Source organism: Pleurodeles waltl, chromosome 9, assembly GCF_031143425.1.
Source record: "Pleurodeles waltl isolate 20211129_DDA chromosome 9, aPleWal1.hap1.20221129, whole genome shotgun sequence".
Classification (NCBI taxonomy): Eukaryota; Metazoa; Chordata; class Amphibia; order Caudata; family Salamandridae; genus Pleurodeles; species Pleurodeles waltl.
The window spans coordinates 1,188,231,356-1,188,375,534 of record NC_090448.1 but is presented as its reverse complement, the minus strand read 5'-3'; the positions used below and the strand labels follow the sequence as shown (position 1 = coordinate 1,188,375,534).

Sequence of the window (144,179 nt, the reverse complement as noted above, 5' to 3'; positions counted from 1 at the left end):
GTCTTGGAGCCTGTGGCTCCAAGAGCACTCCAAGATAAATGGAGTGGACCCCACACAATTGTTGAAAAGAAGGGTGAAGTCACCTACTTGGTTGACTTAGGCACTGCCAGGAGTCCCCTTAGGGTGCTCCATGTCAACCGCCTGAAACCCTACTATGACAGGGCTGATCTCACCCTGCTCATGGCAACTGATGAGGGACAGGAAGAAGACAGTGATCCTCTACCTGATCTCTTCTCTTCCACAGAACAAGATGCTCTTGTGGAAGGTGTAGTTTTGGCTGATTGTCTTACTGCTGAGCAGAAAGATAATTGCATAAATCTCCTAGGACAATTTTCAGAAATCTTCTCTACTGTGCCAGGCACCACTTCTTGGTGTGAGCACACTATAGATACTGGAGACAGTTTACCTGTCAAAAGTAAGATCTATAGGCAGCCTGACCATGTCAGGGACTGCATAAAGCAAGAAGTTCAGAAAATGTTGGAACTAGGAGTGGTTGAGCACTCTGACAGTCCATGGGCTTCTCCTGTGGTACTGGTACCAAAAACCCAATTCTAAAGATGGAAAGAAGGAAATGCGGTTTTGTGTAGACTATAGAGGTCTCAACTTGGTAACCAAACCTGATGCTCACCCTATACCCAGGGCAGATGAGCTCATAGATACACTGGCATCTGCCAAGTATCTAAGCACTTTGATTTGACTGCAGGGTATTGGCAGATCAAATTGTCAGAAGATGCTAAACCTAAGACTGCATTTTCTACCATTGGAGGACATTACCAGTTTACTGTAATGCCTTTTGGTTTGAAAAATGCACCTGCCACTTTTCAGAGGTTGGTGAACACAGTCCTGCAAGGGCTGGAAGCTTTCAGTGCAGCATATTTGGACGATATAGCTGTCTTTAGCTCCAGCTGGGATGATCACCTGGTCCACCTATGGAAAGTTTTGGAGGCCCTGCAAAAGGCAGGCCTCACTATCGAGGCTTCAAAGTGCCAGATAGGGCAGGGTAAGGTGGTTTATCTGGGACACCTTGTTGGTGGGGAACAGATTGCACCACTTCAGGGGAAAATCCAAACAATTATTGATTGGGTTCCCCCTACCACTCAGACTCAGGTGAGAGCCTTCCTAGGCCTCACTGGGTATTACAGGAGGTTCATTAAGAACTATGGCTCCATTGCAGCCCCTCTTAATGACCTCACATCCAAGAAAATGCCTAAAAAGGTATTATGGACAGCAAACTGTCAGAAAGCTTTTGAGGAGCTGAAGCAGGCCATGTGCTCTGCACCTGTCCTGAAAAGCCCCTGTTACTCCAAAAAATTCATTGTCCAGACTGATGCATCTGAATTAGGAGTAGGGGCAGTCCTATCACAACTTAATTCTGAGGGCCAGGATCAACCTGTTGCTTTTTTTAGTAGGAGGTTGACCCCTAGAGAAAAGCGTTGGTCTGCCATTGAGAGGGAGGCCTTTGCTGTCGTCTGGGCTCTGAAGAAGTTGAGGCCATACCTGTTTGGCACTCACTTCATTGTTCAGACAGACCACAAACCTCTACTTTGGCTAAAACAAATGAAAGGTGAAAATCCTAAATTGTTGAGGTGGTCCATATCCCTACAGGGAATGGACTATACAGTGGAACATAGACCTGGGAGTAGCCACTCCAATGCAGATGGACTCTCCAGATATTTCCACTTAGACAATGAAGACTCATCAGGTCATGGCTAGTCTTATTGTCCTTCGTTTGGGGGGGGTTGTGTAGGAAAGTATATATATATGTTGTTTTAGTTGTATGTGTCACTGGGACCCTGGTAACCCAGGGCCCCAGTGCTCATAAGTGTGCCTGAATGTGTTACCTGTGTAGTGACTAACTGTCTCACTGAGGCTCTGCTAATCAGAACCTCAGTGGTTATGCTCTCTCATTTCTTTCCAAATTGTCACTGACAGGCTAGTGACCATTTTTACCAATTTACATTGGCTTACTGGAACACCCTTATAATTCCCTAGTATATGGTACTGAGGTACCCAGGGTATTGGGGTTCCAGGAGATCCCTATGGGCTGCAGCATTTCTTTTGCCACCCATAGGGAGCTCTGACAATTCTTACACAGGCCTGCCACTGCAGCCTGAGTGAAATAACGTCCACGTTATTTCACAGCCATTTTACACTGCACTTAAGTAACTTATAAGTCACCTATATGTCTAACCTTTACCTGGTAAAGGTTAGGTGCAAAGTTACTTAGTGTGAGGGCACCCTGGCACTAGCCAAGGTGCCCCCACATTGTTCAGAGCCAATTCCCTGAACTTTGTGAGTGCGGGGACACCATTACACGCGTGCACTACATATAGGTCACTACCTATATGTAGCTTCACCATGGTAACTCCGAATATGGCCATGTAACATGTCTATGATCATGGAATTGCCCCCTCTATACCATCCTGGCATAGTTGGCACAATCCCATAATCCCAGTGGTCTGTAGCACAGACCCTGGTACTGCCAAACTGCCCTTCCTGGGGTTTCACTGCAGCTGCTGCTGCTGCCAACCCCTCAGACAGGCAGCTGCCCTCCTGGGGTCCAGCCAGGCCTGGCCCAGGATGGCAGAACAAAGAACTTCCTCTGAGAGAGGGTGTGACACCCTCTCCCTTTGGAAAATGGTGTGAAGGCAGGGGAGGAGTAGCCTCCCCCAGCCTCTGGAAATGCTTTGTTGGGCACAGAGGTGCCCAATTCTGCATAAGCCAGTCTACACAGGTTCAGGGACCCCTTAGCCCCTGCTCTGGCGCGAAACTGGACAAAGGAAAGGGGAGTGACCACTCCCCTGACCTGCACCTCCCCTGGGAGGTGTCCAGAGCTCCTCCAGTGTGCTCCAGACCTCTGCCATCTTGGAAACAGAGGTGCTGCTGGCACACTGGACTGCTCTGAGTGGCCAGTGCCACCAGGTGACGTCAGAGACTCCTGCTGATAGGCTCCTTCAGGTGTTAGTAGCCTATCCTCTCTCCTAGGTAGCCAAACCCTCTTTTCTGGCTATTTAGGGTCTCTGTCTCTGGGGAAACTTTAGATAACGAATGCAAGAGCTCATCCGAGTTCCTCTGCATCTCTCTCTTCACCTTCTGATAAGGAATTGACTGCTGACCGCGCTGGAAGCCTGCAAACCTGCAACATAGTAGCAAAGACGACTACTGCAACTCTGTAACGCTGATCCTGCCGCCTTCTCTACTGTTTTCCTGCTTGTGCATGCTGTGGGGGTAGCCTGCCTCCTCTCTGCACCAGAAGCTCCAAAGAAATCTCCCGTGGGTCGACGGAATCTTCCCCCTGCAACCGCAGGCACCAAAAAGCTGCATTACCGGTCCCTTGGGTCTCCTCTCAGCACGACGAGCGAGGTCCCTCGAATCCAGCAACTCTGTCCAAGTGACCCCCACAGTCCAGTGACTCTTCAGCCCAAGTTTGGTGGAGGTAAGTCCTTGCCTCACCTCGCTGGGCTGCATTGCTGGGAATCGCGACTTTGCAGCTACTCCGGCCCCTGTGCACTTCCGGCGGAAATCCTTTGTGCACAGGCAAGCCTGGGTCCACGGCACTCTAACCTGCATTGCACGACTTTCTAAGTTGGTCTCCGGCGACGTGGGACTCCTTTGTGCAACTTCGGCGAGCACTGTTTCACGCATCCTCGTAGTGCCTGTTTCTGGCACTTCTCCAGGTGCTACCTGCTTCAGTGAGGGCTCTTTGTCTTGCTCGACGTCCCCTCTCTCTTCAGGTCCAATTTGCGACCTCCTGGTCCCTCCTGGGCCCCAGCAGCGTCCAAAAACGCCAAACACACGATTTGCGCCTAGCAAGGCTTGTTGGCATCCTTCCGGCGGGAAAACACTTCTGCACGGCTCTCCAAGGCGTGGGGGATCCGTCCACCAAAGGGGAAGTCTCTAACCCTTTTCGTTCTTGCAGAAACCTCAGCTTCTTCTGTCTAGTCGAAGCTTCTTTGCACCCGCAGCTGGCATTTCCTGGGCATCTGCCCATCTCCGACTTGCTTGTGACTTTTGGACTTGGTCCCCTTGTTCCACAGGTACCCTAGATTGGAAATCCACAGTTGTTGCATTGCTGGTTTGTGTCTTTCCTGCATTATTCCTCTAACACGACTATTTTGTCCTTAGGGGAACTTTAGTGCACTTTGCACTCACTTTTCAGGGTCTTGGGGAGGGTTATTTTTCTAACTCTCACTATTTTCTAATAGTCCCAGCGACCCTCTACAAGGTCACATAGGTTTGGGGTCCATTCGTGGTTCGCATTCCACTTTTGGAGTATATGGTTTGTGTTGCCCCTATCCCTATGTTTCCCCATTGCATCCTATTGTAACTATACATTGTTTGCACTGTTTTCTAAGACTATACTGCATATTTTTGCTATTGTGTATATATATCTTGTGTATATTTCCTATCCTCTCACTGAGGGTACACTCTAAGATACTTTGGCATATTGTCATAAAAATAAAGTACCTTTATTTTTAGTATAACTGTGTATTGTGTTTTCTTATGATATTGTGCATATGACACTAAGTGGTACTGTAGTAGCTTCACACGTCTCCTAGTTCAGCCTAAGCTGCTCTGCTAAGCTACCATTATCTATCAGCCTAAGCTGCTAGACACCCTATACACTAATAAGGGATAACTGGGCCTGGTGCAAGGTGCAAGTACCCCTTGGTACTCACTACAAGCCAGTCCAGCCTCCTACACTGACATACATGTGAAAAATGGGGGTAACATGCCAAGGAAGATGGTACTTTCCTACACATACGCGTAGCATGTAGCATAGAAAAGGCGCACTTTGCTGGGCTCTTGGTCCGGGACCTACGAATGCCCCCGGATCTCCTTTTCTGCCTCCTCCCCTCCTAAAGATACTCCTCCTTGGCTACTGTAGATGTATGCAGTATATGACCGACATGTGTCCGGGTATGGCTGCAAGTGACACGACATGTGAGTGACCATACGTGGATCCGCAATTGGAAATTCCTGTGTATGTAAAGTACTGATAATACGCTGCCAGGAAGAAATTTCTAACTGTTGTGTTGGGTATTGTCCTTCTTTGTTCCTATGTTAAAACTAATAAACAAATTAAAAAAACAGTCAGATACATTCTGTAGCTCCTAACATGTCAAGGAATGCTGGGGAAATGTTTCTTAAGGATAACTGAGCACCCAAGGGAGCAGTGGGTGTGACTGGTCATTCTGATGCCACTGAGCCCACTGCCCAAGGTATCTCCTTCCCTGTGCAAGGGGTCCTGAAGGCCGCGCTCCATGGTGATGGCGTCCAGTCTCAGAGGGACGTGGTCACATTACTCAGGCTCATGGCACGAACTTGAGATACTTTGGCCTTGGATACTGTGGCAGATGGCCCAGTGGTACCTGGGGATGCAAAAGAGGGCGGAGACACGGGTTAACACAGATAAGCACTTCGGGACAAAAAAAGTCAGAACATTCCTTAGTCCTTTGCTCCAGAGAGTCTCAGGTCTGCTTGCTACCATTCTGTAATTCCTGCTCCAACTTCAAACTCTCCAAGTGGTCCTGGCTTCTATCATCTCTACTATTGGAGATGGACCTTAGTGTTTGGTTCCTAGAATGTATCCTGGTCATCTGCGGGCTACTTATGGTCTCTCTACCTCTATGTCCTTCTAAACCATTCTACTGTTACTCACAAGAAATTGTCTCCTCTGGCACATCAGTATATTCAGATCAATGGTACCTTGTCTCGTAGGATGACAGGGGCCGCCAGTCAGTCCAGTGCTGACGGAGGGTCCTTGCCACACACTTTCCACCATCCTTGCTTCCAAGGTCAGCAGGATAAAACCTTAGGAAACGTTCCTTTTCTCCCACCCCCCTCACCCTTCTTCCCCTGTGTAGTAACTTCTGGTTCTGAAGTTCATTACGGATCTTATTTGACCTCACCTGCTCCAGACGGACCAATCCAAGTTTCCCTTGATCCAGTCACTTATGGCCAAGGATGCCTTGACATGGACAATCCCGTCAATTAATAATAAAAGTCCCTGATTGCCTAGTTATTCCCTTTTCCTGGAACAGTTCAAGAAAATCTTTGGTAAATGCTGAGTCCAGGGCTCCTTACTCTTAGCCAAGAGTCAAAAGATATGATTATCTAATCTCTGTAGGATAGTTGCGTTTTCTGTGTGGTAACCCTTTATTTTTGCCTTTTGCTGGATTGTGTATTTTTTCCGATTTTAGACCTCTGTGCACTTTGCCCCTGAAAGCCAGCAGTACGGTGCCTGTACTTTCCCTTTTTTTAAATGGCTAAATTGGCATACTTCTAATTTAACGTACCCATAACTCCCTGGTACATGTTGCAAGCTGTACCCAGGGCATGGAAGTTAAACGTCACCGCCTATTGTGCCATCCACAACCATGCCAGTGCAAACATGACTTCAGGTCTACTCTTTGTATCCTGACTCTAGCAGTGTAAAAACTGCAATTAGACTTTGAAAATAAACCCTTTTAACAGGACAAAACCTCCCTTTTAAATTTTAATAAGTCGCTACTCTGTAGGGCTTGCCACCCACAGAGCAGGGTGCCTGGTATTTAAAAGAAGGACATGTAGAAATGTAATGTTAACGTGTTTTACAGTAATTAGCACCCAAAAGCTATTTTTCACTGCGGCAGGCCTAGCTGTCCTGTGTAGAAAACCCCAGTGCAGATGAAAAATTCTAATACTGATTTCAGGCATGGGATAAGCTTGAAACATAATTAGGCTTCTATTTTTAATAGTTATTAAAATCCGATTCAATTATTAAGTTGAGTTATTAATAAACATTAAAAAAGTAACTTTTAGAAAGTTACCTTTTCCCTGCCTGAAGTTTCTGGAGGCTAAACTTTGATTTGCTCTCCCAGTCTGCCAGTCAGCAATTCACCTTTGAATATCTGTGAAAAAGGTGTGAAATGCCTGCCAGGAGCAAACACTAGGCTGAGCTGAAAGGGCGAGATGACTCATCTGAACCTGGCAGAATGTGTAGGCTGCTGCTGTGAGCTTCCTTTTTGACATTGCACTGTCAGATCCTGCTTGACAGAGCTGCTGGGTTTTCACATATAACACCTGGGGCGCACTTAAAGGAAGGGAAACCGGATGCCGGAGCAGTTCTTGTGTATCCACTGTCTCGTCGCTGAGGGACCTGCTTTGTCTCACCAAACGTCTGTCTCTAGGACCTCACATATAACACTGGGGGTCCACTCGGAAGGAAAGGAAACAGGATGCCAAAGCAATTCTCGTGTGTCCACTGTCTGGTTGGGAAGGCAAGAGTCCCAAACTGGAGTTTAGTGCTGGGTGTGGGAGGATACTAGGATGACCAAAGTTTACCATAGCACACTCCGCACATGCCCCAGCCCTCAGAGCCCAAGTTTAGTGTGGACGAAGACTTCTGCCATCATGCCCAAATCGGGTAGGGTTACCTTCAGGAACTTTCACCCCGTTGGTTACAGCGTCCCCAGGAGTCATTCCCAGCCACGAGCTGGTGAGAGGCATAACTGTGGCATCTCCAGGCACCCACTTCAAAACTCTCCTGGACTTGAGGAAGAACAGAAGAGGACAGGACCTGCTGTCTGCGATCCTGAGAAGAGCCCTAAAGGACCCGGCCTGCTCCCTCTTGTACCTAGGACGGGAAGAAGACTCCAAACATCATCTATACAAGCTACAGGGATACAACAAGCTACAAGAGGCCTTTCCTGCAACTGACCAGCTGACCTGGGCTGCAGCCTGTGAGTCTCTAAGTACCTCCCCTGAGGTCCTGGGGGCTTTAGACGTGCGCTCCTGTGGTGGATTGTGACTTAAGGGACTAAAGTCAGAAGGCAAAATCTCTGGCCAGGACAAACCTGGTTGGCGTATGCGACTTGCACTCCACTGGCGGTTAGCATCAAGTTCCACCTCGGTCCCGGTCTACCACGACTATTGACTATCATTGGCACTTTATGCTTCTGGCACTATTACTACTTAAAAGTTTAACAAATCATGGGCCATATGTACTAAAGCATTTTCCCATAGACACAGAATGGGTAAAATCCTTTGGTACATCTGGCCCCATGTCTCTGTCTCCCGTTATTGCATTTTTCACATTTTGGTGTCATTTTTTACTCTAGCTTTCTAATTTGGTTTGCAGGGGTGGCAGGTGACTCTTGAAAGTGGTGGGGCATAATACATGCCAAGGGTTCACCTGATTGTCTCAAAATGTGCCTTGAGTTCCTCACACACAAATGCACTCACATTCACTGCTCTCACCCACAAACATGCTTATGTACACTCACACTTTATATCCAATTGTATTTCTTTTTAAAGAACAGTAAATAATGACCTCACAGTGCACCAGGATACAGCAATGATTTTTAACAGACAATAACAACATTAGTAAACTACAACAACAATAGTAACAAAATAAAAAAATAAACTTCACAAATTATTTACATTTATCTTCCCTCTCATTACAAGGCAGTAACACCTCCGCCCCTTTTGCTTTCTGGATTTTGATGTACACAGATCTCCTTTCCCTTTCAGCCACCTCATGTAGGAGGCCGGACCTCTATGTAGTGTGCAATCTAGGCACACTGCAGGGGGTTTCGGCAACCACACGTTGATTCACAGAGGCAAAAACTAGGATCACCTAATACTCTAATTTTTGAGGTAGCTTCGTCGAGCAGTGAGGCCAATCTTGGAGAAGTGCAAGGAATTTGTTGTACTCACATTATCAATCCTACGACTCACAAACTCAAAGGACTAACTTAAGACCAATTTACAAAAATACTTCAGATTTTTATATAATTTTTAAGACCACAATCATTAAGATTGGCTAAATTCTTTTGAAGTTATTAATTTTTGACATTTTATTAAATGCAGCATTTCTTTGCATAATTACGCACCATAGGAATCAATGGGCAGTCACTTTTAAAAATGCATATAAAATCGCACAGTTATGTAATCAGGTTCTGCTTTCGAGGTTGATCGAGGCCATCGGTGTGCACACTGTGCCAGCTGGAGAGGCTCGGGCAGCTCCCGGTTCTGACGGGAGTAGCATTGGAAAGTCTATTGGAGCGACTACAGGGCCACTCAGGGGGACCACTTGGAAAAAGGTGGTTCTTGCTGATTAAAAGGTGGTGCCTTGGGGTCCCATTGGGGTATTGAGGTCGCAAGGAGTGTCGGGCCCTGCAGGCATTGCTGGTTCTTCATTGCAGGGCGCTGGGCAGCCAGGTGCAGGCCGAGTTGTTGACCCAGGAGCTGTGCGCAATGAAGCCCTTTGGAGCTGGAGGTGACTCTCTTGGAAGGCAACTTACAGGACAACGGGGGCACTCTGATGAGCGATCCAGGGTGTTTCTGATGTTCTTGACTGGGGCTTCCTCCTGGTCCTTTTTCAGCTCTAAGGGAGCTGGTTTTCTTGGTGTCCGACATGCACTGTCCAGTGCCTCGGATATTGGCACGACTGAGCCACTGGAGGGCGCAGTGCCACCAAACTTTGCACACTTGCGGGGTTTGTCCTGGTGGTTGTCGGTGTGTTACTGGATCCAGCTGCAACTCCCAGTTTGGGAGATATTGGTTGGTCAGTGAAGTGACTCTCACTGGCTTGTTGGTCTTTGTTGGTTTGCAGAGTAGTAATCACTCAGAATGGAGATCTTGGGTGACTGGTGAAGTCTGGAGGTCCCCTGGGTTTCTTGGGGTTGGTCCAGTGTCCAGCTCCTCCTCAGTGGTGATTGTCAGGTCCTGGGTGCAGCAGGCTGGGTTTGGCTCCTTTTCTTGTCCAGCAGCTCCTCAGTGGTGATTGTCGGGTCCTGGGTGCAGCAGGCAGGGTTTGGCGCCTTTTCTTGTGCAGCAGGTCCTCAGTTCTCTTGGTTTGGATCTTCTTTGTCATTTCAGATCTAAAAAGTTGATCTTGGGGTCCCCTCTAAATATTGAATTTAGTGGGCGTTTTAGGGGGAACCTGGTAGTGTCCAATGGGACACTTACCCTTGGGGGGCTACACCCACTACAGTGACCACTTCCTGTGGTAAGGGTCACTTCCCTAAACCCCATTAGCTATTTTCTCTCCATGCAAGATGGAGGAAAATGAAAAAGAGGGTCCACCTCGCAGGCAACACCTTAGGGGTGGTGCATGCCAGGTGAGGCCACTCCCCCCACCCTTTGTTAGGTTTCCCACCTTTGCTCCCATCAAAAGTGGGGGTTTCCAAACAGGTATGCCAGCTGCTGCTAGCAGCAGGTTTGGGGGTCGAGTTTCCAGGGTGGTAAGCCCTTTGACACTCACCGCCAGGACAGTGCATTCCTGAGGGAGGGGGTGTTAGCTCCTCTATCCAGGAAGAGCTTTGTCTTATAAACCGGAGAGGCATGGCTCTCCTCCAAGGTTTGTATATTGGCTGTCTGGAGGTGGCAGGCTGGCTGGGACCCCTAAGCAACCAGGATACATAGCTTTTGCAGGGGGCACCTCTAAGGCGGTGTCCAGCACTTGTATTAAAATGGCTGCTCTGTTCACTCACTATGTCCCAGATTTGGCAAGGACACAGTGGGGACATATTGCTCATGCAGCTATGCCCTCACATACAATATGGAGCACCCTGCCTTAAGGCTGTAAGGCCTGCCAGAGGGGTGTCTTACCCATAGTAAATACAGTGTAAGATGGACAGGCACACAGGCAGTGTGCCATGTCAAATTTGTAATTTAGGGTTGCCCTAGAACACTCAGCTAGCAATACCACTGCTGGGTGCTTCTGGATGCATGGCCCGAGAGGGTGGCACAATCAGTGCTGCTGCCCTCAGGGTCCTACTCATAGCACCCCATGCCCTGGGTACATAGGTACCCACTTACTAGGGACCTATAGTGGTAGCAAAGGGTATATCCAATTGTGCCAAGCATCACAACGAATTCAGGGAAAGAGCTCTGGCCCTGGAAACCTGGGCAGCAGGGGTCGTGGGCACTACAATTTCTAGGACACATCAATACCAGGCAAAAAGTTGGGGGATAACCATGTCAAAAAGCGGCCTCCTCTCACACCTCAGCCTGCCAAACAATATCTCCTCTAATAGTCTTTTTCTGCAGGCTAAGTGGCAAAGCAGTCTGTTAAAAAAATATGCAAAAACTAGCTCAGTCAGGAAACTAGAAACAAGCAGTGTGTTACATCCTTTACGGGAATGTAGAACTATTGTAGATGCAGCCATTCTGAAAGGATAGCTGAGGCAGGCTTAGCTTGTGTAGCCAAACTACACAGTACGTCAGCAGTAGATACAACCTCCCTCCAGGTACTGACTGCTCAGGCAGATAACAATCCTCTATGTACAAATTAAGCACTTTTTTGCTGCTTAAGTAGGTGGATCATTTTGTTATCAAAAACAAGTAGAGCTACACAGAACAAGCTTCTCCAATGGTATGAATGTTGCTCACGGCGTAAGACAACATAATTTGTGCAATTTTTCTTTCCTGACTTTCCACACAGTTACTGTTCCATCTTTCTTCCAAAGTAAACAGTTTTTGTTTTACTTCTCCATATATTGAGTGACATGGTATTTCTATTTTTTTTACACCTTCTGTTTTCCATTTTCTCCCTGAAAAAGATGAAATTATCAAAAAATATAAAGTTACATATTGATCAGTAATTGCTAACAATGATACATCACTTCATTCTCTGAATTTCACCCACAATCACATATTTACTTGTACTGCACCACTAACTTCGTGTTCCTTTCTGTAAAAGGTTCCACATCCTCAAACACTGCATTTTATCCACAGTTATGTTATATAATGCCTTCAAACGTGGCGCAGTAGCAATTTGTAAAGTAAAATGTTCCTCTTTACACGCCTTTCTGTACGGTGAGCACAATGTTTTACTCTAGAAAAGGCGATGTCTCCACTCAAACATTTCACGAGGGTACAATGTGTGCACAGCAAGGTTCCTAAAACCCTAGGCCTTGTATTAACAGATTGCAAATGCTTTGTTTTATAATTTCAGAAACACTGCCTCGTTTACTTACAACTACACACAGATTGGACATTCATGTTCAACACAACATCCAAAACTTGGCATTATCTCTCCACAATCTAAAGTCTACCTCCCAAAACCTGTATTAATAAACATGCACCTCTAGAAACAGCTTTTCACTCACTGATCCTGCTAAGAATAAACTTACCAATAGTAGTGCACTCACCAAAACCTCTCAACAAACTTAAAAAGGTATATTCCTAATTACCTGAACTTGGCAGTTTCTAATGTACATTTAAAGACACTAGTCTGTCTCAGTTCCAAATTCATTCACTTCTGCTGAGCACAACTCCAACAGGCTTCCTTCTCCTCCAAATCACCAATAACAATCTGAGCTATCTCCGGTTCTGCAACCAATCACATCGCAGCATTTCTTTAACCATGCAATAAGAATGGTAACTATTGGCTGAGCCTTTGCCCATTTTTTACTGTCACCCATACAGTCTCGCAAGAGTCTTGCAGGATCGTGAAACACCTCTTGACAGGCCCAGTAATTTTCCATGTGTGTCTCACGAGAGGCTTGTGAGAGCGTGGCAGGCTCAATAATTTCCCCTTCGGCCTCATGAGCCGCTCAGGAGATTGCATGCATCCATGCAGCAAGCTTCACTCCTTTGAAGCTTGTGAACCACTCTCACAAGTCTTGCAGAATTGCAACAAAATTGTAGGGAAATAGTAGTATATAGGATGGAATATCCTCTCCACTGAGACCTATCTCTTACATGACAGATGTGTGTCATATGGGCCCATATTTATACTTTTTGACGCTAAACTGCGCTAACGCAGTTTAGCGTCAAAAAGTTTTGCGCCGGCTAACGCCATTCTGAAGCGCCATGCGGGCGCCGTATTTATTGAATGGCGTTAGCCGGCGCAAGCAGACCGGCGCTGCCTGGTGTGCGCGAGAAAAACCACGTACACCAGGCAGCGCCGGCGTAGGGGGAAAATGGCGCATGGGCGTCTTAAAATGGGGCAAGTCAGGTTACGTCGAAAAAATCGTCGTAACCCGACTTGCGCCATTTATTTTCGACGCCCATCCCCCATCAACATGACTCCTATCATTGTAAAGATAGGAGTCATGCCCCCTTGCCCAATGGCCATGCCCAGGGGACTTCTGTCCCCTGGGCATGGTCATTGGGCATAGTGGCATGTAGGGGGGCACAAATCAGGCCCCCCTATGCCAAAAAAAATTATTAAAAAAAAATAAAAAAATACTTACCTGAATGTCCCTGGGGTGGGTCCCTCCATCCTTGGGTGTCCTCCTGGGGTGGGCAAGGGTGGCAGGGGGGGTCCCTGGGGGTAGGGGAGGGCACTCTGGGCTCATTTTGAGCCCACTTGTCCCTTAACGCCATGCCTGACCCAGGCGTTAAAAAGCGGCGCAAATGCGCCGTTTTTAGCCACGCCCACTCCCGGGCGTCTCTTTTGCCCGGGAGTATAAATACCACGTAAAGGCCTGGGAGTCATTTTTTAGACGGGAACGCCTCCCTTGCATATCATTAATGCAAGGAAGGGGTTCACGCTAAAAAATGACGCACATTCCGGGAACTTTGGCGCTATTCGCCTCTAACGCCATAGTATAAATATGGCGTTAGTTGGCGTTAGTTTAGCGTCGAATTTGCGTCGAAAAAAACGACGCAAATTCGGCGCAAACGGAGTATAAATACGGCCCATAGTGTCTCAGGCGACAAATGTACGTAGTACAGTATATGGATTGGCTGGCCTCTCCAATGAGATCCCTCTCTTGGATGACGGGGGTCAATAGATAGCTAGCTAGATAGATAGATAGATAGATAGATAGATAGATAGATAGATAGATAGATAGATAGATAGATAGATAGATAGATAGATAGATAGATAGATAGATAAGGATGAGGACACCCTGACAAACCCCTCCAGGCCCATGTAGGGGGTCCAGAGGGACTCTCCGTAAGGTGAAGATAAAAAAAATGTTGGGGTACTGCAGGATCCAGTAAGAGTCTTCTACAGTTCCATGGCCCAATCAATCAATCAGTATTTATAGAGCACAGCTACTGACCCTGAGGGTCTCAAGGCGCTGGGGGAAGTGGGGGGAGGGGCCTCATCCGAAGAGCCAGGTCTTGAGGTTCTTCTTGAAGATGGTGAGCGACTGACTTTGTCTGAGGTGCAGGGGGAGGTTGTTCCAGCTCTTCGCTGCAGTGAAGGTAAAAGATCGTCCTCTGGCGGTGGTTTTGGGGATGCGAGGGACGATGACCAGGGCTATCTGGGCAGAGCAGAGGGATCTGGTGGGGTGGCCCAGTTCTGTGCAGTGGTTCAAAAAATAAATGTAAATAGTTAGAAGGATGTGACATAGACCATATCCTGTGCCAACTGCCTGTGCACACGGCTAAAGGTGCCACCCAGGGAAGAGAAGGTGGGTTGGGCACAAGGCCATCCCCTCACTGCACATATCTGAAGACCCTGCCCAGAGGGAGGTTGGCCATGTATGATGAGAAGGCACAATGACATATTTCACCCACCTGAGATCCTAGCTAATAGACTGCACGTAACACCTGCAGGTGCCAGTTATGTGCCAGCAGCATCAGGACCAAGGGGTCATCCACCTCCCCTCCCCGCGAGTGATCTGGTACTGAATGCAGTCCCACGTCAATCCTGGATAAGTCCTGCACAGCCAAGGATGCGGGTGGATCTTCTGAAGACTAAACACCCCCCACAGACACATGTGTACCTTTCCCTTCCCCAGCATTACCAGACATGCTCCTCCCAGCACAGCCATGTGCAGCATTAAAGAGCTGTTGCTGTCCCTCTGGTCACTGCCTGCCCCTCCCTATCTGTGATACACAGTCCTGATACTACAGACTGTATAGACTGATGTGGTGTGTCTTGATGTGAGCTGAGAGCAGGCGGGCTGTGTGATGTGTGTGCTTGGATGCATGTACAAGGGAGACATGAGTCATGATACCCATGTCACAACATATAAAAGCCACCCAACCACAGACATTCCCACACACTAACACATGGATAACACAGATCATATGATGAGCAGCACATAGATGTATTTATTCAAACATACTAAGATGGCTCTGGGGAAAATAAATACATGGGAATAGGGGGTATCGGGCCATGAAAGGCAGAGGACCCCTCCAAAACCGAGGAACTGAACTACCAAAATAGAATACTGACAAAGAAGTCCAAGGCAACAAAGTTCAACAAGGTAAGAGTACAAAACCCACAGAAAGTAAGGAAACGAGACAAAAACGAGACACAAATGCAACACAAGTATAAACTTGAAATAAGAAAGGGAAAAAGGAAATCCAAGTGCAAATAAAAGCCCCTCCCCTGAGAACTGGTGGCTCCTGGATGGGGAAGGAGTCCTTGTCCATCCTTGCGTCACTGTGAAAGAAACCAGATATGTGGGTGCATCTGGGAGTCAGGGGTACAAGGGGTGGGACTCAGGGGACAGAGGTGGGTAGAAGCTGAGCTGGGCTGACGCACAGGGTTTGGGTGAGGGCAAGGGGGCAGCTCTGGAGGACAGCAAGCAAGGAAGGTCCCACTGGTGGGCGGCCTGAGCCCCCTGGGGGCAGCAAACACCACCCACCGCCTGCTTGGGTGCAGGCCTCTGGGGACTCCTGGCAGGGCGGGGCGGTGCCCTGGGATGGTGTGAGACCTGTCTGGGAGTGCCAGGCCAATCAGGGATCAATGGCTCCAATTGTGGCAAGTGGACCTCCTTACAGCTGGGCCATAAGTGAGCACCGCGTGTAAACGGTTAGTACCTGACCCTCAGGATAGCGAGGCAGAGTGGTGAAGAGCGGGAGGCAATCAGGGCTCCCTAAAGTGCTACAACACCCCTTATTAAATCAATGACTAGTGGTGTTTAACATTTATAAAAAGGAACTCACTTTAACGCTCAAAGAACTAAACACTACATATGAAAGTAGAAGCAATGAACTCAGCCCTCACAAGCCCCTTGGGGAGTTGAGGTCAGATTTCTCCATAGCGCTTTGATGCCAAACACTGTGGCCCTGTTTACAAAGGTAAATGTGTAGATTTACTCATGTGTAAGCTTACTCTTTCACCCGGGTGTAAATTTACACTTTTTTGCTGTTCACCCTTTCCGAGTGTAGATTGACGCCCCGGTGTAGACTTGCGTGTGTTCACCCCACGAAAACAAGGGGGTCATATAACACGAAATTTACAAGTGTAAAGTTACTGCTAGTAACAGTATAGCATAAGGAAAAAAAATAAATGCTAATAATTAATATTAAAAAATATTGAAAATAGTTTAATTCAAAGAAAAATACATTTAATTTAAAGAACTATTATTATCTGAGTACTAGTAAAATTGAATGGTACAGCACATTTTCTCATCAAAATATACATTCAATATAAATGTAATAACTCAAGTATATTATTTTAATTTATGAATATCTTTTTTTTAAAGTTTTTTAAATTTCACCACCCATTGCATTTCAACATCTAATTAATATTTAGTAATGTAAATAGAGGTTATGTTTTTAATTCATTTAAAATAACTTTACACTTTTATTAAACTTTGTATTATTATTAAATAAGTTATTTATTAAAATTTGAAAAATTAAATCTAAATATAATTTACGTTTAACTTTTTAACACTAAAAACAGCTATATATGTATACATTTAAATTAAAGATCAAAATATAGTTATTTAACATTATTTTTATGTGGTATCCGAGCCCCCATTATTTTCGATATGAGTGTGTTGCGGTACCTGTGAGTGACCACAGTGTGGTGCTGGTCTTACATTAAGGCTGGGCTGCATCACATTTATGGCTATTTGCAGCCTTTTGGGCTGTAGTAACTTTAGAAGAGTAGGTTGTGAACAGCAATAGGCTTCCTGTTTTGTGTGTTTGTACGATAATGATGCTCTCTAGACCCCTCCTTCCCCCCCCCTTTGGTAGTAAGTATTCCACGTGTTCCTGACACTTCCCCAGACCCCTCCCACGTTTACTGCTAAGATTTACACATAGGTGTGGAGATCCCCTACAAAAGATGGCAGAGGTTTGCACCAGTAGGTAGTAGTGAGTAGGTAGTACTAGTGAGTAGGTAGTAGTAGTGAGTAGGTAGTACTAGTGAGCAGGTAGTAGTAGTGAGTAGTACTACTGCAGGATTACTTTACGTACTACAAAATGCAGTTTGTGAATCAGGCCCTTTCCTCTTGCCATGGTACTTACTCATGAATACTGAATCCACAAATCCGGATCCTGAAACCCAAATGCACGAGGCCTGCAGTCAGATTTGCAGGTGCGAACAGAGCTCTGGTGAGCTGCACCCCGGTGGGTCTCTCCGTGCCTGGAGCTCAGAGGGGTGCACCCTCACCACCTCACTGCCCCGGTGGTCTTACCAGCCAGCAGCTGTCTCTCAGACCCAAACAAGAGTGCCACCCAATAATGTCCAGGGGAGCACAGCCGACTTGTGGATCCGACCAAGGGGCAGAGAGATGTGGGGTCCCAGTCTCAGGGATGGTCCATATGTGGTCCCAGGGCCCGTTCACCTGGCTCCTCAGCTTCAGCAGCACAACTCAGCATGTGCTGCTCAGGTACTAGCCTGATGGCACTTCAAAGGCACTAACTATCAGTGCCAGTGGGAACCTCCCATGCTGATGGTGGTCCGCAGCTCCGGCCCACACCTCCCAAACCCTCCATGGGCTAAGACACAGTTTGAGGTGCTGAGCTCAAGGCTCCCCTAGGAACCTCTCTGACAATCCCGAGGTGGGACCAAGGTGTCCTGAAAGTTGTTATGATGTGTGAACTTTTAGAATGTGAGCGGAGGCCGGATTCGGGAGAAGACGGTTAACGCGTGGGAGACAGATGGCTGAACGCCAGGTTGTGTCGTAGTGCAAATAAACTTACGAACGAACAAACAACGCATTTATGAACTAAATTACGACATTTTTGGCGACAAAGGTTTATGGCACAACCTGGGTTGGCCGGATACTTATCTGATTTCATCCGCTTACAGAGTTGAAGTGCGCAGCTCGAACGTGCCATCAGCAAAGACCCAGGCGAGGCCCAGACAAGCAGCGAGGAGTGTGACACTTCCTCGCTGAAGGTAATCGCTAATCTCCATTTTTCCCACGACGTCTCTCTCTTTTTACGGAAGTGCGGAGGTGCGGCCGTCATATCAGAGGTGCTTTGCGAGGCCTGGATGGTACACTGCTGCTTTGGTGGTGCGGGGGCAGAGTCTTCTTCACATGAACAGGAGCACTGGCATGCTGCCTGAAAGTGCTCTGTGTGGGCTTTAACAGCGATATAAACATTTTAAAAAAGACTGCTGCCCTACACAGAGCTGTGTACCATATTCTGACCTTTGTTTCAATGCTGCCTGAAAGTGTTCTGCGTGAACTTTGAAGCACTTTAGACAAAGTTAAAAGACTTTTATCCTGGACAGTGCTGTGTACCGTGTGTTTACATTTATTCCATCGGGAACAGTTTAAACAATTTTAAGCTGCCCACCCAGTCGGTTGGACATTAGTTACTGTAATATTCACCAGGTATGGCTTCTGTAGGGAATATTATTACACCACCATTTTTCCTTCAACATGCGGGTCAACCCGATATTTGTTGGGAGGATTGGATTGAAATTCTAGAGAATTACATTATAGCACTCGATGGTCAGAATTTTTTGTCGCCCAGGAAAAAAGCGATTTTATTAAGCGCTCTAGGTAATGAGGGGCAGCGAATTTTCAAGTACTTACTGTTGGCAATGGGCCCTAATGGTCAGCCTATGGATGATGTTTATCAAGAGGCTGTGAAAAGACTGGAGAATCGTTTTGCAAAAGAAGTTAACCTAGTAATGGCTAGATATAAGTTTTACACACAGCATCAAGGGGAGCATGAGTCCATTGATGAATCTGTGGCCAGATTGAGAGTTAATTGTACAGTGCAAAGAAAAGAAAATTCAAGAGAGACTTTGGGCGGCGAAAGATCCTTCGCTTTCGGAGGCCATCGGGATGGCTAAGATAATTGAGGAATCACAGCGATGCATGAAAGAACTTAGCAAGAAGGACAAAGCTCCAGATATAACTGTTGTTGCTCAGGACCAACAGGACTGCGACGACGATGAAGTATGTGTAATCAAAAGGAAAGAAAGGAGAGACTATGCTCTAAGCAAGAACAAAGGGGAACAGAGTACTTCTGGTGTCAGAAGTAAAGGGGACTGTACCCCGTGTGGTAGCAGCCTTCATGACTCTCAATCAAAGAAATGTTTCGCCATTAACAAACTTTGCAGAAAATGTGGGAGGAGAGGCCACTATGCCAGGGTGTGTAAAAATAATAGGAGTGTGAGTTCTACTGTAGGTGTGGTTGAGCATGCAATGGGAAAGGTGGATGTTGACAGGATCCTTGTAGTAAGAGAAAATTCCAAGATGAGAAATTGAACTGTTTCCGAAATGAAAGAGAGGATGGCTAGGCCAAAAGCAATTTTCAATGTGTGTGGGAAATATATTGAACTAATGGTGGATTCTGGGTCCATGTACACAATCATACCCCAACGTATCTTCAGAATGTTGTGGCAGAATGTTAAACTTTTGCCAAAGGATATAAACCCGGGTGGTTATCAAGGTGAAGCCATTGACATTCTGGGGTACATGGAAGGTAATATACAGTATGGTTCAAGGAGTACAAGGGGTAAAGAGTATATATCACTTGAGGGACCTGCAATCCTAGGGTGGATGCATCAATTTGATTTGAACATTATATTAAATCCCAGAGCTCCCAATCAGGTACTAATTGTGGATAAACCTACGCTAACGAAGGTGTTGACTGAGGCGAAAAATGTATTTAACAAAAAGTTAGGATGTCTGAACGGGTATGTTCATAAAGTTAAAATAAAAAGTGATGCAGCCCCAACACAGCATAAATTAAGGAGAGTCCTACTGTCAGTTCGTGAGGGATTGAGAAGACTTTTGACAGAGATGTTGGAAGATGGGGTCATCGAGCCTGTTGAGGCGTCGGAGTGGGTATCGCCAGTAGTTATCACCAAAAAGGCTGATGGTCGTCTTAGGTTCTGTGTCAACTTGCGCTCTGTCAACCAGAGTATTGTAGTGGATGTGTTTCAGCTCCCCAATATAAGTGAACTACTTACTTTGGTGAAAGACAAAAGATATTTCTCAAAGCTAGATTTAAGGAGTGCGTACCACCAGATAAGATTACATGAAAGCTCCAAATCAATTATCACATTCATCCCTCCAGAGGGAACATTTCAGTTCACAAGCTTGTCGTTTGGGTTGGCATCCGCAGCCAGTGCTTTTCAACGAGTCATGACGAAAGTCTTAGAAGGAGTGAAAGATGTAATTTACTTTCAAGATGACATTTTGGTGATGGGAAAGTCGGAGGGAGAGCATAATGTTACCTTACACCTAGTGTTGAGAAAGTTGGAGGAATTTGGCCTCACGCTTAATCAAGAAAGGTGCACCTTTTTAGCTGAAGAAGTGGAGTATTTAGGTTACAGTGTGGCTATGGGTTCAATCAAGCCAAAACGTTCCTTATTGAGTGCTATACGTGGAGCATCTGTTCCAAAGGATAGAGACCAATTAAGATAATTCCTAGGGTTGGTGGAATACTACGCTAAATTGGTTGAGAAGTTTGCAGAAAAAAACAGAGAGTCTGAAGAAATTGTTGCAAAAGGGAAATAAGTTTGAGTGGCTGGAACAACAATTGTGTTTTGACAAAATTAAGAATGAGATATTTGAGGCGGGTATATTGTCAGTGTTTGATGGGGGTCTTAAGACCATTCTCACTGTTGACGCCAGTGCTTCTGGTTTGGGAGTGGTCCTCTCTCAACTTCACAGTGGTGTAGAAAAAAATGTAGCATTTGCCTCTCGCACTCTGACGATGGCTGAGACAAACTATTCAGTCATAGAACGGGAAGCATTGGCTGCAGCCTGGGTTGCTGAGTACTTCCGAGTGGGGGCTTGCCATTTGTTTTGCAGACGGATCATAAACCACTAGTTAGAATCTTGGCTCCAGGTGGTGCATGGAAGGGTTCAGCCAGATTGGCTAGGCTTGCGGACAGGCTTCAGGAATACACATACTCTGCTGAGTTCTTGCAAGGATGGAGAAACGTTCAGGCAGATTCCTTATCCAGACTATCTTTGAACTGGGAGGAAGTGGATGGTGTGGGTGTGAAGGACGCAAATGAGGAAGGTGCTGTTGCTACCATGCATGACGCAGTAGATTGTGGAATGGGCTCGTTTTTGGAAAAGCAGTGGTAGGAAAAGATGAAGGAAGATCCTGTGATGAAAGGCGTAGTCAAAATGATCAGGTGCGGAGGGGTGAGAGAGAGTGTTTTAGCCCCGGCAGTGAGGCCCTATTTGAAGGTGATGGATAATCTTTCAGTGCGCGGTGATGATGTGATCATGAAAGGGGATCATTTTGTACCCGCTGTCGGGTTACGTTTTTGTATTTTTCAGCTAGCGCATGAGGGTCATCTTGGTCAGAGTCTCACTACCAGGAGAGTGAGAAAAGATTTTTGGTGGCCTGGTATGGACAATCAGATCAAAGAGTGGGTGCAAAATTGTGGCTTGTGCAAAGTGAGTGAGAAGAGGTCGGTCCTTGAAAAATGTAATGATGCACATTTGGTGGATCCTGGCAAATCTTGGCATACTGTCTGTTTGAATTTCATTGGACCGCTGAGAGAGTTGCTTCCTGGTATGAAGTTTGCAATGGTGGTGGTTGACATTCACTCGAGATGGTTGGTGGTAGAATTCTTGAGGGATGTTACTACGAAAACCACCATCAGTGTCCTAAAAAAGATCTTTAATGAAGAAGGGGCTCCAGCAGTTCTTATTACGGATAACGGCACAGAACGTACTTCACTAGATGTGGTGGAGGTTTTGAGAACTTGGGGAGTCAGACGTTCTTGCACATCCTTGTACAATCCTAGGGGCAATGGTGCAGCTGAAAGAGCTGTCAGGTTGCTTAAAGGGACACTGCAATTAGCCTTGACGAATCGGTGTGATGTCAAGGACACCAGTTTCGATATGGTGTGGGCTTTCCGTACCACACCACACAGTGTTACCCAGAGGGTTCCATTTGTGGAAATGAGGGGGCGTTTACCCGGCACTAAACTGGTGCCGGGGTGGTTAAGAAATGTTTTTGGTGGGGGGACTACTTCTAAGGATTCAATCATGTCTCCCAAAAGATCACGTGTGGAAGTAGGAGATTGGGTAAAAGGGAAATCTGGTAGAATACAAGGAGGGCTATCAAAGTTCAAGGGCCCACATCGATCTAAACAAGTTGGTACACATTTTGTCATTTTAGAGAGTGGTGAGAGGTGGAATTTCAGAAATGGAGCCCTAGATCAGCAAGGGGGAGTAATTGATAGGGAGAATGATGAAGGTTGCTCTGGAGCAATGTTTATGAATGATGGTGAGGTGGTTAGCAGCAGGGGACGGAAGTTTGGTGGCGATTGCGTTGATGAGCTTCAGGATGTGTTCAGAGGAGAAGAGCTTTCTAATCAGTTTAGAGGCGAGTCTATTGGGAGTGAGGAAGTTCCCGTCCTTCAGAAGAGAGTTAGAAAGTCACCGCCTTACCTGAAAGATTTTGTTAGATGAACACTGTTGCCTGCAGCCTTATGAGTAGACAACTAGAACTGGTAAACATATCTATTGATAAAGACCTTGCTCATTTTTAGGTTTCATGTGATTCTTTGTTATTTCTTTTACTTCAAATGTTAAAATTTGTATTTTATATTTTTTTGTAAATAGTATTTATTAGATTTGGATTTGGATTTAACTGTGAAATAGCTTTCTTATTTAATGTTTGTTAATGAACAGGAGAGGATGTGTTATGATGTGTGAACTTTTACAATGTGAGCGGAGGCCGGATTCGGGAGAAGACGGTTAACGCGAGGGAGACAGATTGTGTTGTAGTGGAAATAAACTTACGAACGAACAAACAACGCGTTTATGAACTAAATTACTACAAACGTCTTGTGAGATAATCTAGCAGACAACCAGGGGGCCTGAGCCCAAGGGGCTGTGGGAGCTGCCCTGGACCTGAAGCAGTGTAGATGGCACTTACCAAGGTGCAGTCACTGAGACCTCGTGCTCTGGACCAGGGCAGACATCATTAACGGGCCTTCCCTGTGCACAGCTGCTGACAACTCATGCTCTGGAGCAGGGCAGACATCATTAACGGGCCTTCCCTGTGCACAGCTGCTGAGACCTCATGCTCTGGAGCAGGGCAGCCATCATTAGACGGTACTTCCCTGTGCACAGCTGCTGAGACCTGGTGCTCTGGAGCAGGGCAGACATCATTAGACGGGCCTTCCCTGTGCACAGCCGCTGACACCTCTTGCTCTGGACCAGGGCAGACATCATTAAATAGGGCCTTCCCTGTGCACAGCTGCTGAGACCTCATGCTCTGGAGCAGGGCAGACATCATGATATGCCTCTCTCCTGTGCACAGCTGCTGAGACCTGGTGCTCTGGACCAGGGCAGACATCGTTAACGGGCCTTCCCTGTGCACAGCTGCTGACAACTCATGCTCTGGAGCAGGGCAGACATCATTAACGGGCCTTCCCTGTGCACAGCTGCTGAGACCTCATGCTCTGGAGCAGGGCAGACATCGTTAACGGGCCTTCCCTGTGCACAGCTGCTGACAACTCATGCTCTGGAGCAGGGCAGACAACATTAACGGGCCTTCCCTGTGCACAGCTGCTGAGACCTGGTGCTCTGGACCAGGGCAGACATCGTTAACGGGCCTTCCCTGTGCACAGCTGCTGACAACTCATGCTCTGGAGCAGGGCAGCCATCATTAGACGGTACTTCCCTGTGCACAGCTGCTGAGACCTGGTGCTCTGGAGCAGGGCAGACATCATTAGACGGGCCTTCCCTGTGCACAGCCGCTGACACCTCGTGCTCTGGACCAGGGCAGACATCATTAAATAGGGCCTTCCCTGTGCACAGCTGCTGAGATCTCATGCTCTGGAGCAGGGCAGACATCATTAAACAGGGCCTTCCCTGTGCACAGCTGCTGAGATCTCATGCTCTGGAGCAGGGCAGACATCGTTAACGGGCCTTCCCTGTGCACAGCTGCTGACAACTCATGCTCTGGAGCAGGGCAGACAACATTAACGGGCCTTCCCTGTGCACAGCTGCTGAGACCTGGTGCTCTGGACCAGGGCAGACATCGTTAACGGGCCTTCCCTGTGCACAGCTGCTGACAACTCATGCTCTGGAGCAGGGCAGCCATCATTAGACGGTACTTGCCTGTGCACAGCTGCTGAGACCTGGTGCTCTGGAGCAGGGCAGACATCATTAGACGGGCCTTCCCTGTGCACAGCCGCTGACACCTCGTGCTCTGGACCAGGGCAGACATCATTAAATAGGGTCTTCCCTGTGCACAGCTGCTGAGACCTCATGCTCTGGAGCAGGGCAGACATCATTAGACGGGCCTTCCCTGTGCACAGCTGCTGAGATCTCATGCTCTGGAGCAGGGCAGACAACATTAACGGGCCTTCCCTGTGCACAGCTGCTGAGACCTGGTGCTCTGGACCAGGGCAGACATCGTTAACGGGCCTTCCCTGTGCACAGCTGCTGACAACTCATGCTCTGGAGCAGGGCAGACAACATTAACGGGCCTTCCCTGTGCACAGCTGCTGAGACCTGGTGCTCTGGACCAGGGCAGACATCGTTAACGGGCCTTCCCTGTGCACAGCTGCTGACAACTCATGCTCTGGAGCAGGGCAGCCATCATTAGACGGTACTTCCCTGTGCACAGCTGCTGAGACCTGGTGCTCTGGAGCAGGGCAGACATCATTAGACGGGCCTTCCCTGTGCACAGCCGCTGACACCTCTTGCTCTGGACCAGGGCAGACATCATTAAATAGGGCCTTCCCTGTGCACAGCTGCTGAGACCTCATGCTCTGGAGCAGGGCAGACATCGTTAACGGGCCTTCCCTGTGCACAGCTGCTGACAACTCATGCTCTGGAGCAGGGCAGACAACATTAACGGGCCTTCCCTGTGCACAGCTGCTGAGACCTGGTGCTCTGGACCAGGGCAGACATCGTTAACGGGCCTTCCCTGTGCACAGCTGCTGAGACCTCATGCTCTGGAGCAGGGCAGCCATCATTAGACGGTACTTCCCTGTGCACAGCTGCTGAGACCTGGTGCTCTGGAGCAGGGCAGACATCATTAGACGGGCCTTCCCTGTGCACAGCCGCTGACACCTCGTGCTCTGGACCAGGGCAGACATCATTAAATAGGGCCTTCCCTGTGCACAGCTGCTGAGATCTCATGCTCTGGAGCAGGGCAGACATCATTAAACAGGGCCTTCCCTGTGCACAGCTGCTGAGACCTCATGCTCTGGAGCAGGGCAGCCATCATTAGACGGTACTTCCCTGTGCACAGCTGCTGAGACCTGGTGCTCTGGAGCAGGGCAGACATCATTAGACGGGCCTTCCCTGTGCACAGCCGCTGACACCTCTTGCTCTGGACCAGGGCAGACATCATTAAATAGGGCCTTCCCTGTGCACAGCTGCTGAGACCTCATGCTCTGGAGCAGGGCAGACATCATGATATGCCTCTCTCCTGTGCACAGCTGCTGAGACCTGGTGCTCTGGACCAGGGCAGACATCGTTAACGGGCCTTCCCTGTGCACAGCTGCTGACAACTCATGCTCTGGAGCAGGGCAGACATCATTAACGGGCCTTCCCTGTGCACAGCTGCTGAGACCTCATGCTCTGGAGCAGGGCAGACATCGTTAACGGGCCTTCCCTGTGCACAGCTGCTGACAACTCATGCTCTGGAGCAGGGCAGACAACATTAACGGGCCTTCCCTGTGCACAGCTGCTGAGACCTGGTGCTCTGGACCAGGGCAAACATCGTTAACGGGCCTTCCCTGTGCACAGCTGCTGACAACTCATGCTCTGGAGCAGGGCAGCCATCATTAGACGGTACTTCCCTGTGCACAGCTGCTGAGACCTGGTGCTCTGGAGCAGGGCAGACATCATTAGACGGGCCTTCCCTGTGCACAGCCGCTGACACCTCGTGCTCTGGACCAGGGCAGACATCATTAAATAGGGCCTTCCCTGTGCACAGCTGCTGAGATCTCATGCTCTGGAGCAGGGCAGACATCATTAAACAGGGCCTTCCCTGTGCACAGCTGCTGAGATCTCATGCTCTGGAGCAGGGCAGACATCGTTAACGGGCCTTCCCTGTGCACAGCTGCTGACAACTCATGCTCTGGAGCAGGGCAGACAACATTAACGGGCCTTCCCTGTGCACAGCTGCTGAGACCTGGTGCTCTGGACCAGGGCAGACATCGTTAACGGGCCTTCCCTGTGCACAGCTGCTGACAACTCATGCTCTGGAGCAGGGCAGCCATCATTAGACGGTACTTGCCTGTGCACAGCTGCTGAGACCTGGTGCTCTGGAGCAGGGCAGACATCATTAGACGGGCCTTCCCTGTGCACAGCCGCTGACACCTCGTGCTCTGGACCAGGGCAGACATCATTAAATAGGGTCTTCCCTGTGCACAGCTGCTGAGACCTCATGCTCTGGAGCAGGGCAGACATCATTAGACGGGCCTTCCCTGTGCACAGCTGCTGAGATCTCATGCTCTGGAGCAGGGCAGACAACATTAACGGGCCTTCCCTGTGCACAGCTGCTGAGACCTGGTGCTCTGGACCAGGGCAGACATCGTTAACGGGCCTTCCCTGTGCACAGCTGCTGACAACTCATGCTCTGGAGCAGGGCAGACAACATTAACGGGCCTTCCCTGTGCACAGCTGCTGAGACCTGGTGCTCTGGACCAGGGCAGACATCGTTAACGGGCCTTCCCTGTGCACAGCTGCTGACAACTCATGCTCTGGAGCAGGGCAGCCATCATTAGACGGTACTTCCCTGTGCACAGCTGCTGAGACCTGGTGCTCTGGAGCAGGGCAGACATCATTAGACGGGCCTTCCCTGTGCACAGCCGCTGACACCTCTTGCTCTGGACCAGGGCAGACATCATTAAATAGGGCCTTCCCTGTGCACAGCTGCTGAGACCTCATGCTCTGGAGCAGGGCAGACATCGTTAACGGGCCTTCCCTGTGCACAGCTGCTGACAACTCATGCTCTGGAGCAGGGCAGACAACATTAACGGGCCTTCCCTGTGCACAGCTGCTGAGACCTGGTGCTCTGGACCAGGGCAGACATCGTTAACGGGCCTTCCCTGTGCACAGCTGCTGAGACCTCATGCTCTGGAGCAGGGCAGCCATCATTAGACGGTACTTCCCTGTGCACAGCTGCTGAGACCTGGTGCTCTGGAGCAGGGCAGACATCATTAAACGGGCCTTCCCTGTGCACAGCCGCTGACACCTCGTGCTCTGGACCAGGGCAGACATCATTAAATAGGGCCTTCCCTGTGCACAGCTGCTGAGATCTCATGCTCTGGAGCAGGGCAGACATCATTAAACAGGGCCTTCCCTGTGCACAGCTGCTGAGATCTCGTGCTCTGGAGCAGGGCAGACATCGTTAACGGGCCTTCCCTGTGCACAGCTGCTGACAACTCATGCTCTGGAGCAGGGCAGCCATCATTAGACGGTACTTCCCTGTGCACAGCTGCTGAGACCTGGTGCTCTGGACCAGGGCAGACAACATTAACGGGCCTTCCCTGTGCACAGCTGCTGACAACTCATGCTCTGGAGCAGGGCAGCCATCATTAGACGGGTCTTCCCTGCGCACAGCTGCTGAGACCTGGTGCTCTGGAGCAGGGCAGACAACATTAGACGGTACTTCCCTGTGCACAGCTGCTGAGACCTGGTGCTCTGGAATAGGGCAGACATCATTAGACGGGCCTTCCCTGTGCACAGCCGCTGACACCTCTTGCTCTGGACCAGGGCAGACATCATTAAATAGGGCCTTCCCTGTGCACAGCTGCTGAGACCTCATGCTCTGGAGCAGGGCAGACATCGTTTACGGGCCTTCCCTGTGCACAGCTGCTGACAACTCATGCTCTGGAGCAGGGCAGACAACATTAACGGGCCTTCCCTGTGCACAGCTGCTGAGACCTGGTGCTCTGGACCAGGGCAGACATCGTTAACGGGCCTTCCCTGTGCACAGCTGCTGACAACTCATGCTCTGGAGCAGGGCAGACAACATTAACGGGCCTTCCCTGTGCACAGCTGCTGAGACCTGGTGCTCTGGACCAGGGCAGACATCGTTAACGGGCCTTCCCTGTGCACAGCTGCTGACAACTCATGCTCTGGAGCAGGGCAGCCATCATTAGACGGTACTTCCCTGTGCACAGCTGCTGAGACCTGGTGCTCTGGAGCAGGGCAGACATCATTAGACGGGCCTTCCCTGTGCACAGCCGCTGACACCTCTTGCTCTGGACCAGGGCAGACATCATTAAATAGGGCCTTCCCTGTGCACAGCTGCTGACAACTCATGCTCTGGAGCAGGGCAGACAACATTAACGGGCCTTCCCTGTGCACAGCTGCTGAGACCTGGTGCTCTGGAGCAGGGCAGACATCATTAGACGGGCCTTCCCTGTGCACAGCCGCTGACACCTCGTGCTCTGGACCAGGGCAGACATCATTAAATAGGGCCTTCCCTGTGCACAGCTGCTGAGATCTCATGCTCTGGAGCAGGGCAGACATCATTAAACAGGGCCTTCCCTGTGCACAGCTGCTGAGATCTCATGCTCTGGAGCAGGGCAGACATCATTAGACGGGCCTTCCCTGTGCACAGCTGCTGAGACCTCATGCTCTGGTGGAGGGCAGACATCATTAGAAGCGCCTCTAACCTATACAGCTGCTGAGACCTCATGCTCTGGAGCAGGGCAGACATCATTAAACAGGGCCTTCCCTGTGCACAGCTGCTGAGATCTCATGCTCTGGAGCAGGGCAGACATCATTAAACAGGGCCTTCCCTATGCACAGCTGCTGAGATCTCATGCTCTGGAGCAGGGCAGACATCATTAGACGGGCCTTCCCTGTGCACAGCTGCTGAGACCTCATGCTCTGGTGGAGGGCAGACATCATTAGAAGCGCCTCTAACCTATACAGCTGCTGAGACCTCATGCTCTGGAGCAGGGCAGACATCATTAAACAGGGCCTTCCCTGTGCACAGCTGCTGAGATGTCGTGCTCTGGAGCAGGGCAGCCATCATTAGACGGTACTTCCCTGTGCACAGCTGCTGAGACCTGGTGCTCTGGAGCAGGGCAGACATCATTAGACGGGTCTTCCCTGCGCACAGCTGCTGAGACCTGGTGCTCTGGAGCAGGGCAGACATCATTAGACGGGCCTTCCCTGCACACAGCTGCTGAGACCTGGTGCTCTGGAGCAGGGCAGACATCATTAGACGGGCCTTCCCTGTGCACAGCCGCTGACACCTCTTGCTCTGTACCAGGGCAGACATCATTAAATAGGGCCTTCCCTGTGCACAGCTGCTGAGACCTCATGCTCTGGAGCAGGGCAGACATCATTAGAAGGGCCTTTCCTGCACACAGCTGCTGACACCTCGTGCTCTGGAGCAGGGCAGACATCATTAGACGGGCCTTCACTGCGCCCAGCTGCTGACACCTCGTGCTCTGGACCAGGGCAGACATCATTAAATAGGGCCTTCCCTGTGCACAGCTGCTGAGACCTCGTGCTCTGGAGCAGGGCAGGCATCATTAGACGGCCCTTCCCTGTGCACAGCTGCTGGGACCTGGTGCTCTGGAGCAGGGCAGACATCATTATATGCCTCTTCCCTGTGCATAGCTGCTGAGACCTCGTGCTCTGGAGCAGGGCAGACATCATTAGTGGGCCTTCTCTGTGCACAGCTGCTGAGACCTGGTGCTCTGGAGGAGGACAGACATCATTATATGCCTCTTCCCCACGCACAGCTTCTGAGACCTCATGCTCTGGAGCAGGGCAGACATCTCAGTGCTCCACAGATCCCTGGAAGCAGTTGCTCGCTTCTGGACAAGGTCTCCTCTGCAAGCTGACTCCAGACCCCCTCTCCAGAGCAGGGCAGGCTTTCCATCCCTCAAGGCAGCCCAGCAGCCCACACAGCAGGGACTGTAAGTGAGGCTCAGTGCCAGCTTAGTATCAAGGCAGCCACCAGGCAGATCTGTGTCCTGGAGATCAGTTTCTTCTAATACACACTGATGTGCAGCTCATCATTGGACCCTAAGGTATCCACAGAAGCAAGTGGGAGCCACAAGGCTAGCCAATCAGGACCTGTGCACAGTTTGACTGCTGAGTTCCTCATCCAATCAGATCTTCTATGCTGGGGTGACCAGACGTCACCGATAGGCCCGCACAGCCCCGTTTCTCTAGGACTGTCCTGACACCCCAACACCTTTTGCTCAGACAAAGACATGTCCTGGTTTTTCAGAGAGGGTCGTGGGGCGCGTACAGTGATCAGTGTGGTGCAGGCTGACGGGTCCTCAGTCCCTCCTAACACCAGCTCAGCAGTGCAAGGAACTCTCCCTCCGCACCACCAAGCTAGTTTTTTGTAAAGAGTAGTAATAAAGGCCACACACATAGCTGATGTCGATCAATCACACAAAGTTTATTGGTAAGAAATGAACGCGAACCTCCTCCCAAGCCAGCCAACATCAACTGACTTGTTGGGAACCCACCACCCCAACAATCTGGTTCTCTCACAGAAGCTAAAAGAACACAGAGAATATTACATATCCTCCTCCTTTCCAGTTTTCCCAAACAAAAAGAACTACCACACACATAGAACACAAAAGGAAAAAAAAACACAATTATAACTTAAAATCTACTAGCACAGGATAAAATAAAGTTGTGCTGGAATTGAAAAATAAAACAGAGTTCCCAGACACAATTTAAAAAAATTGTACATAGTCCTGTAAATAACATGGTGGTCTGAGAACCCTCTGGATGCGACCATCATCTGTAGTGCCATCATAAGAGGCAGACTCTGCATTCACATGCTCATGTTCCGAGCATCTATCTCCCGAAACAGGCATCCGATGCTCTACTCTCTCCTTTTCATCTGACTTAGTAACTAAATCTTCATCACTCTTCAACGTAAAACTGTTGTATCCCTTCGGATTAGAGTCCACCCGGACTCTCGCCCTTTTTCCTTCCTTTGGTAAACTGCCACTTTCCTTTTATTCCATGTATCACCATTCTCCAACTCCACATGACTTTCACCTACCTTCTTAACTCTGAAAGGACCCCAGAACTTAGCAAGACCACCAACAACTCTACCGTGTCTGTTCTTAACCCAAACACACTCCATTAGATCCTTTTCCCTTACGAGTTTGTTCTCACCATTAGAATCACGCACACAACCACTAGACAACCATGCTACCAAGAGTTTAGAACCTGGCTTCCTGCCCCTCATCCTTTCAAATGGAGATGCTCCCGTAGCTCTATTCACCGTAGTACGTTGAGCCCAAACCATCTCTTCCACCAGTCCTTTCACATCTTTCCCACACTGACTACCCATTAATATGGTCCTCTTCACTAATCGGTTCACTCTCTCAACCATTCCATTGGCTTGTGGATTGTAAAGAGCTGTACGCCTGTCAATAATCCCACAGTTTTCCAAGAATTTCCTCATCTCATGAGAGGTAAGTTGGGTGCCATTATCAGTAATTAAAACTCTAGGAAAATCTTCCTCCATGAATACTTCCTTCAATACTTCAATGGTACTCTTAGTACTAATCTCCTGCACAAACTTTACAACTACCCATCTTGAGTGCACATCCACCATGACCGCAGCATTTCTGTACAAGTTCCCCTCACCTTGCATAGGACCAATAAAATCCAAACATACAGTACTCCAGGGCAAACCAGGATCCTCAATATGCCCCTGAACTCCTTGTGCATCAACTTTCAATCTTTTTTCACTCTCTTTACACGTCGTGCAATCTACAACCCACTTAGAAATCATGTCATCCATACCTGGCCACCAGAAATATTCCCTGACTCCCTTCTTGGTCATAGTTTGACCAAGATGGCCCTCATGTGCCAATACTATTTTTTTTTTCCTTAGACCCTCTGGCGGAATGAATTTATCGTTCCTCATCACTAAGTTCAGGTCTAAAACAGACAACTCATCCATCAGTTTTAAATAAGGTCTCAAAGATGGAACAACAGTACTGTCCCTCCTTTTACCATCCACAATCATTCACACGACACCCTTGAGAACTAAATCTTTCTCCATGGAAGTTCTCCATTCCTCCACCGAAAATGTACCTTCACCCCAGTACTTGATATCACTCAACCAAGCTATGGCACCTTCCATTTCTTTGAGTAAATCTTCTGCCTTGTCCACACACACCGAGTCTAAAGGTAGCCTAGACAGAGAATCTGCTCGAGCATTCTCCCAAACCGGAATGTAACTCATAGTAAACCGATACTCTTCAAGCCTGGCAGCTAACCTCGCTAGTCTAGCAGAACCTTTACCTGCTCCCCCAGGACTCAAAACTTTAAGTAACGGTTTGTGATCAGAACGCAAAGTAAAATCAATACCCCAAAGGAAAGTCCTGAAGTGCTCCACAGACCACATAGCAGCCAAAGCCTCATCTTCTATCACTGAATAATTTTGTTTGCAAGCCGCCAAAGAGCGTGAGTTAAACGCTACAGTTATCTCTTTTCCTTTACATACTTGGGCGAGCACCGCAGTCAGAACTGTCTTAAGACGAGTGTCAAATGGAGATAAAATACAGGCCTCACAAATGTCTCTCTTGCCTGCATCAAATGCGAATTGTTGTTCTCTCCCACACATGAAATTGGACCCCTTCCTCAGCAATATTCTTAAACTTTCAGTTTTCTGGGCAAAATTTTCAACAAACTTGTTATAATACTCTAAGAACCCCATAAATGAATGCAATTGGTCTTTGTTACATGGAATGGGTGTAGAGCGAATAGCATTTAGCAAATCTTCTTTGGGTCTGAATCCTTCTCCCGAAACATTATGACCTAGGTAGTCAATTTCCTCCAACAAAAATGTGCACTTGTCTTTCCTCAAAGTCAAACCAGCCTTGCACAGTTTGTTCAAAACTGATTTAAGAACAGTATTGTGTTCGCTTACTGTCTGACCAAAAATCAATATGTCATCTTGAAAATAAGTCACATTCTGCATTCCAGAAAACAAGTTTGACATAATTCTCTGAAAATCACTCGCTGCAGAAGACAACCCAAAAGGCATTCTAGTGAACTGAAATGTGCCCTCCATAGTTATAAAGGCAGTTAGCGCTCAAGAATCGTCATGTAATTTGATTTGATGATATGCACTCCTCATATTCAACTTCGAAAAATACTTCCCCCCTTTGAGCAGAGACAACAGTTCATTTATGTTTGGAAGAGGAAAAGAGTCTGTGACTACAAATTGATTTAAACTGCATAAATCCACACAAAAACGAAGTTCACCATCACTTTTTTTTGTAATAACAACTGGTGAAACCCATGGAGAGGCCTCAACAGGTTCAATTATACCTTGGTCCATCATGTCTTGTAACCTTTTGTTTACTTCATCCCTAACTACAAGCGGCACTCTCCTCACTTTGTGTTTCATAGGGACTGCATCTTTTTTTAGTATGATTTTATGGACATAGTTTTTCAGTTCCCCCAACTTTTCATCAAAAACGCCTTTAGCATCTTCAAGAATTTTATCCAAACATTCATCCTCTATCATTAAAATCTTGCTAGCTGAATGAGGATCAATGATAATGTGCAAGTCGAATTGATGCTCCCACCCTAAAATTGGTGGTCCAGACTCAGCCACGTACATTTTCCCTTCAACGCATCAATGACCAAACTCTATGCAAGAAACAAAATAACCTAAAACATCAATCTCTACCCCTTGATATCCTCTGGGGTTTATGTCTTTAGGTAACAAAGAAACATCATGCCATAACTCGATCCACAGTGATTTTGGAATTATAGTATACAGTGACCCAGAATCCACCATTAATTCCACTTCCTTGTCAGCGATGGTAAATACTCCTTTGGGCCTAGTCTCTCTTCCTCTCCCTGATACTGAAGACTGGACAACTAAGATGCGATCACTAACACCACCTTCTTCTGCCAAATCCGCTACCGCAACCCTTGAGTTGAAGCCATCCTTGCCCATCCGAGCAAAGTGTCCCTTACGACCAAATTACCTGCATTCTTATTCACAGCGAAGCACCATTTAGCATCACTGGTATGAGCTGAGCTCCCACACCTTGCGCTGAATTTAGATTTAGACGAGATTAGACCTTTGATCCCTTGTTTACTATATGTAGCACCACTGTGCTTACAAGAATTAAATTTCTTTGATACTACTGCAACTTCTTCTTCACTTTTAACACTGCCACTTCCTTTCTTGTTAATCTCTCGCATGCATATTTCTGATTCCTCTACTATTTTTGCAATAGTAATAGCATCCTTTAGAGAAAGATTCTTTGCCGCCCACAAGCGTTCCTGTTTTTTTTTTTACTCCTGCACTGTACAATAAATTGGTCACAAATTAACTCATCGGTCACAGGTCCAAATTTGCACTTCACAGATAGTTCACATAAGCTAGAAATAAAGTCTTCTAATGACTCTCCATCTTTTTGTGGTCTAGTGTAGAATTTATAACGTGACATTACTATATTTTCTTCTTTAGCGAAAATGAAGAAGCAAATCGTAGCTTTGCTTCTTCATAGACATCAACCAACGGTTGACCATCATCTGCAGATTTCTGATAAATACTTGAATATATGGTGGGCTTCTTTGCCAACTGTGCCTAACAATGACGCTTTCTTCCTATGCGCAGAGACGTTTTGACCACCTAATGCTACCACTTAGTTCTCAAAAAGATCTATCCATTCCTCCCATTGGACAGATGATTGAGATTTATGGTCCAAAAACGGGGTTGGAATGTTAATGGCAGAAGTCATCTCAAATCACTGATAACCTATCTTCAGGATGAATACAGAATTTTACTGTATTATCTTTTATTAATGCTGTCTCCTCCACTAATGGTTGCCAAGGACTTTTCCTCTATTTCAGCAAACGAGGAATGAACGCAAATACCCGGCAGCGGGTGACAGTGTAACACACCCGAAGCACAGACATAAACCTGCAAATACCCGGCAGCGGGTGACAGTGTAACACACCCGATGCACAGACATAAAACTGCCCTATGCCTGGCAGAGGGTGACAGTGTAACACACCCGAAGCACAGACATAAAACTGCAAAGTACCTGGCAGCGGGTGACAGTGTAACACACCCGATGCACAGACATAAACCTGCAAATACCCGGCAGCGGGTGACAGTGTAACACACCCGAAGCACAGACATAAACCTGCAAATACCCGGCAGCGGGTGACAGTCTAACACACCCGAAGCACAGACATAAAACTGCAAATACCCGGCAGCGGGTGACAGTGTAACACACCCATGGCACAGACATAAAACTACTCAATACCCGGCAGCGGGTGATAGTGTAACACACCCGAAGCACAGACATAAAACTGCAAAGTACCTGGCAGCAGGTGACAGTCTAACACACTCGATGCACAGACATAAAACTGCAAATACCCGGCAGCGGGTGACAGTGTAACACACCCGATGCACAGACATAAACCTGCAAATACCCGGCAGCGGGTGACAGTGTAACACACCCGATGCACAGACATAAACCTGCAAATACCCGGCAGCGGGTGACAGTGTAACACACCCGAAGCACAGACATAAACCTGCAAATACCCGGCAGCGGGTGACAGTGTAACACACCCGATGCACAGACATAAAACTGCCCTATGCCTGGCAGAGGGTGACAGTGTAACACACCCGAAGCACAGACATAAAACTACTCAATACCCGGCAGCGGGTGATAGTGTAACACACCCGAAGCACAGACATAAAACTGCAAAGTACCTGGCAGCAGGTGACAGTCTAACACACTCGATGCACAGACATAAAACTGCAAATACCCGGCAGCGGGTGACAGTGTAACACACCCGATGCACAGACATAAACCTGCAAATACCCGGCAGCGGGTGACAGTGTAACACACCCGATGCACAGACATAAACCTGCAAATACCCGGCAGCGGGTGACAGTGTAACACACCCGAAGCACAGACATAAACCTGCAAATACCCGGCAGCGGGTGACAGTCTAACACACCCGAAGCACAGACATAAAACTGCAAATACCCGGCAGCGGGTGACAGTGTAACACACCCATGGCACAGACATAAAACTACTCAATACCCGGCAGCGGGTGATAGTGTAACACACCCGAAGCACAGACATAAAACTGCAAAGTACCTGGCAGCAGGTGACAGTCTAACACACTCGATGCACAGACATAAAACTGCAAATACCCGGCAGCGGGTGACAGTGTAACACACCCGAAGCACAGACATAAAACTGCACAATGTTGGCGCGGGTATAACATACACACTTGAAGCACAGACGCACAACTGCTCCATAGCGGGCCTCGTGTGACAGGATTGAACACGTCTGTGTTGCGCTGTTGTTGTGCACAACCGCGTGGTTTGTGTCCCTCTGGGGCGGTGCCAGGCCACGCAGCTGTGACCAGAAGTGTGGCCTGTGGTACAGGGCTGTGGTATTGTTGTGTTGTTGTGCTGTGTTCTCTCGTGTCTTGTGGCCTCGAACGTGTAACAGTTAATGGGGAGGGGGGAGCTCCCAGAACCGAGGCAGAGTCGGGGAGGAGCGGGGAGGGACTTTCGGAGGCAGATGGAGAGAGGGAAGGGGGGGTGAGGGGAGCGAAAGAAGTGAGGGGAGGAGAAGTGGAGGGAAGTGGAGGAGAGGGGAGGAAAGGGGAGGGAAGGAGTCCGGGGCGGAGAGAGGGATAGGTGGGCAGAAGGAGGGGCAGGAAAGTGAAAGTCTGTGGGGAGGGAGGGAAGGACTGAGAGGGAGGAGGAGGAACCACACATCAGCCTTCAGCCTCCACCTCAGTGCGCACCTCTCCCTCCTCAGGTGCAGAGAGCGCTGAGCGCTGGGAGGAGAGGGAGGCGCTGTGCTTGCTGCTGAGGGAGCTCTAGCGCTGTCTGTACTGAGGGCACTTGGTAGGCGCTGTCTGTAGTGAGGGCACCTGGTAGGCGCTGTCTGTAGTGAGGGCACCAGGGAGGCGCTGTGCCTGCTGCTGAGGGAGCTCTAGCGCTGTCTGTACTGAGGGCACTTGGTAGGCGCTGTCTGTAGTGAGGGCACCAGGGAGGCGCTGTGCCTGCTGCTGAGGGAGCTCTAGCGCTGTCTGTAGTGAGGGCACCTGGTAGGCGCTGTCTGCAGGGAGGGCACCTGGTGGGCGCTGTATGCACTGGGGGACTTGATAGGCGCTATCCGCACTGAGTGCACCTTGTAGGCGCTATCTGCAGTGAGGGCACCTGGTGGGCGCTGTCTGCACTAGGGCACATGGTAGGAGCTACCTGGACTGAGTTCATCTGGTAGGCGCTGTTTCCACTGAGGGCACCAGCGCAAAACACCTGTTTGAGGGGCTCCCTGCAGTTTCGGACTGTCTTTGGGGGGGCTCTGCGAGCGTGTCCTCCCCAGGCTGAATGTCTGCCGCTGGCCCCCCTCTGCCAGGATGTTAGGGGCGGTGAAGATGGAAGGACATGAGACCCCCGACTGGAGCAACTACTACCCGGACCCGCATGAGGTGAGTGACTGAGGGTCCCGGGGGGGGCGGGGGGGGGTGAAATTCACGTGAAGCTGCTGCCCCCAGCTAATGCTCATGGGGTGGGTGGGGGCTCTGTGGGTTGAAAGACACTGAAGGTGCCCCCGTCTGCTCCTTCCGCTTCGGGGGTCCCTGCAGGCCTCTGGGGGTGCCCCTCAGCTCCCACCTGCTGTTGGGGGGTTCCTGTGTATGCTGCGGCTCCTTGCGTCATACTTTGCGGGTTCCTGTGTGTGCTGTGGGTCTGTGCACCTGCTTTGGGGGTTCATGTAGGTGAGGCGGGTGTGTACCCCCCGATCCGAGAGATTCCAGCAGGTGCAGCGGGTCTGGGACAGCTGCCGTGGGGGTTCCCGCAGGTGTCTGGCCGGGCTCTGGGGGCCCCTCTAGTTCCCTCTCGCTGACACTGACCCCGGCTCCCCACATGTTCCTGTGCCCGCTCCTGCCACTGCTCACTGAAGCCTCCGGGCGGCGCTGTTGAGCCATCTCCCAGCACTGCACAGTCACCGGCCGCAGCCCCAGGGGATCCGGGTACAGGGGAAGGTGCCGGGGGGGGGGGGGGCGGGGGGGGAGGGAGAGGCAGGATCCAGACAGCACTGGGGGGGGGAGGGGGGTGCAGAGGCAGGAACCAGGCAGCACTGGGGGGGGGGCAGAGGCAGGAACCAGGCAGCACTGGGGGGGGGGGGGCAGCGGCAGGAACCAGGCAGCACTGGGGGGGGGGCAGAGGCATGAACCAGACAGCACTGGGGGGGGGGGCAGAGGCAGGAACCAGGCAGCACTGGGGGGGGGGGGCAGCGGCAGGAACCAGACAGCACTGGGGGGGGGGGGCAGCGGCAGGAACCAGGCAGCACTGGGGGGGGGGGAGGGCAGAGGCAGGAACCAGGCAGCACTGGGGGGGGGGGGCAGCGGCAGGAACCAGGCAGCACTGGGGGGGGGGGGGCAGCGGCAGGAACCAGGCAGCACTGGGGGGGGGGGCAGAGGCAGGATCCAGACAGCACTGGGGGGGGAGGGGGGGTGCAGAGGCATGAACCAGACAGCACTGGGGGGGGGGGCAGAGGCAGGAACCAGGCAGCACTGGGGAGGGGGACAGGGGCAGGAACCAGGGAGGGCAGAGGCAGGAACTGCAGGAGGGAGGGAGCCCCAGTGAGCTGGGGCTGTCTGTGCACAGAGTGCTGACACTGTGGTGGGGGTCCAAGGGCTGGAGGTCCCCGCACCCCCGGGGTGCCACCGGAAAGGGAGGGGGTTCTGGACACTGATAGCCACCCCTCCCTGACTGAAGTCTCAGGTATCTCTGAGTCTAGGAATCTTTCCAAACTTCCTTAAACTCCTGTGTGACTCACAGAGAGCCAGTGCCCCGCTTTAGAAGGGAAGGGGGGTACATGGCGCAGGTGGGGTGGGGGGGCTAAGGGAGACCGGCATGGGGGACACCCGGCTGTGGCTTCTGTCCTGTTAGATTTAAAGGAAGGGGTCCCACTGCTGGCCTGTCTATAGCCCCCCAACCCCCACCTTCACTCACCAGGTCTCTGCACGGGGTGGGGGGGGCAGGGGCATTAGGGTAATCCTGCCCCCCCCCCCCACCCCATGAATCTGGAATAAAATGCAGAGCCCTGAGCACAGAGAAGCAGAGGGGGGAGGGTCGGTCTGCACCCCTGCCGTTGTCTTTGAGGGGTGAGATTGGTGGCGGGGGGGGGGGGGGGGGGATTCCCTTGTGGTGACGTCACGGTGCGGCCACCAGCCTCGCAGCCCCACCCCTGAACTAGTGACCTGCACGTGGGGTCCTGTCTGCTGCAGGGGCACCCCTCACCCAACAGTATCCGAACCCCCAGTCTGTGAACCCCCCAACCTGACTCCCCAGTCTGTGTACCCTTCATTTTCGGAGAGTGAGAAATGACGCGCATTCAAAAATAGGGGTTCAAAGCCGCGCCCCTCCCAGCGACCCTGTGTGCGAAGCAACGACTTGTAAGGAGTTCTGGGGGGCTTGAAAGTCTTAGGGGGCGGGGTGACCCCAAACGAGACCCGGGAGTTCGGGCGAACTCGGGGCAGTTTGGGGGAGCTCGGGGTATTTAAAGCACGTTTGGTTACGAACGGGGGGTGCGGATCGGAAACTCTGGGGGTCCGGGGGTTCGGAGACTGTGGGAGGTATAGTTTGGGGGCGTCGGAAGAGTTGTTGGCGGGTGATGAGTACCTGAGGATGGGGAGGCTTGAGAAGGGGGTGCGGGGATCGGACTGTGAGGTGCTCCTGGTTGTGTCCCCCGCGGTCTTGAATAAAACACATAAACTATATATAGGGGGGGGGTGGATTATGGGGTTCGGCGTCCGCAGCTTTTTTTCGTGCAATTATGGGCCCGCTGCATTCGCCACATAATTCACCACCTGCCTCATAATCTGTAGATTTTCTATCTCAAAGGGTTCAGAGGTTACTGAGAAGGGGCGACGGACGTTTCGCGGATGTTTTCTCTGTTTTTGTTGGTAAAAATGCTGCTAAAAGGCGCGGTCTTTGCCGAGCCCGCGCCACCACCTTTAAAAGGGGAACTAAGCGCCTAGAAAGTGCGCATTATTTCTCAGGATTTGCCTTTCCTTGCCACATAATTTAGTGCTCATCTTGGCTTCCGCATAATTTCCGCGACCCTGTGTATAGCGCTTAATGTCACGCTTCTGCCGCTTCTAAGCGCTGTTCAATTCCCGCGTTAGTGTGGCCGGATGAGCGGGGGGCGGCGGGTAGAAGTGTTTCCCCATCACTGCAGGTGTCTTGTAAAAAAAACAATTGAACATCTAACTCCGAGGGGGGTCTTTAAATTGTATTATCTGCACATTAATTATCTGAACCTCTCTGCGCTTTGTGGCGGGGGCAGCGCTGCATAACGAACTGGTATCAAAGGGGGTGACCGCGCCCCAGCTGTGTGTTCACTAACGGGGGTGATAGATTATTATTTGTAATAATTGTAGCAGAGTCGTCGGTGTTGTTGCACTCGGAGTAGTTAGTGTAGTTGTATTTCTCTGCTTCCGCTGCTGCTCGGAAGGTACACTGACATCAGTCTCTTACACAATGACACATGAACAAGCAAATACAAACATACAACTGATATTATCACACACGAATAATATTTATTTAGAATAAACACAATTATATTATCATGATTATGTTTCTATTTGCTTTCCGCATATGTCATTGTGTAAGAGTGAAGAGAGTGACGTCACTGTACCTTCGGTAGATGACCCCGGACCCCTCTCTTCATTGATTTGGGGGCCCCGCTTTCTACTCCGACCCTCTGGTCCTCAGCCCTCGGCTCGTCTCACACTCGCTACAATGTCCTTCTTTTATTCGCTCTTTTGTGGTAAAAAGCGCTGCCCGTTCACTGACGGGAAACTGCTGACAGCGCCTAGAAGCGGCACGAGCAGGCAACGACATGTATTATTATTCATATTATCACTAAATAGTACTAGTAATAAGAACGCTCCGTTGTTTATTCGTAGCGCTTCCAACCGCTCGTAACCCGCTTCTAAGCACTGTAAGCAGCGGGTTTTACTCATAATTATTAATATTATTATCGATATTGTTAGTATTATTATGAGCATTACTATTACTTTCATTATCAGTATTACTGTTATTGTTATTATTAGAAGTATTATTATGAGAAATATTATTGTCCTTATTATTATTCGTATTAATATTAGAACTATCGTTTTTATAATTGTTATTAATATTATTATTACTTATTTACTATAGCTCTTAGTAGTATCGGTTCCAGTATTATTATTATTAATATTTCTGTTATTAGTAGTAATATTATTAGCATTAATATTAGTAGTATTGGTATTGTTATTAGTACTATTATAAGTATTACTATTACTATTCTTGTTATTAGTAGTATTACTAGTAGTATTGGTATTGTTATTAGTACTATTATAAGTATTACTATTACTATTCTTGTTATTAGTAGTATTACTAGTAGTATTGCTATTGTTATTAGTACTATTATAAGTATTACTATTATTATTGTTAGTAGTAGCATTATTGGTAGTATTGATATTGTTATTAGTACTATTATAATTATTACTATTATTCTTGTTATTAGTAGTATTACTAGTAGTATTGGTATTGTTATTAGTACTATTATAATTATTACTATTACTATTCTTGTTATTAGTAGTATTACTGGTAGTATTGGTATTGTTATTAGTACTATTATTATTATTACTATTCTTGTTATTAGTAGTATTACTGGTAGTATTGGTATTGTTAGTACTAGTATAATTATTACAATTACTATTCTTGTTATTGGTAGTATTACTGGTAGTATTGGTATTGTTAGTACTAGTATAATTATTACTATTATTCTTGTTATTGGTAGTAGTATTGATATTGTTGTTAGTACTGTTACTATTACTAGAGGTATTATTATGATTCCCTCAGGTGATGGCCCGGGTCCTGCCTGTGTGTGCTGGGGGGTACGTTTCCCCCCCCCCCCCCCCCCCCCCACAGAGAGGCGCCCCTGGGGGGTCACAGACCGGGTCACTCAGACCCCACGTAAGCGGGTCCGGTTTATTTATTAATGAAGCGCTTCCCGTTTACTCCTGAAGTCTATAGCGCCCACCTCTCCTCCCGGGAAACCAGGCGCTTTACACACAGCGAGCACCCTCTCGGTAGGAGAGGCTGGAGGAGGGGGCCGGGGGGGGATCCCGGCGGGAGAGGTGTAGGCGGTGGGGATCAGAGCTGTGAATGTGATGGGGGCGCAAACCTTCACCTTTAGGGGTGCAGGATAAGAGGGGGCGGGGCTGTCACCCCAAAGCCTGGGAGCGTCACATATAACAGGACACACATATAACATGAGAGACATATATCACATACAAACAACCATTGCTATGCCCCGGTGGTCACCTCAATGACCCCATAGAAACCCCCACACACCCTATAAAGAACCCTCCGATGCCCCACAGACCCCGGAATCACCCCGGCGGGTCCCTGTGGCGGCCGAGGACCTTGCACACAGCTTAGAAACCCTCCAGGCACCCTCTCGGCGCTTTAGACTACATTAAGGACGGCTATGGGGGAGATACATGACCCTCATTAGAAGCGCCTTACACTTCCTGAAGGGGTTCGTGGTGAATCCGCCAGTTCACCGCTCGCTGCTGGCACACGCGGTGCCCGAGGTTCACCTCTTCTAATGCTGACAGCCACACTCAGCCTTCCGAGGTCGGTACATCGACTGCAGGTAAGTCTGGTAACAGAAACATCTTATACACAGCGCGTGGAAACTACCAATGGTGCTACAAGGCGCTATAGGAATGTGCCATGAGTACTCCAGGCAGCGATGGGAGTGCGCTGCATCTATGGGGGCCGACGGGTTCTCTGTTTTTCGTTAAGGACAGTGGTCCATGGAGGTGCCTCCGGTGGAAGTGGGGCCCTATACGGTGAAGCCGAGGGGGTACAGAGGGTCTTCTCGTGCACAGGCCGTGTCTGAGCCGGTCCAGGAGCTGAAGGATGGGGCGCCTTGAAGCCTCGCGGTGCTACAACGTGATCCTTCTAGAAGAGCCCTTAAGGTGGTCCCTGGACCCTCGAGGGGCCCTCATCGGACACGTGACAGGGGCCAGAACTGGGCCCCTCTCAGACCGGCTGCTTGGATCTCAGACATGAGATGTTTTACACAGTTCCTAGCGCTGCGTCACCTCCACACAGCGCCTCGTGCCGCTGAGCGTGTCCTCGCAGCGCTATCAGTGCACAGAGCTGCTGGCTCTGGTCACACAGACCTCTGCAGCGACCGCATTCACCCGCCGAGCTGCCTCGGCCGTAAAACGCTGCATTCCCCGCTCGATAATTTATTTAATTATTTGCAGTTTTCATTGAACGAGTGTTTTATGCTTCACAGGTGTTCATTCACCTGACAGACCAGCAGTGGGTGCGGACTCGATGACCCCCCTGCCCCACTGCACTCAGGGCCACTGGAGTCCGTGCCCCGGGCCCCACCGGAGTCAGGACCACGGGCCCCACTGGACTCAGGACCACGGGCTCCACCGGAGTCAGGACCACGGGCTCCACCGGACTCAGGACCACGGGCCCCACCGGACTCAGGACCACGGGCTCCACCGGAGTCAGGACCACGGGCTCCACTGGACTCAGGACCACGGGCCCCACTGGACTCAGGACCACGGGCTCCACTGGACTCAGGACCACGGGCCCCACTGGACTCAGGACCACAGGCACCACTGGACTCAGGACCACAGGCACCACTGGAGTCAGTGCCCCGGGCCCCACTGCACTCAGGGCCACTGGAGTCCGTGCCCCGGGCACCACCGGAGTCAGGACCACGGGCTCCACCGGAGTCAGGACCACGGCCCCACTGGACTCAGGACCACGGGCCCCACTGGACTCAGGACCACGGGCCCCACTGGACTCAGGACCACGGGCCCCACTGGAGTCAGGACCACGGGCCCCACTGGACTCAGGACCACGGGCCCCACTGGACTCAGGACCACGGGCCCCACTGGACTCAGGACCACGGGCCCCACTGGACTCAGGACCACGGGCTCCACTGGACTCAGGACCACGGGCCCCACTGGAGTCAGGACCACGGGCCCCACCGGAGTCAGGACCACGGGCCCCACTGGAGTCAGGACCACGGGCCCCACTGGACTCAGGACCACGGGCCCCACTGGACTCAGGACCACGGGCCCCACTGGACTCAGGACCACGGGCCCCACTGGACTCAGGACCACGGGCACCACTGGACTCAGGACCACGGGCCCCACTGGACTCAGGACCACGGGCCCCACTGGACTCAGGGCCACTGGAGTCCGTGCCCCGGGCCCCACTGCACTCAGGGCCACTGGAGTCCGTGCCCCGGGCACCACCGGAGTCAGGACCACGGGCCCCACTGGACTCAGGACCACGGGCCCCACTGGACTCAGGACCACTGGAGTCAGTGCCCCGGGCACCACCGGAGTCAGGACCACGGGCCCCACTGGACTCAGGACCACGGGCTCCACTGGACTCAGGACCACGGGCCCCACTGGACTCAGGACCACAGGCACCACTGGACTCAGGGCCACTGGAGTCCGTGCCCCGGGCCCCACTGCACTCAGGGCCACTGGAGTCCGTGCCCCGGGCACCACCGGAGTCAGGACCACGGGCCCCACTGGACTCAGGACCACGGGCCCCACTGGACTCAGGACCACAGGCACCACTGGACTCAGGACCACAGGCACCACTGGAGTCAGTGCCCCGGGCCCCACTGCACTCAGGGCCACTGGAGTCCGTGCCCCGGGCACCACCGGAGTCAGGACCACGGGCCCCACCGGAGTCAGGACCACGGGCCCCACTGGACTCAGGACCACGGGCTCCACTGGACTCAGGACCACGGGCACCACTGGAGTCCGTGCCCCGGGCCCCACTGGAGTCAGTGCCCCGGGCCCCACCGGAGTCAGGACCACGGGCTCCACCGGACTCAGGACCACGGGCTCCACCGGAGTCAGGACCACGGGCTCCACTGGACTCAGGACCACGGGCTCCACCGGAGTCAGGACCACGGGCTCCACCGGAGTCAGGACCACGGGCTCCACTGGACTCAGGACCACGGGCTCCACCGGAGTCAGGACCACGGGCCCCACTGGACTCAGGACCACGGGCTCCACCGGAGTCAGGACCACGGGCCCCACTGGACTCAGGACCACGGGCCCCACTGGACTCAGGACCACGGGCACCACTGGACTCAGGACCACGGGCCCCACTGGACTCAGGACCACGGGCCCCACTGGACTCAGGGCCACTGGAGTCCGTGCCCCGGGCCCCACTGCACTCAGGGCCACTGGAGTCCGTGCCCCGGGCACCACCGGAGTCAGGACCACGGGCCCCACTGGACTCAGGACCACGGGCTCCACTGGACTCAGGACCACGGGCCCCACTGGACTCAGGACCACAGGCACCACTGGACTCAGGACCACAGGCACCACTGGAGTCAGTGCCCCGGGCCCCACTGCACTCAGGGCCACTGGAGTCCGTGCCCCGGGCACCACCGGAGTCAGGACCACCGGAGTCAGGACCACGGGCTCCACCGGACTCAGGACCACGGGCCCCACTGGACTCAGGACCACGGGCCCCACTGGACTCAGGACCACGGGCACCACTGGAGTCAGGACCACGGGCTCCACCGGAGTCAGGACCACGGGCACCACCGGAGTCAGGACCACGGGCTCCACCGGAGTCAGGACCACGGGCCCCACTGGACTCAGGACCACGGGCTCCACTGGACTCAGGACCACGGGCACCACTGGAGTCCGTGCCCCGGGCCCCACTGGAGTCAGTGCCCCGGGCCCCACCGGAGTCAGGACCACGGGCTCCACCGGACTCAGGACCACGGGCTCCACCGGAGTCAGGACCACGGGCTCCACTGGACTCAGGACCACGGGCTCCACCGGAGTCAGGACCACGGGCTCCACCGGAGTCAGGACCACGGGCTCCACTGGACTCAGGACCACGGGCTCCACCGGAGTCAGGACCACGGGCCCCACTGGACTCAGGACCACGGGCTCCACCGGAGTCAGGACCACGGGCCCCACTGGACTCAGGACCACGGGCCCCACTGGACTCAGGACCACGGGCACCACTGGACTCAGGACCACGGGCCCCACTGGACTCAGGACCACGGGCCCCACTGGACTCAGGGCCACTGGAGTCCGTGCCCCGGGCCCCACTGCACTCAGGGCCACTGGAGTCCGTGCCCCGGGCCCCACTGCACTCAGGGCCACTGGAGTCCGTGCCCCGGGCACCACCGGAGTCAGGACCACGGGCCCCACTGGACTCAGGACCACGGGCTCCACTGGACTCAGGACCACGGGCCCCACTGGACTCAGGACCACAGGCACCACTGGACTCAGGACCACAGGCACCACTGGAGTCAGTGCCCCGGGCCCCACTGCACTCAGGGCCACTGGAGTCCGTGCCCCGGGCACCACCGGAGTCAGGACCACCGGAGTCAGGACCACGGGCTCCACCGGACTCAGGACCACGGGCCCCACTGGACTCAGGACCACGGGCCCCACTGGACTCAGGACCACGGGCACCACTGGAGTCAGGACCACGGGCTCCACCGGAGTCAGGACCACGGGCACCACCGGAGTCAGGACCACGGGCTCCACCGGAGTCAGGACCACGGGCCCCACTGGACTCAGGACCACGGGCTCCACTGGACTCAGGACCACGGGCACCACTGGAGTCCGTGCCCCGGGCCCCACTGGAGTCAGTGCCCCGGGCCCCACCGGAGTCAGGACCACGGGCTCCACCGGACTCAGGACCACGGGCTCCACCGGAGTCAGGACCACGGGCTCCACTGGACTCAGGACCACGGGCTCCACCGGAGTCAGGACCACGGGCTCCACCGGACGCAGGTCCCCACTGGAGTCAGTGCCCCGGGCCCCACTGGACTCAGTGCCCCGGGTCTCACTATACTCAGGTCCAGGGGCCACTCGGACTGAGGTCCACGGGCTCCACCGGACGCAGGTCCACGGGCTCCACCGGAGTCAGGACCACGGGCTCCACCGGAGTCAGGTCCACGGGCTCCACCGGACGCAGGTCCCCACTGGAGTCAGTGCCCCGGGTCTCACTATACTCAGGTCCACGGGCTCCACCGGAGTCAGGACCACGGGCTCCACCGGACGCAGGTCCCCACTGGAGTCAGTGCCCCGGGCCCCACTGGACTCAGGACCACGGGCACCACCGGAGTCAGGACCACGGGCTCCACCGGAGTCAGGACCACGGGCTCCACCGGACGCAGGTCCCCACTGGAGTCAGTGCCCCGGGCCCCACTGGACTCAGGACCACGGGCACCACCGGAGTCAGTGCCCCGGGCCCCACTGGACTCAGGACCACGGGCTCCACCGGACTCAGGACCACGGGCTCCACCGGAGTCAGGACCACGGGCTCCACCGGACGCAGGTCCCCACTGGAGTCCGTGCCCCGGGCCCCACTGGACTCAGGACCACAGGCACCACTGGAGTCAGTGCCCTGGGCCCCACTGGAGTCAGTGCCCCGGGCCCCACTGGAGTCAGTGCCCCGGGCCCCACTGGACTCAGGACCACGGGCACCACCGGAGTCAGGACCACGGGCTCCACCGGAGTCAGGACCACGGGCTCCACCGGACGCAGGTCCCCACTGGAGTCAGTGCCCCGGGCCCCACTGGAGTCAGTGCCCCGGGCCCCACTGGAGTCAGTGCCCCGGGCCCCACTGGACTCAGGACCACGGGCTCCACCGGACTCAGGACCACGGGCTCCACCGGAGTCAGGACCACGGGCTCCACCGGACGCAGGTCCCCACTGGAGTCAGTGCCCCGGGCCCCACTGGACTCAGGACCACGGGCACCACCGGAGTCAGGACCACGGGCTCCACCGGACGCAGGTCCCCACTGGAGTCAGTGCCCCGGGTCTCACTATACTCAGGTCCACGGGCCACTCGGACTGAGGTCCACGGGCTCTCTACTGCTTATTTCTTCACATAGGCGCAGCTGTAGAGCGCTATACGTGCCTCCATAAATACGACACAAGCCCTAGGAGGGGTGATTCGGAATCACCCCTCCCCCCCACCCCCCCCGGCACACATTTATAGGCTCCTTCTGCGCATCTCAGAAATAATACTCAGGGACGAGCGCCCTGTGCGCTCTCCTGGGCGCGCCCCGCACACCTTGCAGCCGCCACAGCTACATTTAACAGCCCCTCCCCTCCCGGGGCATCCTATGTACCCCCAGAAACAAGCCCTGCTCCCCTTAAGACTCCCTGCTGACACTAGGCAGACCTCACGCACACGGCGTAGACCCCACGCGCACTTCACGCAGGAGACTTTCAGACTTAGAGACCTTCCAACGCCTAAAAAACAACAATAAATGCGACCTTGTGTAGTGTAACTGGTGGTCCTGTAAAGCGCTCCGATGCCTTCGGGCCCAGCTCGCGCTACATAAAAATGATATAACCAATAAACGCGACGGGGTTTTACAAAAATGTCCCAGTGTGTCACCCCGAGGCGGGGTCGAGGCGCTGTAAACCTGCTACAAGGATCCAGCGCCCCTCTCCCCGTGCTCCGGCCTCGGGTGGATGAAAGGCCGAGCTCCCTCTGTGTCCGCCCCCGTGCCTGGACCCCAACCCGGTCATTATTACTTCCAAGTAACTTCGGGGTGGGGGGTCCAACTGCCCCAGAAAGTGCCTAGAAGAGGAGGAAGCTCCTTTCACAGCGGGTGACGGAAGCAAAGGTAACCGAGAGCAGGGGCGACGACGGCGCAATTAATATGCCAATACTTTTGTAATTAATTCCTTCTCTTGTGAGTCTTTGCACGTCCGCACGTGCACTGACAGGTGATGACGTGTGTGCACATGTTGTGTGTGTGCCCTGTGACGTACTTCCGGTTAGGAGTGGAGTAAACGCAGACGGTAGTGACAGACAAGCAGGGGTCCGGTCAGTCCGGACATGTATTTGCAGATTGAATGGATGGCCCTGTGAATACTGCTACATGTATGTGCATACGAACATGTGTGCACCGCGGCGTCTGTGCCTTGTGTGTAAAATGTCAGCCCTGTGATGTGTGTCCGCCTCTGTGTATGTAATGTGCACTCACCGTGGACGGGCAACTTTAAACCAACTCATTCACCCATTCACCCCCGGCCTGCTGGGGATCCCCAGCCACCCCCCGTCCGTCCTTCATCGGTGAATCCGAGCACAAGACACACATGTCCGTCACCCCGTAGCACCCCCATCAATGCACGCCAAGCAATCGACCCCTTCATACAGTAAACGCGCGAGGTCGAGAGCACGGACTCTGCTCACCTGCCAGAACCAATCCAGAAACAAACAAAAAACACTTTAACAATATTTTTACGTCTAACCTTGCGGTTTCAAGTAGCGTGGTACTCTCAGCAAAGCGCTTCAGCGCCTCCCATGGGGCAGTAAGCGCTAGATTAAGTAAATCAATCTATCTATCTATCTATCTATCTATCTATCTATCTATCTATCTATCTATCTATCTATCTATCTATCCATCCATCCATCCATCCATCCATCCATCCATCTATCTATCTATCTATCTATCTATCTATCTATCTATCTATCTATCTATCTATCTATCTATCTATCTATCCGCCCGTCGGTCCGTCTATCTATCTATCTATCTATCTATCTATCTATCTATCTATCTATCTATCTATCTATCTATCTATCTATCTATCTATCTATCTATCTATCTATCTATCTATCTATCTATCTATCTATCTATCTATCTATCTATCCATCCATCCATCCATCCATCCATCCATCCATCCATCCATCCATCTATCCATCTATCTATCTATCTATCTATCTATCTATCTATCTATCTATCTATCTATCTATCCGTTCCCCTGCGTGTCCCCCCGTCTGTCTGCGCATCTATTTATCTCTGTGTATAAGTATTAGTGCCTCTGTCCGTCCGTCGCCCGCCGGTGCCCTCTCCCCCCAGAGCTCACGCACCCTCCACCCTCTGCTCGCAGCTGCCACCGGGGGGCTCTGGCCGGTTTTAATCCTTCCAGACACACGTCACTGTCAAGAGTGGGCGCTGTAGGCGTCACGAGTCTTGCCCCCGAGGACTCGATGCCCCCCACTCACTGGAGCAGGGCGTCTTAAGTGTACATCGTTATCACTCTGAAAAGACTAACAAAGGACTCCGTGAATTCACCGCCCGGTTTCTTGACTTGGGGGTGTCCGAGACCCTCTCTAATGCCACGGAATGGGGCACTACCCGCCGAGGAGGGCTGCTGTAGTGACGTCATTGGGGGCAGATGGATCCTTGCCACACCCGTTAATGCCCTGACCCCCCTGCACCCCCTCCCTGCGGTCCCAGTTTACAGATCCCTTGTTACTCACCCCGCATCCCTCCCAGGGTGCGCTTTTCCAGGATGTTTGTGTGGGTTTGTTCTCGGAGCGCGTTAGTCGTCTATAGCGCCTCGTGCGGAGGGGTCACCTCTGCGCGGCTGTGGGAGGTGTTTATATCAGGGCCGAGAGCTCCGCAGCTGAGGCCGAAGGCAGAGAGTGGGGGTCACCGAGGGGCCTTTCACAACACCTGCCCCGCCAGTCCTTGGCCTCTCAGTGCTCACACGCACCACAGGAACACATTCACTATTTTGGGGGCCCAGGGCCAACATATTCTGGGGTCCTCTGTTCGGAACATTTTCGGATTCATGCTCCAGTTTGGGCTGTTCTCCCCTCTTTGGACAGGTCGCCGACGCTGCACGGGGGCCCCCCAGACCCCAAGTGTGTTTACATGTAATGCTCAGGGATAGTGACGTGTGTTTTCATTATTGTAACCCAGCAGCAGCTCAGTAATGTTACTGCAAATAATCTATGTGACACCCCCACCTCTCATATGTGAGCTCCTGTTTCCATCTAAAATAAACTTTTTAATGGCTGTTGCATGAAAGTTTTAACATTTCTCTGCAAAATGTCTGCAATAGACTCACCCATCACCCGCACAAAAAAAAAAAAGAAAGGAAAACGGTACTTAAAACAATCTGTTTAAGTATTATTCAAGGTCATCAAGGCAAGAGTCCCTGCAGAAGAGAGCTGGCTCTATAGGGGCCCCTGGAAGGCTGGGGCCCGGGGCAAGAGCTGGGGCTATAGGGGCCCCTGGAAGGCTGGGGCCCGGGGCCAGAGCTGGGTCTATAGGGGCCCATGGAAGGCTGGGGCCCGGGGCCAGAGGTGGGTCTATAGGGGCCCCTGGAAGGCTGGGGCCCAGGGCCAGAGCTAGGGGCAATCAGGGGCCCCTGGAAGGCTGGGGCCCGGGGCCAGAGCTAGGGGCTATCAGGGGCCCCTGGAAGGCTGGGGCCCGGGGCAGAGCTAGGGGCTATCAGGGGCCCCTGGAAGGCTGGGGCCCCGGGTCATGCCCAACTCTACCCAGGCCTTCAAAGCTCTCTGAGCAGCAGGGGCCCCTGTGCAGGTGTAATTGTAGATGCATTCAAGGTAGCTCAGGGGGTGCACGACTCGACTCAGGGAGAAAGTATAGGATGTGGAGGCGAGGGGTGCAGTGTGTGGGGAGTTGAGGGGGTGCAGTGTGTGGGGAGGTGATGTGAGGAGTGCAGCTCGTGGGGAGGAGATGTGAGGGGTGCAGTGTGTGTGCAGTTGAGGGGGGGCGTGCGTGGGGGGGTGATGTGAGGGGGTACAGTGCGTCGGGAGGTGATGTGAGGGGTACAGTGTGTGTGGAGTTGAAGGGGTACAGTGCATGTGGAGTTGATGGGGGCAGTGCGTGGGGGGTGATGTGAGGGGGTACAGTGCGTCGGGAGGTGATGTGAGGGGTACAGTGTGTGTGGAGTTGAGGGGGTACAGTGCATGTGGAGTTGATGGGGGCAGTGCATGGGGGGAGATGTGAGGGGTGCAGTGTGTGTGGAGTTGAGGGGGTACAGTGCATGTGGAGTTGATGGGGGCAGTGCATGGGGGGGAGATGTGAGGGGTGCAGTGCGTGGGGAGGTGATGTGAGGGGTGCAGCTCGTGGGGAGGAGATGTGAGGGGTGCAGTCTGTGTGGAGTTGAGGGGGGCCGTGCGTGGGGGGGTGGGGTGAGGGGGTATAATGCGTGGGGAGGTGATGTGAGGGGAAGACAAACAAGTATCTGCAGGAAAGGGCGTAAAGGGGGCGCCGAAGAGCAGAGGGTTGAGGGGTGAGATTTGTAGATGGGGGGGCTCCAGAAAGATGTGGGGAGAGACAGGGCTAAGAGTTTACGAGAGACTGCAGCGGAGACCATCAACCCTTCCGCCCCTCAAAATGTGGGTTGGTGTGTGTGTGGGCTGGTGTGTGGGTGGGTCGGTGTGTGTGTGTGAGAGTGTGGGTGTGTGAGTTGGTGTGTGTGTATGTGTGTGTGTGTGTGTGGGCTGGTGTGTGTTTGGGTGGGATGCTGTGTGGGTGTGAGAGAGAGTGTGTGTGGGTGGGTTGGTGTGTGTGTGTGGGCCGGTGTGTGTGTCGGTGGGTTGGTGTGTGTGAGAGAGAGAGTATGGGTGGGTTGGTGTGTGGGCCGGTGTGTGTGTCGGTGGGTTGGTGTGTGAGAGAGAGTGTGGGTGTGTGAGTTGGTGTGTGTGGGTGGGTTGGTGTGTGTGTATGTGTGTGTGGGCTGGTGTGTGTTTGGGTGGGATGGTGAGTGGGTGTGAGAGAGAGTGTGTGTGGGTGGGTTGGTGTGTGTGTGTGGGCCGGTGTGTGTGTCGGTGGGTTGGTGTGTGTGAGAGAGAGAGTGTGGGTGGGTTGGTGTGTGGGCCGGTGTGTGTGTCGGTGGGTTGGTGTGTGAGAGAGAGTGTGTGGGGGTGGGTTGGTGTGTGTGTGGGCTGGTGTGTGGGTGGGTTGGTGTGTGTGAGAGAGTGTGGGTGTGTGAGTTGGTGTGTGTGGGTTGGTGTGTGTGTCTGTGTGTGTGGGCTGGTGTGTGGGCTGGTGTGTGTGTGTGGGTGGGTTGGTGTGTGTGTGAGAGAGTGTGTGTGTGGGCCGGTGTGTGTGTTTGGGTGGGTTGGTGTGGGTGTAAGAGAGAGTGTGTGTGAGTGGGTTGATGTGTGTGTCGGTGGGTCGGTGTGTGTGAGAGAGTGTGGGTGTGCGAGTTGGTGTGTGTGGGTGGGTTGGTGTGTGTGTCTGTGTGTGTGGGCTGGTGTGTGTGTGTGGGGATGGGTTGGTGTGTGTGAGAGAGTGTGTGTGTGTGTGGGCCGGTGTGTGTGTTTGGGTGGGTTGGTGTGGGTGTGAGAGTGAGTGTGTGTGAGTGGGTTGATGTGTGTGTCGGTGGGTTGATGTGTGGGTGTGAGAGAGTGTGTGTGGGTGGGTTGGTGTGTGTGTCTGTGTGTGTGGGTTGGTGTGTGTGTGGGTGGGTTGGTGTGTATGTGTGTGAGAAAGAGTGTGGGTGTGTGAGTTGGTGTGTGTGGGTGGGTTGGTGTGTGTGTCTGTGTGTGTGGGTTGGTGTGTGTGTGGGTGGGTTGGTGTGTGTGTGTGTGAGAGAGAGTGTGGGTGTGTGAGTTGGTGTGTGTGGGTGGGTTGGTGTGTGTGTATGTGTGTGTGGGCTGGTGTGTGTTTGGGTGGGATGGTGTGTGGGTGTGAGAGAGAGTGTGTGTGGGTTGGTGTGTGTGTGTGGGCCGGTGTGTGTGTCGGTGGGTTGGTGTGTGTGAGAGAGAGAGAGTGTGGGTGGGTTGGTGTGTGGGCCGGTGTGTGTGTCGGTGGGTTGGTGTGTGAGAGAGAGTGTGTGGGGGTGGGTTGGTGTGTGTGTGGGCTGGTTTGTGGGTGGGTTGGTGTGTGTGTGTGTGAGAGAGTGTGGGTGTGTGAGTTGGTGTGTGTGGGTGGGTTGGTGTGTGTGTCTGTGTGTGTGGGCTGGTGTGTGTGTGGGTGGGTTGGTGTGTGTGTGAGAGACTGTGTGTGTGGGCCGGTGTGTGTGTTTGGGTGGGTGTAAGAGAGAGTGTGTGTGAGTGGGTTGATGTGTGTGTCGGTGGGTTGGTGTGTGGGTGTGAGAGAGTGTGTGTGGGTGGGTTGGTGTGTGTGGGCCGGTGTGTGTGTGGGTGGGTTGGTGTGTGTGTGTGTGAGAGAGAGTGTGGGTGTGTGAGTTGGTGTGTGTGGGTGGGTTGGTGTGTGTGTATGTGTGTGTGGGCTGGTGTGTGTTTGGGTGGGATGGTGTGTGGGTGTGAGAGAGAGTGTGTGTGGGTTGGTGTGTGTGTGTGGGCCGGTGTGTGTGTCGGTGGGTTGGTGTATGTGAGAGAGAGAGAGTGTGGGTGGGTTGGTGTGTGGGCCGGTGTGTGTGTCGGTGGGTTGGTGTGTGAGAGAGAGTGTGTGGGGGTGGGTTGGTGTGTGTGTGGGCTGGTTTGTGGGTGGGTTGGTGTGTGTGTGTGTGAGAGAGTGTGGGTGTGTGAGTTGGTGTGTGTGGGTGGGTTGGTGTGTGTGTCTGTGTGTGTGGGCAGGTGTGTGTGTGGGTGGGTTGGTGTGTGTGTGAGAGACTGTGTGTGTGGGCCGGTGTGTGTGTTTGGGTGGGTGTAAGAGAGAGTGTGTGTGAGTGGGTTGATGTGTGTGTCGGTGGGTTGGTGTGTGGGTGTGAGAGAGTGTGTGTGGGTTGGTGTGTGTGTGTGTGTGTGAGTGAGTGTGCTTGTGTGCACGCTCGCGCGCACATCTGTGTGTACACAAGTATAGAGAGGAAGGACACTGGAAGATGTGATTATGCGGCTGTGGCGTTACCGCATAATGAAATATTTGCTGTATTTGCCGGTTAATCCATAAACTGCGGCTTAATCTGCAGATTTTACCAAAACAAATTGTTTCAGCACAAACAGTTCATAAATTACCAAAATCGCAGCGACGCGCGTTGTGGTTCAGCGTGTGGCCCTTTGGGAAGGGTGACTGGTCGCCTTTCTGTGCTTATTGGCTCATTGGTGAATGTGGGTGTCACTCGGTTACTAATGAGGAGCAGCCGGTGCCCCGACATTCCCAGACAGCGTAAAAACAACAAAGTAATGAAGTAATACTGTCACGAAATGCGCCACATCGCGCCATATACTTTGCCTTTTCTTGCCACATAATTTACGGAACCGTGCCGCATAACCTGGCCGCCCTGCCCCGTGATTCCATTGTTTGTGTACATGTATGTTATGGCCCTGCGCACAATCTACGCGGCTGCCCCTGGCGGGCGGCCGCGCGACTTTTATCCGTGTCCCCTTGTGGCCCCCAAATCACCTCTAGAGACACCACTGCGCAGGTGCGATGGGGCGCAGTCACTACATGTGAGCGGTGGTACCCGCGAGGTCCCACTCACGATACCCAGGTGCTTCTGGACTCTCTTCCTCGGCGTTCCCGCGGGTTTATTATTACCGTATGCCAGGTCTAATAACTAGCAAAACATGGGTATATGTGGGCATTCCTGCACTATTTACTATTAATAGTACCTGGCTACTTGTGGGTCATCTTGCGGTGTTTATTGGCATTAATACCTGGGTATTTCTGGGTATTCCGCAGTGTTGATTAACAATTCATGGGTCTCTGAGGGCATTCCGCCAGTGTTTGTACTAATAATACCCGAGCACTTGAGGACCTTTCGCCGGTGTTTATTATTATTATTAATCCTGGGTGCTTGTAGGTATTCCCGCGGGGTTTATTATTACCGTATGCCAGGTCTAATAATTAGCAAAACATGGGTTTTTGTGGGCATTCCTGCAGATAGCAATACCTGGATATTTGTGGGCATTCCTGCAATATTTACTATTAATAGTACCTGGGTACTTGTGGGTCATCTTGCGGTGTTTATTGGCATTAATACCTAGGTATTTGTGGGTATTCCGCAGTGTTTATTAACAATTCATGGGTCTCTGAGTGCATTCCTGCAGTGTTGGTACTAATAATACCCGAGCACTTGAGGACCTTTCGCCGGTGTTTATTATTATTATTAATCCTGGGTGCTTGTAGGCATTCCCGCGGGGTTTATTATTAGCGTATGCCAGGTCTAATAATTAGCAAAACATGGGTATTTGTGGGCATTCCTGCAGATAGCAATACCTGGATATTTGTGGGCATTCCTGCAATATTTACTATTAATAATACCTGGGTACTTGTGGGTTTTCTTGCGGTGTTTATTGTCAATAATGGCTGGGTATTTGTGGATATTGTTTATTAACAATTCGTGGGTATCTGAGGGCCTTCCTGCAGTGTTTGTACTAATAATACCTGGGCACTTGAGGGCCTTTCGGCGGTGTTTCTTATTATTAATACCTGGGTGCTTGTGGCATTCCTGCAGTGTTTATTATTAATAATCCCTGGGTACGCGGGGGTCTTCCTGTGGTGTTTATTATTAATATTGTCTGGGTGCTTGTGGGCATTCATGAAGTGTTTATTATTAATAATACCTGGGTATTCGCGGGTCTTCCTCCACTGTTAATTATTAATAATAACAACACCAGACTATTTGTGTGCGTCTTCCTATAGTGTTTATTATTACTTATACATTGGTATTTGCTGTCATCCCTGCAGTGATTATTAATAATAATTCCGGGGTAGTTGTGGGAATTTCTGGAGTGTTTATTATTAATAACACCTAGTTATTTTATTTTTAATAATACCTGTCTATTTGTTGACATTCCTGCAGTGTTTTTTTTATTTATAATACCCAAGTATTTGTAGACATTCTTGCAGTGACGTCTTCTATCAATAAAACCTGGGTATTTGTGCGCCTTCCTTTAGTGTACATTTTTAATAATACCTGGGTATTTGTGGGCACTCCTGCAGTGTTTTGTTTTAAAATTAATAATACCTGAGTATTTGTGGACATTCCTGCAGTGTTTGTACTAATAGTTCATGGCACTTGGGGGACATTCATGCAGTGTTTGTTATTAATAATACCCAGGTACTTGGGGGAAATTCCTGCCATATTTATTATTAATAATACCTAGATATGTGTGGGCCTTCCTGTGGCATGTTTTGTTATTAATAATACCTGGGATTCCTGTAGTGTTTATTATTAATAATACCTCAACACTTGTAGGCATTCATGCAGTGTTTATTATGAATAAAACCTGGGTGCTCCTGCAGTGTTGTTATTAATAGTACCTGGGTACTTGGGGCCATGGCCATAGTGTGTATTAGGAGCAGTGGCTCGGCACTGGAGGTATTTCCGCAGTGTTTATTACTAGTAACCTACTCTTCCTTGTAGATGTGTGCAGTATTTATCGGCAAAAACCCCTGGTTTCATGGGTATTCGTGTAATGCTTCCAGAAGGTACCCAGGTATGTCTGGGTACGGCTGCAGGTTTCCTCTGCTGCTAGTAATCACCATGGGCGGGTATTTCTCTGGTGCTTATTACACATCATGCCCTGACAGTTCTTGGTACTGCAGTACCGCTTAGTATTGAGGTGAATCTGTCATTGCTCAGCACTAGAGGTTTGTGGACATCCTTCGGTTTATTTCACAGGCTTCTCTGGAGGGGGCCAAGCGCCGGTGCTCTCTGAGCCCCCCCTTGCTCCTCAAGGGGCGAGACTGACAACACACACAGGCACTGCACTTTAACACACACAATAGTCTGTCCAAGTATCTCTGAGTGCAAGTACTCCTTGCTTAAAGTACTAAAACCTGACACAATTCTGTGCTAATTCATCGCTATCGGATTATACATATGTAAATCGATATGCACACATGCATGGAGTGTATGTGTACATACATATGTGTGCATATACACACACACACACATAGGCGATTTTTGTGTTGCTAATGACATTGGCGTTATCTGACGCAACACATTCAACCTTTGCCCGGAAGAGTAGCTCTGTGTGCAGGTGACAGTTGACGACTCGTGTTCGCATGTTCCACACACATTTAGTACGAAGGGCCTGACAGAGTTTGGCGGATGGGTTACGCCCTCACAAACGTGACGGGTATCACGTCCGCTGTATTACGATCACAATATATCCTATGAGAATCGTAATACGGGGACGAGATAGCTCCCACCTTTGTGATGGAGTATTCCCTCTGCCGAGAATGAAGTCAGGCCCTTCGTATTGTACATGGTAAGCAGCCGTGAGTTATTAGACAGGATCGTCGCAGCACGACGGTTTCTCCACGACATAAAAGACTGTACACACCGGGTGCTAACCTCTGTACATGTGCTTGTTTTGCTTCAGAAGGAGGGTCGTGTGTCGAGGGAGAGTGCGTGCACCGGTTACTAACCTCTGTACGCGTGCTTGTTGTGCTTTAGAAGAGGGTCGTGTGTCGAGAAAGAGTGTGCGCACCGGGTACTAACCTCTGTACGCGTACTTGTTGTGCTTCAGAAGAGGGGCCGTCTTTCGAGGAAGAGTGTGCGCACTGGTTGCTAACCTCTGTACACATGCTTGTTGTGCTTCAGAAGAAGGGTTGTGTGTCTATGGAGAGTGTACACACTGGGTACTAACCTTTGTATACGTGCTAGTTGTGCTTCAGAAGAAGGGCCGTCTGTCGATGGAGAGTGCACGCACCGGGTGCCACCCTCTGTACACGTGCTTGTGTTGCTTCAGAAGAAGGGTCGTGTGTCAAGTAAGAGTGCGCGCACTGGGTACTAACCTCTGTACATGTGCTCGTTGTGATTCAGAAGAGGGGTCATGTTTTGATGGAGAGTGTGCTCACTGGGTGCTAACCTCTGTACGCGTGCTTGTTGTGCTTCAGAAGAAGGTCTGTCTGTCGAGGGAGAGTGTGCACACCAGGTGCTAACCTCTGTACGCGTGCGTGTTGTGCTTCAGACGAAGGGTCGTGTGTCGAGGAAGAGTGCGCGCACTGGGTACTAACCTCTGTACATGTGCTTGTTGTGCTTCAGAAGGGGGCCGTCGGTCCAGGAAGAGTGCGCGCACCAGGTGCTAACCTCTGTACGCGTGCGTGTTGTGCTTCAGAAGAAGGGTCGTCTGTCCAGGAAGAGTGTACGCACCGGGTACTAACCTCTGTACACATGCTTGTTTTGCTTCAGAAGAAGGACCCCGATGGCACTTTAATTAAAAAAAATACTTACCTATACTTACCCTACTTACCTGGCATGGGGTCCCCCATCCTCCAGTGTCCCTCTGGTGTGGGTGGGGGTGTTCCTGGGGCTTGAGGAGGGCACCTGTGGACCCTTTTTTATTATGTTCAACCATAGAAATGGGTCCACAGGTCCCTAAACACCTGGTCTGACCCAGGCCTTAAATAATGTTGCAAAGCAAGGTGTGCACCATTATCTAGCCATGCGTCCCACCCGTGCGTCATTTTAGCACAGGGGATAAATATGGGGCTATGTGGTTAGCACCATTTTTGAGATGGGAACGCCTACCTATCATCTCATTGACGCAAGGTAGGTCCATGCATTAAAAAAATCGTGCAAACTCCAATATTTTAATGTTAGATGGGTCTAACATCAAAATATAAATATGGAGTTAGTTTAGAGGGGAATTCAGAAAAGAAAAAATGACACAAATTCAGCGCAAATGGGGTATAAATATGCCCCTATGAGTTTATTGAAAGTTTTCTAGAGTTCATTACTTCTGGTGCCTTTGTATTCTTGGATTTTTCTTTAAGGATTGCCGCTGATAGAAACCCGGTATTCATCTATAGGCATAGAGTTATTTTACATATGGATCTGTGAGTACTATGATCACTAGCCATTAAGGTGTACCCCAAAAGCATAGCTGTCCACTGTCGGCAAAACCACAAATTGCAGGGTGGGGGAGGAAGCCCCTCAAATACAATGTTTGAATTCAAGCTTCTCTGATTTCCAGGAGATACATTTATTATCAGCCCCCAAAATAGTAGATGTGCGTCCGCCAGCGATTACCCAAAGTATAATTCATTCATTGGCACACACAGCATACAGGAAAAAGGTTGAGTAATGATGTCATCAGATCAGTCCCCTCAACTGTAAAGCGTGAATCGCGCAGCCAACGCGCGTTTCGCGAAACCTGACGCCTTCTCAAGGCGGAAACAAGATGACAGAATACATCTTCTATGTACTGAAAGGTGCCCACATGCCTCACACTTACAGAAATGGAATCAGGTCCATTAGGAAACTTTACATTTAGAGTTTCTTGTCCATGATTCTTACTAGAAAAACTCAAGTTCACAGAATCCCACGTTCCTGATTTACTGTAGTAGAAAGAGCTCGTGCATTAGACGGTATCACCACTCCAGTACTTTAATGCTGCCATCCGCATCACATTGTACGAAATAGCTTTACAACACCTTTGGGTAGAACTGTTAGGGAACAATTTCACAATTGTTATTAGTGTTAATTCCCAGTTATTATTACAGTGTTAAATACTGATAATACCCTGGTATTAGTGAAGTATTTACTCCAGATAATACCCAGCTATTACTGAAGTGTTTTCTTTAGATAATGCCATGTTATGATTTTAGTGTGTATTACTAATAACACCCTGGTATTTTTACAGTGTTTATTATTGATAATGACCTGGTACTACTGCAATGTCTATTACTGATAACACTCTGCTATTATAGCAGTGTCTTTAACTCATAATGCCCTAGAAGTATTCAGTGTTTATTACTGATAATTCTCTGGTATTATTGCAATGGTTGTTACTGATAACTTCCTGGTATTATTGCAGTGTTTGTCACCGATAATGCCCTAGTATTATTGCAGTATCAGTTACTGATAATGCCCTGGTATTATTGCAGTGTCTGTTACTGATAATGCCCTAGTACTACTGCAGTGTCTAATACTGATAATGCCGTGGTATTATTGCAGTGCTGGTACTGATAATGCCCTGGTATTATTGCAGTGTCTGTTACTGATAATGCCCTAGTACTACTGCAGTGTCTAATACTGATAATGCCGTGGTATTATTGCAGTGCTGGTACTGATAATGCCCTGGTATTATTGCAGTTTCTATTAATGGCAATGCCCTGGTATTATTGCAGTGTCTCTTAATGGCAATACCCTGGTATTATTGCAGTGTATGTTACTGATAATGCCCTGGTATTAATTCAGTACCCGTTACTGATAATACCCTGGTATTACTGCAGTGTCTATTAATAGTAATGCCCTGGTTTTATTGCAGTTCCTGTTACTGACAATGCCCTGGTAATATTGCAGTGTCCATTACTGATAATGTCCTTGGAATACTGCAGTGCCTATTAATAGTAATGTCCTGGTAGTATTGCACTATTTTTTACTGATGATGCCTTCGTTATATTGAAGTGTCTATTACTGAATATTGCAGTGGTTTTTACTGATAATATTTTGGTATTATTGCATTGTTTGTATTGATGATACCCTGGTATTTTTGCAGTCCTTATTACTAACAATGCCCTGGTATTACCACAGTGTTTATTACTGATAATACTCTAGTACTAATCTGTATTCGTCCAGTGAGTTTTACATGCAGATTTGTGAGTATGCTTATAGTGTCTGTTACTAATAATGCATGTCATGATATTATTTCACTGCCTGTTACTGATATTGCCCTGGTATTATTGCAGTGCATGTTACTGGTAATGCCTTGGTATTATTGCTGCGTCTATTAATGATAATGGCCTGGTATTATTGCAGTGTCTGTTACTTAAAATGCCTTAGTATTATTGCAGTTTCTATTACTGATAATGCACTAGTATTATCACAATGTTTATTACAATTAATTTCTTGGTATTATTGCAGTGTCCATTACTGATAATGCCCTGGTATTATTGCAGTGTATGTTACTGAAAATGCCCTAAAATATGTGCAGTGTCTGTTACAGATGATATTCTAGTATTATTGCAGTGTCTGTTATCTGATAATGCCCGGGTATTATTGCAGTGTCTATTATTGGTATTGTCCTAGATGAATTGCAGTGCCTGTTACTGATAATGCCCTTGCACGTCTGCAGTGTCTATTAATAGTAATGTCTTCGTAGAATGGCAGGGGTTTTCCACTGATAATGCCTTGATATGATTGCACTGTTTGTTACAAAGTCTTCGCTGGTATTACTGCAGTGTTCTGTTCTGATAATTCATTGGTATTATTGCAGTGTTTATCACTGATAATGCCCTCGTTTTATTGCAGTGTTTATTACTGCTAATGCCCTGGAATTATTATAGTGTTTAGTACTGATGATGCCCTGATATTACCATAGTGTTTATTACTGATAATACTCTAGTAGTCATTTAAATTTGTTGTAGGAAAGTACCATCTTGCCTGGCATGTTACCCCCATCTTTCACTGTATATATGTTGTTTTAGTTGTATGTGTCACTGGGACCCTGGTAACCCAGGGCCCCAGTGCTCATAAGTGTGCCTGAATGTGTTACCTGTGTAGTGACTAACTGTCTCACTGAGGCTCTGCTAATCAGAACCTCAGTGGTTATGCTCTCTCATTTCTTTCCAAATTGTCACTGACAGGCTAGTGACCATTGTTACCAATTTACATTGGCTTACTGGAACACCCTTATAATTCCCTAGTATATGGTACTGAGGTACCCAGGGTATTGGGGTTCCAGGAGATCCCTATGGGCTGCAGCATTTCTTTTGCCACCTATAGGGAGCTCTGACAATTCTTACACAGGCCTGCCACTGCAGCCTGAGTGAAATAACGTCCACGTTATTTCACAGCCATTTTACACTGCACTTAAGTAACTTATAAGTCACCTATATGTCTAACCTTTACCTGGTAAAGGTTAGGTGCAAAGTTACTTAGTGTGAGGGCACCCTGGCACTAGCCAAGGTGCCCCCACATTGTTCAGAGCCAATTCACTGAACTTTGTGAGTGCGGGGACACCATTACACGCGTGCACTACATATAGGTCACTACCTATATGTAGCTTCACCATGGTAACTCCGAATATGGCCATGTAACATGTCTATGATCATGGAATTGCCCCCTCTATGCCATCCTGGCATTGTTGGTACAATTCCATGATCCCAGTGGTCTGTAGCACAGACCCTGGTACTGCCAGACTGCCCTTCCTGGGGTTTCACTGCAGCTGCTGCTGCTGCCAACCCCTCAGACAGGCAGCTGCCCTCCTGGGGTCCAGCCAGGCCTGGCCCAGGATGGCAGAACAAAGAACTTCCTCTGAGAGAGGGTGTGACACCCTCTCCCTTTGGAAAATGGTGTGAAGGCAGGGGAGGAGTAGCCTCCCCCAGCCTCTGGAAATGCTTTGTTGGGCACAGATGTGCCCAATTCTGCATAAGCCAGTCTACACCGGTTCAGGGACCCCTTAGCCCCTGCTCTGGCGCGAAACTGGACAAAGGAAAGGGGAGTGACCACTCCCCTGACCTGCACCTCCCCTGGGAGGTGTCCAGAGCTCCTCCAGTGTGCTCCAGACCACTGCCATCTTGGAAACAGAGGTGCTGCTGGCACACTGGACTGCTCTGAGTGGCCAGTGCCACCAGGTGACGTCAGAGACTCCTGCTGATAGGCTCCTTCAGGTGTTAGTAGCCTTTCCTCTCTCCTAGGTAGCCAAACCCTCTTTTCTGGCTATTTAGGGTCTCTGTCTCTGGGGAAACTTTAGATTACGAATGCATGAGCTCAGCCGAGTTCCTCTGCATCTCCCTCTTCACCTTCTGATAAGGAATCGACCGCTGACCGCGCTGGAAGCCTGCAAACCTGCAACATAGTAGCAAAGACGACTACTGCAACTCTGTAACGCTGATCCTGCCGCCTTCTCGACTGATTTCCTGCTTGTGCATGCTGTGGGGGTAGCCTGCCTCCTCTCTGCACCAGAAGCTCCGAAGAAATCTCCTGTGGGTCGACGGAATCTTCCCCCTGCAACCGCAGGCACCAAAAAGCTGCATTACCGGTCCCTTGGGTCTCCTCTCAGCACGACGAGCGAGGTCCCTCGAATCCAGCGACTCTGTCCAAGTGACCCGCACAGTCCAGTGACTCTTCAGCCCAAGTTTGGTGGAGGTAAGTCCTTGCCTCACCTCGCTGGGCTGCATTGCTGGGAACCGCGACTTTGCAGCTACTCCGGCCCCTGTGCACTTCCGGCGGAAATCCTTCATGCACAGCCAAGCCTGGGTCCACGGCACTCTAACCTGCATTGCACGACTTTCTAAGTTGGTCTCCGGCGACGTGGGACTCCTTTGTGCAACTCCGGTGAGCACCATTTCACGCATCCTCGTAGTGCCTGTTTCTGGCACTTCTCTGGGTGCTACCTGCTTCAGTGAGGGCTCTTTGTCTTGCTCGACGTCCCCTCTCTCTGCAGGTTCAATTTGCGACCTCCTGGTCCCTCCTGGGCCCCAGCAGCGTCCAAAAACGCCAAACGCACGATTTGCGTGTAGCAAGGCTTGTTGGCATCCTTCTGGCGGGAAAACACTTCTGCACGACTCTCCAAGGCGAGAGGGATCCGTCCACCAAAGGGGAAGTCTCTAGCCCTTTTCGTTCCTGCAGAAACCTCAGCTTCTTCTGTCCAGTCGAAGCTTCTTTTCACCCGCAGCTGGTATTTCCTGGGCATCTGCCCATCTCCGACTTGCTTGTGACTTTTGGACTTGGTCCCCTTGTTCCACAGGTACCCTAGATTGGAAATCCACAGTTGTTGCATTGCTGGTTTGTGTCTTTCCTGCATTATTCCTCTAACACGACTCTTTTGTCCTTAGGGAACTTTAGTGCACTTTGCACTCACTTTTCAGGGTCTTGGGGAGGGTTATTTTTCTAACTCTCACTATTTTCTAATAGTCCCAGCGACCCTCTACAAGGTCACATAGGTTTGGGGTCCATTCGTGGTTCGCATTCCACTTTTGGAGTATATGGTTTGTGTTGCCCCTATCCCTATGTTTCCCAATTGCATCCTATTGTAACTATACATTGTTTGCACTGTTTTCTAAGACTATACTGCATATTTTTGCTATTGTGTATATATATCTTGTGTATATTTCCTATCCTCTCACTGAGGGTACACTCTAAGATACTTTGGCATATTGTCATAAAAATAAAGTACCTTTATTTTTAGTATAACTGTGTATTGTGTTTTCTTATGATATTGTGCATATGACACTAAGTGGTACTGTAGTAGCTTCACACGTCTCCTAGTTCAGCCTAAGCTGCTCAGCTAAGCTACCATTATCTATCAGCCTAAGCTGCTAGACACCCTATACACTAATAAGGGATAACTGGGCCTGGTGCAAGGTGCAAGTACCCCTTGGTACTCACTACAAGCCAGTCCAGCCTCCTACATTGGTTGTGCAGTGGTGGGATAAGTGCTTGAGACTACTTACCACTCTTGTCATTGTACTTTTCATAAGAGAAAAATATACAAAACAAGGTCAGTGTATATACACATAGCCAAAAAGTTTTGCATTTCCTCTTTTCACTCTTTTCTAAGTGCTGAAAAGTACTCCTAAACTTTCAAAAAGTTCTTAAAAGTTTAAAAAGTGTTTTCTGTCTTTCCAAAAAGTTCTGAAAACTTTTGTCTCTTTCTCTATCACTTTAACTCTCTCAAAAAAATGTCTGGCACAGGCCAAAGTGTTGATCTGTCCAAACTTGCATATGACAACCTTAGCTGGAAAAGAGCAAGGAGTCTCTGTATAGAGAGAGGTTTGAGTGTAGGGAAGAATCCTGCCTTGGAACTGTTAATTAACATGCTTAGAGAACAGGATAAGGCCAGAGGTGGCCCATCTGTTGAAAAAGTACCTAATAGTTCCCAATCTGATTCAGGGACTCCCCCAGGAAAAGATTCAGGAAAGAAACTTTCTAGCCTGCCCATTACTAGACAATCTAGCATAGATGGTAATGATGATGAGCCACACCAAACAAATAGTGTTGTCTCACATCATAGCAAAAGCATTTACTCTCACCATACTGGTAGTAATGTTTCTGTAAACCAAGCTGTTAAGTTGGCTTCTGTAAGGGACAGGTCTCCTTCTGTTCATTCCCATCATAGCTCTGTTTCTAGAAATGTCCCTCCCACCAACCCTGATGACAGAATGTTAGAGAGGGAACTCAATAAGTTGAGGGTGGAACAAACCAGACTGAAGCTTAAAAAGCAACAGCTGGATTTGGATAGACAGTCTTTTGAATTAGAGAAGGAAAGACAGAAGTTGGGTTTAGATACCCATGGTGGCAGCAGCAGTATTCCCCATAGTCATCCTGCAAAAGAGCATGATTCCAGGAATCTGCACAAGATAGTTCCCCCTTATAAGGAGGGGGATGACATTAACAAGTGGTTTGCTGCACTTGAGAGGGCCTGTGTTGTACAGGATGTCCCTCAAAGGCAGTGGGCTGCTATCCTATGGCTATCATTTAGTGGAAAAGGTAGGGATAGGCTCCTTACAGTGAAAGAAAATGATGCCAATAATTTCCAAGTTCTTAAGAATGCACTCCTGGATGGTTATGGCTTAACCACTGAACAGTACAGGATAAAGTTCAGAGAGACCAAAAAGGAGTCTTCACAAGACTGGGTTGATTTCATTGACCATTCAGTGAAGGCCTTGGAGGGGTGGTTACATGGCAGTAAAGTTACTGATTATGACAGCCTGTATAACTTAATCCTGAGAGAGCATATTCTTAACAATTGTGTGTCTGATTTGTTGCACCAGTACTTGGTGGACTCTGATCTGACCTCTCCCCAAGAATTGGGAAAGAAGGCAGACAAATGGGTCAGAACAAGAGTGAACAGAAAAGTTCATACAGGGGGTGACAAAGATGGCAACAAAAAGAAGGATGGTAAGTCTTCAGACAAGGGTGGGGACAAATCTAAAAATGAGTCTTCATCAGGCCCACAAAAACACTCTGGTGGGGGTGGTGGGTCCAAATCCTCCTTTAATCAGAACAAGGAAAAGAAACCATGGTGCTATTTATGTAAAATAAAAGGCCATTGGACAACAGATCCCAGTTGTCCAAAGAAAGGCACCACAGCTCCTACCACTACAACCCCTACTGCTACACCTAGTGTCCCTACTAATAGCAGTGGTGGTGGGAGCAAACCTACTAATAGCCAATCCAAGGGAGTAGCTGGGCTCACTTTTGGTAATTTAGTTGGGGTTGGTCTGATTAGGGAGACCACAGAGGCTACTTTAGTCTCTGAAGGGGCTATTGATTTAGCCACTTTGGTTGCTTGCCCCCATAACTTGGAGAAGTACAAGCAACTAACCCTAATAAATGGTGTTGAGGTCCAGGCCTACAGGGACACAGGTGCCAGTGTCACAATGGTGATTGAGAAACTGGTGCACCCTGAACAACACATACTTGGACACCAGTACCAAGTAACCGATGCTCACAACATAACACAAAGCCACCCCATGGCTGTTGTAAATCTCAACTGGGGGGGGGGTAACTGGTCCAAAGAAAGTTGTGGTAGCTTCAGATTTACCTGTAGACTGTCTATTAGGGAATGATTTGGAGACATCAGCTTGGTCAGATGTGGAGTTGGAGGCCCATGCAGCAATGCTGGGCATTCCAGGGCATATTTTTGCTTTGACAAGGGCTCAGGCCAAAAAGCAAAAAGGACAGGGAAGCTTGGATCCTGGAACAATGGACCAAGAGCTCCCTAAAGCTAGGGCTAGTAGAAGCAAACCACTTCCTACTATCCCTCCCTCTACAGTGGATTCTACTTCTGAGGAAGAAGAATTCCCTCCCTGTGCAGAACCTACACCAGAGGAGCTGGAAGCAGACACTGCTGAGCTTTTGGGTGAAGGGGGGCCTGCCAGAGAGGAGCTGAGTGTGGCACAGCAAACCTGTCCCACATTAGAGGGTCTCAGACAGCAAGCTGTCAAACAGGCTAATGGGGATGTCAGTGACTCTCACATAGTTTACTGGGAGGACAACCTCTTGTACACTGAGCATAGGGATCCTAAACCTGGAGCTGCCAGGAGATTAGTGATTCCTCAGGAGTACAGAAAGTTCCTCCTAACACTGGCACATGACATTCCCCTAGCTGGGCACCTGGGTCAAATGAAAACTTGGGACAGATTGGTTCCATTGTTTCATTGGCCTAGGATGTCTGAGGACACAAAAGAATTTTGCAAGTCCTGTGAAACCTGTCAAGCCAGTGGCAAGACAGGTGGCACTCCAAAGGCACCCCTTATCCCACTGCCTGTGGTTGGGGTTCCCTTTGAAAGGGTAGGGGTTGACATAGTTGGCCCCCTTGACCCTCCTACTGCTTCAGGCAATAGGTTTATCTTGGTGGTAGTGGACCATGCCACAAGATATCCTGAAGCTATTCCTTTAAGGACCACTACAGCTCCTGCAGTGGCAAAGGCCCTCCTGGGAATATTTTCCAGAGTGGGCTTCCCAAAGGAAGTGGTATCAGACAGGGGAAGCAACTTCATGTCTGCATACTTAAAGGCCACGTGGAAGGAGTGTGGTGTAACGTACAAGTTCACAACACCCTATCATCCACAAACAAATGGACTGGTGGAGAGATTTAATAAAACTCTCAAAGGCATGATTATGGGACTCCCTGAAAAACTCCGCAGGAGATGGGATATCCTTCTACCATGCCTCCTTTTTGCCTACAGGGAGGTACCCCAGAAAGGAGTGGGCTTCAGCCCCTTTGAACTTCTTTTTGGACACCCTGTTAGGGGTCCACTCACACTTGTAAAGGAGGGTTGGGAACAACCTTTAAAAGCTCCTAAGCAGGATATTGTGGATTATGTACTTGGCCTCAGATCAAGGATGGCTGAGTACATGAAAAAGGCCAGTAAAAACCTTCAGGCCAGCCAAGAGCTCCAGAAGCAATGGCATGATCAGAAGGCTGTTTTGGTTCAGTACCAACCAGGGCAGAAAGTGTGGGTCTTGGAGCCTGTGGCCCCAAGAGCACTCCAAGATAAATGGAGTGGACCCCACACAATTGTTGAAAAGAAGGGTGAAGTCACCTACTTGGTTGACTTAGGCACTGCCAGGAGTCCCCTTAGGGTGCTCCATGTCAACCGCCTGAAACCCTACTATGACAGGGCTGATCTCACCCTGCTCATGGCAACAGATGAGGGACAGGAAGAAGATAGTGATCCTCTACCTGATCTCTTCTCTTCCACAGAACAAGATGCTCTTGTGGAAGGTGTAGTTTTGGCTGATTGTCTTACTGCTGAGCAGAAAGATAATTGCATAAATCTCCTAGGACAATTTTCAGAACTCTTCTCTACTGTGCCAGGCACCACTTCTTGGTGTGAGCACACTATAGATACTGGAGACAGTTTACCTGTCAAAAGTAAGATCTATAGGCAGCCTGACCATGTCAGGGACTGCATAAAGCAAGAAGTTCAGAAAATGTTGGAACTAGGAGTGGTTGAGCACTCTGACAGTCCATGGGCTTCTCCTGTGGTACTGGTACCAAAACCCAATTCTAAAGATGGAAAGAAGGAAATGAGGTTTTGTGTAGACTATAGAGGTCTCAACTTGGTAACCAAAACTGATGCTCACCCTATACCCAGGGCAGATGAGCTCATAGATACACTGGCATCTGCCAAGTATCTAAGCACTTTTGATTTGACTGCAGGGTATTGGCAGATCAAATTGTCAGAAGATGCTAAACCTAAGACTGCATTTTCTACCATTGGAGGACATTACCAGTTTACTGTAATGCCTTTTGGTTTGAAAAATGCACCTGCCACTTTTCAGAGGTTGGTGAACACAGTCCTGCAAGGGCTGGAAGCTTTCAGTGCAGCATATTTGGACGATATAGCTGTCTTTAGCTCCAGCTGGGATGATCACCTGGTCCACCTTTGGAAAGTTTTGGAGGCCCTGCAAAAGGCAGGCCTCACTATCAAGGCTTCAAAGTGCCAGATAGGGCAGGGTAAGGTGGTTTATCTGGGACACCTTGTTGGTGGGGAACAGATTGCACCACTTCAGGGGAAAATCCAAACTATTATTGATTGGGTTCCCCCTACCACTCAGACTCAGGTGAGAGCCTTCCTAGGCCTCACTGGGTATTACAGGAGGTTCATTAAGAACTATGGCTCCATTGCAGCCCCTCTTAATGACCTCACATCCAAGAAAATGCCTAAAAAGGTATTATGGACAGCAAGCTGTCAGAAAGCTTTTGAGGAGCTGAAGCAGGCCATGTGCTCTGCACCTGTCCTGAAAAGCCCTTGTTACTCTAAAAAATTCTATGTCCAAACTGATGCATCTGAATTAGGAGTAGGGGCAGTCCTATCACAACTTAATTCTGAGGGCCAGGATCAACCTGTTGCTTTTATTAGTAGGAGGTTGACCCCTAGAGAAAAGCGTTGGTCTGCCATTGAGAGGGAGGCCTTTGCTGTGGTCTGGGCTCTGAAGAAGTTGAGGCCATACCTGTTTGGCACTCACTTCATTGTTCAGACTGACCACAAACCTCTACTTTGGCTAAAACAAATGAAAGGTGAAAATCCTAAATTGTTGAGGTGGTCCATATCCCTACAGGGAATGGACTATACAGTGGAACATAGACCTGGGAGTAGCCACTCCAATGCAGATGGACTCTCCAGATATTTCCACTTAGACAATGAAGACTCATCAGGTAATGGCTAGTCTTATTGTCCTTCGTTTGGGGGGGGGTTGTGTAGGAAAGTACCATCTTGCCTGGCATGTTACCCCCATCTTTCACTGTATATATGTTGTTTTAGTTGTATGTGTCACTGGGACCCTGGTAACCCAGGGCCCCAGTGCTCATAAGTGTGCCTGAATGTGTTACCTGTGTAGTGACTAACTGTCTCACTGAGGCTCTGCTAATCAGAACCTCAGTGGTTATGCTCTCTCATTTCTTTCCAAATTGTCACTGACAGGCTAGTGACCATTTTTACCAATTTACATTGGCTTACTGGAACACCCTTATAATTCCCTAGTATATGGTACTGAGGTACCCAGGGTATTGGGGTTCCAGGAGATCCCTATGGGCTGCAGCATTTCTTTTGCCACCCATAGGGAGCTCTGACAATTCTTACACAGGCCTGCCACTGCAGCCTGAGTGAAATAACGTCCACGTTATTTCACAGCCATTTTACACTGCACTTAAGTAACTTATAAGTCACCTATATGTCTAACCTTTACCTGGTAAAGGTTAGGTGCAAAGTTACTTAGTGTGAGGGCACCCTGGCACTAGCCAAGGTGCCCCCACATTGTTCAGAGCCAATTCACTGAACTTTGTGAGTGCGGGGACACCATTACACGCGTGCACTACATATAGGTCACTGCCTATATGTAGCTTCACCATGGTAACTCCGAAGATGGCCATGTAACATGTCTATGATCATGGAATTGCCCCCTCTATGCCATCCTGGCATTGTTGGTACAATTCCATGATCCCAGTGGTCTGAAGCACAGACCCTGGTACTGCCAGACTGCCCTTCCTGGGGTTTCACTGCAGCTGCTGCTGCTGCCAACCCCTCAGACAGGCAGCTGCCCTCCTGGGGTCCAGCCAGGCCTGGCCCAGGATGGCAGAACAAAGAACTTCCTCTGAGAGAGGGTGTGACACCCTCTCCCTTTGGAAAATGGTGTGAAGGCAGGGGAGGAGTAGCCTCCCCCAGCCTCTGGAAATGCTTTGTTGGGCACAGATGTGCCCAATTCTGCATAAGCCAGTCTACACCGGTTCAGGGACCCCTTAGCCCCTGCTCTGGCGCGAAACTGGACAAAGGAAAGGGGAGTGACCACTCCCCTGACCTGCACCTCCCCTGGGAGGTGTCCAGAGCTCCTCCAGTGTGCTCCAGACCTCTGCCATCTTGGAAACAGAGGTGCTGCTGGCACACTGGACTGCTCTGAGTGGCCAGTGCCACCAGGTGACGTCAGAGACTCCTGCTGATAGGCTCCTTCAGGTGTTAGTAGCCTTTCCTCTCTCCTAGGTAGCCAAACCCTCTTTTCTGGCTATTTAGGGTCTCTGTCTCTGGGGAAACTTTAGATTACGAATGCATGAGCTCAGCCAAGTTCCTCTGCATCTCCCTCTTCACCTTCTGATAAGGAATCGACCGCTGACCGCGCTGGAAGCCTGCAAACCTGCAACATAGTAGCAAAGACGACTACTGCAACTCTGTAACGCTGATCCTGCCGCCTTCTCGACTGTTTTCCTGCTTGTGCATGCTGTGGGGGTAGCCTGCCTCCTCTCTGCACCAGAAGCTCCGAAGAAATCTCCCGTGGGTCGACGGAATCTTCCCCCTGCAACCGCAGGCACCAAAAAGCTGCATTACCGGTCCCTTGGGTCTCCTCTCAGCACGACGAGCGAGGTCCCTCGAATCCAGCGACTCTGTCCAAGTGACCCTCACAGTCCAGTGACTCTTCAGCCCAAGTTTGGTGGAGGTAAGTCCTTGCCTCACCTCGCTGGGCTGCATTGCTGGGAACCGCGACTTTGCAGCTACTCCGGCCCCTGTGCACTTCCGGCGGAAATCCTTCGTGCACAGCCAAGCCTGGGTCCACGGCACTCTAACCTGCATTGCACGACTTTCTAAGTTGGTCTCCGGCGACGTGGGACTCCTTTGTGCAACTCTGGTGAGCACCGTTTCACGCATCCTCGTAGTGCCTGTTTCTGGCACTTCTCCGGGTGCTACCTGCTTCAATGAGGGCTCCTTGTCTTGCTCGACGTCCCCTCTCTCTGCAGGTCCAATTTGCGACCTCCTGGTCCCTCCTGGGCCCCAGCAGCATCCAAAAACGCCAAACGCACGATTTGCACCTAGCAAGGCTTGTTGGCGTCCTTCCGGCGGGAAAACACTTCTGCACGACTCTCCAAGGCGAGAGGGATCCGTCCACCAAAGGGGAAGTCTCTAGCCCTTTTTGTTCCTGCAGAAACCTCAGCTTCTTGTGTCCAGTAGAAGCTTCTTTGCATCCACAGCTGGCATTTCCTGGGCATATGCCCATCTCCGACTTGCTTGTGACTTTTGGACTTGGTCCCCTTGTTCCACAGGTACCCTAGATTGGAAATCCATAGTTGTTGCATTGTTGGTTTGTGTCTTTCCTGCATTATTCCTCTATCACGACTTCTTTGTCTTTTGGGGAACTTTAGTGCACTTTGCACTCACTTTTCAGGGTCTTGGGGAGGGCTAATTTTCTAACTCTCACTATTTTCTAATAGTCCCAGCGACCCTCTACAAGGTCACATAGGTTTGGGGTCCATTCGTGGTTCGCATTCCACTTTTGGAGTATATGGTTTGTGTTGCCCCTATCCCTATGTGTCCCCATTGCATCCTATTGTAACTATACATTGTTTGCACTGTTTTCTAAGACTATACTGCATATTTTTGGTATTGTGTATATATATCTTGTGTATTTTTTCTATCCTCTCACTGAGGGTACACTCTAAGATACTTTGGCATATTGTCATAAAAATAAAGTACCTTTATTTTTAGTATAACTGTGTATTGTGTTTTCTTATGATATTGTGCATATGACACTAAGTTGTACTGTAGTAGCTTCACACGTCTCCTAGTTCAGCCTAAGCTGCTCTGCTAAGCTACCATTATCTATCAGCCTAAGCTGCTCGCACCCTATACACTAATAAGGGATAACTGGGCCTGGTGCAAGGTGCAAGTACCCCTTGGTACTCACTACAAGCCAGTCCAGCCTCCTACATTTGTCCAGTGAGATTTACGTGTAGATTTGTAAGTATGTTTACAGTATCTATTACTGATAATGCCCTAGTATTATTGCAGTGTCTGCTAATGGTAATGCCCTGGTATTATTGCAGTGTCTATTAATAGTAATGTGCAGGTGCCATTGCAGTATGCTTTGTTTTACTGATAAAACCTTCATATTATTACAGTGCTTATTACTGATTCTTCCATATTAGTATTACTGCAGTGTTTATTACTGATAATTTCTTGGTATTACTGCAGTGTTTGTTACTGATAAGGGTCTGGTACTAGCACAGTGTTCATCACTGACAATACTCTAGTAGTCATCTGTATTTGCCCAGTAAGTTTTACGTGCAGATTGGTGAGTATGTTTATAGTGTCGATTCCTGATAATGGCCTGATATTATTGCAGTGTCTATTACTGATAATACACTGTTATTATTGCAATGTGATCATTTCCTGGTATTATTGCAGTGCATGTTACTGATAATGCCGTAGTACTGTTGCAGTGTCTATTAATGGTAATGCGTTAGTACTAATTCAGTGTTCATTTCTGATTATTCTGTGGTATTACTGCAGTGTTTATTACTGATAATTTCCTCATAGTATTGCAGTCTTTATTACTGATTATGCCCTAGTATTATGAAGGTGTTTAGTACTGATAATGCCCTGGTATTACCACAGTGGGTATCGCTGATAATAATCTAGATTTCATCTGTATTTCTCCAGTGAGTTTTACCTGCGGATTTGTGAGTATGTTTAGAGTGTCTTTTACCGAGAATTTTCTGGTATAATTGCAGTGTTTATTACTGATAATGCACTGTTATTATTGCATTGTCTATTACTGGTAATGCCCTGGTCTTATTGCAGTGCCTGTTACTGATGATGCCTAGGTATTATTGCAGTGGCTATTAATGTTAATGTCCTGGCATTATTGTAGTGTCTCACTGATAATGCCCTGGCAATATTGCAGTGCTTATTACTCATAATGCCCTACTATTATTGAAGTATCAGTTACGGATAATGATCTGGTATTGCTGCAGTGCCTTTTACTGATAACGCCCTAGTATTATTTTAGTGTATATTAGTGGTAATGCCCTGGTATTATTGCAGTTTCTGTTACTTATAATGCCCGGGTATTATTGCAGTATCTACTAATAGCAATGCCCTGGTATTATTGCAGTGTCTGTTACTGATAATGCCCTAGTACAACTGCAGTGTCCATTACTGTTAATGCCCTGGTATTATTGCAGTGTCTGATACTGATAATGCCCTGGTATTCTTGTAGTGTGTATAAATGGTAATGTCCCGACATTATTGCAGGGATTTACTTTACTGATAATGTTCTGGTATTATTGCAGTAATGCCCTGGTATTATTGCAGTCTATTACTGATAATGCCCTGGTAATATTGCAGTGCTGATTACTGATAATGCCCTGGTATTATTACAGAATCAGTTACTGATAATGCTGTGGTATTAGTGCAGTGTCTGTTACTCATAATGCCCTGTTATTATTGCAGTGTCTATTAATGGCAATGCCCAGGTATTATTGCACTGTCTGTTACTGATAATGCCCTAGTACTACTGCAGTGTCCGTTACTGATAATGCTCTCGTATTATTGCAGTGCGTATTATTGGTAATTCCCTTGTATTACTGCAGTGCCAGTTACTAATGTGATAATGCCCAAAGGTAACGTTACACACAATCTGTTAATGTCCAGAGGTGACACTGCTCACAATCTGACAATCTCCAGAGGTGACAATGCACACAATGTGATAATGCCCAGAGGTGAGACTGCACACAATGTGATAATGGCCAGATGTGACACTGCACACAATCTGAAAATGCTGGCACGTGACACTGCACACAACGTGATAATGCCCAGAAGTGACACTGTTCATAGCGTGATAATGCCCAGAGGTGACACTACTCACAGTGTGATAATGCCCAGAGGTGACACTGTTCACAATGTGATAATGCCCAGATGTGACACTGCACACAGTGTGATAACGTCCAGAAGTGACATTGCACACAGTGTGATAATGCCTGCACATGACACTGCACACAATGTGATATGGCCCAGAGGTGACACTGCACACCATGTGATAATACCCAGAGGTGACACTGCACACAGTGTGATAATGTCCAGAGGTGACACTGCTCACAGTGTGATAATGTCCAGAGGTGACACTGTTCACAGCGTGATAATGTCCAGAGGTGACACTGTTCACAGCGTGATAATGCCCAGAGGTGACACTACTGACAGTGTGATAATGTGCAGAGGTGACACTGCTCACAGTGTGATAATGGCCAGAGGTGACACTGTTCACAATGTGATAATGCCCAGAGGTGGCACTGGTCACAGTGTGATAATGTCCAGAGGTGACACTGTTCACAATGTGATAATGCCCAGAGGTGACACTGCACACAGTGTGATAACATCCAGAAGTGACACTGCACACAATGTGATATGGCCCAGAGGTGACACTGCACACCATGTGATAATGCCCAGAGGTGACACTGTTCACAGCGTGATAATGCCCAGAGGTGACACTACTCACAGTGTGATAATGTCCAGAGGTGACACTGCTCACAGTGTGATAATGTCCAGAGGTGACACTGTTCACAGTGTGATAATGTCCAGAGGTGGCACTGCTCACAGTGTGATAACGTCCAGAAGTTACACTGCACACAATGTGATAATGCCCAGAGGTGACACTGCACACAATGTGATCATGTCCAGAAGTGACACTGCACACAATGTGATAATGTCCAGAAGTGACACTGCACACAATGTTATAATGCCCAGAGGTGGCACTACACACAATGTGATAATGCCCAGAGGTAACACTGCTCACAATGTGATAATGCCCAGAGGTGACACTGCTCACAGTGTGATAATGCCCTGAGGTGACACTGCACACAATCTGATAATGCCCAGAGATGACACTGCACACACCGGGATAATACCCAGAGGTGACACTGCACACAATGTGATAGCGATGACACTGCACACAATGTGATAATGCCAAGAGTTGACACTGCACACAATATGATAATGTCCAGAAGTGACACTGCTCACAATGTGATAATGGCCGAATGTGACACTACACACAATGTGATAATGCCCAAAGGTGACACTGCACACAATGTGATAATGTCCAAAGGTGACACTGCGCACCATGTAATAATGCCTGCACGTGACACTACACACAATGTGATAATGCCCAGATGTAGCACTGCACAGAATGTGATAATGCCGAGAGGTGACACTGCAGACAATGTGATAATGCCCAGAGGTGGCACTGTTCACAGTGTGATAATCTCCAGACGGTGACACTGTTTACAATGTGATAGTGCCCAGAGGTGACACTGCACACAATATGATAATGTTCAGAAGTGACACTGCACACAATGTGATAATGCACAGATGTGGCACTGCACGGAATGTGATAATGCCGAGAGGTGACACTGCAGACAATGTGATAATGCCCAGAGGTGACACTGTTCACAATGTGATAGTGTCCAGAGGTGACACTGTTCACAATGTGATAGTGCCCGCATATAACACTTCACACAACGTTATAATGCCCAGAGGTGGCACTACACACAATATGATAATGCCCAGAGGTGACACTGCTCACAGTGTGATAATGCCCAGAGGTGACACTGCACACACCGTGACAATACCCAGAGGTGACACTGCACACAATGTGATAGAGATGACACTGCACACCATGTGATAATGCCCAGAGGTGACACTGCACACAAGATGATAATGTCCAGAAGTGACACTGCTCACAATGTGATAATGGCCGCATGTGACACTGCACACAATGTGATAATGCCCAAAGGTGACACTGCTCACAATGTGATAATGTCCAAAGGTGAAACTGCACACAATGTGATAATGCCCACACGTGACACTGCACAGAATGTGATAATGCCCAGGTGTGGCACTGCACAGAATGTGATATGCCAAGAGGTGACACTGCACACAGTGTGATAATCCCTGCACATGACACTGCACACAATGTGATAATGCCCAGAGGTGGCACTGCACAGAATGTGATAATGCCCAGAGGTGACACTGCACACATTGTGATAATGCCCAGAGGTGACACTGCACAGAATGTGATAATGCCCAGAGGTGGCACTGCTCACAGTGTGATAATGCCTGTACGTGACACTGCACACAATGTGATAATGCCCAGAGGTGGCACTGCACAGAATGTGATAATGCAAAGAGGTGAAACTGCTCATAGTGTGATAATGCCTGCACGTGACACTGCACAGAATGTGATAATGCCAAGAGGTGGCACTGCACAGAATGTGATAATACCCAGAGGTGAAACTGCTCACAGTGTGATAATGCCTGCACGTGACACTGCACACAATGTGATAGTGCCCAGAGGTGACACTGTTCACAATGTGATAGTGCCCGCACATAACACTGCACACAATGTTATAACGCCCAGAGGTGGCACTACACAGAATGTGATAATGCCCAGAGGTGACACTGCTCACAATGTGATAATGCCCAGAGGTGACACTGCTCACAGTCTGATAATGCCCCGAGATGACACTGTACACACTGGGATAATACCCAGAGGTGACACTGCACACAATGTGATAGAGATGACACTGCACACAATGTGATAATGCCCAGAGTTGACACTGCACACAATATGATAATGTCCAGAAGTGACACTGCTCACAATGTGATAATGGCAGAATGTGACACTACACACAATGTGATAATGCCCAAAGGTGACACTGCACACAATGTGATAATGTCCAGAGGTGACACTGTGCACAATGTAATAATGCCCACACGTGACACTACACACAATGTGATAATGCCCAGATGTAGCACTGCACAGAATGTGATAATGCCGAGAGGTGACACTGCAGACAATGTGATAATGCCCAGAGGTGGCACTGTTCGCAGAGTGATAATGTCCAGAGGTGACATTGTTTACAATGTGATAGTGCCCAGAGGTGACACTGCACACAATGTGATAATGCCCACACGTGACACTGCACAGAATGTGATAATGCACAGATGTGGCACTGCACAGAATGTGATAATGCCGAGAGGTGACACTGCAGGCAATGTGATTATGCCCAGAGGTGGCACTGTTCACAGTGTGATAATGCCCAGAGGTGACACTGTTCACAATGTGATAGTGTCCAGAGGTGACACTGTTCACAATGTGATAGTGCCCACATATAACACTTCACACAACGTTATAATGCCCAGAGGTGGCACTACACACAATATGATAATGCCCAGAGGTGACACTGCTCACAGTGTGATAGTGCCCAGAGGTGACACTGCTCACAGTGTGATAATGCCCAGAGGTGACACTGCACACACCGTGATAATACCCAGAGGTGACACTGCACACAATGTGATAGAGATGGCACTGCACACCATGTGATAATGCCCAGAGGTGACACTGCACACAATATGATAATGTCCAGAATTAACACTGCTCACAATGTGATGATGGCTGCATGTGACACTGCACACAATGTGATAATGCCCAAAGGTGACACTGCTTACAATGTGATAATGTCCAGAGGTGAAACTGCACACAATGTGATAATGCCCACACGTGACACTGCACAGAATGTGATAATGCCCAGGTGTGACACTGTGTGAGAAGGTAGCCTCTTTCTAGCCTTGTTACCCCCACTTTTGGCCTGTTTGTGAGTGTATGTCAGGGTGTTTGTCACTGTTTTCACTGTCTCACTGGGATCCTGATAGCCAGGCCTCAGTGCTCATAGTGAAAACACTATGGGCCTGATTCTAACTTTGGAGGACGGTGTTAAACCGTCCCAAAAGTGGCGGATATACCACCTACCGCATTACGAGTCCATTATATCCTATGGAACTCGTAATACGGTTGGTGGTATATCTGCCACTTTTGGGACGGTTTAACACCGTCCTCCAAAGTTAGAATCAGGCCCTATGTTTTCAGTATGTTTGTTATGTGTCACTGGGATCCTGCTGGTCAGGACCCCAGTGCTCATAGGTTTGTGGCCTATATGTATGTGTCACTGGGACCCTGTCACACAGGGCCCCAGTGCTCATAGGTGTGCATGTATATGTTCCCTGTGTGGTGCCTAACTGTCTCACTGAGGCTCTGCTAACCAGAACCTCAGTGGTTATGCTCTCTCATTACTTTCAAATTGTCACTAACAGGCTACTGACCAATTTTACCAATTTACATTGGCTTACTGGAACACCCTTATAATTCCCTAGTATATGGTACTGAGGTACCCAGGGTATTGGGGTTCCAGGAGATCCCTATGGGCTGCAGCATTTCTTTTGCCACCCATAGGGAGCTCTGACAATTCTTACACAGGCCTGCCACTGCAGCCTGAGTGAAATAACGTCCACGTTATTTCACAGCCATTTTACACTGCACTTAAGTAACTTATAAGTCACCTATATGTCTAACCTTTACCTGGTAAAGGTTAGGTGCAAAGTTACTTAGTGTGAGGGCACCCTGGCACTAGCCAAGGTGCCCCCACATTGTTCAGAGCCAATTCCCTGAACTTTGTGAGTGCGGGGACACCATTACACGCGTGCACTACATATAGGTCACTACCTATATGTAGCTTCACCATGGTAACTCCGAATATGGCCATGTAACATGTCTAAGATCATGGAATTGCCCCCTCTATACCATCCTGGCATAGTTGGCACAATCCCATGATCCCAGTGGTCTGTAGCACAGACCCTGGTACTGCCAAACTGCCCTTCCTGGGGTTTCACTGCAGCTGCTGCTGCTGCCAACCCCTCAGACAGGCAGCTGCCCTCCTGGGGTCCAGCCAGGCCTTGCCCAGGATGGCAGAACAAAGAACTTCCTCTGAGAGAGGGTGTGACACCCTCTCCCTTTGGAAAATGGTGTGAAGGCAGGGGAGGAGTAGCCTCCCCCAGCCTCTGGAAATGCTTTGTTGGGCACAGATGTGCCCAATTCTGCATAAGCCAGTCTACACCGGTTCAGGGACCCCTTAGCCCCTGCTCTGGCGCGAAACTGGACAAAGGAAAGGGGAGTGACCACTCCCCTGACCTGCACCTCCCCTGGGAGGTGTCCAGAGCTCCTCCAGTGTGCTCCAGACCTCTGCCATCTTGGAAACAGAGGTGCTGCTGGCACACTGGACTGCTCTGAGTGGCCAGTGCCACCAGGTGACGTCAGAGACTCCTGCTGATAGGCTCCTTCAGGTGTTAGTAGCCTTTCCTCTCTCCTAGGTAGCCAAACCCTCTTTTCTGGCTATTTAGGGTCTCTGTCTCTGGGGAAACTTTAGATAACGAATGCATGAGCTCAGCCGAGTTCCTCTGCATCTCCCTCTTCACCTTCTGATAAGGAAACGACCGTTGACCGCGCTGGAAGCCTGCAAACCTGCAACATAGTAGCAAAGACGACTACTGCAACTCTGTAACGCTGATCCTGCCGCCTTCTCGACTGTTTTCCTGCTTGTGCATGCTGTGGGGGTAGTCTGCCTCCTCTCTGCACCAGAAGCTCAGAAGAAATCTCCCGTGGGTCGACGGAATCTTCCCCCTGCAACCGCAGGCACCAAAAAGCTGCATCACCAGTCCCTTGGGTCTCCTCTCAGCATGACGAGCGAGGTCCCTCGAATCCAGCGACTCTGTCCAAGTGACCCCCACAGTCCAGTGACTCTTCAGTCCAAGTTTGGTGGAGGTAAGTCCTTGCCTCACCTCGCTGGGCTGCATTGCTGGGAACCGCGACTTTGCAAGCTACTCCGGCCCCTGTGCACTTCCGGTGGAAATCCTCTCTGCACAGCCAAGCCTGGGTCCACGGCACTCTAACCTGCATTGCACGACTTTCTAAGTTGGTCTCCGGCGACGTGGGACTCCTTTGTGCAACTTCGGCGAGCACCATTTCACACATCCTCGTAGTGCCTATTTCTGGCACTTCTCCGGGTGCTACTTGCTTCAGTGAGGGCTCTTTGTCTTGCTCGACGTCCCCTCTCTCTTCAGGTCCAATTTGCGACCTCCTGGTCCCTCCTGGGCCCCAGCAGCGTCCAAAAACGCCAAACGCATGATTTGCACCTAGCAAGGCTTGTTGGCATCCTTCCGGCGGGAAAACACTTCTGCACGACTCTCCAAGGCGAGAGAGATCCGTCCACCAAAGGGGAAGTCTCTAGCCTTTTTCGTTCCTGCAGAAACCTCAGCTTCTTCTGTCCAGTCGAAGCTTCTTTGCACCCGCAGCTGGCATTTCCTGGGCATCTGCCCATCTCCGACTTACTTGTGACTTTTGGACTTGGTCCCCTTGTTCCACAGGTACCCTAGATTGGAAATCCACAGTTGTTGCATTGCTGGTTTGTGTCTTTCCTGCATTATTCCTCTAACACGACTATTTTGTCCTTAGGGGAACTTTAGTGCACTTTGCACTCACTTTTCAGGGTCTTGGGGAGGGTTATTTTTCTAACTCTCACTATTTTCTAATAGTCCCAGCGACCCTCTACAAGGTCACATAGGTTTGGGGTCCATTCGTGGTTCGCATTCCACTTTTGGAGTATATGGTTTGTGTTGCCCCTATCCCTATGTTTCCCCATTGCATCCTATTGTAACTATACATTGTTTGCACTGTTTTCTAAGACTATACTGCATATTTTTGCTATTGTGTATATATATCTTGTGTATATTTCCTATCCTCTCACTGAGGGTACACTCTAAGATACTTTGGCATATTGTCATAAAAATAAAGTACCTTTATTTTTAGTATAACTGTGTATTGTGTTTTCTTATGATATTGTGCATATGACACTAAGTGGTACTGTAGTAGCTTCACACGTCTCCTAGTTCAGCCTAAGCTGCTCTGCTAAGCTACCATTATCTATCAGCCTAAGCTGCTAGACACCCTATACACTAATAAGGGATAACTGGGCCTGGTGCAAGGTGCAAGTACCCCTTGGTACTCACTACAAGCCAGTCCAGCCTCCTACACACTGCACAGAATGTGATAATGCCCACAGGTGGCACTGCACAGAATGTGATAATGCCCAGAGGTGACACTGCGCACAGTGTGATAATGCCCAGAGGTGACAATGCACAGAATGTGATAATGCCCAGAGGTGGCACTGCTCACAGTGTGATAATACCTGCACGTGACACTGCACACAATGTGATAATGCCCAGAGGTGGCACTGCACAGAATGTGATAATGCCCAGAGGTGAAACTGCTCACAGTGTGATAATGCCTGCACGTGACACTGCACACAATGTGATAATGCCCAGAGGTGGCACTGCACAGAATGTGATAATGCCCAGAGGTGACACTGCACACAATGGGATATGGCCCAGAGGTGACACTGCACACAGTGTGATAATGCCCAGAGGTGACACTGCTCACAATGTGATAATGCCCAGAGGTAGCACTGCACACAGTGTGATAATGCCCAGAAGTGGCACTGCACAGAATGTGATAATGCCCAGAGGTGACACTGCACACAATGTGATGTGGCCCAGAGGTGACACTGCACACAATGTGATAATGCCTAGAGGTGACACTGCTCACAGTGTAATAATGCCCAGAGAGGACACTGCTCACAGTGTGATATTGCCCAGAGGTGACACTGCACAGAATGTGATATTGCCCAGAGGTGGCACTGCACAGAATGTGATAATTCTCAGAGGTGACACTGCACACAGTGTGATAATGCCTGCACATTACACTGCACACAATGTGACTATGCCCAGAGGTGGCACTGCACAGATTGTGATAATGCCCAGAGGTGACACTGCACACAATGTGTTAATACCCAGAAGTGGCACTGCACAGAATGTGATGATACCCAGAGGTGACACTGCACACAATGTGATAAGGCCCAGAGGTGGGACTGCACAGAATGTGATAATGTCTAGAGGTGACACTGCTCACAGTGTGATAATGCCCAGAGGTGACACTGCTCATAGTGTGATAATGCCTGCATGTGACACTGCACAGAATGTGATAATGCCCAGACTGCACAGAATGTGATAATGCCCAGAGGTGACACTGCATACAGTGTGATAATGCCCAGAGGTGGCACTCCACAGAATGTGATAATGCCCAGAGGTGGGACTTCGCAGAATGTATTAATGCCTAGAGGTGACACTGCTCACTGTGTGATAATGCCCAGAAGGGACACTGCTCACAGTGTGATAATGCCCCAGAGGTGACTCTGCTCACAGTGTGATAATGCCCACATGTGACACTGCACAGAATGTGATAATGCCCAGAGGTGACACTGCACAGAATGTGATAATGCCCAGAGGTGACACTGCATGCAGTGTGATAATGCCCAGAGGTGGCACTGCACAGAATGTGATAATGCCCGAATGTGGCACTGCACAGAATGTGATAATGCCCAGAGGTGATACTGCACACAATGTGATATTGCCCAGAGGTGGCACTGCACAGAATGTAATAATGCCCAAAGGTGACACTGCACACAGTGTGATAATGCCTGCCCATGACACTGCACACAATCACTTCACAGATTGTGATAATGCCCAGAGGTGACACTGCACACAGCGTGTTAATGCCTGCACATGACACTGCACACAATGTGATAATGCCCAGAGGTAGCACTGCTCACAATGTGATAATGCCCAGAGGTGACACTGCACAAAGTGGGATAATGCCCAGAGGTGACACTGCATACAGTGTGATAATGCCCAGAGGTGGCACTGCACAGAATGTGATAATGCCCAGAGGTGGCACTGCACAGAATGTGATAATGCCCAGAGGTGGCTCTGCAGACAATGTGATAATGCCCAGAGGTGACAGGGCACACAGTGTGATAATGCCAAGAGGTGACACCGCACACAAGGTGATAGTGCCCAGAGGTGACACTGCACACAATGTGATCATACCCAGAGGTGGCACTGCACACAATGTGATAGTGCCCAGAGGTGACACTGCACACAATGTGATATTGCCCAGAGGTCGCACTGCACAGAATGTGATAATGCCCAGAGGTGACACTGCACACAGTGTGATAATGCCCAGAGGAGACACTGCACACGATGTGATAATGCCCAGGGGTGGCACTGCACAGAATGTGTTAATGCCCAGAGGTGGCAATGCACAGAATGTGATAATGCCCAGAGGTGACACTGCATACAGTGTGATAAAGCCCAGCGGCGGCACTGCACAAAATGTGATAATGCCCACAGGTGGCACTGCACAGATTGTGATAATGCCCAGAGGTGGGACATCACAGAATGTGATAGTGCCCAGAGGTGACACGGCATACAGTGTGATAATGCCTGCACGTGACACTGCACACAATGTGATAATGGCCAGAGGTGGCCCTTCACAGATTGTGATAATGCCCAGAGGTGACACTGCATACAGTGTGATAATGCCCAGCGGCGGCACTGCACAGAATGTGATAATGCCCACAGGTGGCACTGCACAGAATGTGATAATGCCCAGAGGTGGGACTTCACAGAATGTGATAATGCCTAGAGGTGACACTGCTCACAGTGTGATAATGCCCACATGTGACACTGCACTGAATGTGATAATGCCCAGAGGTGACGCTACACAGAATGTGATAATGCCCAGAGGTGACACTGCATACAGTGTGATAATGCCCAGAGGTGGCACTGCACAGAATATGATAATGCCCGGAGGTGGCACTGCAAAGAATGTGATAATGCCCAGAGGTGACACTGCACAGAATGTGATATTGCCCAGAGGTGGCACTGCACAGAATGTGATAATGCCCAGAGGTGACACTGCACACAGTGTGATAATGCCTGCCCATGACACTGCACACAATCACTTCACAGATTGTGATAATGCCCAGAGGTGACACTGCACACAGTGTGTTAATGCCTGCACATGACACTGCACACAATGTGATAAACCCCAGACGTAGCACTGCACACAATGTGATAATGCTCAGAGGTGACACTGCACACAGTGTGATAATGCCCAGAGGTGACACTGCATACAGTGTGATAATGCCCAGAGGTGGCACTGCACAGAATGTGATAATGCCCAGAGGTGGCACTGCAGACAATGTGATAATGCCCAGAGGTGACACTGCACAGTGTGATAATGCCCAGAGGTGACACTGCATACAGTGTGATAATGCCCAAAGGTGACCCGGCACACAGTGTGATAATGCCAAGAGGTGACACTGCACACAATGTGATAGTGCCCAGAGGTGACACTGCACACAATGTGATCATACCCAGAGGTGGCACTGCACACAATGTGATAGTGCCCAGAGGTGACACTGCACACAATGTGATATTGCCCAGAGGTCGCACTGCACAGAATGTGATAATGCCCAGAGGTGACACAGCACACAGTGTGATAATGCCCAGAGGAGACACTGCACACAGTGTGATAATGCCCAGGGGTGGCACTGCACAGAATGTGATAGTGCCCAGAGGTGACACTGCACACAATGTGATATTGCCTAGAGGTTGCACTGCACAGAATGTGTTAATGCCCAGAGGTGACACTGCACACAGTGTGTTAATGCCTGCACATGACACTGCACACAATCTGATAATGCCCAGAGGTGGCACTTCGCAGATTGTGATAATGCCCAGAGGTGACACTGCACAGAATGTGATAATTCCCAGAGCTTGCACTGCACAGAATGGGCTAATGCCCAGAGGTGGCACTGCACAGAATGTGATAATTCCCAGAGCTGGCACTGCACAGAATGGGCTAATGCCCAGAGGTGGCACTGCACAGAATGTGATAATTCCCAGAGCTGGCACTGCACAGAATGGGCTAATGCTCAGAGGTGGCACTGCACAGAATGTGATAATGCCTGCACATGACACGGCTCACAGAGGGCTCGGGTTTGCCCCACCCGAGCCTGATGGACCTGCATGTGCAGCTCTGTGACTTGTCTGGGGTCAGGCAATAGTGGCGGCCTCTCAGCCCCTGACTTCTCCCCCCCCAGGTCTTCAGTGCCTGTCTCTGAACCGTGTTAAGCACTGAGGGGCATATTTCAGAAAAGTGTCACTGCACCCAGGGCAGCGCCACCTTTCTTGCGCCCCTTAGCGCCCCCCTAATGACACCATGTGTGCGCCGTATATAAAATACGGTGTACCTTTGCGGTAATTAGGGGACTAGCATCAGAATTTTTGACTCTAGTCCGGAGCTGCTTTGCAGGATCAGCGTCAAAAATCTTGGCGCTACCACTGCAGAGCCCACTGAGGCCCAGTGAAAACAACGGGAGCCTCCTTGTAACGCCTGCTCTCAGCAGGCATTAAAAGTGCCGAACAAAGTGCCGCAAAGAAATCTCTTAGAATTCTTTGCGCCATTTTTTCAGCCCCCCAGTGGGGGAACCCCCACCTTTGCATACTTTATGCCTGGCGCAGGCATGTTGTGGTACAAGGGGTTACAAAGTGACGCAATGCATGCATTGTGCCACTTTGTAAATATGGCACGGTGATTTTGGCCTCGCTGGGCCACATCAGCGCTAAAAAAAATGATGCTATTGGGGTCCTAAATATGCCCCTACCTGCCTAACTTAGAGCTCAGCGGACGAGTTACTGTGTCACAACAGTGAGAATTATCTCGCCCCCCAAAATATTAATACCATAGGACCGTTGTGACCGGGTAACCCCTCCGCCAATATCTAAGTTTGTCCTCAAATGACACAATTGCCTTTTAGGGCCTTTTGTTGCCAATTCTTTAAAGGACAGACAGAGCGGACTTTGACTCCACACAGAATAGTGTTTTTTCACCTTCAGCTATTGGCTCTTTGATGTATCATTCGTCTGACGCTCAGTGCTCGCGTTGCAATGCATGACGGACTATTTTACACCCCAAAAGTACTCAATGGCAACACACCACATAGTCATACACTCCTTGAATACAGGCTTTTTCCATTTGTCATTACACTTGAACATCCTTTTTTATAAAAAAAAGTTTTCATTATGAATTCATCATCATCAAGTTTCTTTATTCGTTTTTTTATTAAACCATAAAAGATAAATTAATTTCATGACAATAAAATACAAGCGTCGATAAAATCACCAATGAACCATTCACTTTCCATAAAACATTGATTATTATTATTTTAAATCCACAGTCCATCATACAAGTCCTAACAGCGCTCGCTAAAAACATGCCACATACAAGCCGGTACGCTGATCTAAAAGCATTTGTAAGTGCAACAAGGCTGGTTCATCCTGAGTAAAGCGCTTCTCTTCTAACAGTGGAATAATACATTTTTTACCCAAATTCACATAAAAACACCAAGACATGAAAAAGTGCATAGTGTCCTGTTTTGAAACCAGACCACAATTACAAGGTCCCGTTAATTATGACTTAAAACACTGATCTATTGGTTTTACCAGTGCTTGTTTTTTCTCTTGCAGTTGAGGGGTGGGCGAGTGTTTGGAGAGAAGGCAGGGACCATCGTTGGTGCTCAGAGGGTCCCAGACTAAGCTTCTCCATGGTCCACCACCTGCTGTCCTGGGACACTATGGGACAGATGTATCATTTTTCTGAATAGCGATTACCTGACTGCGATTTTCTGCAAACCACAATTAGGTAATCACTACTTGAATACTTTAAACTCCAGAAGTTTAATTTAGCGATTCCCAATGGCTCTCAAATCGACCTACTCATTAATATTCATGAGGTAGGTGGCAATTTGCCACCCACTAGGAAACGCTAAAATCACAGGGATGGTGGCCTGCTGGGGTCAACAGACCGCCACGTCTGTGATTGCGTTTAAATAAAGCATTTTTTTAAAAAAATGCGGCTCTTTTTCCTTAAAGGAAACAGGGATGCGTTTAAAATAGAAAAAAGAAAGGTTTTCTTTTACTTTTTAGGTTGAGCATTGCATACCATGTTGGTATGTATCTGGGCTTTTAACCACGCTCACTGCACGCCCATCACTATCAGTCGTTCATGCGCTATAATTTCAAAAATCCTCTGTTGTCGTTGGTAAATGCTTTACATTAGTCCCTCCTTGGGACAGTTTTGTTACCGCCTTGGACATCGCCCCTGGTAGATGGATAATTGCACTTTTGTCGATAACTTTGACTGCGAGCGAACTTCTTTTTCCTTTTGTCTCTCTCCACCTCACGGCGGTGCTTTGAATCGGTTCACCTATGTAAACTATTTTGTTTCTTATTTTCAGTTTGTGTGGCAAGAAAAGTCCAGTTAGGAATTTACAATGCTGATAGCTCTAACCCGAGCAAGCGCAAGACCCATTGCATTGCAAATGCTTGTTTTAAAAGTAGGCAGCGGTCCATGGGACCACTGACTACTCTTAAAAAACGTTTTTGCAACCATTCACAGAGTGTCCTTTGGGGACCTCTTCCCGTTTGCGAATGGATTAGCATCTACTTCACTAGATGGTAAAATGTAAATGCTTTGCGACTGCATTTCGGTCACAAAACATTCCGACACACCAATGCGATTGGTTATTAGGAAAGGACGCCCTTGACACGCCCCTTCTTAATAGTAAATTGGTATGTAGTCGCAATTCCAATTTGCGATTTGGTAACAAATTAGCAAATCGCAAATTGGAATTCATACGTACCAAAATGCATTTTTGCGGTCGCAAACGCCCCAGTTGGGTGGTTTGCGACCACAGAAATGCATGATACATCTGGCCTTATGTACTTTGTTCCTTTGAGTTGGGTGAGAGGACCTGCTGGATATGTGCAGTCCTGAAGCGAGTGAGTGTGTAATCCTGAGGCACGTGTGATGTAACAACACATCCGGCGTCAGTAGCCACTTGACTATTGCTTCACATGAGTCACAAGGTGCCTGAAGCTGGGCCTCGAGGCACCCAGGTCTGTGCTCCCAGACCCCGCAAGTGCAACAGCCTCTTGCGAGGAGTTCAGACACGGTCTGGCAGTAGTGTCTTATGAGTGGGTGGCGTCACTGGAGTGATGGTGCACTAATGTTCTATAACTGGGTGGAGTGACGCTGCACTACCGTACTATAACTGGGTGGAGTGATGGTGCACTTTAGTTCTATAATAGGGTGGAGTGATGCTGCACTTGTGTGCTATAGCTGGGTGGAGCGATGCTGCACTAGTGTTCTATATTGGGGTGGAGTGATGCTGCAATAGTATTCTATAACTGGATGGAGTGATGCTGCACTAGTAACCTATACGTAAATAGAGTGATGCTGCACTAGTGTTCTATATCTGGGTGGAGCGATGCTGCACTAGTGTTCTATATTGGGGTGGAGTGATGCTGCAATAGTATTCTATAACTGGATGGAGTGATGCTGCAATAGTATCCTATAACTGGGTGAGTGATGCTACACTAGTATCCTATAACTGGGTGAGTGATGCTACACTAGTCTAAAACTGGGTAGCGTGCCGCTGCACTAGTGTTCTATAACTGGGTGGAGTGACGGGGCACTAGTGTTTTAAATCTGGGTAGAGTGATGAAGCACTGGTATCCTATAACTGGGAGGAGTGACACTGCACTAGTATCCTATAACTGGATGGAGCGGTGCTTCACTAGTATCCTATAACTGGGTGAAGTTACACTGGACTATTGTTCAATAACCAGTGGAAATGATGCTGCACTAATGTTCGATAACTGGGTGGAGTGGCACTGTGGTAATGTTCTATATCTGCATGGAGTGACGCTGTACTACTGTTCAATATTTGGGTGCAGTGACACTACACTAGGGTTGTGTAACTGGGTAGAGTGACGTTGAACTAGTGTTCCATAGCTGGGTGGAGTGACACTGCACTAGTATCCTAAAACTGGGTAGAGCAACGCTGCACTAGTATCGTAACCGGGTGGAGTGACATTGAACTAGTGTTCCATAGCAGGGTGGAGTGACACTGCACTAGTCTCCTATAACTATAACTGAGCGGAGTGATGCTGCAGGAGAATCATATAACTGGGTGACATGATATGCAGTAGTTTCCTGCTAGTGGGTGGTGTTGACACTAGTGTTTTATACGTTGGTGAGTGATGCTGCACTAGTCTCCTATAACTGGGTGGAGTGATGCTGCAGCAGAATCGTATAACTGGGTGGCATGATATGCAGTAGTTTCCTGCCAGGGGGTTGAGTGTTGACACTAGTGTTTTATACATGGGTGGAGCGACGCTGCACTAGTGTTCTCTGCCTGGATGGAGCGACGCTGCACTAGTGTTCTCTATCTGGATGGAGCAACGCTGCACTAGTATTCTCTATCTGGGTGGAGCGACGCTGCAGCAGTGTTCTATATCTAGGTGGAGCGACGCTGCACTAGTATTCTCTATCTGGATGGAGGAACGCTGCACTAGTATTCTCTATCTGGGTGGAGCGACGCTGCAGCAGTGTTCTATATCTAGGTGGAGCGACGCTGCACTAGTGTTCTCTATCTGGATGGAGCAACGCTGCACTAGTATTCTCTATCTGGGTGGAGCGACGCTGCACTAGTGTTCTCTATCTGGATGGAGCAACGCTGCACTAGTATTCTCTATCTGGGTGGAGCGACGCTGCAGCAGTGTTCTATATCTAGGTGGAGCGACGCTGCACTAGTGTTCTCTATCTGGATGGAGCAACGCTGCACTAGTATTCGCTATCTGGGTGGAGCGACGCTGCAGCAGTGTTCTATATCTAGGTGGAGCGACGCTGCACTAGTGTTCTCTATCTGGATGGAGCAACGCTGCACTAGTATTCTCTATCTGGGTGGAGCGACGCTGCACTAGTGTTCTCTATCAGGATGGAGCAACGCTGCACTAGTATTCTCTATCTGGGTGGAGCGACGCTGCAGCAGTGTTCTATATCTAGGTGGAGCGACGCTGCACTAGTGTTCTCTATCTGGATGGAGCAACGCTGCACTAGTATTCTCTATCTGGGTGGAGCGACGCTGCAGCAGTGTTCTATATCTAGGTGGAGCGACGCTGCACTAGTGTTCTCTATCTGGATGGAGCAACGCTGCACTAGTATTCTCTATCTGGGTGGAGCGACGCTGCAGCAGTGTTCTATATCTAGGTGGAGCGACGCTGCACTAGTATTCTCTATCTGGGTGGAGCGACGCTGCAGCAGTGTTCTATATCTAGGTGGAGCGACGCTGCACTAGTGTTCTCTATCTGGATGGAGCAACGCTGCACTAGTATTCGCTATCTGGGTGGAGCGACGCTGCAGCAGTGTTCTATATCTAGGTGGAGCGACGCTGCACTAGTATTCTCTATCTGGGTGGAGCGACGCTGCAGCAGTGTTCTATATCTAGGTGGAGCGACGCTGCACTAGTGTTCTCTATCTGGATGGAGCAACGCTGCACTAGTATTCTCTATCTGGGTGGAGCGACGCTGCAGCAGTGTTCTATATCTAGGTGGAGCGACGATGCACTAGTATTCTCTATCTGGGTGGAGCGACGCTGCAGCAGTGTTCTATATCTAGGTGGAGCGACGCTGCACTAGTGTTCTCTATCTGGATGGAGCAACGCTGCACTAGTATTCGCTATCTGGGTGGAGCGACGATGCACTAGTATTCGCTATCTGGGTGGAGCGACGATGCACTAGTATTCGCTATCTGGATGGAGCAACGCTGCACTAGTATTCGCTATCTGGGTGGAGCGACGATGCACTAGTATTCGCTATCTGGGTGGAGCGACGCTGTACTTGTGTGATATATCTGGGTGGAGCGTGGCTGCACTAGAATCATATAACTGGTTGATGGACCTATTGCAGTTTATTTTGTATTTATGAGTTGTTCCATGGTGCGGACATTACCCGGGGGCGTCAGAGCGCTTTACAATAGAACGAAAGAAGGTTACACGAGACATTTAGAGTAACATGGTGGTAGGTGACAGTAGGTATAAATACTAACTACTCACGTCAGAGTTCCCTATTTACAAATTGCATAACCATAACAAATGACGTATTGGAAAGGTAAAGGGAGGAAGGTTACACAGATATTTATTACATATTACAGAGCTGGACCCAGCTTTGGATCCGCCCTCTCCACCCCTGGCTGCTTGTGCCTGTCTCTTTCATCCATTGGCTGCAAACCTTGTCAGTCACAGGCACTGGGCTCTCTCGCCTCGTGCGGTTTGTATCCTTCCACCAACACTCCATTGCACTGCATGGATCTATTTTGTCTCTCTCCCCTGTGCTCTTTGTTAGCATCTTTGCACACACCCCAGCCCTGCCCTTGTCACCTTACTCTCTCTTTCTGCTTTCCCACCCCGCACTCACTGCTCACTCTATGTGACTCTCCCTCCCACTTCCGCCACCCCGTCCCTCCCTCTGACGTCACCGCTTCCCCCTCCAGTGCCTGACTGGTTTCCAGAAGAGCTGGTTGAGCAGATGTTGACAGCTCAAGGGGGGTCCCATGACTTCCGGTGCTTCTGCATTTAATCACAGTCCTTCTCTTCAGCACGAGGGGGCCAGCAGATGGCACCTGCATTACCCCGGCTAGTGCCAGCAACCTGGGCACAGGCTGGAGATCCTGTTCCCTCTGGACCTGAGGGATCTGGGCCCCTCTGTAGCTAGGAGAGGAGGGCCCCAGAACCCTCTGGGCCTGAGAACTGAGGGCTCGATAGCTCTGGACCTAAGAGCTCAGGGCCCTGGACACCTCTGGACCTTAGAGCTGAGGGCCCAATCCCCTCTAGGTCCAGGGTCTGAGGGCCCCGGACCCCTCTGGATCTGAGATTTAAGGGCCCCAAACTCCTCTGGACCTGACATGAGGGCCCTGGGCCCCTCTGGACCTAGAAGCTGGGGGCCCAATTCTTATGACCTTGGAGCTGAGGGCCCAATACCTCTGGACCTGGGAGCTAAAAGCCCCAGACCCCTCTGAACCGGAGAACTGAGGTGTAGAAAAATGGCCCCCTGTTGCAGTTATCCCCCACTTTTTGCCTGGTATTGATGCTGACTTGACTGAGAAGTGTGCTGGACCCTGCTAACCAGGCCCCAGCACCAGTGTTCCTTCACCTAAAATGTACCATTGTTTCCACAATTGGCACACCCCTGGCACACAGATAAGTCCCTTGTAAAAGGTACCAGTGGCACCAAGGGCCCTGTGACCAGGGAAGGTCTCTAAGGGCTGCAGCATGTGCTATGCCACCCTAAGGGACCCCTCACCTAACACATGCGCACTGCCATTACAGATTGTGTGTGTTGGTGGGGAGAAAAAGGCAAAGTCAACATGGCATCCCCCTTCGGGATGCCATGCACACAAAATACTGCCTGTGGCATAGGTAATTCACCCCTCTAGCAGGCCTTACAGCCCGCCCTAAGGCATGGTGCCCTATACCACAGGTGAGGGCATAGCAGCATGAGCCGTATGCCTCTATAGTGTCTAAGTCTATTCTTAGACATTGTAAGTACAGCGAGGCCATATTAAGTATATGGTCTGGAGTTTGTCAGAAATTAACTCCACAGCTCCATAATGGCTACACTGGATACTGGGAAGTTTGGTATCAAACATCTCAGAATAATAAACCCACACTGATGCCAGTGTTGGATTTATTACAAAATGCACACAGAGGGCATCTTAGAAGATGCCCCATGTAATTTACCCTATCCTTCAGTGCAAGACTGACTGGTCAGTGCCAGCCTGCCACTGAGACGAGTTTCTGCCCCCTGGGGTCAGAGCCTTTGTGCTCTCTGGGGACAGAAACAAAGCCTGCACTGGGTGGAGGTGCTTCTCACCTCCCCCCTGCAGGAACTGTAACACCTAGCAGTGAGCCTCAAAGGCTCACGCCTTTTGTTACAGCACCTCAGGACATCCCAGCTAATGGAGATGCCCGTCCCTCCGGCAACTGCCCCCACTTTTGGCGGCAAGGCTGGAGGAGATAATGAGAAAAACAAAGAGGAGTCACCCACCAGTCAGGACAGCCCCTAAGGTGTCCTGAGCTGAGGTGACCCCTACCTTTAGAAATCCTCCATCTTAAGTTTGGACGATTTCCCCAATGGGATTAGGGTTGTGCTCCCCTCCCCTCAGGGAGGAGACACAAGGAGGGTGTAGCCACCCCCCCTGACCTAAACACAGCCCTAAATTTAGTATTTAGGGGTGACCCTGAACCCAGGAAATCGGATTCCTGCAACCACCAACAAGAAGAAGGACTGCTGACCTGAAAGCCTGCAGAGAGGGAGGAAGACGACAACTAACTTGGCCCTAGCCTACCGGCCTGTCTCCAGACTCAAAGAACCTGCACAACGACACATCTGACAGGGACCAGCGACTTCTGAAGCCTCAGACGACTGCCCTGAACCCAAAGGACCAAGAAACTCCTGAGAACAGCAGCACTGTTCAAAAACAGTAACAACTTTGCAACTTTTTAGCAACTTTCAAAGAACTTACTCTTCCCACCGGAAGTGTCAGACTTCACACTCTGCGCTCGACGTCCCCGGCTCGAGCTCCAGAGAACCAACACTGCAGAGAGGACTCCCAGGCGACTGCGACCTTGTGAGTAACCTGAGACAACCCCTGGACCCCCAAAGCGACGCATGCAGAGAGGATCCAGAGGCTCCCCCTGACCACGACTGCCTGGAACAAAGAACCCGACACCTGGACCAAGCACTGCACCCGCAGGCCCCAGGATCAAAAGGAACCGAACTCCAGTGCAGGAGTGACCATCAGGCGACCCTCTGCCTAGCCCAGTCGGTGACTGGCCCGAGAAGCCCCCCTGTGCCCTGCCTGCACCGCTAGAGTGACCCCCAGGTCCCTCCATTGATTCCAATACAAAACCCGACGCCTGCTTTGCACTCTGCACCCGGCCGCCCCTGTGCCGCTGAGGGTGTGTTTTGTGTGCCTACTTCTGTCCCCCCCCAGAGCTCCACAAAACTCCCCTGGTCTGCCCTCTGAAGACACAGGTACTTACCTGTTGGTAGAACGGAACCGGAGCACCCCTGTTCTCCATAGGTGCCTAAGTGTTTTGGGCCCTACTTTGACCTCTGCACCTGACCGGCCCTGTGTTGCTGGGGCGGTACCGTTGGGGGTTGCCTTGAACCCCCAACGGTAGGCTCCCTGTGCCCAGGAAATTGAACTTGTATGTGTCTTACTTACCTGAGAAACTAAGCAATACTTACCTCCCCCAGGAACTGTTGATTTTTGCAGTGTCCACTTTTAAAATAGCATATTGTCATTTTAACTAAAACTATATATGTTATTGCTCTAATTCAAAGTTCCTTACTTACCTGTGTGGAGTACCTTGCATTTTATGTATTTACTTAAAATATTGAATCTTGTGGTTCTAAAATAAATTAAGAAAATATATTTTTCTATATAAAAACTATTGGCCTGGAGTTAAGTCTTTGAGTGTGTGTTCCTCATTTATTGCCTGTGTGTGTACAACAAATGATTAACACTACCCTCTGATAAGCCTACTGCTTGACCACGCTAACACAAAATAGAGCACTAGAATGATCTAATTTTGCCACTATCTTACCTCTAAGGGGAACCCTTGGACTCTGTGCACCCTATCTCTCACTTTGAGATAGCATATACAGAGCCAACTTCCTACATGAGGGTCCTCTGGGCCTGAGAGCTTAGGGACCTGATTCCTCTGGACCTGAGAGCTGAGGGCACTGGATCCTGCTGGACCTGACAGTTGAGGGTCCTGGACCCCTCTGAACCTGAGAGCTGAGTGCCCAGACCCCCTGGACCTGAGAGCTGAGGGCCCCGGATCCCTCTGGACCTCGGAGCTGAGGGCCCTCTGGACCTGAGGGCCCTGATTCCTCTGAACCTGAGAGCTGAGGGCCCCAGACCCCTCTGGACCTGAGAGCTGAGGGCCCCGGACCCCTCTGGACCTGGGAGTTGAGGATCGCGGACATCCCTGGACCTGAGAACTGAGATTCCCGGACCCTTCTGGACCTGAGAGCTGAGGGCCCTGGACCCCTCTGGAATTTTCATGGCACTGATGGACCCTCCTCCAGAAGGGATAGTTCTAGATGGAACTTTCCCCTCCCTAGGTGCAGTGGGGGAGTCTCCCCCCACAAGGCTTCAGACAGGACCAGCTTGTTCTAGGTAGGGGGTGATACCCATGCCCCACCACCACTCGCCGGTGTACTTCGGTACCCCCCACCCACTCTCCTCCCCCCCCCCAGGCTTCAGACACGACCAGCCTGTTCTAGGTATGGGGTGATCCCCCCGTGTACTTCGCCCCTTCCCCCCCACAAAGGCGTCAGGTAGGAGCAGCCTGTTCTAGGTAGGATGTGACCCGCCCCCCAAGGCTTCAGGTAGGAGCAGCTTCTTCTAGGTAGGGGGTGACTCCCCCCTCAAGTGCACTATGGGAATACCCCCAAAGCCCGGTTCTAGAGGGGGTGCAGCCCCTCCAAAGATAGGTCCGTGGCCCACCAGGGCCCTCTCACAAGCAGAAACCCCTTGGTTGCTTTTCGTAATTAAATGAGCACACGGCCTGCAGTGTCCCTATCAAAGCTTAATTGTGTCATTTTCAAATGTAACACCAAAGCCTTGGGGTGTTGTAAGTGCCTGGGGGAGGGCTGGGTCCCAGGGGTATTAATGTGCAAGTGTAAAGTGAAGGGGCACCGGGGACCCCCGACCCTGGGAGACCCCAGGTCCCCTCACGCAGGGATGATCAGGTCCCAGCAGTTCAGTCAGAGAGGGGACACCACATATTTTAGCAGCTTTCGGTTGGAATGACGTGGGTGATAAAAACCAAATTATGCCTCAGGGTTGCTTGAATTATGTGGCAAGAAAATGCAAATTACTCAGTGTAAGGCAGCACCTGCTGTGATAGTGTTTTCATTATTTTATCGTGTTAACACTTTCTTGCAAAGGGTAGACCTGGCCCAGAGCGGGGACTCCGTGCGCACAAACACCGCAGACATTCCTCGTCCATTAGCGACAGATACATTTACTAATCTGCAAACTATGCAGCAGTGACGGATTATGTGACCATGATGGCAAATCCAGAATTATGTGGAATACACTGCAGCCTTGAGACCCTGTGGGTGATGAGTCCGCTCTACAAACCTCTGATTGATTGATTGATTGATTGATTGATTGCAGCCGCACAATCGCATGTCTAGTGCTCCTGCTAATGACAATATATTAAGCGAAAAAGTCTGACAGTGGCAAAGTTTTGACCCTTCTTAAGTGAAAGGACTGGTCATGTGTCCCTAACCCAGCAGAGATAGGAGACCCCCGGGGGGCAGTGCAAGTGTGTGTTACACAAAGAAAGCACTGGATTAGTTCCACAGCAGCCCTGGCACTAGGTGCCTCCACTGTCCTGCCTCATCGCAAGCTCGCGCGGAACTCGCGCAATACGTGCTGGGTAACACAAATAGAAGGAACTTAGGGTCAGGTGTATGAAATCATGGGTTTCCGATTTACTAATAGTGAATTTCATCGATTTGGTTTTAGGAGATCGCCACCAGCCTCGTACGGCAGTGTGTTTAACACTCTTTGCGATTCCCAAATGGGTTCCCTGGGACCTACCTCATTAATATTCATGAGGCAGGTCCAGTTTGTGACCCTTGGGAATGGGCGCCCTCACAGGGACGGTGGCCTCCTGGGATCAGCAGACCACCATGTCTGTGGCTGCTTTTTAAATAAAGCAATCTCTTTTGTACTGCAACGGTTTCCCTTACATGAAAACAGGATGCATTACAGAACGAAAGCTGAGAAGTTTTCTTTGCATTTTTTAAGTGTGGGCAGTTGTTTGTGGGACCCCTGCCTGCTCCTACAAAACGTTTGTACCCACCTTCACACAGAGGAAGGGGTCCCTTGGGGACCTCTTCCCTCTGCGAATGGAAAATGTGAATGTTTTTCAACTGCATTTTGGATGGAAAACATTCAGACATACCAGTGCGAGTCGGTATTAGGAAGGGACGCCCTAAACACCTCCCTTCCCAAGTCCCAAAAGCAAAGGTAACAAACTACTGAGTCGCAGTCTGTCTTTGGTACATTGCGTTTGGGGCCCTGGTGAGTGCATTCATTCTCTCATTGTGTCTCCCGGACACACAGCACTGGATTGTGTCTACGGGACACACAGCACTGGATTGTGTCTCCCGGACACACAGCACTGGATTGTGTCTCCGGGACACACAGCACTGGATTGTGTCTCCTGGACACACAGCACTGGATTGTGTCTCCTGGACACAGCACTCCACTGGATTGTGTCTCCCCGACACACAGCACTGGATTGTGTCTCCCGGACACACAGCACTGGATTGTGTCTCCCGGACACACAGCACTGGATTGTGTCTCCCGGACACACAGCACTCCACTGGATTGTGTCTTCCGGACACACAGCACTGGATTGTGGGCCTGATTCTGACCCCGGCGGTAAGGAACCGCCGGGGCCAGGGTCGGCGGGAGCACCGCCAACAGGCTGGCGGTGCCCCGCAGGGCATTCTGACCGCGGCGGTTTGGCCGCGGTCAGAAGAGGAAAACCGGCGGTCTCCCGCCGGTTTTCCGCTGCCCAAAAGAATCCTCCATGGCGGCGCAGCTCGCTGCGCCGCCATGGGGATTCTGACACCCCATACCGCCATCCTGAAACAGGATGGCGGTATGGGGTGTCGTGGGGCCCCTGGGGGCCCCTGCAGTGCCCATGCCAATGGCATGGGCACTGCAGGGGCCCCCGTAAGAGGGCCCCACAAAGAATTTCAGTGTCTGCTCAGCAGACACTGAAATTCGCGACGGGTGCAACTGCACCCGTCGCACCTTCCCACTCCGCCGGCTCCATTCGGAGCTGGCGTCCTCGTGGGAAGGTTGTTTTCCACTGGGCTGGCGGGTGGCCTTTTGGCGGTCGCCCGCCAGCCCAGTGGAAAACCCAGAATCACCGCAGCGGTCTTACGACCGCGGTGCGGTATTCTGGAGGGGGGAACTCTGGCGGGCGGCCTCCGCCGCCCGCCAGAGTTAGAATCAGGCCCTGTGTCTCCTGGACACACAGCACTGGATTGTGTCTCCGGGACACACAGCACTGGATTGTGTCTCCGGGACACACAGTACTGGATTGTGTCTCCCGGACACACAGCACTGGATTGTGTCTCCCGGACACACAGCACTGGATTGTGTCTCCGGGACACACAGCACTGGATTGTGTCTCCGGGACACACAGCACTGGATTGTGTCTCCCGGACACACAGCACTGGATTGTGTCTCCCGGACACACAGCACTGGATTGTGTCTCCGGGACACACAGCACTGGATTGTGTCTCCGGGACACACAGCACTGGATTGTGTCTCCCGGACACACAGCACTGGATTGTGTCTCCCGGACACACAGCACTGGATTACAGCCGGGCCCCTGGAAGTATGCAGAGCACTGCACACCTAACTGTGGGGTTGCCACACTGCGCACATGATCCATCGTCCACCGCATGCTTTGCAGCGTTTGATGACGCCATGCTGTGGGGCTCCCCTACGGTTACAGACGCAGTGATGTGTTGCTGCAGTGGAGGGCCCTCAGCTGCCCACTTCTGGAGTTGGGGCCCGTAAAGTGAAACCTGTTTCCACACAGTATTAACCTGCAAACGTCAGAATACTGCAGCAATATCACCCCACATTATGCTGCATAATTTGATCCTCCCTGTTATATAATTCCAGAGACCCCGATTACAGCTCCCGGCATCCTAAACTGGTGGAGAGAGAAGGGAGAGGTGGAGAGAGGGAAGGGTGAGGTGGAGAGAGGGAAGGGTGAGGTGGAGAGAGGGAAGGGTGAGGTGGAGAGGGAAGGGTGAGGTGGGGAGAAGGGTGAGGTGGAGAAGGAAGGGTGAGGTGGAGAGAGGGAAGGGTGAGGTGGAGAGAGGGAAGGGTGAGGTGGAGAGGGAAGGGTGAGTTGCAGAGAAGGGTGAGGTGGAGAGGGAAGGGTGAGGTGGAGAGAGGGAAGGGTGAGGTGGAGAGAAGGGTGAGGTGGAGAGAAGAGTGAGGTGGGGAGAAGGGTGAGGTGGAGAGGGAAGGGTGAGGTGGAGAGAAGGGTGAGGTGGGGAGAAGGGTGAGGTGGGGAGAAGGGTGAGGTGGAGAGAGAAGGGTGAGGTGGAGAGGGAAGGGTGAGGTGGAGGGAAGGTGAGTTGCAGAGAAGGATGAGTTGGATAGAAGAGTGAGGTGGAGGGAAGGGTGAGGTGGAGAGGGAAGAGTGAGGTGGAGAGAAGGGTGAGGTGGAGAGGGAAGGGTGAGGTGGAGGGAAGGTGAGTTGCAGAGAAGGATGAGTTGGATAGAAGAGTGAGGTGGAGGGAAGGGTGAGGTGGAGAGGGAAGAGTGAGGTGGAGAGAAGGGTGAGGTGGAGAGGGAAGGGTGAGGTGGAGGGAAGGTGAGTTGCAGAGAAGGATGAGTTGGATAGAAGAGTGAGGTGGAGGGGAGGGTGAGGTGGAGAGAAGAGTGAGGTGGAGAGGGAAGGGTGAGGTGGAGGGTAGGGTGAGGTGTAGAGAAGGGTGAGGTGGAGAGGGAAGGGTGAGGTGGAGGGTAGGGTGAGGTGTAGAGAAGGGTGAGGTGGAGAGGGAAGGGTGAGGTGGAGAGGGAAGGGTGAGGTGGAGAGGGAAGAGTGAGGTGGAGAGAAGGGTGAGGTGGAGAGGGAAGGGTGAGGTGGAGAGAAGGGTGAGGTGGAGAGGGAAGGGTGAGGTGGAGAGAAGGGTGAGGTGGGGAGAAGGGTGAGGTGGAGAGGGAAGGGTGAGGTGGAGAGAGGGAAGGGTGAGGTGGAGAGAGGGAAGGGTGAGGTGGAGAGAAGAGTGAGGTGGGGAGAAGGGTGAGGTGGAGAGAAGAGTGAGGTGGAGAGGGAAGGGTGAGGTGGAGAGGGAAGGGTGAGGTGGAGGGAAGGTGAGTTGGATAGAAGAGTGAGGTGGGGAGAAGGGTGAGGTGGAGAGGGAAGAGTGAGGTGGAGAGAAGGGTGAGGTGGAGAGGGAAGGGTGAGGTGGAGGGAAGGGTGAGGTGGGGAGAAGAGTGAGGTGGAGAGAAGGGTGAGTTGGATAGAAGGGTGAGGTGGAGGGAAGGGTGAGGTAGAGAGAAGAGTGAGGGGGAGAGGGAAGGGTGAGGTGGAGGGAAGGGTGAGGTAGAGAGAAGAGTGAGGGGGAGAGGGAAGGGTGAGGTGGGGAGAAGGGTGAGGTGGGGAGGGAAGGGTGAGGTGGAGAGAAGGGTGAGGTGGGGAGAAGGGTGAGGTGGAGAAGGAAGGGTGAGGTGGGGAGAAGGGTGAGGTGGAGAGGGAAGAGTGAGGTGGAGAGGGAAGAGTGAGGTGGAGAAGGAAGGGTGAGGTGGAGAGGGAAGGGTGAGGTGGGGAGAAGGGTGAGGTGGAGAGGGAAGAGTGAGGTGGAGAGAAGGGTGAGGTGGAGAGGGAAGGGTGAGGTGGAGGGAAGGTGAGTTGCAGAGAAGGATGAGTTGGATAGAAGAGTGAGGTGGAGGGAAGGGTGAGGTGGAGAGAAGAGTGAGGTGGAGAGGGAAGGGTGAGGTGGAGAAGGAAGGGTGAGGTGTAGAGAAGGGTGAGGTGGGGAGAAGGGTGAGGTGGAGAGAGAAGAGTGAGGTGGAGAGAAGGGTGAGTTGGATAGAAGAGTGAGGTGGAGGGAAGGGTGAGGTGGAGGGAAGGGTGAGGTAGAGAGAAGAGTGAGGGGGAGAGAAGAGTGAGGTGGAGAGGGAAGAGTGAGGTGGAGAGAAGGGTGAGTTGGATAGAAGAGTGAGGTGGAGGGAAGGGTGAGGTGGGGAGAAAGGTGAGGTGTAGAGAAGGGTGAGGTGGAGAGGGAAGGGTGAGGTGGAGAGGGAAGAGTGAGTTGGATAGAAGGGTGAGGTGGAGGGAAGGGTGAGGTGGAGAGAAGGGTGAGGTGGGGAGAAGGGTGAGGTGGAGAAGGAAGGGTGAGGTGGAGAGGGAAGGGTGAGGTGGGGAGAAGGGTGAGGTGGAGAGGGAAGGGTGAGGTGGAGAGGGAAGAGTGAGGTGGGGAGAAGGGTGAGGTGGAGAGGGAAGGGTGAGGTGGAGAGAAGGGTGAGGTGGGGAGAAGGGTGAGGTGGAGAAGGAAGGGTGAGGTGGAGAGGGAAGGGTGAGGTGGGGAGAAGGGTGAGGTGGAGAGAAGGGTGAGGTGGATAGAAGGGTGAGGTGGGGAGAAGAGTGAGGTGGAGAGAAGGGTGAGGTGGGGAGAAGGGTGAGGTGGAGAGGGAAGGGTGAGGTGGAGAGGGAAGAGTGAGGTGGGGAGAAGGGTGAGGTGGAGGGAAGGGTGAGGTGGAGAGAAGAGTGAGGTGGAGAGAAGGGTGAGGTGGAGAGAAGGGTGAGGTGGGGAGAAGGGTGAGGTGGAGAGGGAAGGGTGAGGTGGAGAGGGAAGAGTGAGGTGGAGAGAAGGGTGAGGTGGAGAGGGAAGGGTGAGGTGGGGAGAAGGGTGAGGTGGAGAGGGAAGGGTGAGGTGGAGAGGGAAGAGTGAGGTGGAGAGAAGGGTGAGGTGGAGAGGGAAGGGTGAGGTGGAGAGAGGGAAGGGTGAGGTGGAGAGGGAAGGGTGAGGTGGAGAGAGGGAAGGGTGAGGTGGAGAGAGGGAAGGGAGAGGTGGAGAGAGGGAAGGGTGAGGTGGAGAGAGGGAAGGGTGAGGTGGAGAGAGGGAAGGGTGAGTTGCAGAGAAGGGTGAGGTGGAGGGAAGGGTGAGGTGGAGAGGGAAGGGTGAGGTGGAGAGGGAAGAGTGAGTTGGATAGAAGGGTGAGGTGGAGGGAAGGGTGAGGTGGAGGGAAGGGTGAGTTGGATAGAAGAGTGAGGTGGAGGGAAGGGTGAGGTGGAGAGGGAAGAGTGAGGTGGGGAGAAGGGTGAGGTGGAGGGAAGGGTGAGGTGGAGAGAAGGGTGAGGTGGAGGGAAGGTGAGTTGCAGAGAAGGGTGAGTTGGATAGAAGAGTGAGGTGGAGGGAAGGGTGAGGTGGAGGGAAGGGTGAGTTGGATAGAAGAGTGAGGTGGAGGGAAGGGTGAGGTGGAGAGGGAAGAGTGAGGTGGGGAGAAGGGTGAGGTGGAGGGAAGGGTGAGGTGGAGAGAAGAGTGAGGTGGGGAGAAGGGTGAGGTGGGGAGAAGGGTGAGGTGGAGAGAAGGGTGAGGTGGAGAGGGAAGGGTGAGGTGGAGAGAAGGGTGAGGTGGAGGGAAGGTGAGTTGCAGAGAAGGGTGAGGTGGAGGGAAGGTGAGTTGCAGAGAAGGGTGAGTTGGATAGAAGAGTGAGGTGGAGGGAAGGGTGAGGTGGAGAGGGAAGAGTGAGGTGGAGGGAAGGGTGAGGTGGAGGGAAGGGTGAGGTGGAGAGAAGAGTGAGGTGGGGAGAAGGGTGAGGTGGGGAGAAGGGTGAGGTGGAGAGAAGGGTGAGGTGGAGAGGGAAGGGTGAGGTGGAGAGAAGGGTGAGGTGGAGGGAAGGTGAGTTGCAGAGAAGGGTGAGGTGGAGGGAAGGTGAGTTGCAGAGAAGGGTGAGTTGGATAGAAGAGTGAGGTGGAGGGAAGGGTGAGGTAGAGAGAAGAGTGAGGGGGAGAGGGAAGGGTGAGGTGGAGGGAAGGGTGAGGTAACGGAATATGAGGGTGAAGGGCCACCCGGCAGCAGGTGGCTGCAGTCGGGAGGGGGAGGTTGAGGTGAAGAGTCATGTGGGAGGCAGTAGAGGGTGGAGTGAGCAGGAGGTGGGTGGAGGGAAAGGCGGCTGAGGTGGAGAGAGTGGTAGAGACCAGGCCCACGGGTGTAAACCTCTAGAAATACCCAGTTAGGAGCGGTGGAGAGGTCCTCAGTACCCCTGGACTGCAGCCCCCTAGCGCCTGGGAACCCCCAAACACCCCACTCATCTTCATGGAGTCCTGGACCCCCACCCCAGGAGCCGACCCCCGGGCTTCAGACAGGACCAGGCTCCTCTAAGTAGGGAGTGACCCCCCACTCCAGACAGGACCAGCCTCCTCTAGGTAGGGAGTGACCCCCCACTCCAGACAGGACCAAGCTCTTCTAGGTAGGGGGTGACCCCCCACTCCAGACAGGGCCAGGCTCCTCTAGGTAGGGAGTGATCCCCTCCAGACAGGACCAGGCTCCTCTAGGTAGGGGGTGACCCCCCACTCCAGACAGGACCAGCCACCTCTAGGTAGGGAGTGACCCCCACTCCAGACAGGACCTGCCTCCTCTAGGTAGGGGGTGACCCCACACTCCAGACAGCCTCCTCTAGGTAGGGGGTGACCCCACACTCCAGACAGGACCAGGCTCCTCTAGGTAGGGAGTGACCCCCCACTCCAGACACGACCAAGCTCTTCTAGGTAGGGAGTGACCCCACACTCCAGACAGCCTCCTCTAGGTAGGGGGTGACCCCACACTCCAGACAGGACCAGGCTCCTCTAGGTAGGGAGTGACCCCCACTTCAGACAGGCCCAGCCTCCTCTAGGTAGGGAGTGACCCCCCACTCCAGACAGGACCAGCCTCCTCTAGGTAGGGGGTGACCCCACACTCCAGACAGGACCAAGCTCTTCTAGGAAGGGGGTGACCACTCCCCCTCCCCCACTCCAGACAGGACCAGGCTCCTCTAAGTAGGGAGTGACCCCCCACTCCAGACAGGACCAAGCTCTTCTAGGTAGGGGGTGACCCCCCACTCCAGACAGGGCCAGGCTCCTCTAGGTAGGGAGTGATCCCCTCCAGACAGGACCAGGCTCCTCTAGGTAGGGGGTGACCCCCCACTCCAGACAGGACCAGCCACCTCTAGGTAGGGAGTGACCCCCACTCCAGACAGGACCTGCCTCCTCTAGGTAGGGGGTGACCCCACACTCCAGACAGCCTCCTCTAGGTAGGGGGTGACCCCACACTCCAGACAGGACCAGGCTCCTCTAGGTAGGGAGTGACCCCCCACTCCAGACAGGACCAAGCTCTTCTAGGTAGGGAGTGACCCCACACTCCAGACAGCCTCCTCTAGGTAGGGGGTGACCCCACACTCCAGACAGGACCAGGCTCCTTTAGGTAGGGAGTGACCCCCACTTCAGACAGGCCCAGCCTCCTCTAGGTAGGGAGTGACCCCCCACTCCAGACAGGACCAGCCTCCTCTAGGTAGGGGGTGACCCCACACTCCAGACAGGACCAGGCTCCTCTAAGTAGGGAGTGACCCCCCACTCCAGACAGGACCAAGCTCTTCTAGGAAGGGGGTGACCACTCCCCCTCCCCCCACTCCAGACAGGACCAGGCTCCTCTAAGTAGGGAGTGACCCCCCACTCCAGACAGGACCAAGCTCTTCTAGGTAGGGGGTGACCCCCCACTCCAGACAGGGCCAGGCTCCTCTAGGTAGGGAGTGATCCCCTCCAGACAGGACCAGGCTCCTCTAGGTAGGGGGTGACCCCCCACTCCAGACAGGACCAGCCTCCTCTAGGTAGGGAGTGACCCCCACTCCAGACAGGACCTGCCTCCTCTAGGTAGGGGGTGACCCCACACTCCAGACAGCCTCCTCTAGGTAGGGGGTGACCCCACACTCCAGACAGGACCAGGCTCCTCTAGGTAGGGAGTGACCCCCACTCCAGACAGGACCAAGCTCTTCTAGGTAGGGAGTGACCCCCCACTCCAGACAGGACCAAGCTCTTCTAGGTAGGGAGTGACCCCACACTCCAGACAGCCTCCTCTAGGTAGGGGGTGACCCCACACTCCAGACAGGACCAGGCTCCTCTAGGTAGGGAGTGACCCCCACTTCAGACAGGCCCAGCCTCCTCTAGGTAGGGAGTGACCCCCCCACTCCAGACAGGACCAGCCTCCTCTAGGTAGGGAGTGAACCCCACTCCAGAAAGGACCAGGTTCTTCTAGGTAGGGAGTGACCCCCCACTCCAGACAGGACCAGCCTCCTCTAGGTAGGGGGTGACCCCACACTCCAGACAGGACCAGGCTCCTCTAAGTAGGGAGTGACCCCCCACTCCAGACAGGACCAAGCTCTTCTAGGAAGGGGGTGACCACTCCCCCTCCCCCCACTCCAGACAGGACCAGGCTCCTCTAAGTAGGGAGTGACCCCCCACTCCAGACAGGACCAAGCTCTTCTAGGTAGGGGGTGACCCCCCACTCCAGACAGGGCCAGGCTCCTCTAGGTAGGGAGTGATCCCCTCCAGACAGGACCAGGCTCCTCTAGGTAGGGGGTGACCCCCCACTCCAGACAGGACCAGCCTCCTCTAGGTAGGGAGTGACCCCCACTCCAGACAGGACCTGCCTCCTCTAGGTAGGGGGTGACCCCACACTCCAGACAGCCTCCTCTAGGTAGGGGGTGACCCCACACTCCAGACAGGACCAGGCTCCTCTAGGTAGGGAGTGACCCCCACTCCAGACAGGACCAAGCTCTTCTAGGTAGGGAGTGACCCCCCACTCCAGACAGGACCAAGCTCTTCTAGGTAGGGAGTGACCCCACACTCCAGACAGCCTCCTCTAGGTAGGGGGTGACCCCACACTCCAGACAGGACCAGGCTCCTCTAGGTAGGGAGTGACCCCCACTTCAGACAGGCCCAGCCTCCTCTAGGTAGGGAGTGACCCCCCCACTCCAGACAGGACCAGCCTCCTCTAGGTAGGGAGTGAACCCCACTCCAGAAAGGACCAGGTTCTTCTAGGTAGGGGGTGACCCCACACTCCAGACAGGACCAGGCTCCTCTAGGTAGGGGGTGACCCCCCACTCCAGACAGGACCAGGCTCCTCTAGGTAGGGAGTGACCCCCCCACTCCAGACAGGACCAGCCTCCTCTAGGTAGGGAGTGACCCCCCACTTCAGACAGGAGCAGGTTCTTCCAGCTAGGGGACAATCCTCCCAGCCCCCCAAGGCCAGAGTCCCCTCGGGAAGAGGTCGGTGTCCCCCAGGACCCTCCAGGGGTGCACACGGACTAGAAAGGAATTTAAACCGAGTTCCAGCTGCGTAAAGTATTGCAAATGCCCCCCGCCCCTTCCCCGGTGCGAGCCTCCCCCACTCCCCCGGTGCCAGCTCCCCCTCACCCCCCCCCCCCCCCCCGACCCCCCGGCCCCTCCCCTTGGTGGTGCCACAACACGTAGCACCAAGTCATCTGACCACGCTGGTGCGCCAAGACGTGAGCCAGGAGGCGCTCCCTGCCAAGACATTTGCATGATTTGTGTGTTTCTCTTCGTATCTAACTGTATGCAAAGCGGGGAACAGGAAAACCGAGCTGCGGAGCTGGGGCACAAGCCTGTCTCTCTGTCTGTGGAGAGTCTCTGTCTGTCTCAGGAGGGACTGTCTGTCTGAGGAGAGTCAGTCTATCTGTCTGAGAAGAGTCTCTGTCTGTCTCAGGAGAGACTATCTGTCTGTGGAGAGTCTCTGTCTCAGGAGAGACTGTCTGTTTGAGGAGAGTCAGTCTATTTGAGGAGAGTCTGTCTCAGGAGAGAGTATCTGTCTGAGGAGAGTCAGTCTGTCTGTCTGAAGAGAGTCTGTCTGTCTGTGGACAGTCTGTCTGTCTCAGAAGAGACTGTCTATCTGAGGAGAGTCAGTCTATCTGTCTGAGGAGAGTCTCTGTCTGTCTCAGGAGAGACTGTCTGAGGAGAGTCAGTCTATTTGAGGAGAGTCTGTCTGTCTCAGGAGAGACTGTCTGAGGAGAGTCAGTCTATTTGAGGAGAGTCTGTCTCAGGAGAGAATGTCTATCTGTCTGAGGAGAGTCTGTCTCTCTGTTTGAGGAGAGTCTGTCTGAGGAGAGTCAGTCTGTCTGAGCAGATTCTATCTGTCTGTGGGCTCGACCAGGGCCATGTCATTCACACCAGCGCCAGGGTGGGGCGAGGGACGGGCCTCAGGTGAGTCCCGCAAGCGACGGGCTCCCTCCCCATATAACAATATAGTAGGACTGAGGGTCCGGGCCCACTGAGGTTCAGCAGTGTGAGCTCCCCCCCCCCCCTTATTTAAAAGATTTGGAGCAGCGCAGCCCTCGCAGCGAGTGCTGCACAGAGAACATTTTTATTGTAGCCGAGTGTGGGCTTCAGTGCGCCCTTCACAGCAGATCACACGTTTTCCTGCTCAAGGGGTGTAGCCGGGATTGGGGCCATTGGCTGGAAAGAATTTAAGAAGACAAGGTACTCGGTCCCCAGAGTACCTCTGTGCCAGTGAGAAGAGCCGGGACCTCCCCTTTGAACTCACAGAAGTGCAGGTACTCACTTCCTGCGAATACCTGCCCATTTCAAGCACCTACTGGATCCCAGCCCAGACTCAGTGCTCAGGAGTTTGGTGCCAAGAGCACACGCAGGGTCGTCTCAGGGTCTGAGCTTGGCCTGGATGTGCCAGAGGGGGTTGAAGTCTCCAGACAGAAGAGACTAGCTGGTACCTCCGTATTTGTCCTGTCCAGGCGCCCTTGGTGCTAAAGAACTGTGCGCCAAGCAGACTTGATGGGCCGTAGCGCATAGAGTGACCTCTGGGAGCACTAATTTAAGAGCCTAGGCTGTAGTGCATACCGCGAGCTCTGGGATCGCTAACTTAATACACTAGACTGTAGCGCATAGAGCGAGCACTGGGAGCGCTAACTTAAGCGCTAACTTAAGACACTAGACTGTAGTAAATAGAGCGAGCTCTGGGAGCGCTAATTTAAGACACTAGGCTGTAGCACATAGAGCAAGCTCTGGAAGCGCTAACTTAAGACACAGGCCTTGGCACATGCAGCGAGCTCTGGGAGCACTAACTTAAGACACTAGACTGTAGCACATACTTAAGAGACTATGCTGTAGCGCAGAGAGCGAGCTCTGGGAGCGCTAACTTAAGACACAGGCCTTGGCACATAAAGCGAGCTCTAGAAGCGATAACTTAAGACACTGGACTGTAGCACATACAGCGAGCTCTGGGAGCGCTAACTTAAGACACTAGGCTGTAGCACATAGAGCAAGCTCTGGGAGCTCTAACTTAAGAGACAAGGCTGTAGCACTTAGAGCGAGCTCTGGAAGCACTAACTTAAGACACTAGACTGTAGCGCATAGAGCAAGCTCTGGAAGCGCTAACTTAAGACACAGGACCTTGGCACATAGAGCGAGCTCTGGGAGCGCTAACTTAAGAGACTAGACTGTAGCACATAGAGAAAGCTCTGGGAGCGCTAATGTAAGACACTAGACTGTAGCGCATAGAGCGAGCTCCGGGAGCGCTAACTTAAGACACAGGCCTTGGCACATAAAGCGAGCTCTAGAAGCAATAACTTAAGACACTGGACTGTAGCACATACAGCGAGCTCTGGGAGCGCTAACTTAAGAGACTATGCTGTAGCGCATAGAGCGAGCTCTGGGAGCGCTAACTTAAGACACTAGGCTGTAGCGCATAGAGCGAACTCTGGGAGCGCTAACTTAAGACACAGGCCTTGGCACATAAAGCGAGCTCTAGAAGCGCTAACTTAAGACATTAGACTGTAGCGCATAGAGCGAGCTCTGGGAGCTCTAACTTAAGATACTAGGCTGTAGCGCATAGAGAGAGCTCTGGGAGCACTAACTTAAGACACTAGACTGTAGCACATACTTAAGACACTAGGCTGTAGCGCATAGAGCGAGCTCTGGGAGCGCTAACTTAAGACACTAGACTGTAGCGCATACTTAAGACACTGGACTGTAGCGCATAGAGCGAGCACTGGGAGCACTAACTTAAGATACTAGACTGTAGCGCATACTTAAGACACTAGACTGTAGCGCATAGAGCGAGCACTGGGAGCGCTAACTTAAGACACTAGACTGTAGTGCATACTTAAGAGACTAGACTGTAGCGCATAGAGCGAGCTCTGGGAGCACTAACTTAACACACTAGGCTGTAGCGCATAGACCGAGTTTTGGGAGCGATAACTTAAGTAACGAGGCTGTAGCACATAGAGCGAGCTCTGGGAGCACTAACTTAGGACACTAGGCTATAGCGCATAGAGCGAGCTCTGGGAGCTCTAACTTAAGACACTAGACTGTAGCACATAGAGCGAGCTCTGGGAGCTCTAACTTAAAAGACTAGCCTGTAGCACTTAGAGTGAGATCTGGTAGCACTAACTTAAGAGACTAGGCTGTAGCGCATAGAACGAGCTCTGGGAGCTCTAACTTAAGAGACTAGGCTGTAGCGCATAGAGCGAGCTCTGGGAGCTCTAACTTAAGAGACTAGGCTGTAGCGCACAGAGAGAGCTCTGGGAGCACTAACGTAAGACACTAGACTGTAGCGCATAGAGTGAGCTCTGGGAGAACTATCTTAAGAGACTAGGCTGTAGTGCATAGAGTGAGCTCTGGGAGCGCTAACTTAAGACACTAGGCTGTAGCGCATAGAGCAAGCTCTGGGAGCGCTAACTTAAGTCACTAGGCTGTAGCGCATAGAGCGAGCTCTGGGAGCGCTAACTTAAGAGACTAGACTGTAGCACATAGAGCGAGCACTGGGAGAGCTAACTTAAGCGCTAACTTAAGACACTAGACTGTAGTGCATAGAGCGAGCTCTGGGAGCGCTAACTTAAGACACTAGGCTGTAGCGCATAGAGCGAGCACTGGGAGCGCTAACGTAAGACACTAGACTGTAGCACATAGAGCGAGCTCTGGGAACGCTAACTTAAGACATAGGCCTTGGCACATAAAGCGCGCTCTAGAAGCGCTAACTTAAGACACTAGACTGTTGCGCATAGAGCGAGCTCTGGGAGCTCTAACTTAAGAGACTAGGCTGTAGCTCATAGAAAGAGCTCTGGGAGCACTAACTTAAGATACTAGACTGTAGCGCATACTTAAGACACTAGACTGTAGCGCATAGAGCGAGCACTGGGAGCGCTAACTTAAGAGACTAGGCTGTAGCGCATAGAGCGAGCTCTGGGAGCGGTAACTTAAGACACTAGGCTGTAGCACATACTTAAGACACTAGGCTGTAGCGCATAGAGCGAGCTCTGGGAGCACTAACTTAAGACACTAGACTGTAGCGCATAGAGCGAGCTCTGGGAGCACTAACTTAAGACACTAGACTGTAGCGCATAGAGCGAGCACTGGGAGCGCTAACTTAAGAGACTAGGCTGTAGCGCATAGAGCGAGCTCTGGGAGCGGTAACTTAAGACACTAGGCTGTCGCACATAGAGCGAGCTCTGGGAGCGTTAACTTAAGACACTAGGTTGTAGCGCATAGAGCGAGCTCTGGGAGCGCTAACTTAAGACACTAGACTGTAGCACAGAGAGCGAGCTCTGGGAGCTCTAACTTAAGAACCTAGGCTGTAGCACATAGAGCGAGCTCTGGGTGCGCTAACTTAAGGCACTAGACTGTAGCACATAGAGCGAGCTCTGGGAGCACTAACTTAAGACACTAGGCTATAGCGCATAGAGCAGAGCTCTGGGAGCTCTAACTTAAAAGACTAGGCTGTAGCACTTAGAGTGAGCTCTGGTAGCACTAACTTAAGAGACTAGGCTGTAGCACATACTTAAGACACTAGGCTGTAGCGCATAGAGCGAGCTCTGGGAGCACTAACTTAAGACACTGGACTGTAGCACATAGAGCGAGCTCTGGGAGCGGTAACTTAAGACACTAGGCTGTAGCGCATAGACCGAGCACTGGGAGCGCTAACTTAAGACACTAGGCTGTAGCGCATAGAGCAAGCTCTGGGAGCGTTAACTTAAGACACTAGGCTGTAGCACATAGAGCGAGCTCTGGGAGCGTTAACTTAAGACACTAGGTTGTAGCGCATAGAGCGAGCTCTGGGAGCGCTAACTTAAGACACTAGACTGTAGCACATAGAGCGAGCTCTGGGAGGTCTAACTTAAGAACCTAGGCTGTAGCACATAGAGCGAGCTCTGGGAGCACTAACTTAAGAAACTAGGCTGTAGCACATAGAGCGAGCTCTGGGAGCGGTAACTTAAGACACTAGGCTGTAGCGCATAGACCGAGCACTGGGAGCGGTAACTTAAGACACTAGGCTGTAGCGCATAGAGCAAGCTCTGGGAGCGGTAACTTAAGACACTAGGCTGTAGCACATAGAGCGAGCTCTGGGAGCGGTAACTTAAGACACTAGGCTGTAGCACATAGAGCGAGCTCTGGGAGCGTTAACTTAAGACAGTAGGCTGTAGCACATAGAGCGAGCTCTGGGAGCGCTAACTTAAGACACTAGGTTGTAGCGCATAGAGCGAGCTCTGGGAGCGCTAACTTAAGACACTAGACTGTAGCACATAGAGCGAGCTCTGGGAGGTCTAACTTAAGAACCTAGGCTGTAGCACATAGAGCGAGCTCTGGGAGCACTAACTTAAGAAACTAGGCTGTAGCACATAGAGCGAGCTCTGGGAGCGGTAACTTAAGACACTAGACTGTAGCACATAGAGCGAGCTCTGGGAGCGGTAACTTAAGACACTAGGCTGTAGCACATAGAGCGAGCTCTGGGAGCGTTAACTTAAGACACTAGGCTTTAGCACATAGAGCGAGCTCTGGGAGCACTAACTTAAGAGACTAGGCTGTAGCGCATAGAGCGAGCTCTGGGAGCACTAACTTAAGCGATAACTTAAGACACTAGACTGTAGTGCATAGAGCGAGCTCTGGGAGCGCTAACTTAAGACACTAGGCTGTAGCGCATAGAGCGAGCACTGGGAGCGCTAACGTAAGACACTAGACTGTAGCACATAGAGCGAGCTCTGGGAGCGCTAACTTAAGACACAGGCCTTGGCATTTAAAGTGAGCTCTAGAAGCGCTAACTTAAGACACTAGACTGTAGCGCATAGAGCGAGCTCTGGGAGCTCTAACTTAAGAGACTAGGCTGTAGCGCATAGAGCGAGCACTGGGAGCGCTAACGTAAGACACTAGACTGTAGCACATAGAGCGAGCTCTGGGAGCGCTAACTTAAGACACAGGCCTTGGCATTTAAAGCGAGCTCTAGAAGCGCTAACTTAAGACACTAGACTGTAGCGCATAGAGCGAGCTCTGGGAGCTCTAACTTAAGAGACTAGGCTGTAGCGCATAGAGAGAGCTCTGGGAGCACTAACTTAAGACACTAGACTGTAGCACATACTTAAGACACTAGGCTGTAGCGCATAGAGCGAGCTCTGGGCGCACTAACTTAAGACACTAGACTGTAGCGCATAGAGCAAGCTCTGGGAGCACTAACTTAAGATACTACACTGTAGCGCATACTTAAGACACTAGACTGTAGCGCATAGCGCGAGCTCTGGGAGCACTAACTTAAGACACTAGACTGTAGCGCATAGAGCGAGCACTGGGAGAGCTAACTTAAGAGACTAGGCTGTAGCGCATAGAGCGAGCTCTGGAAGCACTAACTTAAGACACTAGACTGTAGTGCATAGAGCGAGCTCTGGGAGCACTAACTTAAGGCACTAGGCTGTAGCGCATAGAGCGAGCTCTGGGAGCGGTAACTTAAGACACTAGGCTGTAGCGCATAGAGCGAGCTCTGGGAGCACTAACTTAAGACACTGGGCTGTTGCACATAGAGCGAGCTCTGGGAGCGGTTACTTAAGACATTAGGCTGTAGCGCATAGACCGAGCACTGGGAGCGCTAACTTAAGACACTAGGCTGTAGCGCATAGAGCGAGCTCTGGGAGCGGTAACTTAAGACACTAGGCTGTATCGCATAGAGCGAGCTCTGGGAGCGTTAACTTAAGACACTAGGCTGTAGCACATAGAGCGAGCTCTGGGAGCGTTAACTTAAGACACTAGGTTGTAGCACATAGAGCGAGCTCTGGGAGCGCTAACTTAAGACACTAGACTGTAGCACATAGAGCGAGCTCTGGGAGGTCTAACTTAAGAACCTAGGCTGTAGCACATAGAGCAAGCTCTGGGAGCGCTAACTTAAGAAACTAGGCTGTAGCACTTAGAGTGAGCACTGGGAGCGCTAATTTAATACACAGGGCCGTGGCACGTAGAGCAAGCTTTGGGAGTGCTAACTTAAGACACTAGGCTGTAGCACATATAACGAGCTCTGGGAGCGCTAACTGAATACAAAGGGCCCTGGCACATAGAGCGAGCTCAGGGAGTGCTAACTTAAGACACTAGACTGTAGCGCATAGAGCGAGCTCTGGGAGCACTAACTTAAGTCACTAGACTGTAGCAGATACAGCGAGCTCTTGGAGCGCTAACATAATAAACTAGGCCGTAGCAACTAGAATGAGCTCTGGGAGCGCTAACTTAAGACACTAGGCTGTAGCACATTGAGCGAGCACTGGGAGCTCTAACCTAATACACAGGGCCGCAGCACATAGAGCGAGCTCTGGGAGCGCTAACTTAAGACACTAGGCTGTAGCGCATAGAGCGAGCACTGGGAGCGGTAACTTAAGACACTAGGCTGTAGCGCATAGAGCGAGCACTGGGAGCGGTAACCTAATACACAGGGCCTTGGCACACAGAGGGAGCACTGAGAGCGGTAACTTAAGGCACAGAGAGCAAGCTCTGGCAGCACTAACTTAAGACCCGGGACTGCATCACATAGTGCAAGGTCTGGAAGCGCTAACTTAAGACACAGGGCATATCACATACAGCGAGGTCTGGAAGCGCTAAGTTAAGACACAGGGCATATCACATACAGCGAGGTCTGGAAGCGCTAAGTTAATACACAGGGCCATAACACATAAAGCAAGCATCAGAAGTGCCAAATTAAGACGCGGGCCATAGTACAAAGAACAAGCAGTGGTAGCGCTAACTTAAGACATGGGTCCATAGCGCATAGAGCGAGCTCTGGCAGCACAAACTTAAGACAAGGGGCTGTATCAGATAGAGTGAGCACTGGTACCGCTGACGTAACACACAAGCTGTATCACATAAAGTGAGCACTGGGAGCTCTGTGTGAAGACACAGGGTGTATCACATCAAGCGAGCACTGGGAGCTCTATGTGAAGACACAGGGCGTATCACATCAAGCGAGCACTGGGAGCTCTATGTGAAGACACAGGGCGTATCACATCAAGCGAGCACTGGGAGCTCTATGTTAGGGCATAGGCCGTATCACATCAAGCGAGCACTGGGAGCTCTATGTGAAGACACAGGGTGTATCACATCAAGCGAGCACTGGGAGCTCTATGTTAGGACACAGGCCGTATCACATCAAGCGAGCACTGGGAGCTCTATGTTAGGGCATAGGCCGTATCACATCAAGCGAGCACTGGGAGTTCTATGTGAAGACACAGGGCGTATCACATCAAGCGAGCACTGGGAGCTCTATGTTAGGACACAGGCCGTATCACATCAAGCGAGCACTGGGAGCTCTATGTTAGGGCATAGGCCGTATCACATCAAGCGAGCACTGGGAGCTCTCTGTGAAGACACAGGGTGTATCACATCAAGCGAGCACTGGGAGCTCTATGTTAGGACATAGGCCGTATCACATCAAGCGAGCGCTGGGAGCTCTATGTGAAGACACAGGGCGTATCACATCAAGCGAGCACTGGGAGCTCTATGTTAGGACACGGGGCGTATCACATCAAGCGAGCGCTGGGAGCTCTATGTTAGGACATAGGCCGTATCACATCAAGCGAGCACTGGGAGCTCTATGTGAAGACACAGGGTGTATCACATCAAGCGAGCACTGGGAGCTCTATGTTAGGACATAGGCCGTATCACATCAAGCGAGCGCTGGGAGCTCTATGTGAAGACACAGGGTGTATCACATCAAGCGAGCACTGGGAGCTCTATGTTAGGACATGGGCCGTATCACATCAAGCGAGCACTGGGAGCTCTATGTGAAGACACAGGGTGTATCACATCAAGCGAGCACTGGGAGCTCTATGTTAGGACACAGGCCGTATCACATCAAGCGAGCACTGGGAGCTCTATGTTAGGGCATAGGCCGTATCACATCAAGCGAGCACTGGGAGTTCTATGTGAAGACACAGGGCGTATCACATCAAGCGAGCACTGAGAGCTCTATGTTAGGACACAGGCCGTATCACATCAAGCGAGCACTGGGAGCTCTATGTTAGGGCATAGGCCGTATCACATCAAGCGAGCACTGGGAGCTCTCTGTGAAGACACAGGGTGTATCACATCAAGCGAGCACTGGGAGCTCTATGTTAGGACATAGGCCGTATCACATCAAGCGAGCGCTGGGAGCTCTATGTGAAGACACAGGGCGTATCACATCAAGCGAGCACTGGGAGCTCTATGTTAGGACACGGGGCGTATCACATCAAGCGAGCGCTGGGAGCTCTATGTTAGGACATAGGCCGTATCACATCAAGCGAGCACTGGGAGCTCTATGTGAAGACACAGGGTGTATCACATCAAGCGAGCACTGGGAGCTCTATGTTAGGACATAGGCCGTATCACATCAAGCGAGCGCTGGGAGCTCTATGTGAAGACACAGGGTGTATCACATCAAGCGAGCACTGGGAGCTCTATGTTAGGACACGGGGCGTATCACATCAAGCGAGCGCTGGGAGCTCTATGTGAAGACACAGGGCGTATCACATCAAGCGAGCACTGGGAGCTCTATGTTAGGACATGGGCCGTATCACATCAAGCGAGCGCTGGGAGCTCTATGTGAAGACACAGGGCGTATCACATCAAGCGAGCACTGAGAGCTCTAAGTTAAGACACGGCCTGTATCACATCAAGCGAGCACTGGGAGCTCTATGTTAGGACACAGGGCGTATAACATCAAGCGAGCACTGGGAGCTCTATGTGAAGACACAGGGCGTATCACATCAAGCGAGCACTGGGAGCTCTAAGTTAAGACACGGCCTGTATCACATCAAGCGAGCACTGGGAGCTCTATGTTAGGACATGAGCCGTATCACATCAAGCGAGCACTGGGAGCTCTATGTAAAGACACAGGCCATATCACATCAATCGAGCACTGAGAGCACTATGTTCAGACACAGGGGTATCACATCAAGCGAGCACTGAGAGCTCTATGTAAAGACACAGGCCATATCACATGAAGCAAGTACTGAGAGCTCTAAGTCAAGTTAAGACAAGGGCCGTATCACATCAAGCGAGCACTGGGAGCTCTATGTGAAGACACAGGGTGTCAGATCAAGCGAGCACTGGGAGCTCTATGTGAAGACACAGGGTGTATCACATCAAGCGAGCACTGGGAGCTCTATGTTAGGACATAGGCCGTATCACATCAAGCGAGCGCTGGGAGCTCTATGTGAAGACACAGGGTGTATCACATCAAGCGAGCACTGGGAGCTCTATGTTAGGACACGGGCGTATCACATCAAGCGAGCGCTGGGAGGTCTATGTGAAGACACAGGGCGTATCACATCAAGCGAGCACTGGGAGCTCTATGTTAGGACATGGGCCGTATCACATCAAGCGAGCGCTGGGAGCTCTATGTTAGGACACAGGGCGTATAACATCAAGCGAGCACTGGGAGCTCTATGTGAAGACACAGGGCGTATCACATCAAGCGAGCACTGGGAGCTCTATGTGAAGACACAGGGTGTCAGATCAAGCGAGCACTGGGAGCTCTATGTGAAGACACAGGGTGTATCACATCAAGCGAGCACTGAGAGCTCTAAGTTAAGACACGGCCTGTATCACATCAAGTGAGCACTGAGAGCTCTATGTAAAGACAACGGCCATATCACATCAAGCGAGCACTGAGAGCTCTATGTAAAGACACAGGCCATATCACATGAAGCAAGCACTGAGAGCTCTAAGTCAAGTTAAGACAAGGGCCGTATCACATCAAGTGAGCACTGTGAGCTCTAAGTTAAGTAATGACACGGGCTGCATCACATCAAGCGAGCACTGAGAGCTCTAAGTTAAGACTCGGCCTGTATCACATCAAGCGAGCACTGAGAGCTCTAAGTTAAGTCACGGCCTGTATCACATCAAGCGAGCACTGAGAGCTCTAAGTTAAGACACGGCCTGTATCACATCAAGTGAGCACTGAGAGCTATAAGTTAAGACAGTCTCCACCACAGTTTTGGGCTGACTGATGACTTAAGTCAATGGTTCACAGCCTTTTGATTCCTGAGGACCCCCACTGAATCATTACCAGAAGCCGGGGACACCGTGGCAATTTGTACAATTTAAATTTCAAACATTAAAGCAGTAATTTGCAAAAAGTACACAAACAAGCACATACCAAACAAATACTCGAATTACTAAAGATATAATTATTTTATATTGAAAAAATAGGCAAAAATAGGAAAATGTTAATGGGAAGGTTGGCGCTGCATTTCTGGGACTTACTTTTCATTATTTGGTTTTATTTAGGAAAGCTGAATCCTCGGGTCAGATTCAACATTTCCAGAGCGATTTCTGTATTTATTTTTTAGGTACATAAGATCTGAGAAAGCTTTTTCACATAAATATGTGGTGGGGAGAAGAAGTAAAACCGTAAGGGCCTCTCATGTCTCCACAGCCTCTCCGTCACATGTAATTCATGTGTTTTCTAGCACCAGTGTACGGTGTACGGTGTAGGAGCACTTCACATCACACACATACAGAAACTGATTCATCGTGTGTTAGTCAGTGTATGGAAACTGCTACGTAAGACAAAGGGGGCTACGAGGTGTAGGATTCACGTCATCCACACGGGTGGCATTTTCTAGGAGTGCTTGGTCTGGAGAAGCACAAACTCAGGATTCAGGGCATAACTTAGGGTTGTCTTTAGTAACAAGAGTTTATTTCTTCGCAAGCACACTTTTTAGCAGCATAAGGATAATGAAAGACTGGGAAAAAACATAACCTTTTAATTTGTACCGTGCAGTTTGCACGCAGCTCTTTGATGGCAGCTCGTAGCTCACTGGGCTAGATTATGATTGTAACTTATGAACTGCACAGAAACAAAAGAACCTCTAACAAAAGTAGCATCCCACTGCTATGCACATAAAATACTGTTCTTTGTGTGATACACGTTCTTTGCAGCAGGCATATTAACCCTCTGTGCTACCTCAGGTGAGTCAAAACTGACACTAGACAAAAGTCCCATCTCTCTCCAGCAGGTGCATTAATCACCAGAGTTATCTTGACACTTTTCTTTTTGCCTGAAAGATGCTGGATGCACAAGGAACTTTGCAGTACTTTTAAAAGTTGTGCAGAAAAGGAACAATAACTGTTAAAAACGTAGGCGTTTTGCAGAGGTCCCAGCTGGAGATGTGCCTCCCCTGGGAATGTGTCACAGACCCCTGGGGTCCGGGGACCACAGGTTGGGAACCGCTGGCTTAAGTAGTTGAAAATCTGGAGCAGTGAGATTTGGACACAGTAGACAGTGGTGAGTGGTTGTTGGAACAGGAACCTGTAGGAGGCTGGACTGGCTTGTAGTGAGTACCAAGGGGTACTTGCACCTTGCACCAGGCCCAGTTATCCCTTATTAGTGTATAGGGTGTCTAGCAGCTTAGGCTGATAGATAATGGTAGCTTAGCAGAGCAGCTTAGGCTGAACTAGGAGACGTGTGAAGCTACTACAGTACCACTTAGTGTCATATGCACAATATCATAAGAAAACACAATACACAGTTATACTAAAAATAAAGGTACTTTATTTTTATGACAATATGCCAAAGTATCTTAGAGTGTACCCTCAGTGAGAGGATAGGAAATATACACAAGATATATATACACAATACCAGAAATATGCAGTATAGTCTTAGAAAACAGTGCAAACAATGTATAGTTACAATAGGATGCAATGGGGAAACATAGGGATAGGGGCAACACAAACCATATACTCCAAAAGTGGAAGGTGAACCACGAATGGACCCCAAACCTATGTGACCTTGTAGAGGGTCGCTGGGACTATTAGAAAATAGTGAGAGTTAGAAAAATAACCCTCCCCAAGACCCTGAAAAGTGAGTGCAAAGTGCACTAAAGTTCCCCTAAGGACAAAATAGTCGTGTTAGAGGAATAATGCAGGAAAGACACAAACCAGCAATGCAACAACTGTGGATTTCCAATCTAGGGTACCTGTGGAACAAGGGGACCAAGTCCAAAAGTCACAAGCAAGTCGGAGATGGGCAGATGCCCAGGAAATGCCAGCTGCGGGTGCAAAGAAGCTTCGACTGGACAGAAGAAGCTGAGGTTTCTGCAGGAACGAAAAGGGCTAGAGACTTCCCCTTTGGTGGACGGATCCCTCTCGCCTTGGAGAGTCGTGCAGAAGTGGTTTCCCGCTGGAAGGACGCCAACAAGCCTTGCTACATGCAAATCGTGCGTTTGGCGTTTTTGGACGCTGCCGGGGCCCAGGAGGGACCAGGAGGTCGCAAATTGGACCTGAAGAGAGAGGGGACGTCGAGCAAGACAAAGAGCCCTCACTGAAGCAGGTAGCACCCGGAGAAGTGCCAGAAACAGGCACTACGAGGATGCGTGAAACGGTGCTCGCCGAAGTTGCACAAAGGAGTCCCACGTCGCCGGAGACCAACTTAGAAAGTCGTGCAATGCAGGTTAGAGTGCCGTGGACCCAGGCTTGGCTGTGCACGAAGGATTTCCGCCGGAAGTGCACAGGGGCCGGAGTAGCTTGCAAAGTCGCGGTTCCCAGCAATGCAGCCCAGCGAGGTGAGGCAAGGACTTACCTCCACCAAACTTGGGCTGAAGAGTCACTGGACTGTGGGGGTCACTTGGACAGTGTCGCTGGATTCGAGGGACCTCGCTCGTCGTGCTGAGAGGAGACCCAAGGGACCGGTAATGCAGCTTTTTGGTGCCTGCGGTTGCAGGGGGAAGATTCCGTCGACCCACGGGAGATTTCTTCGGAGCTTCTGGTGCAGAGAGGAGGCAGACTACCCCCACAGCATGCACAAGCAGGAAAACAGTCGAGAAGGCGGCAGGATCAGCGTTACAGAGTTGCAGTAGTCGTCTTTGCTACTATGTTGCAGGTTTGCAGGCTTCCAGCGCGGTCAGCGGTCGTTTCCTTATCAGAAGGTGAAGAGGGAGATGCAGAGGAACTCCGATGAGCTCTTGCATTCGTTATCTAAAGTTTCCCCAGAGACAGAGACCCTAAATAGCCAGAAAAGAGGGTTTGGCTACCTAGGAGAGAGGAAAGGCTACTAACACCTGAAGGAGCCTATCAGCAGGAGTCTCTGACGTCACCTGGTGGCAATGGCCACTCAGAGCAGTCCAGTGTGCCAGCAGCACCTCTGTTTCCAAGATGGCAGAGGTCTGGAGCACACTGGAGGAGCTCTGGACACCTCCCAGGGGAGGTGCAGGTCAGGGGAGTGGTCACTCCCCTTTCCTTTGTCCAGTTTCGCGCCAGAGCAGGGGCTAAGGGGTCCCTGAACCGGTGTAGACTGGCTTATGCAGAATTGGGCACATCTGTGCCCAACAAAGCATTTCCAGAGGCTGGGGGAGGCTACTCCTCCCCTGCCTTCACACCATTTTCCAAAGGGAGAGGGTGTCACACCCTCTCTCAGAGGAAGTTCTTTGTTCTGCCATCCTGGGCCACGCCTGGCTGGAGCCCAGGAGGGCAGCTGCCTGTCTGAGGGGTTGGCAGCAGCAGCAGCTGCAGTGAAACCCCAGGAAGGGCAGTCTGGCAGTACCAGGGTCTGTGCTACAGACCACTGGGATCATGGAATTGTACCAACAATGCCAGGATGGCATAGAGGGGGCAATTCCATGATCATAGACATGTTACATGGCCATATTCGGAGTTACCATGGTGAAGCTACATATAGGTAGTGACCTATATGTAGTGCACGCGTGTAATGGTGTCCCCGCACTCACAAAGTTCAGTGAATTGGCTCTGAACAATGTGGGGGCACCTTGGCTAGTGCCAGGGTGCCCTCACACTAAGTAACTTTGCACCTAACCAATACCAGGTAAAGGTTAGACATATAGGTGACTTATAAGTTACTTAAGTGCAGTGTAAAATGGCTGTGAAATAACGTGGACGTTATTTCACTCAGGCTGCAGTGGCAGGCCTGTGTAAGAATTGTCAGAGCTCCCTATGGGTGGCAAAAGAAATGCTGCAGCCCATAGGGATCTCCTGGAACCCCAATACCCTGGGTACCTCAGTACCATATACTAGGAAATTATAAGGGTGTTCCAGTAAGCCAATGTAAATTGGTAAAAATGGTCACTAGCCTGTCAGTGACAATTTGGAAAGAAATGAGAGAGCATAACCACTGAGGTTCTGGTTAGCAGAGCCTCAGTGAGACAGTTAGGCACCACACAGGGAACATATACATGCACACCTATGAGCACTGGGGCCCTGTGTGACAGGGTCCCAGTGACACATACATATAGGCCACAAACCTATGAGCACTGGGGTCCTGACCAGCAGGATCCCAGTGACACATAACAAACATACTGAAAACATAGTGTTTTCACTATGAGCACTGAGGCCTGGCTATCAGGATCCCAGTGAGACAGTGAAAACAGTGACAAACACCCTGACATACACTCACAAACAGGCCAAAAGTGGGGGTAACAAGGCTAGAAAGAGGCTACCTTCTCACACAACCTCCAAGTCATGTGCTGCTTTTTGCAGAGAATGTAGCAACATTTGTTGACACAGCTAATGCAAACAGCAGAACATAACACAGTAACATGCACAAAGCAACGTAATGCAATTAAAACAAAACGGCACATCGCATGAAAACAGTAAGTCTCATCACAGATAAGGCAGCACAACACACAACACAAAACATGAGAAAAAAATGCCCCACAACTGATATACAGAAGCATTCTTGTCACAGATTAGGATCACTCGAATCCTGTTTTCACAGTATGGTGGTGAAAAGTGTGTGCACCAACCACTGCCTTAACCCACCACCAACAGCAAGGCACAGCGCCAGGCAAAGGGCTTTGCAATCCGGTCCGAGCCTTAAAGTGTCACTTGCAGTGCTCGCTTGGGCAGATGTGCTAACCTTTCGTGCAACACAGCAATCAGAGTTGTGTGAGAGGGAGAGAGCAGAACAGCGCAGTTTTCACTCTTGCGGCGCTGCCCATGAGCCAGAAACAAACACCAACACACGAGCATCAAGGCTGTGTGTGTGTGGTGCCAGGCAGAGGCTCTGTACTGCATGGGGGCGCTTCCTGTGCAAAATATTATCCTTCGAAACAGTTCAATACTTGTCCAACGTTGTATGTGTGCGGCACAAGGCAGCACACCCACACATATAAAGTTTGGAGAAATAAAAGTATTTCTCAATATGAAGAGCAGCCTCGAAGAGACGCTCTGGTGGAAAGCGCTGTCTCCACATGCTAGCAGGTAGGTCTTCGCGTCACAAAGGATGGAGGTTTCATGAGAAAGCCCATGCAGCACCCATGGAGCGCCTCTTTCACACAAAAGAAGTAACAGAAAGCAGTGCATAGCACCTCCCCCTCTTCGGTCAGGGCTTTAGGGTCAGCACTGGACATAAATCCCAATGTTATACCTTGCACTCGTTTCTGTCACATGACCGTTATTTCAAATTAATAAAAAAATACACCTTTGTGTGTCCTCAGCCTCTGAATATGCTGTTTACTTCCAGGTCCTTGATCTGTTCTCTGTTTCCTCCCCTTGTCCCTTGGTCTCTGGATCTGTTTCCTCCCCTGGTCCCTCGGTCTCTGGTTCTGTTTCCTCCCCTGTTCCTTTGGTCTCTGGGTCTGTTTCCTCCCCCGGTCTCTTGGTCTCTGGTTCTATTTCCTCCCATGGTCCCCCATTCTCTTGGCCTGTTTCCTCCCCTGGTCCCTTGGTCTCTGGTTCTGTTTCCTCCCCTGGTCCCTCGGTCTCTGGGTCTGTTTCTTCCCCTGGTCCCTTGGTCTCGGGGTCTGTTTCATCCCCTGGTCCCTCAGTCTCTCGGTCAGTTTCCTCCCCTGGTCCCTTGGTCCCTGGCTCTGGTTCCTCTCTCGGTCTCTGGGTCTGATCCCTCCCCTGGTCCCTCGGTCTCTGGTTCTGTTTCCTCCCCGGGTCCCTCGGTCTCTGGGTCTGTTTCCTCCCCTTGTCCCTTAGTCTCTGGCTCTGTTTCCTCCCCTGGTCCCTCAGTCTCTGGCTCTGTTTCCTCCTTCAGTCTCTGGCTCTGTTTCCTCCCCTGGTCCCTCGGTCTCTGGATCTGTTTCCTCACCTGGTCCCTCGGTCTCTGGGTCTGTTTCCTCCCCTGGTCCCTCGGTCTCTGGCTCTGTTTCCTCCCCTGGTCCCTCGGTCTCTGGCTCTGTTTCCTCCCTCGGTATCTGGGTCTGTTTCCTCCCCTGCTCCCTAGGTCTCTGGGTCTGTTTCCTCCCCTGGTCCCTCGGTCTCTGGCTCTGTTTCCTCCCCTGTTCCTTTGGTCTCTGGCTCTGTTTCCTCCCTGGCCCCTCGGTCTCTGGGTCTGTTTCCTCCTCTGGTCCCTCGTTCTCTGGGTCTGTTTCCTCTCCTGGGCCCTCGGTCTCTGGGTCTGTTTCCTCCCCTGGTCCCCTGGTCTCTGGCTCTGTTTCCTCCCCTGGTCCCTCGGTCTCTGGCTCTGTTTCCTCCCCTGGTCCCTCGGTCTCTGGCTCTGTTTCCTCCACTGGTCCCCTGGTCTCTGCCTCTGTTTCCTCCCCTGGTCCCTCGGTCTCTGGCTCTGTTTCCTCCCCTGGTCCCTCGGTCTCTGGCTCTGTTTCCTTCCTCGGTATCTGGGTCTGTTTCCTCTCCTGGGCCCTCGGTCTCTGGGTCTGTTTCCTCCCCTGGTCCCCTGGTCTCTGGCTCTGTTTCCTCCCCTGGTCATCCGGTCTCTGGGTCTGTTTCCTCCCCTGGTCCCTCGGTCTCTGGGTCTGTTTCCTCCCCTGGTCTCTGGATCTGTTTCCTCTCCTGGTCCCTCGGTCTCTGGGTCTGTTTCCTCCCCTGGTCCCTTGGTCTCTGGTTCTGTTTCCTCCCCTGGTCCCCCGGTCTCTGGGTCTGTTTCCTCCCCTGGTCCCTTGGTCTCTGGTTCTGTTTCCTCCCCTGGTCCCCTGGTCTCTGGGTCTGTTTCCTACCATGGTCCCTCGGTCTCTGGGTCTGTTTCCTCCCCTGGTCCCTCGGTCTCTGGCTCTGTTTCCTCCCCTGGTCCCTTGGTCTCTGGCTCTGTTTCCTCCCCTGGTCCCTTGGTCTCTGGGTCTGTTTCATCCCCTGGTCCCTCAGTCTCTCGGTCAGTTTCCTCCCCTGGTCCCTTGGTCCCTGGCTCTGGTTCCTCTCTCAGTCTCTGGGTCTGATGCCTCCCCTGGTCCCTTGGTCTCTGGTTCTGTTTCCTCCCCTGTTCCTTTGGTCTCTGGGTCTGTTTCCTCCCCTGGTCCCTCGGTCTCTGGATCTGTTTCCTCCCCTGGTCCTTTGGTCTCTGGGTCTGTTTCCTCCCCTGGTCCCTCGGTCTCTGGTTCTGTTTCCTCCCCTGGTCCCTCGGTCTCTGGGTCTGTTTCCTCCCCTGGTCCCTCGGTCTCTGGTTCTGTTTCCTCCCCTGGTCCTTTGGTCTCTGGCTCTGTTTCATCCCCTGGTCCCTCAGGCTCTGGGTCTGTTTCCTCCCCTGGTCCCTCGGTCTCTGGGTCTGTTTCCTCTCTCGGTCTCTGGATCTGTTTCCTCCCCTGGTCCCTCGGTATCTGGGTCAGTTTCCTCCCCTGATCTCTGGGTCTGTTTCCTCCCCTGGTCTCTGGGTCTGTTTCTTCTCCTGGTCCCTCGGTCTCTTGGTCTGTTTCCCCCCCTGCTCCCTTGGTCTCTTGGTCTGTTTCCTCCCCTGGTCCCTTGGTCTCTGGCTCTGTTTCTTCTCCTGGTCCCTCGGTCTATGGCTCTGTTTCCTCCCCTGGGCCCTCGGTCTCTGGATCTGTTTCCTCCCCTGGTCCCTCGGTCTCTGGTTCTGTTTCCTCCCCTGTTCCTTTGGTCTCTGGGTCTGTTTCCTCCCCCGGTCTCTTGGTCTCTGGTTCTATTTCCTCCCATGGTCCCCCGTTCTCTTGGCCTGTTTCCTCCCCTGGTCCCTTGGTCTCTGGCTCTGTTTCCTCCCCTGGTCCCTCGGTCTCTGTGTCTGTTTCTTCCCCTGGTCCCTTGGTCTCTGGGTCTGTTTCATCCCCTGGTCCGTCAGTCTCTCTGTCAGTTTCCTCCCCTGGTCCCTTGGTCCCTGGCTCTGGTTCCTCTCTCGGTCTCTGGGTCTGATCCCTCCCCTGGTCCCTCGGTCTCTGGATCTGTTTCCTCCCCTGGTCCCTCGGTCTCTGGGTCTGTTTCCTCCCCTGGTCCCTCGGTCTCTGGGTCGGTTTCCTCCCCTGGTCCCTTGGTCTCTGGGTCTGTTTCCTCCCCTGGTCCGTTGGTCACTGGGTCTGTTTCCTCCCCTGGTCCCTCGGTCTCTGGCTCTGTTTCTTCTCCTGGTCCCTCAGTCTCTGGCTCTGTTTCCTCCCCTGGGCCCTCGGTCTCTGGATCTGTTTCCTCCCCTGGTCCCTCTTTCTCTGGTTCTGTTTCCTCCCCTGTTCCTTTGGTCTCTGGGTCTGTTTCCTCCCCCGGTCTCTTGGTCTCTGGTTCTATTTCCTCCCATGGTCCCCCATTCTCTTGGCCTGTTTCCTCCCCTGGTCCCTTGGTCTCTGGCTCTGTTTCCTCCCCTGGTCCCTCGGTCTCTGGGTCTGTTTCTTCCCCTGGTCCCTTGGTCTCGGGGTCTGTTTCATCCCCTGGTCCCTCAGTCTCTCTGTCAGTTTCCTCCCCTGGTCCCTTGGTCCCTGGCTCTGGTTCCTCTCTCGGTCTCTGGGTCTGATCCCTCCCCTGGTCCCTCGGTCTCTGGTTCTGTTTCCTCCCCGGGTCCCTCGGTCTCTGGGTCTGTTTCCTCCCCTGGTCCCTCGGTCTCTGGCTCTGTTTCTTCTCCTGGTCCCTCGGTCTCTGGCTCTGTTTCCTCCCCTGGTCCCTCAGTCTCTGGCTCTGTTTCCTCCTTCAGTCTCTGGCTCTGTTTCCTCCCCTGGTCCCTCGGTCTCTGGATCTGTTTCCTCACCTGGTCCCTCGGTCTCTGGGTCTGTTTCCTCCCCTGGTCCCCCGGTCTCTGGCTCTGTTTCCTCCCCTGGTCCCTCGGTCTCTGGCTCTGTTTCCTCCCTCGGTATCTGGGTCTGTTTCCTCCCCTGGTCCCTTGGTCTCTGGCTCTGTTTCCTCCCCTGGTCATCCGTCTGTGGGTCTGTTTCCTCCCCTGGTCCCTCGGTCTCTGGCTCTGTTTCCTCCCCTGGTCCCTCGGTCTCTGGCTCTGTTTCCTCCCCTGGTCCCTAGGTCTCTGGGTCTGTTTCCTCCCCTGGTCCCTCGGTCTCTGGCTCTGTTTCCTCCCCTGTTCCTTTGGTCTCTGGCTCTGTTTCCTCCCTGGCCCCTCGGTCTCTGGGTCTGTTTCCTCCTCTGGTCCCTCGTTCTCTGGGTCTGTTTCCTCTCCTGGGCCCTCGGTCTCTGGGTCTGTTTCCTCCCCTGGTCCCCTGGTCTCTGGCTCTGTTTCCTCCCCTGGTCCCTCGGTCTCTGGCTCTGTTTCCTCCCCTGGTCCCTCGGTCTCTGGCTCTGTTTCCTCCACTGGTCCCCTGGTCTCTGCCTCTGTTTCCTCCCCTGGTCCCTCGGTCTCTGGCTCTGTTTCCTCCCCTGGTCCCTCGGTCTCTGGCTCTGTTTCCTTCCTCGGTATCTGGGTCTGTTTCCTCTCCTGGGCCCTCGGTCTCTGGGTCTGTTTCCTCCCCTGGTCCCCTGGTCTCTGGCTCTGTTTCCTCCCCTGGTCATCCGGTCTCTGGGTCTGTTTCCTCCCCTGGTCCCTCGGTCTCTGGGTCTGTTTCCTCCCCTGGTCTCTGGATCTGTTTCCTCTCCTGGTCCCTCGGTCTCTGGGTCTGTTTCCTCCCCTGGTCCCTTGGTCTCTGGTTCTGTTTCCTCCCCTGGTCCCCCGGTCTCTGGGTCTGTTTCCTCCCCTGGTCCCTTGGTCTCTGGTTCTGTTTCCTCCCCTGGTCCCCTGGTCTCTGGGTCTGTTTCCTACCATGGTCCCTCGGTCTCTGGGTCTGTTTCCTCCCCTGGTCCCTCGGTCTCTGGCTCTGTTTCCTCCCCTGGTCCCTTGGTCTCTGGCTCTGTTTCCTCCCCTGGTCCCTTGGTCTCTGGGTCTGTTTCATCCCCTGGTCCCTCAGTCTCTCGGTCAGTTTCCTCCCCTGGTCCCTTGGTCCCTGGCTCTGGTTCCTCTCTCAGTCTCTGGGTCTGATGCCTCCCCTGGTCCCTTGGTCTCTGGTTCTGTTTCCTCCCCTGTTCCTTTGGTCTCTGGGTCTGTTTCCTCCCCTGGTCCCTCGGTCTCTGGATCTGTTTCCTCCCCTGGTCCTTTGGTCTCTGGGTCTGTTTCCTCCCCTGGTCCCTCGGTCTCTGGTTCTGTTTCCTCCCCTGGTCCCTCGGTCTCTGGGTCTGTTTCCTCCCCTGGTCCCTCGGTCTCTGGTTCTGTTTCCTCCCCTGGTCCTTTGGTCTCTGGCTCTGTTTCATCCCCTGGTCCCTCAGGCTCTGGGTCTGTTTCCTCCCCTGGTCCCTCGGTCTCTGGGTCTGTTTCCTCTCTCGGTCTCTGGATCTGTTTCCTCCCCTGGTCCCTCGGTATCTGGGTCAGTTTCCTCCCCTGATCTCTGGGTCTGTTTCCTCCCCTGGTCTCTGGGTCTGTTTCTTCTCCTGGTCCCTCGGTCTCTTGGTCTGTTTCCCCCCCTGCTCCCTTGGTCTCTTGGTCTGTTTCCTCCCCTGGTCCCTTGGTCTCTGGGTCTGTTTCCTCCCCTGGTCCCTCGGTCTCTGGGTCACTTTCCTCCCCTGGTCCCTTGGTCTCTGGGTCTGTTTCCTCCCCTGGTCCGTTGGTCACTGGGTCTGTTTCCTCCCCTGGTCCCTCGGTCTCTGGCTCTGTTTCTTCTCCTGGTCCCTCGGTCTATGGCTCTGTTTCCTCCCCTGGGCCCTCGGTCTCTGGATCTGTTTCCTCCCCTGGTCCCTCGGTCTCTGGTTCTGTTTCCTCCCCTGTTCCTTTGGTCTCTGGGTCTGTTTCCTCCCCCGGTCTCTTGGTCTCTGGTTCTATTTCCTCCCATGGTCCCCCGTTCTCTTGGCCTGTTTCCTCCCCTGGTCCCTTGGTCTCTGGCTCTGTTTCCTCCCCTGGTCCCTCGGTCTCTGTGTCTGTTTCTTCCCCTGGTCCCTTGGTCTCTGGGTCTGTTTCATCCCCTGGTCCCTCAGTCTCTCTGTCAGTTTCCTCCCCTGGTCCCTTGGTCCCTGGCTCTGGTTCCTCTCTCGGTCTCTGGGTCTGATCCCTCCCCTGGTCCCTCGGTCTCTGGTTCTGTTTCCTCCCCTGGTCCCTCGGTCTCTGGCTCTGTTTCCTCCCCTGGTCCCTTGGTCTCTGGCTCCGTTTCCTCCCCTGGTCCCTCGGTCTCTGGCTCTATTTCCTCCCCTGTTCCCTCGGTCTCTGGCTCTGTTTCCTCCCTCGGTATCTCGGTCTGTTTCCTCCCCTGGTACCTTGGTCTCTGGCTCTGTTTCCTCCCCTGGTCATCCGGTCTCTGGGTCTGTTTCCTCCACTGGTCCCTCGGTCTCTGGATCTGTTTCCTCCCCTGGTCCCTCGGTCTCTGGGTCTGTTTCCTCCCCTGGTCCCTCGGTCTCTGGGTCAGTTTCCTCCCCTGGTCCCTTGGTCTCTTGGTCTGATTCATCTCCTGGTGCCTCGGTCTCTGGCTCTGTTTCCTCCCCTTGTCCCTTGGTCTCTGGGTCTGTTTCTTCTCCTGGTCCCTCGTCTCTGGGTCTGTTTCTTCTCCTGGTCCCTCGGTCTCTGGGTCTGTTTCCTCCCCTGGTCCCTTGGTCTCTGGCTCTGTTTGCTCCCCTGGTCCCTTGGTCTCTGGGTCTGTTTCCTCTCCTGGTCCCTTGGTCTCTTGGTCTGTTTCCTCCCTCGGTATCTGGGTCTGTTTCCTCCCCTGGTCCCTCGGTCTCTGGGTCTGTTTCATCCCCTGGTCCCTCGGTCTCTTGGTCTGTTTCATCCCCTGGTCCCTCGGTCTCTTGGTCTGTTTCATCCCCTGGTCTCTCGGTCTCTTGGTTTGTTTCCTCCCCTGGTCCCTTGGTCCCTGGCTCTGGTTCCTCCCTTGGTTCCTCGGTCTCTGGTTCTGTTTCCTCCCCTTGTCCCTCGGTCTCTGGCTCTGTTTCATCCCCTGGTCCCTCAGTCTCTTGGTCTGTTTCTTCTCCTGGTCCCTCGGTCTCTGGTTCTGTTTCCTCCCCTGGTCCTTTGGTCTCTGGCTCTGTTTCATCCCCTGGTCCCTCAGGCTATGGGTCTGTTTCCTCCCATGGTCCCTCGGTCTCTGGCTCTGTTTCCTCTCTCGGTCTCTGGGTCTGTTTCCTCCCCTGGTCCCTAGGTCTCTGGGTCTGTTTCCTCCCCTGATCTCTGGGTCTGTTTCCTCCCCTGGTCCCTTGGTCTCTGGGTCTGTTTCCTCCCCTGGTCCCTCAGTCTCTGGGTCTGTTTCCTCCCCTGATCTCTGGGTCTGTTTCCTCCCCTGGTCCCTTGGTCTCTGGGTCAGTTTCCTCCCTTGGTCCCTTGGCCTCTGGGTCTGTTTCCTCCCCTGGTCCGTTGGTCACTGGGTCTGTTTCCTCCCCTGGACCCTCGGTCTCTGGCTCTGTTTCTTCTCCTGGGTCCTCGGTCTCTGGATCTGTTTCCTCCTCTGGTCCCTCGGTCTCTGGTTCTGTTTCCTCCCCTGTTCCTTTGGTCTCTGGGTCTGTTTCCTCCCCCGGTCTCTTGGTCTCTGGTTCTATTTCCTCCCATGGTCCCCCGTTCTCTTGGCCTGTTTCCTCCCCTGGTCCCTTGGTCTCTGGCTCTGTTTCCTTCCCTGGTCCCTCGGTCTCTGGCTCTGTTTCTTCCCCTGGTCCCTTGGTCTCTGGCTCTGTTTCATCCCCTGGTCCCTCAGTCTCTGGCTCTGTTTCCTCCCTCGGTATCTGGGTCTGTTTCCTCCCCTGGTACCTTGGTCTCTGGCTCTGTTTCCTCCCTTGGTCCTCTCGGTCTCTGGTTCTGTTTCCTCCCCTTGTCCCTTGGTCTCTGGGTCTGTTTCATCCCCTGGTCCCTTGGTCTCTGGGTCTGTTTCATCCCCTGGTCCCTCGGTCTCTCGGTCTGTTTCTTCTCCTGGTCCCTCAGGCTCTGGGTCTGTTTCCTCCCCTGGTCCCTCGGTCTCTGGCTCTGTTTCCTCTCTCGGTCTCTGGTCAGTTTCCTCCATGGTCCCTTGGTCTCTGGTTCTGTTTCCTCCTATGGTCTCAGAGTTTGTCTCCCTTCAGCTCCCTCCCTTACACAAAAGGCTGTGCTGCAACTTTACTTGCTGCTCTGCATTGTGTGACATCTTGATGAATCTTCTGGGGCTGAATATCCCCCGTGTAATGTCCCCTCTTTGGTTGATTTGCCCAGCCTGTGAGGTTACTGACCTCCCTTGGGCTGGGTGTCCTCTGCTCTCTGGTCCCCTGATTCTTGAACCCGTTTCTCCCTTTGGTGCTATCTTTAGGTCTCGCCAGCCTTGTGTCATAAAAAGTCATAAATAAAAAATGAGTCCTATAGTCATACACAGGTATTGTGAGTCAGCTCTCCTCTCCTATTGGTCTGTTCAACTGTCGTTCTGGGACCTTGGATCTCTGGGTCTGTCCCACCTCTCAGGTATATAAACATGTCATCACACAATCTCTGATGTATTACCAGATGTGATTACTTTAGCTACCAAACCCCAGGCTCTGAGTGTGACCACCCCGCCAGGTATGAAGCATGGTGACCCCATAATCAGTGTATGTGGTATCCCCCTGGGTCCCTGAGACATTGAATGCCTGGGTCTGTGTCATCTCTGAGTTATATAAACATATCACACAATCCCTGGATATAATATCATCTCTGGTTACTTAAGCTCGCCCCCCAGGCTCTGAGTGTGAACCCTGCCAGGTATGAAGCATGGTGACCCCATAATCAGTGTATGTGGTATCCCCCGGGTCTCTGGGACCTTGAGTCCACGTGTCTGTGTCACCTCTGAGTTATATACAATGTTATCCCCAGTCATTGGATGTGCTGTTCCTCTGGTCTCTTGGAACTGTTGAGTCTTTGACTGTGTCTCTTGGGTCTCTGAGCTCACCAATGTCTCGTCTTCTTCTCCTTTAGGTTTACTCCTCGGTCCCCGTCAGCAGCATGAACCCAGGCCTCGGCGCCATGAATACCATGAACACCTACATGACTATGACATCCATGAACTCCGGCGGGAACATGGCCTCCAACTCCTTCAACATGTCGTACGCCAATCCGGGCTTGAGCCCCAGCGGGTTGTCTGGCCTGCACCCTGGTTCCACCGGGCCCATGAATGGCATGTCTGCTGTTGGGCCCACCATGGGCACCTCCGTCAGCCCCAGCAGCATGAACCCCATGTCTGGTCCACAGGCCTCCATGAATGGTCTGAGCTCGTACTCCAGTCTCAGCCCCATCGGCTACGCCTCGAACAACCTGAACCGGAGCAGGGACACCAAGACTTTCCGCAGGAGCTACCCCCACGCCAAGCCCCCGTACTCCTACATCTCGCTCATCACCATGGCCATACAGCAAGCCCCCAGCAAGATGCTGACACTCAGCGAGATCTACCAGTGGATCATGGACCTCTTCCCCTATTACCGCCAGAACCAGCAGCGGTGGCAGAACTCCATCCGCCACTCGCTCTCCTTCAACGACTGCTTCGTCAAGGTGGCCCGCTCCCCGGACAAGCCTGGCAAAGGCTCCTACTGGACCCTGCACCCCGACTCGGGCAATATGTTTGAGAACGGCTGCTACCTCCGCAGGCAGAAGCGCTTCAAGTGTGACAGGCAGGCAGGGGGCTTCAAGGGTGGTCCAGAGGGCAGAAAAGACCCCTCAGGAACCACAAACTCCAGTTCTGCTTCACCCCTGCATCAGGGACACAGTAGGGTCAATCAGATGGATTCTGTCTCTCCAGTATCCAGTGCCTCCAGCAGCCCCAGGGCCCAGGACCACAACAACCCAAGCCACGAGATGAAGCCTGCGTCTGCATCTTCTGGAGGTCCATCCTCCATAACTCATGGATCTCACCCCGCTCACTCTTCTCATCCGCACCACCTCTTAGCACACGAGTCCCAACTCCATCTGAAGGGGGACCCACACTACGCCTTCAACCATCCATTCTCCATCACCAACCTCATGTCCTCTTCAGAGCAGCAACACAAGCTGGACTTCAAGGCCTACGAGCAGGCACTGCAGCAGTACTCGTCCTACGGGGCTGCCCTGCCCTCCATCCCCCTGGGCAGCAGCTCTATGTCCTCCAGGGGAGCTATCGAGCCATCCGCCCTGGAGCCTTCCTATTACCAGGGCCTGTACTCTAGGCAACTCCTCAACACGTCTTAGGTCCTGTCCATGTCCACCCTGGTCTAGTCGATTCTCTCCAGGTGGGCTACCCCTCAGTACTTCACAGCTCGCCTTCCACCAGAGGAGGTTTGTTACATCACAGCAGTACTCAGAGAGTGATAAGTAAGGAGGGACAATTCACTGCAGGCTGCTGCTTCTGAAAGATTAGTAGAGCTAGGACAGAGTCCGCCACATTTCAGATGCTACCTGAGTTATGAGTGACACTAGCCCAGCCCTACAGGCCTTTCAAAGGCATTGATTTCTCTGGAGTTTGCCCCACCTGCTTCAAGCTGAAGTAAGAATGAAACAGGAAGTCTCTCCTCTGGTGGCTCTGAGCAGCCATAATGGCAGCCCGGTGATCCAAGGGTTGGATAGAGGGCAGAGGCTCCTGAAGGCTTGTTGAAGTTACTAAAACGGGTTGGTGGTTCTGCCCCTGTCCCTCCCCCAGTGTAACCCCAGTGGGTTCACAGCTATTTATTTGACTGGAATTCTGCATATTTACACCCATAAAACCACAGAAGAAGCAACGCCCTCTGGAACCTTTCTGAGGAAGAACCTTGGACAGACACTGCTTGGACTTGGGGCGTGGGCATGAGCAGCCCCACCTATTCTGAAATGTACATTGTATCTGCTGAATGTGTTATATATTATACATGTACAAACTCTCATCTTTGAATGTTACATTTTGTGGCTCTATAGTTACATATTTCTCTGACCACCAACCCACCCTTCAGTTTACATTGCGCCCATTCATGGTATCAAGTGTTGACGGCGGAGCCGGCCAATCCGGGTCCCAGGAGGAAGGCTGCATTTCTTTCCTTTGCTATTAACAAAAGTGCCACATGGGTTACAGTTACCCAACTCCAAATAGGTCAAAATGCAGAGATTGGCCTGTGATGGTAGAGCGATGGGCCACAGACGGGTCTCACAATCATGTGCCCAGGTCAATGCTGTTGTGATACCCCACAGTCTGGGTGGCAAAGACCTTGGTCCTGCCACAGCTCATGGTGGGAGGGGGTGTGGCAGCATCCTCTTTTCTTCATTCTTAGTGTAAGGGGCGTGGATAGTATCTTTGTTCCATGGTGTAAGGGAACCTAGGGGACCTCCTTCAGTATTCTGTGGGGGCACACAGCTTCTTTCTACAATGCAAGAAGTCCTGGAAGCATCTGCTTCTCTATGATGTTAGGAAGCCTGGGAGTGTCTCCTTCTCTATGGTGTGAGGAAGTCTGTGAATGTCTCCTTCTCTGTGGTGTGAGGAATCTAGGGGTCCCTCCTTCTGCATGGTGTTAGGAAGTCTGGGAGTGTTTCGTTCTATATGATGTGAGGAGGTCAGGGAATGTCTCCTTCTCTATGGTGTGAGGAAGTCTGGTAGTGCCTCTTTCTCTATGGTGTGAGGAGGCCAGGGAGTGTATCCTTTGAGAAGATGTGGGAGTGTCTCCTGTGCAGTGTGAGCAAGTATGGGAGTGTCTCCTTTTCTATGGTTTGAGGAAGTCTGGAAGTGTCTCTATGGTGTGAGGAGGACGGGGAGTGTCTCTTTTGAGGAGGTATCGGAGTGTCTCCTTCTCCGTGGTGTGAGAAAGTCTAGGAGTGTCACCTTCTCATTAGTATGAGAAAGCCTGGGAGTATCTCCTCGTCTATGTTTTGAGGAAACCTGGAAATGTCTCCTTCTCTATGGTGTCAGGAAGTCTGGGGGGATCCACTCCTCTATGGAGTGAGGAGGCCTGGGAATGTCTCTCTTGAGGAGGCATGTAGGCGTATTTCTTACGTTATGGGGTCAGGAGGCCTCAGAGCCTTTCTTTGGCTATAGTGTGAGAAATCCTGGAAGAGGCTCCTTTTGGTACTCTATAGTTTTAGGGGAGAGGGAGTTTGTGAGGTTGTAAGGGGACACAGAGCTTCTCTATTGGCCACTGTGTTGGCAAAGGAAGTTTGTTGTCCTACAATTAGTAGGAGGAGGAAGGAAGAACCAGAGGGCAGGACAGGGCATCTTTCCCTCTTTCCACAAGTTATGAGGGAGTTGGTAGCTTCTATTATCTTTACTACGAGGGGCTTAAGGTCCGTCTTCTCCTACTCCCTTATGAGGTGGTGCCTATTGGCCTTCCCCAAGGTCTGAGGTGGCAAGGACCTTCACCCTACATCCTATGAGGAGTGCCAGCCTTTCCCTAGGGTTTCGGGGGTGACTGGACCTCTAGTTTGCAGCACTATGATATGGTTCAACAAAGACCTTTTCCTGTGATATATTGGGAGGTGATGGGGCTTTCCCTTCACCTACCCCTTGATGAGTAGAATCAGCGCATGATCCATTTCCCTTGGAAATAGGGGGACATTTCCTTTGCGTTTATATGAGGGGGTCAGGGAGCTTTCCACACACAATGGTATTAGGGATTGGGACACCTTTTCTTATTTCTTGATGTGTGGAGGTGTGGGGGCAATCTCTATTCCTGCCCCTTGATGTGAGGTGGTGTGGGGCACCCTCTATTCCTACCCCTTGATGTGAGGTGTGTGGGGCACCCTCTATTCCTCCCCTTGGTGTGAGGTGGTGTGGGGCACCCTTTATTCCTGCCCCTTGGTGTGAGGTGGTGTGGGGCACCCTCTAATCCTTCCCCTTAGTGTGAGGTGGTGTGGGGCACCCTCTATTCCTTCCCCTTGGTGTGAGGTGGTGTGGGGCCCCCTCTATTCCTGCCCCTTGATGTGAGGTGTGTGGGGCACCCTCTATTCCTCCCCTTGATGTGAGCTGGTGTGGGGCACCCTCTATTCCTGCCCCTTGATGTGAGGTAGTGTGGGACACCCTGTATTCCTGCCCCTTGATGTGAGGTGGTGTGGGGGCACCCTCTATTCCTTCCCCTTGATGTGAGGTGGTGTGGGGCTTCCTCTTCTACCCTTTGATGTGAGGGACTGTGGGGCACCTTTTAGTTCCTGTTCCTCTAAGTGAGGAGGTGTGGAGCACCCTCTATTGCTGCCCTTTGAAGTGAGGGTGTACGGCTTTCTCTTCTCCTGCCATTTGATGTGCAGGGTTTTTCCAATTTCTAGAACCCTTGACGTGTGGGTGAATGTGTTTCCCTTCTCCTGTATCTTGATGTGGGGTGTGTGGTCTTTCCAATGTCCTGCTCCTTGATGTGAAGGTGTGTTGGGCTTTCCCTTCCCCTACATGTGAGGTGTATCTGTTTTCCTCTTCTCCTGCCACGTGGTATGAGGTGGCAGTAGCGGTCACATGTTATGCATTGTGTGAAGGGGGCTTTTCCTTTTCCTGCCCCTAGAGGTAAAGGGGCGTGGCTCTTCTCCATGGTATTAAGGAGCATAGGACTTTCCTCTTTTGTTCCTATTAAGGCACAGTGAGTTTCTCTTTTTTCAAGGCACCAAGAGATGTGGATTGCTCCCTTCTCCACTTTGATGGTATGAGTGCACCAAGAGCATCTTCTGCCCTTTAAATTATGTTTCCCCTTTCCTGCCCCTTATATTGGGGCGAAAAATTCTTCTTCTTCCTACCCATGTACAAGGAGGCGCGGGTCGCTCCCTTCTCCAGTCACTTGATATTAGTGGTCGTTCCCTTTTCCTACCCTCTCATCAGTGCTTAATTTGAGCCGAGGTTAGCCAGTGCTTGGCCCTGGCACTTTTTCTAAACACTGCCACTTATATATGACACTCCACCACATGGTGGCACTGTCTACTATTGAGCAGAGCTCATCAACAAAGTGGTCAATATTCTTTAAAAAATGAAATCAGCTCATCATCCTAACAGCTTGATATGACCTGCGATTGTCCAAAATGTCACACATTTGTCTTACAGTTAGTATTTGGCAATGTTTGGAGGTATGGTGGGTAACCGCAGTGAAATACCTCGGGCCCTGGCACTTTTATTTTTTACAAATTAAGCACTGCTCTTCGTATAAGAAGACATGGGTCCCAATGTATGAGGAAGCAGGGTGTGTCCTTTTCTCCTGTCACACAGTGTCCGCAGGGGTCACATGATCGAGTCCTGTGATAGGGAGGAGTTTTCTTATTTCCCTTGTCTTAATGCTACCAGATTTTATTGCTATTTTATTTTGAAAAACCCTTAACTTATTGCATGGTTTACACCTTATTTTGTTACTTTTCTGATGAAGTTGCTTTAAATGATGTTCTAATAAATAAATGGGGCTCACATGCTGATTGTGTTAATTTTATAAAGGTAAATGTGATTGAAAAAGAAACATTGACTTAAAAGGTGAATAAAGGAAAGACTTGAATGGCTGGCTCAGTGATTTACAAAGAATAAAGACGCCATAGAAGTCTGTCTGGCGGCTACTTTTGAAACATAACCCATGTGGGATTCTACTAAGGCAGTAAAGCGAGTGTTCCAAAAACACAGGGATGTACCAAACCAAATGTAGTTGTTTTAGCTAACTTAGGGCCTTATTTTGACTTGGGCAGGAAGTCCACTGTCCGTCATGGTGGCAGGGTAATCTACCCGACCACACCAACTGGCCTACTGCCTGCCAAATTACAAGATCACTGCTGACCCTGTGGAATCTCTGAAGGCACAAAAAACTTGGTGAGTGTCCCAAAATGGGGGATTGCTTCTGAAAAACAAAACATTAATATCCCCTACACACTAGGAGGTGTTCCTAACAGACTGCAAAAGAAAAGACATCAGAGCATCTACTCTAAATAGAGCGGGTGCAGTGCTTTATTCTTTAGTGTGTTGTTCTCTCTTTCTACCTTGCTTGCTTATTCCGGGTGATATGCACAATGAAAATGCTCCTTGATTCTTAATGCTTTATACATTGCTTGTGCTCCTGTGACACGAAATGAGGGCCTTTATCACTGGAAATCAGCTACAGAATACCAAATCGTGAACAACATCTGTAACTACTGTCCTAGTTACGGTAACTGCATCTGCGTTAGTACAGGCACAAGTTTCTCCCCGTCCAGAAAATAAAGAAACTATTTCTGCTCTATACATAAACTTACTGCAAAGAGGCATTTGGATGAAGGCATCTGAAGGTGGACAAAAGGTCCTCCTTGAAGTGGGGGGTGCAGCGGGTGTGCGCTCAATAACTGCCCCAATACAGTGGGCTTCACAAATGGAACAGGTAGAGCAATAGTGCTGGGACACTAAAGGGAAATATGGGCAAACCTGTGCTATTTTAGCATCTCAGAGCATACAGTCTCCGTGATCATGCGGATACCCATGGAATATTCATGCTAAATTGGAAAGGAGAATTCTTGGTGCTACAGCTCTTCCGTGGTGCCCCTCCAGATACCAAGTGGATTCTTTTTACAGGTATGTTTGATCATTACCTGTTTCTTGATCTCTGGAGTGCAACTCTACAATATAGACAAAAGCTCGAACGTTGATGCACATGATACATCAGTCTGAGATATGTATCTCAGCAGAGCCAATGTTAAAGTCAAAGCAGTATTTCTTTTAGATACTTCACCCTGCACAGTCTGCCGTGCGATACATTTCACAATAGACATTTGCAATGTTGAAAGGTAACATAAATCCAATTTTAAATAGGTGTTCTCAGGGGGGGGTTAGGAAACAATTCTGCATAAAACATAATCCTAAATTATGTGCAACTCCAAAGACATATTTTGCATGAGTAAATATTGTCTCAATCTTTTACAAGGTTAACGTACAAGCCTCAGTCCACGTGATCAGTTCTGCAACCTGTGCTGAATGCACTTGTGGCAAACATATACTTTCAGCAACCTCCTACAACCTGGCTAGAGCTTAACCAGATGCTAGGTGCCTTGATCATTTCTAAGACATAAGCCATCAGTAGTAAATGAGCAGACAGCTGGGAATTGCTTCATTAGAGAGACCCGTATGGGGCTTAGAAGGTACATGGTAATGAGAGAGTCATGGGGTTCTCCATCTTCCTCAGTTGGCAGGAGGGACACTGGATTCAGAGTAGGCCACCCTATGAGAGTGATGTGTGAAGCCGACAATAAAAGGATTTCATATCAGGCCAGCTGCGCTGAGGGTAAGTGATGTCTTTACATAGCGCTTAGAAAAACAATGACCACATGGGGAAGTGTAACTATAAGTGTTGACCCAAGGACATTATTCTCCGATGCTTCAGGTAGTTGAGCTGGAGCGGCTACTGAGCACAAGCACAGTGGGCGACCAGCTGCCTCTGAATGTGTCACTGCTGACTAGTAAGCTACTGGTCTCTTATCTCCATGGTCCTACAGCAACACACCAGGAACAAACCCATCATCTCCAAGACAATACAATGTAAAGGGTTTGTAGTAACCCAAAGGCAGTGCAGAAAACAAAGCTCCCTTAAGCTTAGTGAAGGCTAGGGGCCTGATTTAGATATTGGCAATGGGGTTATCCCATCACAACGGTGATGGATCTCCTGTCTGCCAAAACCTAAAACCCATAGGATATCTCCAGATTTGGATGTCGGCGGGTGGGATATCTATCACTGTTGTGATGGAGTAATAGAGTAATCCATCAGCCAAAATGTACATCAGGCCCTAGGCCTGCCTCCCCAGTCACGAGCAAGAGTTCTGCAGTCTCCTTCTTAATAATCGTGAAGGGTTTTACTAGTGAGCATTAATCTTGGATCCTTTGTCTGCAGTAAACCATTACCCAACACGGTGTAGCTGTGGAGAGGCGAGAGGTCTCCGTAACTTACAAACAGGTTCAGGTCTTCCTGCTGCTAAATGCCTTTGTCCAGGAGAAATGTCATGACCTTGACCATGAATCTGAGTTAAAAATACATTGTATTTGTTCTCTCAGAGGTTTATACCCTTTTTTAGGCCATACACTAAGCAAATATAATGAATCAATCTTGCACTGTTCCTGGGATTTTTAGTCACCAGCAAATCATCAGCTTATTGAACCCATGTTGATCATCCAGAGACGACAAGCGCATCCAGATCTTTCTTGAGCGTCCCTCTCCGTACCGTGTCCTATATTTCTGCTGACTCTCCCTCCTCTGACATTACTCCTACGAGTCCCTCCGCTGACCCTCCCTCCTCTGACATTACTCCCACGAGTCCCTCCGCTGACCCTCCCTCCTCTGACATTACTCCCACGAGTCCCTCCGCTGACCCTCCCTCCTCTGACATTACTCCCACGAGTCCCTCCGCTGACCCTCCCTCCTCTGACATTACTCCTACGAGTCCCTCCACTGACCCTCCCTCCTCTGACATTACTCCTACGAGTCCCTCCGCTGACCCTCCCTTTGACCATTTTCTCAGAGATAGCACACACCACTCTTAGGTCTTTTGGAAGTCTGCACACTTTTATTTAGCAGAATTAGCAGAGCAGGCAAGGTGCAGTACTGCTACTCAAAGTAGCAGTATGTCCCCTCAGCAAGCAGTGAGCACTTATATCAACCCTTGCACAATTTGCAGGACTTTTTCTACATATATTGCTTCAAATAAGCATGCATGGGACAGAGACCGCAACTCGGATCAGAGATGCACAGTTTTCTCATGAGAAGAATGAACAAGGACCTTGAAAAGGATACAGGGCATGAACTACCAGACACTGAGCTACTCACTTTGAGATCCACGCTTAATAGAGCGAACCATGAAACTGAGGCTGAATGCGACAGAAGCAAGAGTGCAGCACAGGCTCTCTGTAAGACGAGGACAATGCAAAGACAAAGTGGCAGTGGCGAAGGGCCACATGTAGGGCAAAGTGTGCGCAGCGAGACAGCTTGCTGCATGCATGACAGCGAAGGTGCATGAGTGTGCCGCATTTAAAAGAATACGGCACATTCCTGCCTCTCCCTGCGCTGGCAACATCCTGACTGCCTAGTGCCAACACAGGCATCCGTGCACCATAGTGCCAGGGGGCCTACGCTGTAAGGATTGTTTTGTGCAAGAAGGGTCCTCCCCTGATGCATTTTCTGTGTGTGCTTGCAGAATGCAGCACACATAGGAAGACAAAGTAATGAGTAGAAATAAAGACAATTCTCCTCGTTGCGCATCACCTGGGAAGATGTACATTTTGGCACATTCTAAGGTCTACCACTTCTGGTAAATCTGGGAACGTGTCAAAATGCATGGCTGTTGCGTGGGAACACCCATGCAATACCCATGGAATGCCTCCCTTGGGCAGAGTAACACAACACAGCAATATGTGCTGCCCTGAGTTACTCCAAATTTATCAAACCTCTCATGGCCACACAAGGTGACCTCACGTGGCTTTATAAATCGCATTTAGGGCTTGCGTCACACATGCACCACATTGCATGGTGAAAAGTGACGCAACCCCAGTCATAAATATTCCCTTAAGAAAATAAGGCATCAGCTGTAGCAGAGGAAGTTTGGGCTGGACTGTTCCTATTGGCGCAAGGTCAATGATTTGCACATTTCTGTGCCCAAACTGAGGAGGCATGGTGTGGAAAATAATGAAGGACTGGGATGCAGTCCAAATATTTGCCAGTGGCTGAGATTAATTCAAGCATTCCTTTCATCACTTTTTTAATACTTTATTGTGTCGCCCTAAGTGGGAATGGTATGCCCAGACATGGGTCCCATGCACACTGTGTCACTGAAACCAAGAAATACCTGACAGATAAGTATTAACTAGGGTGAAAATGGTTCTGGGTTGCTTTTTTTCTGGTTTGGGGAGTACCTGGCCTGGCAGTTCGGGCTAGACTGTCCCAGTGGACCAGGGACAAGACTGATTTATGCCTGGGGATGTGGCCCAAGTAATTACCACTGGCTGAGATTAATGCAAGCATTCCATCCATCTCTTTTTTATACTTTGGCGTGTTGCTATAAGTGGAAAGGGTAGGCAAGACATGGGTCCCGTGCACACGGTGTCACTGAAACCAAGAAATACCTGGCTGATGAGCCTTAACTAGGGTGGGAATGGTCCTGGGTTGCTTGTTTTCAGGTTTGAGGAGTACCTGGCCTGGCAATTTGGGATGGACTATTCCCATTGGAGTATGGACAAGACTAGTTTGCATATGGCATATGGCTGGGTCCAAACTGAGATGGCATGGTGTGTAAAATAACAATGGATCGGGGTGTGGCCTGGGTAATTACCACTGGCTGAGAGTAATGCAAGCATTCCATCAATAACGTTCTTGCATACTTTAGTAGAACAGTGATTAAAAGCATATTTTGATAAATCTTTTAGTCCCCCCTTTTGTGCTAAATGTGCAAATCTATAGACATTGTTCTGTTTATTACATCGTTCACATAGTCATCATGGGACTTTTCATTCAGAATCAAAATCAATATTATTGCTAAAATCGTCTTCAGAAACAGTCCAAGCCTTTATTAATGGTGGGACGATGAATTAACACACATGCAGCTACCTGTGAATATGCGAATTCAAAAGGCCATCACAATTTCAAGAATCTTTATTCCTCAGACCACAAAGATACCCTTGAACCAAGACCAGATGCTCCATTGAACAAAACCCATAGTGTACTTTATGTAGTTCTTTGCCACTACTTCTAAGATGATCCTTCTGTTCAGAAGGAGTACAAGAGCAACACACTGTTCTCACAATCACGCATACCCCACCCTTGGCATCAAGTGCAAAATCCAGATCCATCCTATTTTGCAATATAACAGTCTTTTATGCTCCTAACTGTGGTGACAAGTCTTAAAGTTATTAGCAACAATTTGAACTTCAGAGACAGCACATGGGATACAGGACAGCAAAGAAGTGGAAAGTCTTTGAGATAGTTTGGGGAGGTCTTCTTTGATATGGAAGTTTGTCAGAAGTGTGAGGCATCATAGGGACAACACAAGTGGGGTAATCTGATCCCGACCAGCCTCTGGGCCATCCAACATTGACCCTGTTTCTGCACATATAATAAGTTCCATCCTGCTCATTGGGTTGACTATGGTAGTGCAGGACTCCAGAGGGGTTCCAGAATGAGTAGCAGTCTTCAGTCAGGTAAAGTAAGGAGAATGATGTCACATTCGCTGTGCCCCACGAACATGCTGCCATTTCAGGACTTGCAAGGACTCGCAAGTCAGTCACTAGCAGTATCATCAAGATGGAATGCACGAGGCAGCAAACAGGAGCCAACATTATCCAGTGGCAGTGCAACAAGGATGTTCTCACACTCATTAGGGAAGTGCCCCTGGAAGAACAAATCAGGCAAGTTACTTTATCGTCAAAGGGGACTGAGATCATCGGCAGACCCTCTCCTGCATCGGTTGGCAAACGAATGCAAATCCAGGAGGAAAGGTTGATATCCTGATAGCACCCTTCCAAAAGATTTAAATAAGTGTTTTCACTACACAATGAACGGTGATCTCTTGGGTGGGCAGTGGATAAGGTGCAGTTGGTTTTGTGGTGCCTTCCAATAAACTACCATGAATGATCCGAACAACGATGCTTACTGCAAACGCATCTGGCCACAGCTCCTGTGAGATCGAATACTGGTAGGCCGACCCACTACCTTGTGCATTGCTGGTACTGGAGAGCAGGAGGGGCCGCATCCTGAGACGATCAAGGCTGCATAGACACAGAAGCAGGGGCCCCTTCCAGCAGCCTTGGGATGTATTTTTTCATGGGGTGGGCTAAGAACAGAGGGTAGATCAGCTGCAGAAGGCGCAGCTAGGGGGGTGGAGCTGCCATTCAGCGGTCCTGTCCTCCTCTTACCACGGCTTGAGTGGATCCAGACTGGAACCCCATGACACTGCACACCAGTGTTCCTAGTCACAGGAACTGGTAGGGACATTTCCACCAGGGCCATAGGGCAGACCTTCTCAAATGATCATGGATATGTATCCACTCACCAAACTGAAGGTCATGGCAGGCTTCATTTGGGGGTTGTGATAGGGCTGCAAAGACATGACAATGAAAAATGCAGAGACAGCGAATCATGTCCTCATTCAGAGGCAATTGAAGAGCAGCTGGAGAAACAAGTGGACTTGAGGATACCAGCATTAGGCGTCCATATAAACTTCATTGGAATTTAACTT

At 50.9% G+C, this 144,179-nt stretch overlaps 1 protein-coding gene across 1 annotated transcript; it reads left to right on the top strand.

Moving 5' to 3' along the window:
- Positions 1-36,838: 36,838 nt before the first annotated feature.
- FOXA1 (forkhead box A1) lies at positions 36,839-137,609 on the top strand. The gene is made up of 2 exons (XM_069209147.1): positions 36,839-37,535; positions 132,039-137,609. Exons 1-2 carry the CDS (start codon positions 37,464-37,466, stop codon positions 133,278-133,280), a joined length of 1,314 nt encoding a protein of 437 aa, XP_069065248.1. The 5' UTR covers positions 36,839-37,463; the 3' UTR covers positions 133,281-137,609.
- The last annotated feature ends 6,570 nt before the right edge of the window (positions 137,610-144,179 follow it).

Excerpts from the sequence above, each read along its gene's own strand:
- FOXA1 (XM_069209147.1), top strand. The coding sequence starts at position 37,464 with ATGTTAGGGGCGGTGAAGATGGAAGGACATGAGACCCCCGACTGGAGC. Across the intron at positions 37,536-132,038 it reads ACTACCCGGACCCGCATGAG|GTTTACTCCTCGGTCCCCGT; the intron begins GTGAGTGACTGA and ends CTTCTCCTTTAG.